At 36.3% G+C, this 144179-nt stretch overlaps 3 protein-coding genes across 4 annotated transcripts; 2 read left to right on the forward strand and 1 right to left on the reverse strand.

Moving 5' to 3' along the window:
* Positions 1–16030: 16030 nt before the first annotated feature.
* Positions 16031–16573, forward strand: LOC109612097 (uncharacterized). Its single transcript, XM_020035822.2, has 2 exons — positions 16031–16105; positions 16160–16573. Exons 1-2 carry the CDS (start codon positions 16061–16063, stop codon positions 16571–16573), a joined length of 459 nt encoding a protein of 152 aa, XP_019891381.1. The 5' UTR covers positions 16031–16060.
* Positions 16574–18101: 1528 nt separating this feature from the next.
* Positions 18102–18890, forward strand: LOC131805669 (uncharacterized). The gene is made up of 2 exons (XM_059129172.1): positions 18102–18213; positions 18437–18890. The coding sequence occupies exons 1-2, from the start codon at positions 18169–18171 to the stop codon at positions 18812–18814; spliced, it is 423 nt and encodes a 140-aa protein (XP_058985155.1). The 5' UTR covers positions 18102–18168; the 3' UTR covers positions 18815–18890.
* Positions 18891–23666: 4776 nt separating this feature from the next.
* On the reverse strand, positions 23667–93839 carry LOC101901794 (semaphorin-5A). Of its 2 annotated transcripts, XM_011293119.3 has the most exons (11): positions 93266–93837; positions 79864–80066; positions 68671–68770; positions 32450–32657; positions 31874–32047; positions 31660–31803; positions 27964–28163; positions 26142–27895; positions 25922–26077; positions 24586–24785; positions 23668–24510 (listed from the first exon to the last, which is right to left on the reverse strand). In XM_011293119.3, the coding sequence occupies exons 2-11, from the start codon at positions 80063–80065 to the stop codon at positions 24283–24285; spliced, it is 3366 nt and encodes a 1121-aa protein (XP_011291421.2). In that variant the 5' UTR covers position 80066; positions 93266–93837; the 3' UTR covers positions 23668–24282. The 2 variants fall into 2 exon arrangements, with proteins under 2 accessions (XP_058985154.1, XP_011291421.2); XM_059129171.1 differs by having other exon boundaries at positions 23667–24785; positions 93266–93839.
* Between the last annotated feature and the right edge of the window lie 50340 nt (positions 93840–144179).

Raw genomic sequence — 144179 nt, forward strand, 5'->3', positions numbered from 1 at the left:
GAATTCTAAAAACGTAATTTGAAACAATTCCGGTGAACAATGACGATAAAATCATCAAAATATCGAATATTGGAAGGTACCGTTATATGGGGGCTATACGAAGACGTGGACCTGCACAGTCGGGCGGGGCCGACTATATGATACCCTACACCACTATGCATATTTAGTAGAGCTCTCGTAAAAAGTTTTATACAGGGCATTTCAGAGCTCTATGAGATATTTGGTACAAAATCAAAATCTATCTAATTCTATCGTGCATTTTACGAACTATAGCTATCTCTGAACCGGGTTTCTCCAAATTTTACGTATTAGCTTCTAGACTGGTGGTTTGGGCTGATATTGACCATTTAGTGCACATTTAACCCGAAATCGGATGAAGATATATATAAGAGCTATATCCAAATCTGAACCGATTTCGATAAAATTTAAAACAGCTATTCCTGTGCTCCATCTAATACCTGGTACCAAATATCACGGTTGTAGAGTGAATATTACGAATGTATGGGACTAAAACTCTAAATCGGATGAAACATATATATGGTTGCTATATCTATATCTGAACCGATTTTCACTAAATTTTATATACTTGCTTCTAGGCTGAATTTGGTCCATGTACTAAAAATCAGTCCATTTGGACTTATATTGGCCATTTGGTGAACAATTAACCCGAAATCGGATGAAGATATATATGGGAGCTATATCCAAATCTGAACCGATTTCGATAAAATTACAAACAGCTATTTCTGGGCTGTATCTTATATCTGGTACCAAATATCATTCTTGTGGAGTGCATATTACGAATGTGAGAGGCTTAAACACCAAATCGGATGAAATATATATATGGGAGCTATAGCTATATCTGAACCGATTTTCTCCAAATTTGATACACTTGCTTCTAGGCCGAACTCGGTTGGGTGTGCCAAAATTCAGGTAATTTGGACTGATAGTGGACATTTGGTGCACATTTAGCCCGAAATCGGATGAAGATATATATGGGAGCTATATCTAAATTTGATCCGATTCTCACCAATTTCAATGGGGTTCGTCCTTGGGCCAAAAAAATATTGTTTGGAAAATTTAATCTCAATCGGATAATAAATGCGACCTGCATTTTGTTCACAAGAATACATGGACAGACGGACAGACGGACGGACGGACGGACGGACGGACGGACGGACGGACGGACAGACGGACTGACATGCATAAATCGACTCAGAAAGTGATTCTATGAAGGTTCTCAAAAGTAACTATGGGTCTATCTCGTTTCCTTCTCCATGTTACAAACAAATGCACAAAGACATAATACCCTTACCACTATGTGGTGTAGGGTATAATTATGAAACACAATTGAGCAGAAAGGGGCTTTTATACCCTCATCATCGAAGTAATTATTTTAGATATGTTCATGATCAGCCATGTCTGTCCGTCCGTTTGTTGTAATCGTGTTATCTTCCGAAGGAATTGAGATATAGTGCTGTAATTCGGTACTCATGTGTTTTGGCTCAGAGCTTAGATCAAGTTCGAAGATGGCCTATATCGGCCAACTTTTCCATATGGCCCCCAGTATCCCCCAATTTTAGGCACTTAGACGATTTTCGGTATCTTTTCAATGGAATTGTGTGATAGCAATTGAGATATAGTGCTGTAATTCGGTACTCATGTGTTTTGAGTTTGAGTTTAGATCATGTTCGAAGATGGGCTATATCAGTCAACTTTATCGTTTAGCCCCTCTATAATTGTACCCCTCCATTTTAAGCATTTCGACGATTTTCGGCACTTTTTCAACGGAATTGTCTGGAATTTGTTACTTGAAGGTTGTTACGGGTTCTTAACCTCCGGTGAATTATGTCGCTAATATCATCAAAATACCGAATAAAGGTAGGTACTGTTGTTTAAAGGTAGGTACTGTGGAAATTTCTCCTTCAGGGAGTAAAGTACTCAGAGGGAACTCCTTGTGTAGAATTTCAGACAATGCCATTGAAAAATGTGACTGAAATCATCAAAATACCGAATGTTGGGAGGTACAGCTTTATGGGAGATATGCGATATCGTGGACATATATAGAAAATTATTTTTCAGGGGGTAAAGTAGTCACGAAGAACTCCTAGTGTAGAATTTCAGACAATTCCATTGAAAGATGTGGTTAAAATCATCAAAATACCGAATTTCGGGGTCCAACGTGATTACAACAGGCGGACAGACGGACCGCGGATCAAAAATCAAAAAAAAATATATATGGGGGATATAAAAATCGATTTAGAGGTCTATAAGTGTCCCACAAATATACTTGTAAATCCCCATTTTAATAGTCTGCAGGTCCTCCAAAAATATTCTATATAAACCTATAATATGAAAAATTGATTATCCTTAGTAGATATTCATAATTAATGGGCCCAAAGTCTCTCATAAAACATTTTTAAAACATTCAGAATTTCAGAGCCCTTGAGGAAATATTCTGTAAAAAAATCTATAATTTGAAAAAATCTTAAAAATCCAAAAGTCAGAAGATTCTTCAAACAAAATCGAAACATATTTTAAAAAAATCAACGATTGGAGTTTTGGATAGTCCATTTAAAAATATCAAACCTCGAACATGACCAGTGAAAAATATTCCTTGACAAAACAACTGACTTATGGTTCTCGAAGGAAAACATTCATTAAAAAACCCTTTAATCCTTTCAGTCCTTCAAAAATATGTTTTATATCCTCATTTTGATTGTGTTTCAAATAATTCTCCAAACATATCCAATAGTTAAGGTCCTTCAAAAACATTATTTATTAATCCCAACGAATTGAGGTCCTTCAAAAAATGTTTGTGAAAAAATTTTCTTTGGAGAACTGTGGACCTTAATAATAATAGAAATAATATTCTAAAAAAGGTCCTTAAAAACATTCTTAAAAATCGACGATTAGAGGGTCCCTCTATATTTTTAAGCCTCAAATATGACCAATAAAAATATCTTCTTTGACAAAAACCAGGTTCTAATAGCCCTTTATAAAATATTTTAGAAAATCAAAATTTGAAACTGAAAGTTTTGTCCGAAAATTCCTCCGAACAATTTTCTTAAAAAAACCAAGACTGGACCGAAGGACCCCAACTATATCCTACACAACATAATGGTAAGGGTATTATGTCTTTGTGCAATTGTTTGTAATATTTAGAAGAAAGCGAGATAGACCCATACTTACTTGTGAGGATCTTCATAGAATCACTTTCTAAGACGATTTATTCATACCTGGCCGTCTGTTCATGTATTCTTATGAACAAAATGCAGGTCGCATTTATTATCCGATTGAGATGAAATTTTCCAAAAAAAAAAACATTTTTTTGGCTCATGAACGAACAATATTGAAATTGGTGATAATCGGATCAGATTTAGATTTAGCTCCCATATATCTTCAACCGATTTCGGGTTAATTGGGCACCAAAAGGCCAATATCAGTCCAAAAGTCCGTCAAATTTGGTGAAAATCTGTTCAGTCCCTCACTCCACAAGAATGATATTTGTTACCAGATATCAGATACAGCCCGGAAATACCTTTCAATTTTTATCAAGATCGGTTCAGATTTGGATATGACACCCATATATATCTTCAACCGATTTCGGGTTAATTGTGCACCAAATGGCCAATATTTGTCCAAAGTCCTGAATTTTGGTACATCCGACCGAATTCAAATTTTATGAACATCGGTTCAGATACAGCTGTAGCTCCCATATATATGTTTCATCCGTTTTGGTGTTAAAGTCCCTCACATTTGTAATATGCATACAACAACAATGATTTTGGTACCAGATATTTTGAAGAGCTCGGAAATACCTTTGCCAAATTTTATCGGTTCAGATTTCGATATAGCTCCCATATATATACTCAATCCGATCCCAAATGAACAGAATTTTGACTCTTCCGACGGTTTTCGGCCCAAAGCAAATTCTTCAAATTTTGGTTAAAATCAGTTCAGATATAGCTATAGCTCCTATATATGTAACATTCGATTTGGTGTTAAAGTCCCTCACATGCGTACTTTGCACTCCACAACAATGATATTTTATACCGGGCATCAGGCACTGCTCGAAAATACCTCTGCCAAATTTTATCGAGATCGGTTGAGATTTTCATCCGATTTTACGGATATTGCTCCCCATATATGTAATAACAGCCCAACTTGAATAGATTTTTTCATATTCCATCGAATTTTAGCACTTGGTGAAACTCGGTCCGGTATATCCAAGAGTCAGAAGTCCCAATATATTCTTTTAATCCACGATTAGTTTGATGGCGCAAAAAATATTTTTGAAGAATCCGAATATTCTTAAACATTTTTTTTTTAAATCCACCATTTGGTAGCTTGTTGGATCTAAGAAGAATTTTTAGAAAAATCTACTATTTTAGGACCTCTAAAAATATTTTCATTATTTCGTGATCCTTACAAAATATTCTATAAAAATTCTGAAGTTCATTAAAAATATTTATAAAAGTCCAAGATGTTAAAGGCCTAAAGTCATTCACAAAAAAATCTATAAAACTCCACGATGCCCTAAGAAAGTCCAGATTTCAACTTTTTGTAATAAAAATCGTGGGAAATGTTTGATCGAAATTTTTTCTAAACCACAATTTTTAAGCCACCATATTAAATATATGGTGTACCGATTCATTTCTTTTTATTTGTTTCTATCATATTCCCATGAATAATTTCCGTGCGTCTAAGAAGACAGATGTTCCGTTACATCATTAAAATAACATCATCATCGTCGTTGTAGTGTCCTTAAATCCTTGCAGCTCTCAACGTATTATTACAAGCAACAAGTACTTTAAATAACATAAAAAATTGTACACCATATATCCTGTCACACTGACACGGCTCTAATGGCAGAACAATGTTTTGTCAAGGTTTCCAATTTACATTGAAAAATTGAGATTTTCAAAACAAAAAAAGAAAACCCGAAACGTTGCATTTGTGGACCAAAGAGTCACGCTTCTGATTAGAAATTAATGATGAAGGACAGAGGAACTGTACTTTTTATTAAAATGTGGTAAATATAACATAAAACCCTAAAAAAATACCGAATGTTGCCGTTATATTAGGGTCTATAAGACGACGTGGACTTTCATAGGCAACTTTGCCATAAACCATTAGAGCATTCAAATGCGAAACTTAAATATGTAGCTAAAATCATCAAAATACCGAATATGGGAGGTACCGTTATATCGGGGCTATACAAAGACCTGGACCTGCATACGCAATTTGTTGTCATAGGCTGTAGTACCCATTACAAACTTCAATATCAAATTTGAAACAAAATACCGAATATCGCGAGGTACCGTTATATGGAGCTCTACGAAAACGTTGACTGACATGGCCCATTTTCAATACCAAAAGTTCTGCAGATAAAAATTTGAGTAAAATTTTATCAACCTACTTCATTTCGATCGGAAGCTAGAGTGATTTCCACAGACGGATATACTGACGGACATCGCTAAATCGACATAGGATTTTATGGTGATCAAGAATATATATACATTGTGGGGATTAAAATGTATATTTCAAGGTGTTACAAACGGAATGTCAAACTTAATATACCCCCCATTCTATGGTGGAGGGTATAAAAATATATATCGAGGCCAAGTTCCACCAAATGGAAACGTACATTCCGAAATTCACTTCTTTCCGGCAGATATTAGCTATTATTTGCACAATAAACCTGAAATCGAATTAAGGATATATATGAGAGCGATATCCAAATCTGAGCCGATCTCGATAAAATTTTGGCAGAGGTATTTCCGAACTCTATAAGATGTCTGGTACGAAATATCATTGTTGTGGAGTGCATATTTGGACTATCAAACCAAATCGGATGAAACATACATATGGGAGCTATGGCTATATCTGAATCGATTTTCAACAAATTTGACGTACTGGCTTCTAGACTGATCCGATTGGATATGCTAAAATTTAGGTCATTTGGATTGATATTGGCCCTTGGTGCATAATTACCTCGTAATCCGCTGATGATATATATATGAAGCTATATCTAAATTTGAACCGATTCTCTCCTTTCCCAATAGGCTTCGTCCTTTGGCCAAACAAATATTGCTTGGAAAATTTCATCTCAATCGGATAATAACAATGCGACCTGCATTTTGTTCACAAAAATACATGGAGACACGGACTGACATGCATAAATCGACTCGGAAAGTGAAATGAAATTCTATGTTTTTTTTTAAAGGATCGTTGATTCCTTTTTAATATTTTGATCTTAAAACGTTGATTTTAGGAAAATATTTGTAGAAGGGCCATTCAACATCTAAGTGTGGAATTTTAAGGAAATTGGAAACATGCAGATTTTGTTTTTTGTTTAGAATGACCATCTGACTTCAAAACGTGGGTTTTTAAGGGGGTTTTTTCGAAAGGATCATATGTTTTCAGGACGTGAATTTTTCACAACATTTTTGCATATTTTCAAATAACTTCGGATCTTAAAACATGGAGATTGAAGGGTTTTTTTCGAAGGGACATATGACTTTAAGGAGTGGATTTTTTGAGGATCATCTGACTTAAAGACGTGGATTTAAAAAGGGGACCAATTTTAAATAAGAGGACCATCTGGCTTCAAGGTGTGGCCTTTTAAGGATATTTTAAGAATGACAATCTGACCTTAAGACGAGTATTTTTTAAGAATATTCGTAAGCATACCTCTCTAAGGACTTCGGATCTTAAAACGTGGAGAATTAAGCTTGGATTTTCAAGACGTAGATTTTTAAGGATATTCTTAGGGAGACCAACTTACGTTAAGACGGGGATTTTTCGATAATATTTTTAAGCATATTTTTCAAGGACTTGGGATCTTAAGAGGTGGAGATTTTTGAATTTTTTAGAAGGACCAACTGACTTTTAGCGTTGATTTTTAAGGTTTTTTTTGGAGGAGGCGTGGATTTTTAAGGTTATTTTTAGAAGCAGCATCTGACTTACAGGGGGTTGGTCTTTCAAGAATATTTGTAAGCATACTTTTCAATGGACCTTGGATCTATAAACATGTAGATTTTGGTTTTGTTTAGAATGACCATCTGACTTTAAGACGTGGGTTTTTGAAGTTTTTTTTTTTTTTTTTTTTTTTTGAAAGGTCCATCTAACTTTAAGATGTGGATTTTAAGGATATTTTTAGAAGGACCATCTAATGTCATGGCTTGGATTTTTAAAGAATATTTGCAAGTATACTTTTCAAAGGACTTCGGATCTAAGATTTCTGAAGAGTTTTTTGTTGGCACTTCGATTGTAAGCCGCTTTTTTAAGAAATGGGTATTGGAAGACAATCCGCCCCCAAAAACATAGAATTTTAAATAAATTTTTCAAAGGATATTCCAATCCTAAAACCTGGAATTTTCAATAAAAATTTGTTTTAAGGACGATCCTACTCTTAAGCATCGAATTTTCTTTTTTATGGACGCTAAGGACCTTCCAACACTAGAAACGTGGAAATTTTAAAGCTTTGGGCTTCTCAAACGTAAAACTTGAATTTTTTTAAAAATTTGTTTTAAAGGAAATGATGAACATAAAACGTGATATTTTTTTAACTGTGTATTGAAGGGCTTTTCAATCTTAAAACCTGAATTTGTTATGAATTTATTTTAAAGGACCTTTCGAGCAAATTCGTGTCTTTTTAAGAAATAGTTTTAGAAGGATCTTCTGACTGCAAAACGTAAATCTTTGGAAAAAAAGTATATATCCCACAATCGCGAAATGTTTAATAATTTTTGAAGAATCTCATATCTCACAACAAATCTATTTTGAGAACATTTTTGATTTTTATCAATTATTTTTATATTTTTTTATTTTGAATTTTTTTTATTATTGAACTCAAAACTTTGTTTTTTCAATTTTTCTGAATGACCTCTAAATTTGGATGTTTTAGGGATATTTGTGAATGATGTTTGTCCAAAAAACATCGATTTTTTAAAAAAATATTTTTTTTGAACTTTTCCTGAATTTTAAAAGAAATAATTTCCAAAGACTTTCCAACCATAAAACGTAAATTTTTAAGGACAGTGAAGTTGTTCCATTATTGAGTGAATACTTGGTGTCACTTGAGATGCGGAACGAATAATGAAGGCATCGTTACACTTCAATTCTTTCTTTGTTTTTTCTCCTTGTTCTGGAATTTCATGCATGAAATGCGTAACTCGCGCTTGAAGAACAACAATATCATATCCTCAACTGGAAACAACAACAACAAAACCAACATGAAGAGCATTGTACTTTAGATCCTAGAAGAAAAAAAAACAACACATCTTGTCAAACCTTTGTTGGCGGCTCTCGAAATCATCCTGCAATGATGTGACACATGTTCACATATCGCTGGAAGGAAGGTGTGTGTGGAATTGGTGATCCCTCTCTCTCGCTCGCTCCCTCTTCGCTATCTAACGGCGAAACACTTTCTTCATATTTGTTTTTTATCGCGAGGCCAATGACTTTTACAGCCATACTGTCAACTCGAACCGAGTTTTAAATTATATTTTGAAAATAATTTCCATTCATTTTTTTTCTCTTAGTCGAAGTACGTGAAATATTAATCTTCCATTTGAGATATGTTTTCCGGATAGAAATGACACATTTTGAAACTAAAGTGTTTTCCATTCAATTTTCAATGGTTGAACTCCTGAGAAACTCAAAAAAAAAAAATTGAAATGTACTTTGGAACATTTTGATTACTGATCATATTACATTTTGAGGAAAGGTGGTTTTCGAATGTGGAGGGGGAATGGGGGAAAAGTGGGTGCTTGGGCATATTTGGGGTACAGTTTTTTTCTTGTCTGGTAAATAGGTTTTGATTAATTCTTTTCACCCCGCACTCGACGTTTATAAGAAGTAAAAAATATACAATCTGAAGTATTGAAAAATCTTTTAAGATTAGAATGAATTATGATTAGCAATTTTTAGAACAAACCAAGGTTTGAAGGACATTTGAAGATTGGATATTAAAAAATTGAAGGCTTAAATATCTTTTTTAAAATATTTTAAAAGCATTGCTATTAGATGTCGAATGGTTCTTAATGTACCTTGGAGCTGGGATTGTTCTTCTTCAAATTTTTATAAAACCAATTATACAAATTTCACGTTTTTCATTTTTTAGAAATTTCATTTCATGAAAAATTTCATTAAAAGTATATGCTAGGAATAATTTGGCTACCTAGCATAAACGTTTTTAAACTGTTGTTAAAAATACTTTTTTTGAGTTCAAAATATTATTTTGAAACCATTTTCTAATCCACGTATGGACGTTTGTTGTGTTTTTTTAATATATATTTTTAATATATAAAAATATTTTTTTTTAAGTTATTTCCTGCCTTCAAACGTTTTTTAAAAAATATTCTTAAAAAAATATTCTTATGACAAGTCATGGAATTTTTTTAGGTCAGAATATTTTTTTATAAATATTTTTACAGGCAGTAATATCCTTTTAAAAATATATAAAAAAAATATTTTTATATATTTTTAAAAATTTACACTCCATATGTGAATTTTAAAAAAACATTTTTTAAATGATATTTTGAACTATAATGTATTTTTTAATAATGGTGTAAAAAAAGATGTTTCGGCTTCCTAGAATTGGCATTTTATGAAGAAATTTTGAAGGTCATTTTTTTTATTTTTGATAAATGAAAATAATGATTTTTTTAAACTCGACGCTTGGAATAAATTAAAATAAACGTAAGTTAGAAGTCGGAATATCCTCTTAAAAATATTTTTTAGCGATCTACTGTTGGAGGATAGGGTTCCTTTAAATCGGTATTTTTCCAAAAATCCACGCTCGGTTTATATTATTTGTAATAAATAGGATTGGAAGATTGGGTTTGGAAGGTTGAGGTTGGGAGGACCTTATAAAAGATTTCTTTCTAAAATATAACGCCACGTTTTAAAGGATCTATGTTTAGAGGTCAGAAGACCCACCTAAAAAATATATATAAAGAAATCAGTTCTGGATGATGGACTTTGACGAAAACAAGTAAAAAAGTAGCTAATTACGGCCGGGCTGACCTTTTTATACCCTCCATCATTTGGAAGGAACTTGAAATTACGAAATTTGAAACAATTTTGGAGAATAATGTCGCTAAAATCATCAAAATACCGAATAAAGAGAGGTAGCGTTATATATAGGCATATGAAATTTTTAGGCATAGGCTGAAGTACCCGTTACAATCCTTGAATACAGTCTTTTAAACAATTCGGGTCAATGATGTCGTTAAAATCCTCAAAATACCGCATATCAGGAGCTACCGTTATATGGAAGATGTGGACCGACATGGCCCATTTATGAACCTAACCTACCTACTGAGAAAATACACATGTGTGCAAAATAGTAGCCTTCTATCTCAATTCTTTCAAAAGAGAGCGTGGTTAAAACAGATAGACGGACAGACAGACACACAGCCCGACGAACATCGCTAAATCATCTTAGAATTGGAGTTGCAAACGGAATGACAAAGCTAATATACCCTCCATAGAATGGTGCAGGGTAATAAAAAGAATTCTTACCAGATCTACGCCTTCTTAAAAAAATCACGATACAAAAATCACAAATCAAGATACTTGAAAAAAAAAATCTTTAAAATACAATTTTCAAAAAAATCCTAGTCTGGCGGTTGCTCTTAAAAAAGCACGCGTTGTGATCTGAAGGTTCCTAAAACAATTTCTTTAAAAAAGAAATCGGAGGGACTTTCTAAAAACATTTTTAAAAGATCCACGCCTGACAATCTGAGGGACTTTCTAAAAATATTTTAAAAAAATCCATGCCTGACAATCTGATGGACTTTCTAAAAATATTTTTAAAAAATCCACGCCTGACAATCTGAGAGACTTTCTAAAAATCTTTTTAAAAGATCCACGCCTGACAATCTGAGAGACTTTCTAAAAATATTTTTAAAAAATCCACGCCTGACAATCTGAGGGACTTTCTAAAAATCTTTTTAAAAGATCCACGCCTGACAATCTGAGAGACTTTCTAAAAATATTTTAAAAAAATCCACGCCTGACAATCTAAGGGACTTTCTAAAAACCTTTTTAAAAGATCCACGCCTGACAATCTGAGAGACTTTCTAAAAATATTTTAAAAAAATCCACGCCTGACAATCTGAGGGACTTTCTAAAAACATTTTTTAAAAAATCCACGCCTGACAATCTGAGGAACTTTCTTAAAACATTTTTAAAAGATCCACGCCTGTCTAACTGATAATCTATATGAAAATATTTAAAAAAAAAATCCATGCCTGGCAATTTGATGACTCCTATAAAAATATTCCTTAAAATCCACGTCTGGCAATCTGAGGGACTTTCTAAAAATATTTCTAAAAAATACTGACAATCTGATGATCCAGATACAAATATTCTTAAAAATCGAAGCCCAGCAATCTGAAGATCCTTTTGAAAAAAAATTCTCAAAATCAAATCCTGACAATGATATACTGATGGTCTTTCTAAAAATATTCTTAAAATTCCACGCCTGAAAATCTGATGGACTTTCTAAAAATGTCCAAAAAAATCCTGACTATATGATGGACTTTCAAAAAATCTTCTTAAGAAATCCATGTCTAGTAATGTGATGATCGCTTTAAAATTTTTCCTAAAAAATTCTAGACCGGGAATCTGATCATCTCTTTAAAAATATTCTTAAGAAATCCATGCCTAGTAATCTGATGATCCCTATAAAAATATTCTTTAAACAAGAAACAAATATTCTTTAAAAACCAAGCCTAGCAATCTGATGATTCTTTTGAAAAAAAATCTTAAAAATGAAATAATGACAAAGATAGACTGATGGCCTTTCTAAAAATTTTCCTAAAAAAATCCTGACAATCTGATGGACTTTCTAAAAATGTCGAAAAAAATCCTGACAATATGATGGATTTTCAAAAAAAAAAAAAATTCTTAAGAAATCCATGCCTAGTAATCTGATGATCCCTTTAAAATTATTCCTAAAAAATTCTAGAATAGGGTCATCCCTTTAAAAATATTCTTAAAAAATCCACTTTAAAAATATTCTTAAAAAATCTGATGATCCCTATAAAAATATTCTTTAAAAAAATCATAAAAATCATTGTGATCTGATGGTCCATGTAAAAAATGTCTTAAAAATCCAGACTGGGAGGACACAATACCCTTTTAAATTCGGGCTTATTTTTTAGGTTATCCTTATTAGAGCCTTTTTTAAAAATCCACGTTTTAGTTGTCATACTCCTCCATTTGTTTCCATTTTGCGTTTCATTTAATATTACAATTGTAATAGATTATGTCAAGTGCAAAATGTAAAGCATACTTTCAGGAGGAAGCATAAAAATGTCAATATATCAATGAATGATACCTCTCAGCAGTCTATAACATTGTTAAAACTGAAAATGAAATAATCATACCAAAAATTTATTTTCAAACCTCAGCTAACATCTGTAGGACAATAAAGTTTGGGATTTTTTCCAAATATTTTCCGTTTTTATTGCTACATCTTGAGATACATTAACTTGCCATAAATTTCACTTTCGCTTTTTCAAATGGGTTCAATTTTAATTACAACAATAACCTAACTCTTTGGAGTTTCAAGTAGTGCTGCACTCACACACATGTGAGGTCGTTTGAAATGGATATTTCATACGGAGCAGGAGCCAGGTTGTTTCCACGGAAAACGAAAAATGAAAAAGAAAAAAACATAAACACTTTTTGACAAGTCATAAATGTCAAAATTGACACTAAAATCCTCATGTGACTTTGACTCCAATACGGTGGCCAGCCACCGCACTCACCCCTTACAACAATTTCAAGGAAAACATATGGCCAATGTTGTTGTCAAGTGAGGAAATTTTCTTCTACGCTGTAAGGAAAGGGAAGGGCCAAAAATATATTGGAAATCAAGTATTATTTGAAAATAATTACAGCATAAAGTTGGAAATTTTAAGTATGTGTGTACATACTGAGGATTTCAATATATTTCCGTGTAGAGTATGGTATGATATTTAGACATGGGAGTTTATTACAAATAAACAAATGGAGATTTGTATTTTAATTTGGATAGATTGGAGTAACGAGTAGAGAAATGATGATGGAAAAAGGTTCGAGGCAGCCACTTCTGTTCAAAAATTGGGAGAATTTTTTTCTTTTTCAAAAAATTTTGGAAAATAAAATTGTGATTTTTCAATATTTTATTATTTTAAGGGTCTTCAGTCCTAATTTTTTTTATTAAAGTGGTTAAAATATCCTTCTAAAAAATTAGGATTGGAAAATTTCTAAAAAAAGAAATACCACGCATGGGGATCAGTTATCATTCGTGCTTGAGGTTGAAATATCTTTTTTCACCTAATCCAATATTCTTTTTAAAATATTTTTAAAAATCTATTCTTTGAGGTCTTTGAGGATTCTTAAAAAAATCTACACTTTGAGTTCAGAATATCCTTCCAAAAATGTTCTCAAAAAATCTATACTTGGGGGGAAAAATTAAGGATGTGTGTACGTACTGAGGTTTTCAATACATTTCCGTGGCGAGTATTGAACGATTTTTAGACATGGGAGTTTATTAAAAAAGGGAAATTTGTATTTTATTTTTGATAGTTTAGAGTGACGAGAAATGATGATGGAAAAATGTTCGAAGCATTAACTTCTGTTTACAAAATGGGAGATTTTGTTTTTCAAAAAAATATTGAAAATAAAAGTGTGATTTTTCAATATTTTATTATTTTAAGGGGTCTCCTGCCCTAAACTTTTTAGGGAAAATTTTGGTTAGCCTCTTCTTGGATTTTTTAAAGAGAAAGTATGGATGGTCCTTTCCACTTCCTTAACTGGATTTTTTTATACCCTCCACCATAGTATGGAGGGTATATTAAGTTTGTCATTCCGTTTGTAACACCTCGAAATATACATTTTAGACCCCACAAGGTAAAAATATTCTTGATCAGCATAAAATTCTCCGTCGATTTAGCGATGTTCGTTCGTCTGCCCGTTTCTTTAAATCACTCTAGCTTCCGAACGAAGTGAAGTAGGTTGATAAAATTTTACTCAAATGTGTATTATGTCTGCAGGACTTTTGGTATTGAAAATGGGTGATGTAGGTCCAAGTTTTGGTATAGCCCCCATATAACGGTATCTCCCGATATTTATTATTTAGATGATTTTAGGGGCATTATTTACCGGAATTGTTTTAAATTTGGCATTTGAAGTTCGTAATGGGTACTACAGCCTATGACAGAAAATTGTGTGTTCAAGTCCACGTCTTTGTATAGCCCCCATATAACGGTACCTCCCGATATTCGGTATTTTGGTGATTTAAGCGACATTATTCACCGGAGATGTTTCAAATTTGTTATTTGAAGTTCGTAATAGATACTACAGCCTATGACAGAAAATTGTCTGTGCAGGTCCTCGTCTTCGTATAGCTCCCATATAACGGTACTTCCCTATATTCGGAATTTTGATGATTTTAGCGACATTATTCAACGGAATTATTTCAAATTTGGTATTTGAAGTTCATAACGGATGCTACAGCCTATGACAGAAAATTGTCTGTGCAAGTCCACGTCTTCATATAGCCCCCATATAACGATACCTCCCGATATTCAGTATTTTGATGATTTTAGCGACATTATTCACCGGAAATGTTTCAAATTAGGTATTTGAAGTTCGTAATGGAAACTACAGCCTTGGACAGAAAATGGGCCATGTAGGTCCACGTCTTCGTATAGCCCCCATATAACGGTAGCCCCCGATATTCGGTACTTTGATGATTTTATCGACATTATTCACCAGATATGTTTCAAATTTGGTATTTGAAGTTCGTAACGGATACTACAGTCTGTGACAGAAAATTGTTTGAGCAGGTCCAAGTCTTCGTATAGCCCCCATATAACGGTACCTCTCGATATTCAGTACTTGATGATTTTAGCGACATTATTCATTGGAATTGTTTCAAATTTGGAATTTAAAGTTCGTAATGGATACTGCAACCTATGACAGAAAATTGTCTGTGCAGGTCCAAGTCTTCATATGGCTCCCATTAACGGTAGCAACCGATATTCGGTATTTTGATGATTTTAGCGACATTATTCACCGGAATTGTTTCAAATTTGGTATTTAAAGTTCGTAATGGGTACTACAGCCTATGACCGAAAATTGTCTGTGCAGATCCACGTCATCGTATAGCCCCAATATAACGGTACCCCCGATATTTGGTACTTTAACGATTTTAGCGACATTATTCACCTGAATTGTTTCAAATTTGGTATTTGAAGTTCGTAATGGGTACTGCAGCCTATGACAGAAAATTGTCTGTGCAGGTCCACGTCTTCGTATAGCCCCAATAAAACGGTACCTCCCTATATTCGGAATTTTGATGATTTTAGCTACATTATTTACCGAATTTTTTTATTCAAGTTTCGCATTTGAATATTGTAATGGTTTATGCCTATGCAGGTCCACGTCGTCGTATAGGCCCTAATATAAAGGCTACATTCGGTATTTTTAAGATTTTAACAAAATTTTTAACGGATTTTATTTTTATTTATTTATTTTTTTTTTTTTTTTTGAAAATTGCCAAAATCGTTCCAAATGTTTGAGGGTATTCAAAGATCGGCCCGGCCGAACATACAGCTTTTTTCTTGTTTTAAATACGTTTAAAAATAACTTCTAACCTCCAATCGTAGAATTTTTAGATTTTTTTCGGAAGGGCTATCCCACCTTTAAATAAGGATTTTTGGAAGGGTCATACGACCTCCAAGCTTCAATTTTAAGTTCATGTAAAGAAAGAACTTTCAATCTCCAAATTTCAATTAAATTTTTTCAATATTTTCATTCAGGCTTTTTCGATTATTTTCCCCCTCAGAAAACAGAACATAGAACATTGACCGTGAATTTTAAGAAACTAGGTCGTTGATAATATTTGAAAATAAAATTTAAAATCCATATCAACCAAATATAAACGATTAGGCTTTTCTAGTTTTGGGTATTCTCAATTCTCATCGAACGGAAAACTAAAATTTCAAATCAGTTGTCAATAAACATTCGACAGCATCAACAGTATTTGAAAGAGAAAATGAAAAAAATTTTAGTAATTTGCTCCATACTCCTTGGGGCTAAGGTAAATTTTGAAAAGAAATAGAAAACCGAATTTTCATTTTTTCCAATATCATAGCTTTCTTCCTGTGCTCCCTCACCCCCAAATGATCAGCAGATCAACGAAGCCTATGAATTTTATCACACAATGTCGGCATTTGCAGCCGATCTACGACCCATGATCGAAGCTGTGCTACACGACATACCCGAGGAGGAAAATTTCCTTAAACACAAAATGAGATGGGAACATTTTCTGCAAAAATTCCAGGGAGAAAAAATCGGCGATGAATGCGTGGAAAAACTTTTGGAAATATTGGAACCATTTGCCGATTTCATAGATGAATTGAAACAAGGTCATGTCACGCAGGAAGCTGAAACAATGGAGAAACTTTTTCAAAAACATGGCCTAGAGCAGTTTAGTGGAAGATTTCTGCCAATTTTTCAAGATCTCAAAATTCCGGACAGTGTTTTTGATGGCAAAGAAGTGTGCTGAGTGTTGAACAAAACAAAAGTTCAGCCGGGCCGAACTTTGAATACCCCACACCATTTGGAAAGAATTTGGAAATTTTCAAAAAAAAAAAAAATAAATAAATAAATAAACGATTTAGACAATTTTCAAAAAAAAAAAAAAAAAAATTAAATTAAATAAATTAAAGTCTGTTCAAAATTCTTTTAAAATCTTAAAAGTACCGAATGAAGCCGTTATAATAAGGTTTACACAACGACGTGGACCTGCATCATCAAAATACCGAATATATATTATATAGGGCCTGCAGAAACAGTTTTTTGTCATAGGCTGTAGTATCCATTACCAACTTCAAATACTAAATTTGAAACAATTTCCGTGAAAAATGTCGCTAAAACCATCTAAATACCGAATATGGGGAGGTACCGATATTTAGGGGCTATACGAAGACATGGACCTGCGCAGACAATTTTCTATCATAGGCTGTAGTATCAATTACGAACTTCACATACGAAATTTGAAACAATTCCCGTGAAAAAGTCGCTAAAATCATCAAAGTATCGAATATCGGAAGGTACCGATAGGTATGGCGGCTATACGAAGACGTGGACCTGCACAAACATTTTTCTGTCATAGGCTGTAGTACCTATTAGGAACTTTAAATACCAAATTTGAAACAATTCCGGTGAATTATGTCGCCAAAAACATCAACATACCGAATATAGGGATGGACCGTTATATGGGGGCTATACCTAAACGTGGACCTATATAGCCCATTTTCAATACCAAAAGTCCTGCTGACCAAACACACATTTGACTAAAATTTATATTTTCTTGATATATAATGGACAAAAAGATTCCTTATCTTCGGCGACTTATAGTAAAATTTGATGCAGAACATTTTTGTCTTGGGCGTCATCCATCTAAAATGATGCCTTGATGGAGATTTTTGCACGAACTCGCATAAAGTATGCCTTTAACCCTAAAATGTGTTTTTAATATATATATGAATTCCTGGCATTTAGGTAAGATTAAGACTTCTAGAGCCTTTCATAGAATTTTATGGCAAATAATTTTGGGGAGTTTTGGCAATATTTTAAAAAAGGACCAAGAAGACCCCTTTGTTGACTCGCTTGAGGTTTAATATTTTCTATCAAAATATTCCCCGTAATTTTATCTGCAACATTGCGGAAGGCACTATATACCTAAATTATACGGATTCCGAGGAATCCTTATCAGAAAATTTCCAAAAGTGTTGAAGAGGGCGGAACTTGTCCCCTCTATTTAGGTTACTTTTGCGATATAAACTTTCAAAACACCGCTAAATTTATCTTCTTTTTTAAGCTCTACTTTCATAATCTGAATTACATATTTTGGACCTCAATCCGCAGGCGTAAAAAGTTACCTAGGCCTATGTGTTTGTTTTGGCTGTTTGATTGCCCATCTGTGGCTTAGAACACATCGACTTCGTATAATCTGTAAAAAATTTGATAACACTGACCTTTGACATCAAAACAAACGCTATCATTTTCAAAATATTTCAACATTCTAATGAAGCAAATCTATTCTAGTTTAATTCAAACACTCTGGGCAAAAGCAACACACAGCGTTCGGAATAAAATATGAAATTTGTCTACAGTATCTGTATTTTGGGTCTGATGGCTGGGGTAAGTTTATTGTCTTCAAAAAAAAAAAAAAAAAATAATAATAATAAAAATAAATAAATAAATAAAAAATTAAAAAAAAAATAAAAAAATAATAAAAGTAAAATAAATAAAAAATTTAATTAGAAAAAAAAATAAAATAAATAAAGAATTAAAAATTGAATAAGTAAAAAATAAAATATAAACCAAAACATCGAAAAATATTAAAACTCACTTCTATACCCAGATCTCCCTGGCTGCCGTGCAAAAGGATTCCTATCAGGTCATGAAGGAGATGGCCGCCAACATGAAACCAATGATCGAGGCGGTGTTGCGTGACATGCCCTCTAGTCCAGCCTATCGTAAATTCAGACAAGATTGGGATGGCGTTCTGCACATTTACACCGAACACAAAGACGAGGAGAAATGCATTCAAAAGGTTAATCGTATTGTGCAAAGTTTTGGAAATAGCATCCGCAATTATATGAAGAGAACTGCAACGGCTGAAGAGAGAGAAATGATGAGATTGTTCATCCAGCATGGATTTGAGCAATTCACTGATAAATATGGTCAAATGTTACGTTCGGCCAGTGATCCTCAATACGATGTGACGGAGAGATGCTAGAGGTTGGTGATTGAAACTCTGTGATTTTCTGTATAAAACATGTAGAAAAATTAATAATAAATCAAAGATTAACGAAGGATTGAAGTATTTATAAAAATTACTGTCTATGGTCAAAGACCTAGCATTAAATTTTATGTCATATCTTTGCTGACACATTTTATATTTATGAAAGATATATACATTTTCATGCAGAGCCATCTACATTATTTAGAAATAAGACATTGGGTTATTTTATTTTCGAAACACCCTGTGTGCTATTAAAAATTGAGTAGCTCACAATTTGTTGCATACTTTGAGGCGTATTAAAAATAGGAAGCGATAAAAAAAATGCAGCCTTGATGTTGAGAAACGCTCATATATTTTTGAGGAATATCTAATATTCCCAGACAAGACAATTTCAGAGCTTATAAAATATCCATACAATTTAGACATTAAGGACCTTGTAACATGGTTTTTTAGGTCCTTGAAATGTGTTTTTTTTTAATATTTTAAGACATATGAAAAGGGAATTCTCCAACATTTTTAAGAACTTTGGGACGTGAGTTTTTAACGATATTTCTAAAACTCTTGGTAGTTTTTGAAAATTTGATTTTTGATGGCAATTCCAGAGCTTTGAAACGTAGATTTTTTTAAAATATTTCCAAGCTTCATAGGTTTGATTTTTATACCCTACAACACTATGTGTTGGGGGTATTATAAGTTTGATTGGGCCAAAAATTATGTAACACCTCGAAATATGCGTTTCCCACATAGGAAAGTATATATGGATCTTCCTAGCTCGCCGAGCTGAGTCGATCTAGCTATGTATGTCCGTCCGTCCGTCTGTCCATGTTAATTTGTAATCACTCTACAGGTCGCAATTATGGCCCGATCTTCACAAAATTTAGAATGGAGGTGCGGGTAGGGCCAGAATAGAACCCTATTGCTTTTGGAGACGATCGCATAATATTTAGGGGTTGAAATGGACCAAATACTGAAAAAATGTCGGATTTTGCAGTCGCTATGCAGGTCGCAATTGTACACCAATCGACGCGGAATTTCGCATGTAGCTAGAGTTTAGGGCGGGGAAGAAGCCTACCAATTTGGGTGGTCATCGGATAATATATAGCGGGTAAAATAGATCATATATTTTGTGTTGAAAAAATTCAAAATTTTTCATTAAACCGCGAATATTTTAAATCCCGGCGAAATCACAAAGCCATGTCAAGGTTACTTCTGACCTTTACATTGATGTTAACATCCAACAAATCGGATATATGTGCGATATATATGTCTATCAAAGAAGATATGCTTGAAAGATCTCTTATATGTCGAGAACGGCTGAACTGATTTCGACAGTTCTCATTAATTTAGAATGGCCTCTTGGCAGGAAACAAAAAACGTCTAAAAAAATCGCATAAAAATATCTCTCTAAAGATGAAAATATTGATTTTGTAAAATTTTCTCATATTTTTTCAATTTTGTCATATTTTCATTTTGAATTATTTTGAATTAAATATTTGGTAATATTTCTACTGCTAACAAAACTAAGTAGTTAGGATATCAGGATATCATATACAGATCTCATTTATTGCCCGATCTATACGAAATTTTGCATGGGGATAAGATGATGGTCAGAATAGATGCCTAATCTTTTTGGAGATGATCGCCATATATTTAGGGGTTGAAATGGAGCAAAAATCTGCAAAATTGTCAGCAGATCGTAATTATCGCCCGATCCTCACGCACATTTGAATGGGGGTTACCAAGCAGTTTTGGATGGGCATCCAAAAATATTCAATGTGTGAAATAGTTTGCCAACTTTTGTAGACAAAATAAGAAAATGTCCATTCCAGTGACTTTTTGGAGAATTCACAAATAGAGGAAAGACACACTTCTGACTATTTCGTTAACGCTGATTTCGTTGAAGAATATAGTCAAATGGCTGTATCTCATATAGATGCGTTTCAGTCAAAATCCAATAATGTTAATCTTTTGCCACTTCTGAGAGATTATAGGTCTTTAGGAAATATTGGTTACAGATCTAGGAAGACCATTTACGTGCAACATCTACCAATAAATTGGAAATGAGTTTAAGTTGCTATTATTCGAAAATTAGAGAACGAAACCTGATGGTTTTCTTTTATTATTTGTCACAATATCTTGTGGAATTCTTTCGAGTATCTCGCCTATATAAACTGTATCGTTTACTATAGTGTTGTAGGGTATTCAACGGTCGGCCCCGCTCGACTGTAGCCTTTGCTTACTTGTTTTAACTTCTTAAAGTGGGAATACATAAAGCGCTTATTTGGCTGGCTTCTTCGGAAATGAACAAAGGAGCCCAGGGCCAAAATCGAACTAAGTCAACCTAAAACTCCTTTGTTCCTCTACGAAGAAGCCAGCCAAATATGTGCTTTATGTATTCCCACCCTTAGAGCCTTTTGAAATTAGATTTTTAAGAATATTTCGAATTTTCCTAAATATAGATTTTTAAAACAATATTAAGGCCCTCTAAATCGTGAATTTTTGGAAGAATATCGAGACCCCTAAACCTGAATTTTTAGAAAAATTTCCTGGCTACGCTGACGTGAATTTTTAAGGATTATTTCTTTTTTAAATCTTAAAATCCTTTTAGAATATTTCGATTTTTTTATGAAGATTTTTAAGAGAAAATTGGGACCCTCTACATTGTGAGTTTTTGAGCGAATATCGAGAACCTTAAACCTGAAATTTTAGGAATATTTCGTGGTTTCCCTGACGAGAATTTTTAGTACCATTTCCCCTAGACATTACTTTTTAAAAATATCTTGTGACCCCATAGGCGTAGGTGTTTAGATTATTTCCTGGCCTCTAGACCTGGGTTTTGAAATATTTTCTCTTGGCCCCTAGATGTGGTCTTTCTTGGCCTTCTAGACTTAATTTTTTTTAAATATTTCGTTTCGGGTGTTTTGGCCTCTAAACCAATGTATCTTAAGAAAATTTTGTAGCCCTCTATAGACTTGAATTTGTTATGAATATTTTTTTAGGAATATTTCATGGTCATCTATATGTGACTTTTTTTAATAAATATGTCTCGTCCACTTATAAATAGATGTTTTTAAGAATCATTTCTTGGCCCCCTAGACGTAATATATATTGTGGCCATTTAAACTTGGATTTTTAAGGAAATTGCGTGACATGATATCATGGAGTATATTTCATGGCCCCTAAACTATTGGTTCTTCCCCTACACTTATTTTAGTTTATTTTATTTGCTGGTCCCTAAGCTGCAATTTGGTAAGAATTAGGCGTGGATTTTTCAAAAATATTCAAAGGATCCTTAGACGTGGATGTTTTAAAAATATTTCAGACGGGGATTTTTCAGAAAAATGTCAAGGCTCCAAAGACGTGGATTTTTGGTGGTGGTGGTCTTTAGACCTTAGATTTTTAAGAATATTTAAAGGTCCTTTAGTGCGAGATTTTTTAATATTGCAAGGTCCTCTAATGTGGATTTTTTAAAAATATTTCAAGACCCTCTAAATCATTGGATGTGGATTTAAAAATATAGCTCAGGGCCCACTAGACGTGGATTTTATAACATAGTTTAGAGTCCTCTAAACGTAGATTTTAAAACATACATCAGGCCCCTCTAGAATTCTAATGAAAAACATGCTTCAGGCCCTCTAGTCGTCGATATATTTCGTTATTTCAACACCCTTGCAACGTAGATATTTTAGATTTTACTATTATTTAGGGCACTCTAAACCTAGACTTTTACTCGTAATTCAGGAGCCGCTAAATGTATTTTTTTTTTTTAATTTTCCAGGACCCTCTATACGCAGATTTTCAAATATATTTAATGTCCCTCTAGACGTGGATTTTAAAACATAACTCAGGCCCTCAAAACCTGGACTATCAATCATAATTCAGAGCCCTCTAGACGTGGATTTTTAATAAGGCTCTCAAGGCTCTCTAGACGTGGATCTCGAAATATAGTTGAGAGACCTCTACACGTGGATTTTAAAATATAATTAAGAGCCCTCAAGACAATAACTCTTAAACGTGGATATTTCAAATTATATCAACGCCCCCCAAACGTGGATTAAAAAAATATATATATTTCAAGGAGTTGTCAGGAGTTGATTTTTAAAAATATTACAGGGGTCTCTAAACAATGATTTGTTAAAATATTTCAAGGCCGACCATACGTGGAATTTAAAAAAATCCCAATAAGTTGATTTTGAAAAATATTAAAGGGATATTTAGACCTAGATTTTAATATACCATCAATGCACCCTAAATGTGGATTTTTAAAAGAATATGAAAAAATTGGTCCACTGGCCCAGAAGTCAAGTTTTGTCAATAGAAAAAAATCTTATGGTCAATTTTTTCCTATAGAAAAAATAACTCTACTACAGATGTCAAACTATTACTTCTGAAAAAAAAACTCTAGGGATTTTTCTGGGTTAATCAGGGTAAAGAGGGCTCTATATACGTGGATTTTTTAAAAATGTATTGGTTACTACCAGAGGCTTAGTTAGAGGTAAATGAGGTAGTTTTAGATGAATATTTCAAGAGGAGCCTAAGACCTCTAAAAATATTGCGTGGATTTTTGATTTAATATATTTTAAAGGGTACCGGGGGCTTATTGAATGTAGATTTCGGGAAAAATGTTCAAGGTGTACTTAAGGCTCCTTGGATGTAGATTTCTGAAGAATATTTAATGGAGTAATAGGCTCCTTCGACGTGGATTTAAAAAGAAAAAAATTCAAGGGTACCTAATCCTCCTTAAGAATATTTTATGGCACTTTTAAACAGATTTTCCTTTTCTGTAACATTAAAACCAATTTTAAATAAAATTTCCAATATTTTTCTTTTAATTTGTTGTTGTTAACTAGTTTGTTAATCATATTTTCGTTAATTTTGGAGTTGAGTTTATCTTAATGACTATAAGGCTGTATTAAATCTATATATAAGATACAATTATTCTATATACAAAAATAAATCTTATATTTATAAATAGACTACAAACTTACAAGACAATTACAAATTAAGCTAAACAAAAATCCGGGACTCAATATGAGTCAATAATCTTAATAATCTAAAAAATAATACAATTCAAGGAAATGTGTAAATTAAATTAACTTAATTAAGCTGGCTTAAATAATGGCACAGTATGATACACTCATTTTCTTAGTGGATAGCTCATCTGGTGGCTACAAAAAATGCAGTTGTCCAAAGCAAGAGGAAGGGGAGAAGAAGATGGAATTTGAGGAGAAAAAATTTAAATTGAAGCTTAGCTATTTTCAGTTCGAACATTTCTCAAAATGTTTTTGGCTGCCTTAAATGCTTGCATTCATCTTCGATATTTTGGTTTGGCCCAAAACCAATGCCTTTACCAAAATATGTCCTGATCTGCTTCTTCTCCTGTTTTTTGTTTTCCTCTTTGGCAATGGAATTCCTTAGCTTCCAATATTCCATGGGGAATTCCATTCCATTTTGTCTGTCTTTCAAAACTTTTCATCATCAATATTCGATCGATAATTATTCAGGGCGTTCGATGTCCTTTTCAGTGTCCCTGTTTCACAGTCGTTGAAGCTCTTGGCCAGCACCTTGGGCGTGTGATTGTGATTGATATTATTGCGATTCAGGGTGCCCGCATTGAAATTTTTCGATGTGGGCGAAGAGCACATATTGAAACTGGATTGTCGTTTCACTTTCGGTCGTACATCGTAGATCTGAAGAAAAGACACAAAATTCAGGATTAGTTCCGGCTCAAGAAAAAAAAAAAACGAAATTCTGGAAAAACTTACATCTTTGGTGGGTAAACTGGAATACTGATTGGGATACGAGTCATATGAAGTCGGGGAGGGTGTGTTATTTTTCAAAATTGGTGCCGGAGGCCTATAGTGACGCCGCGTCATCCAGAATGTCATAAATATGGTGGTGGCATATAATAGTATCACAACGGATATTATGGTGACAACGGTAGATGTTGAAGCCATTTGTGTACCTGGAAAGAGAGGACAAAGAAGAGAGATATAAATTAGAAATAATTCAAAATAAAAAAAAAAAAAATCCTGTGGACCAAGGGCCTAAGTTTTTTTCCAAAGAAAAAATTCCTTTGGCCCAGAGGTCCAAGTTTTTTCTATAGACAAAAATTCGTCCAGGGCCCAGGGGCCCAAGCTTTTTCTATAGAAAAAAATTCGTCCAGGGCCCAGGGGCCCAAGCTTTTTCTATAGAAAAAAATTCGTCCTGGGCCCAGGGGCCCAAGCTTTTTCTATAGAAAAAAATTCGTCCATGGCCCAGGGGCCCAAGTTTTTTCTATAGAAAAAAATTCGTCCAGGGCCCAGGGGCCCAAGTTTTTTCTATAGAAAAAAAATTCGTCCAGGGCCCAGGGGCCCAATTTTTTTCTATAGAAAAAAAATTCGTCCAGGGCCCAGGGGCCCAAGTTTTTTCTATAGAAAAAAATTCGTCCAGGGCCCAGGGGCCCAAGTTTTTTCTATAGAAAAAAATTCGTCCAGGGCCCAGGGGCCCAAGTTTTTTCTATAGAAAAAAATTCGTCCAGGGCCCAGGGGCCCAAGTTTTTTCTATAGAAAAAAATTCGTCTAGGCCCCAGGGGGCCCTAGTTTTTTCTATAGAAAAAAATTCGTCCAGGCCCCGGGGGTCCCAAGTTTTTTCTATAGAAAAATATTCGTCCAGGCCCCGGGGGCCCAAGTTTTTTCTATAGAAAAATATTCGTCCAGGCCCCGGGGGCCCAAGTTTTTTCTATAGAAAAAAATTCGTCCAGGCCCCGGGGGTCTAAGTTTTTTCAATAGAAAAAAATTCGTCCAGGCCCCGGGGGTCTAAGTTTTTTCAATAGAAAAAAATTCGTCCAGTCCCCGGGAGCCCAAATTTTTTCTATAGAAAAAAAAGTCGTCCAGGCCCCAGGGGGCCGGCCAAGTTTTTTCAATAGAAAAAAAAAAGTCGTCCAGGCCCCAGGGGGCCGGCCAAGTTTTTTCTATAGTAAAAAAAAAAGTCGTCCAGGCCCCGGGGGTCCATTTTTTTATAGAAAAAAAATCGTGAGGTCCCGGGGGCCCAAGTTTGGACATTTTCTTTTTTAAAATGAAGCTCATCCTATTCTTAGGATTATTTTCCTTTCTCTCTTACCTTCACATTCTCCTGGCACACAAGCAGTTTTTTCAAATTCTTCACCACGACATTCTGTTTCGTTGGGAGTATCTACCAGACACTTGCGATGTCTGAAGCGAATGCCATCCTTTGTACAATCAGACCACTCTGACCAAGTACTCCAACCTACGAAATCTAGAAATAAAAGAAAAATTATTAAGTCTTCAGAACTCCTTTCAATTATGGTCTCCACCCTTACCTTCACATGGTTTCATTTCACATTTTTCCTCATCAATGGCCCGTCCGTGACACAGCTTGTCATGACCTCCCAAACATTTACGGGTGCGCCGTTTAATGCCCACACCACAGGTTACCGAGCACGGTGACCAATCGGTCCAGCAACTCCATTCATGGGCAGCGACGACTTCATTAAACCCGACAGCCGGCGGTTCGGGACAAGGATGCATATTACAGGCTCTACTATGGGTGTGTTTGCCCCGATGTTTGCCGGAGAATTCCGAGTGACGATGTTGCACCCCACCGCCACAGGTGACATTACATGGACCCCATTCGCCATATTCCGGCTCATCGGAAGAATTGGCTTCACCCAGTCGTTGACAGACGCCATCACGACATATGCGATTCTCTGTCTTGGCCACGCCGATGTGCATCGACGAGACATCCGAGGTGGTGGCACGACAAACGAAACGGAAACGTTTTTCGGTGAGTACCGTTACACCCTCCGCCTCATCGGTGCGATTTTGTTGTATCAACCAAGGAGTCCAACCGCTGAGTTTCTTTACCTCCGGACATGACTGCATGTTGCAGTCCTCATAGTCTATGTTGCAGCCAGGGCACTCCATGCCACCATTTTGTGGCTTAGGATCATTGCATTCACGGCGACGAATACGAAAACCGCCTCCACACAAATGGCTGCATTCACTCCACTCTCCCCAGGGACCCCAACCGCCATCAACACTGGCCGGCTTAGGCAGGGGACAGGGCGGTAGGTTGGTACAATACATTTCTGCCCTTTCCGAACCGACACAAGTGCGACCACCAAATGCCGGCTTGGGATTGCTGCAGGTCCTGCGCCTAGTCTTCACAGCCATGCCACAGGTCTGAGAGCAAGCCGACCAGGCAGACCATTCCGTCCAGCCGCCATGCACCGTGCAATTTGTCACCTCTGTGGTTATGCCCTCACAATCTTTGCCACCATTTCGGGGACTGGGATTGTTACAGGTACGAGATCGACAAAGGCAGTCGCCATCATCATTGCCATTTTTGGAACACTTATACCAATTGGACCAGGAAGACCAGGCGCCATCTATGGGTGAGGTCAAAACAGGGCAGCTAAAGTCGTCAGCCTGCAGCCAATATTTGGTCATTTGTTCTCTCAAATATTGCGGCGTACATTTGTCGACCAACTCATTCCAGCCACAATACGGATCCATGGCATTCAGGCAGGATATCCTCGAGACATGACGGCTACAGTGTTGGGCTGGTATGCGGGTCAATGAGTTCTCCGAACCCACATACAACGAATCGGTGACCCTCAAATATTTCATATTCAAAATCGGCACATCTTCGGTATTCCACATTTCCACGAGGCAGGTTTGCACCGGCGTTTCATCATCGACTGCATATCTGAGCGACAGCTTTTTGATGACATTGCGATCGGAATTCACGAACAGTACATTGATTTTCCCCGACTTTGTTTCAACGGTATCCAGGGCAATGTGTGAGAAGCGTTCCAATTTGGCATGGTAGAGGGGAGTCTGGGTAATGGGTTGTACGGCACGATCCATTAGCTGATATTTGGAAGATTCCAGCAGATGGGCATGCGATCGGCTGCTGGCCGTTGGGGTGTGACATTTAAATTGACTATTATGCTGGGAATGGACCACACGCCACGGGCTGTCACTGTGCTCCTGATGCTTGAAGGGGCCATCAAAGGCTTCGTTGATGTCGCTCAGATTAAAGGCACACACCGCCGAGCCATGAATGCTGTTTCTAATGGGGGAAAAAGAGAGAAAAATATATTATTTTTTATTTTTGGAAATAGGCCGATGAAGACTTACTCTGGCGTGGTAAAGGTGGCATAGAGCACATCCTCTTCATAGGAATACACCATATCCTGTATTTCATCAAAATAGAAGGGATATTCTCCGGGCAGAGAGCAGTTCAGACGGGCCTTGAGGAAGGATGTCCAATTGTCGCGCAGAATTTGATCACCACCAGGATCGTTTTTGCACACACGGGCAATGCGGGAATAGATGGCCTGAAAATGGGAGAGAGAGAAATTATAAAAAACGTGGACCCCAGAAAAATATTTGTATGGCTAGCTTAGATGTCATACAAACGAGGATATTTTAATATTAATGCAACGCCATCTAGAAGTGATTTTTTTCCATCCCCACTAAACGTGGATATTTTATTTGTTAATCCTTTCATCGTAGATTATTTAGTTTTCCACGCCCTCTATATGAGGATTTTAATATTACTTGGCCAATCTTTTTACGTCCCCCCCTATTCGTGGTCACCTAGACGTTGATTTTTTAAAATTTGTATGTCCCCTAGATGTGGATTTTTTAAATATTCTAAGGCACCTCTAAACGTTATTTTTAAATATTTAGTGGCACCCCTAAACGTGGATTTTTAAAATATTTTATGGACCTCTGGGCGTGAATTTTTAAAATATTTTATTGCCCTCTGGACGTGGATTTTTTAAAAATATTTTATTGCCCTCTGGACGTGGATTTTTTAAAAATATTTTATTGCCCTCTGGACGTCGATTTTTTAAAAAAAATTGTATGCCCCCCTGGACGTGGAGTTTTTAAAAATATTTTATGACCCTCTGGACGTAGATTTTTTAAACATATTTTATGACCCTCTGGACGTAGATTTTTTAAAAATATTTTATTGCCCTCTGGACGTGGATTTTTTAAAAATATTTTGTGGCCCCCTGGACATGGGTTTTTAATAATATTTTATGGCCCTCTGGACGTGGATTTTTTAAAAATATTTTATTGTCCTATGGACGTGGATTTTTTAAAAATATTTTATGGCCCTCTGGACGTGGATTTTTTAAAAAATATTTTATGGCCCTCTGGACGTGGATTTTTTAAAAATATTTTATGGCACTCTGGACGTGGATTTTTTAAAAATATTTTATGGCCCTCTGGACGTGAATTTTTTAAAAATATTTTATGGCCCTCTGGACGTGGATTTTTTAAAAATATTTTCTTATATTGTATGCCTACTAGGCGTGGATTTTTTAAAAATATTTTATTGCCCTCTGGACGTGGATTTTTTAAAAATATTTTATTGCCCTCTGGACGTGGATTTTTTAAAAATATTTTATTGCCCTCTGGACGTGGATTTTTTAAAAATATTTTATTGCCCTCTGGACGTGGATTTTTTAAAAATATTTTATTGCCCTCTGGACGTGGATTTTTTAAAAATATTTTGTGTCCCCCTGGACGTGGATTTTTAAAAATATTTTATGTCCCCCTGGACGTGAATTTTTAAAAATATTTTATTGCCCTCTGGACGTGGATTTTTTAAAAATATTTTATTGCCCTCTGGACGTGGATTTTTTAAAAATATTTTGTGGCCCCCTGGACATGGGTTTTTAATAATATTTTATGGCCCTCTGGACGTGGATTTTTTAAAAATATTTTATTGTCCTATGGACGTGGATTTTTTAAAAATATTTTATGGCCCTCTGGACGTGGATTTTTTAAAAAATATTTTATGGCCCTCTGGACGTGGATTTTTTAAAAATATTTTATGGCCCTCTGGACGTGGATTTTTTAAAAATATTTTATGGCCCTCTGGACGTGGATTTTTTAAAAATATTTTATGGCCCTCTGGACGTGGATTTTTTAAAAATATTTTATGGCCCTCTGGACGTGGATTTTTTAAAAATATTTTCTTATATTGTATGCCTACTAGGCGTGGATTTTTTAAAAATATTTTATTGCCCTCTGGACGTGGATTTTTAAAATATTTTATTGCCCTCTGGACGTGGATTTTTTAAAATATTTTATTGCCCTCTGGACGTGGATTTTTTAAAATATTTTATTGCCCTCTGGACGTGGATTTTTTAAAAATATTTTCTTATATTGCATGCCTCCTAGGCTTGGAATTTTTTATATTATATGGTCCCTAGATGGAGGAATTTTTAAATATATTAGGCACCCTAGACTTGCGTTTTTAAAAGTTTCATCGACCACTAGATCTGGTTTTAAAAATGTTTAACGTGGTCTTCAAAAATGATTTCTAGAAACCTTTGACGTATGGTTTTGGGAGGATTTCAGGAATCAATAGATGACGAGACAATTTCTAAACTGTTTTTTTTTTTACTTTTTAAAGGTCAGTTCAGATTTTGATCTTTCCAAACTCCAGACGTGAATTGTTGATACATATTCTGTACAGGTCCTCCCACGTCCAAGTGCGGATTTTTTCAAGGACCAAAAAGGATTCATAGCTTGGATTTTTAAAAAGATCCAAAGCGTCCTCCAGGCTTCCATTGTTCAAAGACTAATAAAGCCTTCAAGGGTGTTTTTTAAAGACAAAGGGCCACCAACCTTGAATTTTTTAAAGGCCAAAGGGGGGCAAAAAAGTACCAAAGAGGCACCAGCGTGAGAGCAAAAAAGGACCAAAGTGGCCTCCAATTTTTTTAAGGACCAAAGCGGTCACCTCTAAATGTGGATTTTTATGATTTTTATAAGATTTTGAGGATATGAACATGAAACTGTTTCAACGACCTCTACATGTCGATTTGGAAAAAGATTTGGTAGATTTAAAGGATTAAAAGATTGTAATAACCTCTAGATATGAGCGGTTGAGAGGATTTCAAAAGTCTTTTGAAGAGGGCTCTTAAGGGGATTTCAATAATCTTGGGATTTGAATATTCAAGGACCTTTAGATTTGAACTTTTAAGAAGAGCGTTTGACCTTTCAACTGGGATTTAAAGAGGTTTTTACGGACCTTTCTATGTGATACTTTTAAGGGGATTTCAGAAGCTCTAGACATGGATTTTTAAAAGGATTTCAACGCCCTCTAGACGTGGAAAGCATTTCAATGTCTTCTAGAAAATCACCTGACCTAATTTTTGGGTATCTAGGCGATGAATTTTAAGAGGGACCCCTGGATGTGGATTTCAAGGACTTTGAATTAGATTTTTAAGCAGATAGCAACGACCTCTAGACGTGAATTTTGAAGAGATTTTCAGGAACACCTGCACCTGATTTTAAAGGATACGTATAGGATATCTAGGTGAGAAATTTTAAGAGAGTTTAATGACATATGTATATGGCTTTTTGTGGCCTTTGGATATTTATTGGAAGGGGCAAGGGCCTCTAGATGTGGATTTAAACGTAGGTCTCAAGGACATTTTGACTCAAATTTATAAGAAGACATCAACGACCTCTAAACGTAAATTTTGAAGAGATTTTCAGGAATAAGAGCAACTTATTTTAAAGAGCAAAAATAAGAGCAACTTATTTTTATTATTTTTTGGGACATCTAGACTTGGAATTTCAAGAAGTTTTAAGATATTTTTAAGGAATTTTTTGAGGGTGTTTCTGGGACATGTAGGCGATGAATTTTATGATAATTTAAAGGCTCTCTGGAAGTGAATTTTTAATTTTAAAATTTTTCAATTTTGAATACTAAGGACTGTTTGGTGTATTTAAGTTGATTTCAGAGACCCATTTTCGTCGAAGAGGATATTAAAGTTTCTTATCTCTGGGATATAACGATTTCCTTACCTTTCCACAATTGATGTACTCCATGGCCGGTTCTCGGAACAGAAAATACACAAAATCTCCGGCCTCAAAACTACCCACAAACTGGGGATTATTTAGCCAATTGTTGTTGTACTGTTTGGTGCGTATCACTTTGTTGTAGTTGGGCTATTAAAAAAAAGAAACAAATTTTAATTTCTGGACACCAGACATGCCATTCACCATTTGTAACACCTACCGCATTCGGCAGCACCTCCGATTTTAAAATGGCGCCATCGCCACCCGAAAAATCTGTGGCAGTGCCCACAAACATTTTTCCATTGTCTGTCATGAGACTTGTGATGTTTGATTTCGGATTGAAGGGGCATTTTCCCACACCGTTGTCATAACCGGTGACCGTTAGATTTTCCATCTGCAAGGAGAGGGAGAAGAGACATTTTAAGAATAGGAATTGTGGTCCAAACAAAGAAATCACAGATATTAAAATTTTGTGTCGTTGTCTTATTTGGATTGTTGGTTGGTTGGTTGATTCGTTGGTCGGTTGTTAGTTGGCGAAACAAGTTGTTTTTAATTGCAAAATCTTTGTCTTGTTATGCCAACAGCCAACTACCCAAGAGTCAGTCAAGTCAGTCCATGGATGGGTGGATGGACAGACAGGCGACCGACCAAGCGAACGCTTGGAATAAATCGATCTAACATTAGTTTAGTCGTTCGCTCGTTCACTCACTCGCTCGCTCGCCTGTTCGTCCAACACAACTCAACAACTTGCTGCATGTTGTGAAAGATTGTTGTCCGTTTTGTTGCTCTGACTTACCTGGCGCCATGTACAATTCGGATAGAAGGCACTCGTCCCACACGCGTACAACAGATTCCCACCGTACGGCTGCAGTACGCGCACATAGTTGCGACACACTTGCTCCGATTGGCCTTTTGCCTGGCACATGGAAATCTGGGTTGGCGTCGCACCCCAATCGGCCCGCTCCAGCACTTCCAAATCGAAGGACATGCGATACAAGGTATCTCTGTAATGGGCGTAAAATAATAAATTAGAAACTATTTATTAAAAAACAAAAACAGCGAACTAAATTCTTTATGTGTTAATAACTAAGCTGAGAAATCTTTCGAGATAATGTGAATTTATTTAAATGTAAACTGGAATTATTAAAAACGATGACTGGTGGGAAATTAAAAAAAGTAATAATAATAAAATTATTATCTATAAAAATTAGAACCGGAGGCGTTCTAAAGAGGTTGTGGCCATAGCGCGGTGATGACAAGTTTAAAAAACAAATGTTTTTAATTTTATTTCATCAACAGACCACATATCTTAAAAAAAATAAATTTTTAGGAGGACCATTCGAACGTCGAGCGTGGATTTTTACACTAATTTTTAAACGATCCGTGTATTTTCGAACGATTTTTGTATCCAATTTCTGAGCAAGGGATTTTTTTTTAATTTTTGGTAGACCAATTCAAACTCCGAACCACTTCGAAACCATTAAAAAAATTAAAAGGGTCCTTCCAACTTCAAAACTTGAATTTTTGAGACAAATTCTCTGCAGGATCATCCAAGAGGCATCCAAACTTGCATTTTTTTAAAGGACCAAAGAGGCCTCCAAGCGCCAATTTCTTAAAATGACCAAAGAGGTTTCCAAGCCCTTCTTATTTTTAAGAACCAAAGAGGCCTCCAGGTTTAGATTTATTAAAGGACCAAATGTGCCTCCAGGATTGAATTTCTCCAATCATCAAAGAGGCCTCCAGATTCAATTTATCTAAAGATCAAAGAGGGCCTGAAGCGAGGATTTTAAGAGGACCAAAGAGGCTTCCAAACTTGGATTGTTAAAGTGCCAAAAAGGCCTCCAAGCTTGGATTTTTAAAGGATCAAAGGAACCTTCAGGATTGAAGACCAAAAAGGCCTCTAGATGCCATTTTTCTAAAGACCAAAGAAGGCCTTAAGCGAGGATTTTAAGAGGACCAAAGAGGCTTCCAAACATGGATTTTTTAAGGACCAAAGAGACCTCCAAGCGTGAATTTGTAAAAGGTGGCTTACCTGCGTAGATATTTTAAGGACCAAAGAGGAATCCATGCTTAAATTTTTTTAAGAACCAGAAAGGCCTCCAAAGCTTTTTTTAACTAAAGAACTAAAAAGACCTCCAACATGGATTTTTTATAAGACCAAAGACCCCCAAGATTTGATTTTTTAAAGAGCCAAAAAGGCCTCCAAACCTGAATTTTTTAAGGATTTTTTTTAAGAACCAAAGATACCTCCAAGCTTGGATTTTTTTAAAGGACTAAATAGTCATCCAAGCTTTAAAGGACCAAAAGGAACTCCCAAGGGTGGGGTTTTTTAAGGGCCAAAGAGACATCTAAGAGTGGGGGTTTTTAGGGACCAAAGAGACATCCAGGATTGAATATCTCTAAAGATCAACGAGACCTTCTTTCGTGGATTTTTTAAAGGACCAAAGAAGCGTCCAAGCTTGGATATTTTGAAGGATCAAAGAGGCCTACATGCCTGGTTCTATTAAAGAACCAAAGAGGCCACCAAGGCTAGATTTTTATGGGGCCTCCGGAATTGAATTTATGTAAAGGTCACAGATGCCTCCAAGCGTGGATTTCTTAAAGTGCCAAAGAGGCCTCCAATCCTTGATTCCTTTTTTCACAGAGACCTCAAATTTTCTTTTTTTCATAAGGGTGGAATTTTCTAATAAATTTCCACATGAGCAACTGAGGCCTCTAATCGTGACTTTTTAAACCTATTGTTAGAAGAACCACAGAGTTCTCCTTTCAAGGATTTTTAAACAATTTTTTTAAGGGACCATTGAAGCCTCTAGCCTTAATTTTACAAAAATTTTAGATGAACAACGGAGGCCTTTTTTTGAGATTTTTAGGCAAATATTTAGAGGAGCCTTCCAAGCAAGGATTGGGATTATTGGATTTACAGATTATTTTAAAAGGGCTCTCCTGGCCCTAAATCCAGGAATTTGAAAATATTTTTAGAGAAACCAAAGAATGAGGTAGATTTTTTTGAAAAAAAAATTTAGAAGGGTCTCAGAGCTGGACTTAGCAATCCTTCAGGCCAGGATTTTGAAAAATATTTTAAAGGGACTAAGCCGACTTTAAAGCATATATTTTTAATGATATTTAAAAAGCGATTATTAGGCCTTCAAGCCTCGATTTGGATAGTATTTTTGGAAAGATTTTTCAATCCTGGATTATTTTTGGGAGAACAAATCATGTTTTCAAATATCAAGCAGAATTTTAACCTTACAAGGATAGAGCAGGCCTTCAAGCCTGACATTTTGAGGAAATTTTTTGGAGGTCAAAGATTGCTTTCAATCATAGGTTTTCAAAAAAAAAAAAAAAAAATTAAATGACCAAGAAGACCTTCAAGCCTGGATTATTGGGAATATTTAAAACGGCCAAGCTGACTTTTATGTCTGGATTTTCAAGAATATTTTAGAAGGAAAGCATGCTTTCAGGTCTCGAATATTGGCAATATTGTTTTAAAGGAAAAAGAAAGCCTTCAAACAGGAATCAAGATTTTGAAAAAAAAAATAATCAATACTGGATTTTTCAGAAATAAAATAATAAAAGGGCCATTGAGGATATTTCAGAAGGAAAATCGGGCCTTCGATACTGAAAAAATGGAAAAATATTTTTCCATTTTATATTTTTCAGAAATATTTTTAAAAGGATCACTGAAGCCAAATGTTTAATAATATTTCAGAAGGATCAATCAGATCTCCAAAACTGAATATATATATATAAATATCTTAAAAGGACCTCGAATTTGAAACAAAGTATATTTTATCTACGATCCTCGAACCTCACAATAACCATTCTATTACCTATCATTCCAAAAAATAAAGAAAAAAAACCAAAGAACTCCCCAAAATCACAACTCAACACCTCTACAAATTCTTCTCACCGCAATGCAGTTACACCCAAGCAAAAAAAGTTCGTTCATTGAACTGCAAGGTAAACAGGTACATTAAACGCCCATCAAAACGCCGACAATCAAATAAAATTGTTAGGCGAAACACAGCTCCAAAATAAAGACAACAAAACATATGTACATAACTCACTCTAACACACACACACACTTACAGCATAGTTCGTGAGCGATCAGTTTAGAAGCTAACAAATTGTGGTAGGACAAAGACAACAAAAAACAGAGATTTTTTCTATTACAACAAACCGAAAAAAAACACTCATGAATGCAAAAAAGCAGAAAAATAAAATTGGTAGAGATACATGAAAAACAATTTTTCATAAAACCCACAATGGCATCAGAGGAAAAAAGCAGCCATTGACTTACAGCAATCAATGGAAAAAGTTTACAAAAGGGGACAGTGGTTCAAAAAAAAAAAAAAAAAAAAAAAAGAAATATGGCCAAAAAGGATTTGTTTAAGTTAGGAAGAAAATAATTTTTTTAATAAAAACAAATAAAAAAGCTGTAAGTTCAGGCCGGACCAAAATTTTAATACCCTCCAGCATTTGAAAAGAATTTGGCAATTCTCAAAAAATAAAATAAAAATAACAGTAATACTAATATCCGTAAAAAATTCTGTTAAAATCTTAAAAATATCGAATATAGCCGTTATCCTATGGTCTATATGAAGACGTGGACCTGCATAGGCAACATTTATCATAAGCAATTACAACATTCAAATGCGAAACTTGAAAAAAATCGGGGAATAATGTAGCTAAAATCGCCAAAATACCGAATATCGGGAGGTACCGTTATATGGGGACAATACCAAGACGTGGACCTGCACAGACAATTTTCTGTCATAGGCTGTAGCATTCGTTGCGAATTTCAAATACCAAATTTGAAACAATTTCGGTGAATAATGCCTCTAAAATCATCAAAATACTGAATATCGGGAGGTACCGTTATATGGGGGCTATATGAAAACGTGGACATGCACAAATAATTTTCTGTCTTAGGCTGTAGTATCCATTACGAACATCAAATACCAAATTTGAAACAATTCCGGTGAATAATGTCGCTAAAATCATCAAAAAACCGAATATCGGAAGGTACTGTTATATGGGGGCTATACGAAGACTTGAACCTTCACAAACAATTTTTTGTCAAAGGCTGTAGTATCTATTACGAACTTTAAATACCACATTTGAAACAATTCCGGTAAATAATGTCGCTAAAATCGTCAAAATACCGAATATCGGGAGGTACCCTTATATGGGGGCTATACCAAAACGTGGACCTACATTGGCCCATTTTCAATACCAAAAGTCCTGCAGATATTTCAGAAAATTTTTTATCAATCTACTTTAATTCGTTCGGATGCTAGGTTACAAAGGGAATGACAAACTTAATATACCCTCCATACTATGATGGAGGGTATAAAAATTTATATCTCCCCAATTCCGAGAAAATGCTCCAAAGACCTTATCGTGTATATTTCTTGTCACTACTGTCTCGAGTGTCATTTCAATGTAAATCCACTATAGATCGGTGCGAGCAACAGCCAGTCAACCGGTCAGATATGCCCACATATTCAAAACAAGTGATTGTGTCAAGATAATGAAATACTCTCATGATCTCCAAAGTATCGGTTTGGCCAGCAAAATTCTAATGAAATCACTGCTAGTAAATGGCCAGAGAACATATGTGTACCTGTGTGTGTCTGTGTCCATGTGTTGTGGCAAGTAGCAGCCGTTGCACCACAAAGTCGCCACCACATTCAATCAATGGCAAAATATGTACGCCCAAAAATATTGCCAACCAAATAGACGCCCATATGGACCAGCCAACCTGATCTGGCCAGGCTGTCATGGTCTATACTTTGTGACTGACTGGCCGTTCCAACACCGTTTGATAGCACAATGTTTTCATTTCGGTTCGGAAGGCAGGAATTGTTTAATTCAGTTAAGAGAATTGTTTATTTGGCGGATTTCAGAGTTAAGATTGATTTGAGTTGAATTTTTGCCATAATAAATAGCCAGAAGGCACGCGCTTCAAAGAGTAACTGTTTTAATTTCGATTTTTTGGTTTTGGCAAATTTTGCTGTTCCACTTTGTCTTAGTTCTGAGCGGTAAGCCGCATGCGCGTTGTTTCAAAAGAAAAACACCGCCAAAGCAGACATATGTCAATATTTATTGCACTTTTCATCAATTTTGTTGGTTAATTTCCTTTCTGCAAGATTCGTGTGGCGTTTCGAATTGTGTTCGGGCCAGGGACGTGGGAAAACTGAAAATTTCAAAGGGGGCTCCTCTTAGCAAAATTTGTTAAATTTATATGACATTCATACAAAAACTGAATTTTTAGGGGGTTATAAGGTCCCTCCCCCCTTTGAAACCACGCCCCATGTCCGGGCCAGGGACGTGGGAAAATTGAAATTTCAAAGGGGGTTCCTCTTAGCAAAATTTGCTAATTTTATAAGACAGTTATACAAAAACTGAGTTTTTGAGGGGGTTATAAGGTCCCTCCCCCCTTTCCCCTATAGAACCACGCCCCATGTTCCGCACTTCCTCTTCTTCTGTTCTTTACACACATTTCTAGCTACTCTCGCTTGCTTTACATTTCAATTGCAAATCATTTGCCTAATTGCCATAAGAACACACATTTAAATGATCTGCATAGGTGAGCGAGCATGACTGTCACTCTGTTCGGTGCAACATGTTCATCTGTTTGAACATTCCATGTAAACACTTGCACCATGACCTATTTTTTATGTCGAACAAGTTTTTTATTTTTTGTTTTAAATGGTTTGTCAAAAAATTAAAACGTAACAAGTGTTTCGATACTCTTCTCCCCCTATCCATCTTTTGATTGTGAAGTCAGAGGATGGTGGCGTTATGATGTCAATTGGCAAGTTTATGTGGCGAACTGCCTTGGAAAAGCCCATGATATGGGCTACCGCAAATCAATTCCATTATGCAGCCTAACTAAAATTGCGTGTGAGCTTTTTGTCGCATAATAATGTTGCCACACTGAGAGAAATTTGAAGTTCCTCCGCCGATATTCGAGAAAAAGGCCTTCAAAACGTGGATTTTTGAAAAAATATTTCAAGGCCTTATTTATAGACGTGGATTTTTTCAAACATGGATTTTTTTAAAAATATTTCAAGGCCTTATTTATAGACGTGGATTTTTTAAAACGTGGATTTTTTAAAAAATATTTCAAGGCCTTATTTATAGACGTGGATTTTTTAAAACGTGGATTTTTTAAAAATATTTCAAGGCCTTATTTATAGACGTGGATTTTTTAAAACGTGGATTTTTTTAAAAATATTTCAAGGCCTTATTTATAGACGTGGATTTTTTAAAACGTGGATTTTTTTAAAATATTTCAAGGCCTTATTTATAGACGTGGATTTTTTAAAACGTGGATTTTTTTAAAAATATTTCAAGGCCTTATTTATAGACGTGGATTTTTTCAAACGTGGATTTTTTTAAAAATATTTCAAGGCCTTATTTATAGACGTGGATTTTTTAAAACGTGGATTTTTTTAAAATATTTCAAGGCCTTATTTATAGACGTGGATTTTTTAAAACGTGGATTTTTTTTAAAATATTTCAAGGCCTTATTTATAGACGTGGATTTTTTCAAACGTGGATTTTTTAAAAATATTTCAAGGCCTTATTTATAGACGTGGATTTTTTAAAACGTGGATTTTTTTAAAATATTTCAAGGCCTTATTTATAGACGTGGATTTTTTTTAAAATATTTCAAGGCCTTATTTATAGACGTGGATTTTTTCAAACGTGGATTTTTTTAAAAATATTTCAAGGCCTTATTTATAGACGTGGATTTTTTAAAACGTGGATTTTTTTTAAATATTTCAAGGCCTTCTAGACGTGGATTTTTTAAAACGTGGATTTTTTTAAAAATATTTCAAGGCCTTATTTATAGACGTGGATTTTTTCAAACGTGGATTTTTTTAAAAATATTTCAAGGCCTTATTTATAGACGTGGATTTTTTAAAACGTGGATTTTTTTTAAAAATATTTCAAGGTCTTATAGACGGAGATTTTTTAAAACTTGGTTTTTTTAATATTTCAAGGCCACTAAAATTGGATTTTTAAAAAAATGCAAGGCCTTTATTTCTAAACGAGGATTTTTTTTAAATATTTCAAGGCCTTAAACGTGAATTTTTTTTTAAATATTTCTAGGCCTTAAACGTGGATTTTTTTAAAAATATTTCAATTCCTTAAACGTGGATTTTTTTAAAAATATTTCAAAGTCTTAAACGTGGATTTTTTTTTAAAATATTTCAAGGCCTTAAACGTGGATTTTTTTTTTAATTTTCCAAGGCTTTAGTGGATTTCTAGAAATATATGAAGGCTTCTTCTGGTCTCATGAATGTGGAATTTTCAAAATTTGTATGGTCTTCCTAAGGATCCGTCAGATTGGATTTTTCTAAAGAAGTTGCTCAACCTTTTTTGGGCCCCATGAACGTGGATTTTTCCTAAAGAATATCAAGGCCCCTTTAAAGCCCTTAATGTATTTTTGAAGAGTATATCATGTCCTCTTTAAAGTCCTCCAATCTTAGATTTTTAAGATAATTTTGAGGTTTATTAAAGGACCCATAAACGTAGATTTTTCTTGAAACTTTCAGAGTCTCTATAAAGCCACTAAAGTCCCCAGGCTTTCCTATTATCATCAGATCACCATCTTGTGCCTAGGCACTGTAAATAATTTGCAGGAACAGTAGCAACAACTCCACGCCAAAAATTGTCTCCCCACTTGGCAACAGGTCATTTCGAAAACATTTTTTCCACAACAAGACACCAAAAAAACAAAAGTAACTGACACTTGTAACCAACTTTGTGCACATTACCCTCTTAACTGGAAACTGGTGCGCCTGCGCACTATCTTTTTTCGTTGGAAGTCAAATATTCGAGGAATTTTTTAAACAAGCATAACAACCAAGCTGAGAAGCAGAGAAAATCAATTCAACAATTGTTAATATTTATTTTACTGACTACAAAAAATTTCCAATTCCTTACATAAATTCGCAACTAAATAAGATTTCAATGTTTGTCAATCACCCAATGAAGATTGTTGGTGTTGTCGCATGAATGAATGGAGGAAATTGAGTTTCGTTCAAAGAAAAAAACACACACAAAACATAAGAAAAAAACAAACAAAAATAATCAATAAAATAAATAAAAAACGTAAAGAGAGAAAAAACAGAAATAACTTCAAGTCATAGCTCAAGTGAAACATAATTGCCAAAAATTTTGAGACTAAACCCCCTGGCCGACCCTTCGTGTCATAGAGATAGAGACAAAAAAAACATGTTTAAGCTGGGGATTTTTTGGCGCAGATTAAACATACCAAAACTATGCTAAGCCATGAAACACGCCACAATTTAAACAAGCCCAAGAGAAATGAGAAGTTCGAGATACAAAAAAAAAAAAAAACGTGTGAAAATATGACACTATGTTTTAGTGAAATAAAAAATCGACAAACATTAACAAAATTGGCTGCGGGGCAAAACCTAAAACCAAAGTACCCTACAAGCTGATTTTTGGAATTTGAAGTAAAGAGAATCTGAAATAGTCATATTGCCTCCAAAGATCGATTTTGCCCATGAATGATGCTCAGGGTCTATAATGTTCAAATTGGTATGGGTTTTATGAATAATTCCTTGATTTGAAACCAAACTCCTCTAGAATGGCATTGCAGAGGTAGAGTGTAAGAGGAAAAATTGTTCTTTAATACATTTTATTACAAGCCCTATAAATGGGGAAATCTGAGGAGGTAATATACATCGGAAAGATATCAGGAACAATTTAATATTTTAGGAGTTTGTTTCTAACGACTTAAAAGTATAATCGCAAATGACCCCAAAAGTCCTATATTTTTCACTTTGGAGCCATGGTACCAAAGGCGAAAATATTGGGCATCAAATTTCAGTAGGGGTCTCCGAAGAAATGAAATCAATATTTTTAATATTAGTTAGTTAAATACCGTTAGCAATTGAGATATGTATATAAAAATTAACCATTCCTGAAAACTCACATTTTTTATTTAGAGGGTTTTTCGATGTGACCCCAAAATCACCCATAAAATTACATTTTAGAGAAACGGTACCAATGGAAAAAATACTCCACATCAAATTTCACTATGAGTCTCCAAAGAAAATAAATCCATAAATTTTATATATATCAAGGAAAAATCGTTTACAATCTGCGTAAATTAAACCTGTAAATATTTAAGAAAATATATAAATTTTTGAGTATGTTTCTAAACTAGGCCCTAATTCGGCTTATTTTCATTTTCGACCCATAGTGTCAATGGAGAAAATATTGCGTATACAATTTCACTACAGGTCACTGAACACGAGAAAGCCGTAGGGTTAAAATACATCAAGAAAAAATCGTCCACAAAATAGCTATATAACAAAAGAATGTATTTTTTTTTGGAAAATTGACTTTTTTTGGTACTTTTTCAAATTTCGCCCAAAATTGATATACTACTTTATTTTCATGGCATGGTGTTAAAAGAAAAAATGTTCAGCTCCGAATTCCGATATAGGTCACCAAAGAAAAGAAATCGGTAAATATAATATATATCACAGAAATATCTGTCAAGGTTTGGGTATTTTAAATTAAAATATTTTGCTTGAAAAGTTATGGTCAAAATGGATACTTCTTTAAAATGACCCGAAATTAATGACAAGGCTCCACTATAGAGCAAAAGCCTACAGGTGAAAATATTCTATATCAAATTTTATTATAAGTCTTCGTTCATAAGAAATCTGTAGGTTGATATATATTAAAGAAATCGTGCTAGGAATTTGGGCATATAGCTCGAAATATTATTATAGGTTATTATTTTTGGCTCATTTAATAGTGATTTCAACTAGGTCTCTAAAGTACATTTAAAACTTAATTTTGGAAAAAAACTTTCAATGGGAAAATCCTTCATCATAAAATTTTACTATATCTCATCGAAGAAAAGAAATCGGTAGATACAATATGTATCATAGAAATATCGGTGGAAATTTGGCTATTCGATATTAATTAACTTTTGGTTAAAAAGTTGCGGAAAAGTTGATACTTTCCCGAAATGACCGGAAATTTCCGATTAGATTTCATTGTAGGGCAAATATGTCAAAGGTGAAAATATTCTACACCAAATTTCAATTGAAGACTCCGAACAGAAGAAATCTGTGGATATAATATATGTTAAAGAAATCGTGGTGGCAATTCGAGAATATATAGCAAGAAATCGCTTTTTGAAGTTTTTCTTTCATTACTTCCCGGGCCTAGCCCCAAATCGGGTTGAAATTTTTATTTTAGAGCAAAGCTGTCAATGGAAAAAGTATTTTTCGTCGAATTTCACTATAGGTCACCAATAAAAAGAAATCGGTAGATATGTTATATATCTGGAAAATATGGGTCCAAATTCGAGAATTTCAAATCAAATTGCTTGAAAAGTTGAGGGCAAAGTTGATACTTCCCAGAAATTGCCAGGAATTTTTGATTGGGCACCACAATAGAGCAAAAGTATCAAAGGCAAAAATATTCTACACCAAATTTCAGGTGAAGACTCCAAACAAAAGAAATCTGTAGGAATAATATATATCAAAGAAATCATAGTAGCAATTCCAGTATACATAGCAAGAAATCGCTTTATGAAGTTTTTCTGGTTTAATTTCATAGCCTTTCGAACAGGGCCCCAAATCGAGTTCCAGTTTTCATTTTAGAACCAAACTGTCAATGAGAAATATGTTCTTCATCAAATTTCACTATAAGTTTCCGAACAGACTATATTTATAGATACAATACGTACCTGAAAAAATCGGTGGCAAAATTACTACATTGCACAAGAAATTTTATGGGTGATATTTTATATATTGTCAAACTAATCCCAAAAATTCTAATAAAACAACAAAATTAGGGGAAAAGTGTCAATGGGAAAAATGTTCTTCGTCGAATTTTATCATAAGTTTACGAACAGAGGAAAATAGTAAACTTTATGTATAACTGGGAAAAGTGGCAATAAATGACTTTTTTATAATAAAAAAAAAATATTTTTTTTGTTATTTTTCTTAAATTTTTCACTCATTTTCAAGATAATCAGAAAATTTCAAATTAAAGTTCAATTAAGAGAAAAATTTTAAAGGAGAAAAATATTCTACACTAAATTTCAAGTGTCAATGGGAAAAGTATTTTTCATCGAATTTCATTACGAGTCAGCAAACAAATGAAATTTTGTAGCTGTGATATATATCTAAGAAAAATCGGTGGTAATTTGACTATGTAAAGCAGTAAATATTATATATGATTTTTTTTTTTTTTTGTATATATTCAAGCTAACTCCAAAATTTCTAATAAAAGTACAATTGAGGGGGAAAGTATTAATGAGGAAAATATTCTACATCAAATTTCACTATAAGTCATCTAACAACAAAAATCTGAAATGTTTCAAATTTGATATTTGAAGATCGTAATGGATACTACATCCTATCCCAGAAAATTGTCTGTGTAGGTCCACGTTTTGGCATAGCCCCTGAGGTGCCACCCTATATTCCGTATTTTGATTATTTTTTTAGCCATATTATCCACCGATTTCAAGTTTCGCATTTGAATATTGTAATGGCTTATAACAAAAGTTACCTATGCAAGTCCACGTCGTCGTATATACGATTTTAAAAGAATTTTTAACGGTTTTTATTAAATTTTAATTTTTTTTATCCTTTTTTTTTTGAAAATTGGCAAATTTGTTCCAATTGGTGGAGGGAATTAAAAGTTCGACCCGGTTGAATTTACAGCTTTTTTATTTGTTTTTGTTTGTTTCCTTTTTAGAATTAAGTACTTTCAGGACTCTGGAGTCGATTTTTAATATTGAAAAAACAAAATAAATAAATAAATAAATAAATAACCAAAAAAATAAATATGCTTTCGTGTAGTTCAATGTAAAAATTGAAATCAATACTAATTGGCAAGTCAATTGATCGAAACGAAAGTTATTTCCGTTTTCATTGATTGATTTATTTATTTATTTTTTTCCTTTGGTACATTTTTTTTTATCAAAAAAAAATATATTTTTTTTTTTTTTTATTTTTATTTGTTTAACAAATTGAACAACAATTACAAAAAACGCAAGAAAGAAATTCACACACAAAAATCAAAAAGTCATGTTCTCCACGCCACCAAAGAGTCGTAGACAGCCAATTACATAAAATAAACATAAATAAAATATAAATCAATAAAATAAATATAACAAAAAAATCAAAGCAATCAATAATGACAACAACAAAAACAACAATTCAAATAACAACAAAACAATCACGAGACAACCAAGTTAATTAAACAGAGACTCAAATTGCCGCTATTTCCAATTTGGTGACAATGAAGGAGAGATGGTGGAGGTGGTGGTGCGGAAGAGAGTGTTACGATATAAGGGTAATTAGAGGGGAGGACAAATATAGCGACATATACTTTTAAAAAATATTATAATAATAACAATTATATAAACGGAAGCGTATGTTCATTTATAATAATTTTTAAATGATCTATTATGAAACTAATGAGTTTTTTTCTTTGCTTTGCAAAACAAAAAAAAAAAAAATCAAAGTTTTGATTAATTATTCTTATTTTTTTTTGTGACAAGTGAGCCGGCAAATTTCGGGCTATAATTGGGTTTGCCAGATATGTGTCCGTTTCCTTAAAATGGATGATAATAGAAGCCTTTGGTGGTTCTGATTAGAAAACTAAATTTAATCTGCTTAAAAAAAAATTACCTTTAAAATATCCAATTCCCATTACTATTTCGTGGGTAAATATATTTTCTACAGATCCCCTTGTTAGGAGAATTATGTTAAAATTCAATGTAAAATATTTTTCCCATTAGCAGATTTGCTCTAAATTCAAGTTTTAGTTGAAATTTCGGGTTCAGATTGAAAATTTTTTCAAATCAATTTCTTCCCTATTTGTAAATTGTTAACCTATTTTGAACGAATATTTCGCTTGTATAAATTATGCATAAAGACTTCATTTTTTGGTGACCCATAGTAAAATTTGATATAGAATATTTTTCCAATTAACGCCTTGACTCTAAATAGATTTTTTATTGGAAATGTGTGTCGTTCTGAAGGCATTGCATTTTTTCTAACCAAACTATTGACTTTCAATTCTCAAAAAACTGTTGACTTTAAAGGAAATTTTAATTGAAAATATTTATATGATTCTGGCGCCCAAACGTGTGTACCACTTTTCTAACAAAACCTTCGACTTTAGATTCCCAAAAGCTGTGACTTCTAAGAAAATTTTAAATATTTTTTTTTCTTTCTGGCGCCCAACTGTGTATTATAGTTGTCCGTTGCAATAAGTTTTAAAGATAAATATTATCCGATTTTACAGCTGATTTTATAATCAGCCCTGAAGCTATTTACAATTTTGGATTTAAAAATTCGGGCGGAAAAATTTGAGTAGTGTGTTTTACTTGTGCAATTTCGAAGCATTTCTAAATCCCACGAATGGAAATTAAAAAAAAAAAATAAAAAAATTTATTTAAAATGTTCTACAAAACATGCTAATGCCCCAAGATAAGGCAACTTAAAATTAATGATATAAAAATTTGCCCTGTGTCTAGTCTTGGCGCCACTCGTAACACCCTTAGCCTTCGAAAATGTCAAGATAGCCAAGTTGTCAGTTCTTGATCTTAATTAATTCGCCACCCGTCAATACCTACCCAGAAATGGATGACAGTTATGGTCTCGTTAAGATGTAAATTTCCAAAGCTCTCAAGAAACGTGACAACGACAATAGATTAAATGACATGAAATGTCATTATTTTGTAATGACTTCCATAATTCATGCCAGCGATTGGCGATCGATTTCATTAAAAAGCAGCTAAAAATATCTAGACTCCGCGATAATTACGTGATTTTTCTAATTCAATACAAAAGAGTTGGAAATGAATGGAATATTAAATTTTTATTGAAATGACAATAATTTCAAAATGTTTTTTTTTTTTTTTTGCAAAAAAAAAAAATGACAACAACAATAATTAACATATTTTATGGGACAATGGTTGTGCTGCTGGTGATGGTGGAACAATCAGCATTGCAAATCTTTTAACTTTAGCCAATGGGTTGGAGGTGGTGTTGGTGGTGGCAAACAATGTGCATTGTCTCAAGCTATTAGAAAAAAGGTTTCAAAAATACTAATAAAAAATTATTATTATTTTTGAAAAAATACTCAATTTTTATTAGCTACAAGTTTTTTTGGTGGATTTTTTTAAAATGTATTTACAAAAGTTCCAAATCCGTCGACAATTGCCAGTTATTGATTTTTGGCTGTTAGGAGGTGGACCCAAGGGTGTTTGATTGCCACTCATGCAAAAATTACGGCCACATCCAAAATTGCCAGCCTTAGATTTTACTTGCATATGCTTGAGGATTACTGGCAAGCGTGGGCGTTTTGCTTAAGCGCCTTTATGGCGTCGCCAGCTAGCCAGCCAGCCAGCCAGTCATCCAAACCAAGCCAAGTGATCATTAAAATCGGTTTCGTCAAGTCAAAAGACACTTAACTATCATTTAAATCGCCAGGTTGTTTAGATTTAACTTGTTATTGTGAGATTGTTGTGATTGAACGCCAATTGTAACCGCCATGTAACAAGTCAGCCAGCCAACCGACCAACTACTCGCTTCCTTCCAGCCCCATACAAGATTGATGGACACAACTGTGTGGCGTCAGATAAAATTGTTTCAAGTACCCAAAGCGCGGTTCGATGAGATTACATGAAGGCTCCATAACCATATCGAATGGGCCAAGAAACCCACGTAAAATAATTTGAAATGTTCCAGTACCCAGATTACAGGTTGAATAATTAACAATCACAACAAGAACAATGTAAAAAAAAAAAACAACAGACTTTAAAAGGAAATTGTTGGACAAGAACAAAAAAAAAAATTGACTAATTTTATTTATTATTGAAGAAAAATTCCGAACCTACAGGACTAATTTTAAACATTAAAAACGTACGTTCTACAGGGACTTATTATTTTCTAGAAAACAGTTCTCTATGTAAGAAGCAATTAAAAAATAACACTGTGCGACAAAAATTCAATTATTTGCAAAACTACGAGGAAATGCAGCAGATTGTGTGTCCGACAATATTACAGTTAAAAAATTTAAAATATTGATCGTAGAAAATTAATAGTATGGAATTTGAAGATACGACACAGGTCAGGTCTGAAAATAAGTATGCTAAATTTGATCGAAATTGGTTCGGATATAGCTATAGCTCCCTTATATATTGTTCATCCGATTTGTTATTTTTGTCCTCCGTATCCGCAATATGTACTCTGGAACAACGATATTTGAGAAATATATCAAATACAACTCAGAAATAACTTTGCCAAATTATATCGAGATCGGTTAAGATTTGGATATAGCTCCCATTCGTCCCTTCGTCCGATTTGCTTTTTATTGTGCATAAGGGTAAGATGAAAAAACTGCAACCAAATACAGACTGCTCACATTTCTAAGCCACTCGTCCGACAGATGTTAAAATAAGTCCAGTGACAGCTCATGAAATTGTTTACAAGCGTACAAAGGCATTTTGGTCAGAATTTTCCAGAAAGAAATTTATTCGTGATGGAATTCAAGCGTGATAGTGTGATTTCTTTATATTTGACTGGAAAACCACAAGTGGCTATCGTTAGAGCACTCCAGCATTTAAATGTGAATAAATCTTTGGTGTCTCGCACCATCGCTCGTTACCGTGCTACTGGTAGCGTAACCCGACCTCAAGGAAGTGGACGGAAGAAAACAGCAACATTAGCAGAAATGGTTCGAAATGTAAAGAAGCGACTTGATCGAAACCCGCGTCGCAGTGACCCAAAAAATGGCTCGTGAGCTGAACATATCGCAATATTCCATTCGGAAAATATTGAAAAATACGCTCGGGGTTAAGCCATTGAAATTCCAAAAAGTGCAAGAACTTACACGGCAACAGAAAAAAAATAGACTCAAAAAGAGCTAAAGAGTTGCTTCGCTTGACCGAAAGTGATAAACTGCCGAATTTGGTTTTCTCCAGTGAGAAAACATTCGCTGCCAAGCAGTTTGACAATGATCGCGTTTTTCTTGCCAAAGAGGTCAGCTGAAAATTTGCACCTTCGCTTGGCCACCAGAACTCAAGCGCCGGCCATGGTAATGGTGTGGGCCGCCATAACAACCGATGGTCACTCCCCGCTCGTATTAATCGACCGTGGCATCAGAATAAATGTCGAATATTATCGCGAAAATATTCTGGAGGGTGTTTTAAAGCCTTGGGCACTCAAACATTTTGGCCGCAGACTTTGGACATTCCAACAGAAATCAGCACCATCGCACTCAGCACGGTGCCACCCAAGAATGGTTACAAAATGAGGTTCCTCGCTTCATTTCCAGCGCACAATGGCCACCAAAATCTCCGGATACCAATCCGTTGGACTATTGTGTCTGGAGTATTTCGGAAGGCTAGGTTGGCACTAAAAAATACCAAAGTGTCGATCACCTCAAGCAAGCGCTTCGCCGGGAATGGGCCAAACTACCGCAGAGCAACATTCGGGCAGCCTGTGAAGGTTTCATTGGCCGTGTAAAGGCCATAATACGTGCCAAAGGTGACCAACTCGAACAAATCTAAACATATTCTAAAAATTGGAGCTTTTTCCGACATTTTTGCTTTCATTCAATGACATTTAAAAAAATTTAAAAATTATGGCGTTTGATTTCGTTACAGTTTTTTGTAGTTTTGTTCTATGGGGAAGATTTTTGTTGTTGCAAAATGGTCAGGCTTAATCCCTTGTTGTTTTTATAAAAAACAACGTTTATTTATTAGTGGAGAACGATGGTAATGTTTACCAGGGGGTAAGGCAGGGAATACCTAGGTTTTGGAAGATTTTTTTCTAATGAAAAATTAACCATTTGTTTGGAATGGGAATAAATTCATTAGTTACGTTGGGCGCCAAATTGAAAAAATGGAAAATATGTGAAAATCGCTGGTTTTGGGTGATCTAAATCAATATTTTGTTAAAAAAAAAACTATTGACATTGGGCGCCATTTTTATCAAAGTTTTTTTTTTTAATTTTGTTGAATTGTTTTTTATGGGGAAAATTTTTTCTAATGAAAAATATCCAATTTGCCTCGAATGGAAATAAATTAGTTTTTTACGTTGGGCGCCAAATTGAAGAAAATATGTGAAAATTGTTTGACTTTGGTGTTCTAAATCAATATTTTATTAACAAACTATTGGCGTTGGGTGCCATTTTTCATTAAAAGTTTTTTTTTATTTTTCTTGAAAAAGTTTTTCTTTTTCTTTTGCTATGGTAAAGATTTATTTGTAAATTTGGGCGCCAAATTGAAGTGAGTGGAAAATATGTGAAAATTGCTTCATTTGGGTGGTCTAAATCAATATTTTATTAATTAACAAGTAACGTTGGGCGCCATTTTTAAGTTAAAGTTTTTTTTTGAAATAGTTTTTTTTCTATGGCGAATATGTGTTTCTATAGAAAAATATAGCATTTGTTGGGAATGGGAATAAATTTCTTATTGACGTTGGACGCCAAATTGAAGAATATGGAAAATATGTGAAAATTGCTTGACTTTGGTGTTCTAAATCAATATTTTATTAAGAACTATTGGCGTTGGGCGCCATTTTTCATTAAAAGTTTTTTATTTTTCTTGAAATAGTTTTTATTTTTTGCTGGTAAAGATTTATTTCTAAATTTGGGCGCCAAATTGAAGAGAATGGAAAATATGTGAAAATTGCTTCATTTGGGTGGTCTAAATCAATATGTTATTAATTAACAAGTAACGTTGGGCGCCATTTTTTCTTTAAAAGTTATTTTATTTTTCTTGGAATAGTTTTTTTTTCTATGGGGAAGATTTATTTCTAAAGAAAAAAAAGGAATAAATTCCTTATTGACGTTGGGCGCCAAATTGAAAAAAAAGAAAATATGTGAAAATTATTTGATTTTGGTGTTCTAAATCAATATTTTATTAACAAGCCATTGGCGTTGGGTGCCATTTTTCATTAAACGTTCATAATTTTTATTCAAAAAGTTTTTTTCTTGTGGGAAAGATTTGTTTCTAAAATAAAAATATATCATTTGCTTCAAATGGAAATAAACTCCTAATTGACGTTGGGCGCTATTTTCGGGATTCAAATTGAAAGGATGCCCTATATGTGAAAATTGCATGATTTTCAATATATTATTTATAAATTTACGTTGGGCGCCATTTTTCATTAAACAATTTTCTTTTTCTTCAAATAGATTTTGTTGCGGGGAAGTAAGTCCTCAAACACATAGGAAATCCATAAAGATGATGTTGGAAACCCCCATAATAATTCCACACGATGTCAAATTCTAATAGAACCCACACCTCTCACACCATTGCGTAGCGTATACACCTTTATTTCAAGCATAGAAAACAAAACCTGTCCCCAACCACAAAAGTGTGTTAATTTTAGCACAACCTCAAGAACACACACACACACGGACACAAAGCTAAGCAAATATCATGAATTAATATCAAATATTTTATGGTTAATATTTTGTTGACATCGATTATGTTTATTTAGCACCTTATCGACAAATTAATATAAGCTCTACAAAGTTTACTTAAAGAGAACAGAAAAAGAAACGAGCAAAACTTTTAGAAGGGGCCACAAAGATAGAAACGAAGAAAACGTTTGCTGATAGTATAACTATGTAAACAATTGTTAAATGCAAAAACAACAACAACAAAATCTAGTAGAACTTTTAGTAAAAAATCAGAAAAAAACTAAGTGAAAAAATACGAAAAAAAAGAAGAAGAAGAAGAAAAGAAAACAATAACAAAACCCATTGCAGCCAACAAGTCTGCGAGGCCAGAGTCACGTCAGCGAACAATTTTTCTGAATGCTCTGGCTAATGAACTGAAATTCAAATAGTGCAAAAGTGGCAAAAAAAAAACAACAACTACAACAACAAAACGGATCTTAAAGTGCCTGAGCAACACGTGATAATGATGGAGAAGGGGACATTTTTCCGGTGAATTTTTTGTGTTCGAAACTAGGTGAAGTGTGTTTCCTTTGATGACGTCGCATGACAGCAGTAATCAATTTACTTGAGCAAGTGAAAAAAAAACAACTATATTTTTTATTGTTGATAATGAGGCTTTGTTTGTTTTTGGTTTTGTAAATTAAAAAAATTATTTTTTTTTGCGAAAATTGCTGTGGGGTCATTATTGTTTATTGGTCCCCCCCAGATATTTCATTTCCAGGAAGTGACTCGGATTTGTTTGCAAACGTTTTATGACTAATACGAAATTTTCAACTTGAAATCAAATATTTTGTTCTTATGCCCATTATCAGCAATTACTCAGCATTCCTGAGCCAATTGCCAAAGGGGATTATTACTTTCTTCGGACATATAGCGAAAGCTCCGGAAGTGACAAAGAACTCTAATTGAGGGGCAAAACTATATAAGACAAAAAAAAAACAATCTTCTCCCTGAAAAAAAAACCTTGAGGACATTTACAAAAGGTAGTTAGGCCTTTTCTCAAAAAAGCTTAGATTGGGCGCCAATTTTCTCTCTATCATGGTAAACCATGTTGGAAGCAAATTTTTAGATTAATTTCATCTTCCCAGCTCCGAAAGGGACCAATACTATTTTAAAATGGTGAACCTCTTTCAAATTTCAGATCTCAGAAGATGGAAAAAGCCAAAGATTGTCTAAATTTTTTCCTCATATGTTTACGTTGGGCGCCATTCTCCACTAAACCTCATGAATTTTGATGGGCAATTTAACCAACAGATGCTATGTTCCAGAACCTGTAAGAATCTACTAGTTTTGCAATTATTTTTGATATCATAAAGGGAAAATCGGTTCGTAGTAACAATTTTTACATTCTTGCAGTTTGGAACAGACCAAGAATTTTTCTTTATTTTTAACACGCAGGAGTACTTCCATTCGCATTCGAGTAGAGAATTAAACCAACTCGTGTTTTCCTGCGAGTAAAAAAGAAATCGAGTACACTATATTTTTGCTAGGCCACTGGAATAAGAGCTTCTATGCGTTGCTCGTTTTCGAGCAGGAGTAAAATTAGTTCATTGGGCGCAATTCTGAAAATATGAAAATGGCGCCCAATCCATTGATAAAGTCTTTTCAAATGAGTGCAAATTTGTTACAATTATGATATAGAGCTTTAGAGATATCTTAACGTTGGGCGCCACTTTTGGATTGGTTTTTGGTTTTTAGAATTACTAACTTTCGAACGTGAATACATTGCAAAGAGTCGAACAATAAATTTCTTACATGGTTTTGTGAAAATTTACCTTATCAAAGAAATGTTGGGCGCCATTGCAAAAAAAAAAAAAAAAAGAAACAAAACTTATGAAAATAGCGTCCAATGCATAGTTAAAGACTTGTTAAATTCATGCAAATTTTAAATTCATGCTGTGTTATCTCGACTAGAAAGTACCAGGAACAATTTAAAGTTGGGCGCCATTTGTGAAATTATTCCAAACTTCTTCTTCTATGAACCTGCCACCTTTATTGTAATTGTTCGCCATAGAAAGTACCAGAAACAACTTAACGTTGGGCGCCATTTTTGCAATGATTCCAAACTTCTTCTTCTATGAACCTGCCATTATTATTGGAATTGTTCGCCATTTATTGTTTTTGACTGCAGGGTATATTAAATTTGTCATTCCGTTTGTAACATCTCTAAATAATCGTCATAGACCCCATAAAGTATATACAGGGTGAGATAAAAAAAACTGCAACAAAGTCAAACGCCATATTTAAATCAAAGCAAAAAATGTCGGAAATAGCATCAAATTTTAGAATAAGTTTAGATTTGTTCGAATTGGTCAGATTTGGCACGAATTATGGACTTCAAAGGCCAATGAAACCGTTACATGCTGCCCGAATGTTGCTCTGCGGTATTTTGGTCCATTCACGGCGAAGCGCTTGGTGGAAGTGATCGACACTTTGGTATTTTTAGAGCCAACCTTGCTTTCCAAAATACTCCAGACAAAATAGTCCAACGGATTGGTATCCGGAGATTTTGGTGGCCATTGTGCGCTGGAAATGAAGCGAGGAACCTCATTTTGTAACCATCCTTGGGTGGCGCGTGCTGAGTACGGTGAGCGTGCCGAGTTCTGTTGGAATGTCCAAGGTCTGCGGCCAAAATGTTTACGTGCCCAAGGCTTAAATACACCCTCCAGAAAATTTTCGCACTGTATGTCCTTGATCAGCATAAAATTCTTTGTCAATTTAACGATGGCCGTCCGTCTGCCTGTTGAAATCACGATATTATATGACGTAGAGCTAAAAAATTTGGCACAGTAGTTTGTATTGTTTCTAGGATGGTTGGTATTGAGATATATCGGTCTACGTTTTCGTATAGACCCCATATAACGGTACCTCCTGATATTCGATATTTTGATGGTTTCAGTCACATTTTTCCATGTTTTTGTCTAAAAATGGGTATTTGTAGTTCGTTTTGGGTTCTAGCTCTAATGGCGGAACATTGTATATATAGGTCAACGTTTTTGTATAGTCCCCTATATAAGGGTACATTCCAATATTCGGTGTTTTTATGATTTTTGCCACATTTTTCCACAGGTTTGTCCAATAAATGGTATTTGCTGTTTGCAATGGGTTCCAGCTCCGGTAGCAGAATAATTGAACGGAAAATTCGGAAATTCGGTATTTTGACGACTTAAGTCACATTCTCTAATTGATTTGTGTGAAATTTGGTATTCGACCTTCATAATGGGTTCTACAACCGGTGTCAAAACATTACCAATATTGAACAACGGTTTTATACAAAAGTTCGGGTTTTGATATGTAAACCGCACATTTACCCATGAAATTATATCAAATTTGGTATTTAAGATTCACAATAGATTGCTACAATTCTAGTATATAATTGTCTATATAGGCTCCCGCCTTGGTATGGCCCCCATATAACGGTTCCGACCTCTATATTGTTTTTTTGAAAACTCTAACTGCACTTTCCTACCGATATTACTGGATATTACAGATACTTTTGCATTAGAAGATATTAGAAGTTCGGTCTTTTCATTTTTTTGTTTTTTAATTTCACTCATTATTTTGATGAGGTCATGTTAATTGTGGACTTGGAATTTCAGCCGAGAACTAGACGTTGGTTGCCATTTATTGAAAGTTCTGACACTTTTCATTTTAGAATGCAAGAAAAGTCTCCTTGGTACTGTCGAATCGATACATTAAAGGTGGCATTCACTCCTAATTCTATAACGTAAATTTTTTCCGCCATATAGTGGCCGCCATAAAAACAGCACGATTGTGACGCTCAACAAAGATCTAAAAACATGAAAACATTGTTCCGTTTTCTACATCGAATTTCTGCCAATAATCTAACATTGGGCGCCACTTACTAAATGGCATCAAGGTTCTGCACCTTTGAACTCGGAAAATTGCAAATGATCAAACAATTTTAATGTAAAATTTAACCTTCCAACTTAATGTTGGGCGCCACCTAGTGTAGGTTTTAAAATCTTATCTTAGAATACGTCAGAACGTCAAGAATTGTTTATTTTTCTTATTTTAGTCCCCACACGTTTGTCCAACATAATTAGGTTGGGCGCCATTCTTAACCAAAAAACAAAAAACACATAAAAGTGGCGCCCAACGCTTTAATGAAAACATATGAAAAACGTGTCAAATTCGTTACGATTTCGACATGAAATTCTAATTAACAACGCAACCATGACTTTTTATTACATTGGGACCTTTATCCTCAGGTGTGAAGCCCTTTCTCTGCAATGTGTGAAATTTCCCCAGCTTGGTTTTCCACAAGCAATGCCGCTTTGTTGTGGTTAGTTTGATCCTTTTGACCACAAAAACCACAACATTTATTAAACCCTGTCCCCTCTAATTATAAACCAGTTAAAAATATTTCAAAAAAGAAATTTGAAGATGATGAACTTGGATCAAATTTAATTACATTCTTGAATTAAAAAAAAAAAAAAAAAAAACGAGGAAAAAAAAATGGAAAATCAGAAATTCTAGACCCAATTTAAAAAGGGTATTTTGCAAGGGATTTATGATACACATCAAAGGGAAAGAAATTTAAATAGCCGGAAAAAAACTGGAAACTGACAAAACAAACACTTGACACGGCTGGTCGGTCTGTCTGTCGGTCAGACAAAAAGGATCATATTTCCCGCTTGATCAAACACAGCTACAGTGAAATGATAAAACTGTTTACATTGTTTTTTTTTTTATTTCTTGTACTCAAGTACCCTTCTGCTGAGGTTACAAGGGGTAATTGTTGTTGCCTACAGAAAAGGCCTGCACACAGAGAGTTTATTATTGTCAGTAACATAATGTTACTAAGGCTAATTGTCGGGGATTGAAATAGGTTTCTTGTTGCTGTTTTTGCTGCCATTACATGTTACACATGTCCAGTGCAGGAAATATGAGCAATCTCCTCCTTACAACAGACAAAATGGATGGTCGGTCACTTGAGAAGTTATGAAATAAAACGCTCTCCTTCTCTTTCGCTCTATGGTCAGATTTATGAAAGCTAATAAACTGCTGGTCTTTAAACGGAGTTGTTTTTTTTATTTTGTCGTTGGTGTCAAATTCTTTGTTTTTGTTGAGGATTGAAATTTAATTTCAAAAAATTTGAGTTTTTGTTTGAAATGCCAGTGAAGTCATTCGTGGGAATTACGGCACTTGAAGAGAAGGCAGAAAAAATGTGTTTGAATCAAAACATCATTTGTCACGCAGTGCATTTGAAGTGGCGTTTTTTTTTTTGGTTGTGATGTATGTTTGAAAGTATGTTTACCTACCGCAGTCTAGATCCGGTGTTATAATTTGTTTTTTATTAATTTATGGAAATCATAAAAATGATGCAATTTAAAAAAATGTTCCAAGAATTGCACCACTTCTGGGAAAATATTTCTAGGTAGCAGAGAAATCACATACTTTAGAAAATGATGTTTGGAGATCATAAATAAATGGAACCTTTACCGGAGTTGTAAAGAAAAATTTATTCATAATATGTTAAAAGTGGCGCCCAACACTGAGTGGTGTCGACTGTTAAGACTAGCTTTTGTACTCTTTTCTTAACTTATATTGTCGTAAGATATTCCGGTTGAAATGGATAAGATTTATTTTCAATGACCTCAACCAGGAGATTTCTGTTGGGTGAAATAATGTTTTCTGAAGTGCAAATATAGTCTGCACTTGATGTTACAATGCCGCCCAATATGGAATAAAGTATATTTTATTAACATATATTCATATTACGTTAAAAGTGGCGCCCAACGTTGAATAGCGCCGAATGTAAAGTCAAAAGATAGTTTTAATTTTCTACTCCAAAGCACTTTTTTTTCTTAAATAATATGGTCGCAGGATATTCCGGTTGAAATATCGCTCAACGTTATGACTAAGATTAGTCATAGGATATTTTTTAGTTAAAGTGGCGCCCAACATTGAGATAAGATTGTTTTGCAATTTCCTCTTCCAGGAGTCTTCTGTTGGGTGAAATATTTTTTTCTGGAGTGCAAATATAGTATGCGCTATATGTTCAAATGGCGCCCAATATGGAATATTATATAAACATAAATTCATATTAAAGTGGCGCCCAACGCTGAATAGCGCCGAATGTAAAGTCTAAAGCTACTTTTAATTTTTTATTCCAAGGCACTCCTTATCTTAAATAATATGGTCGCAGAATATTCCGGTTGAAATATCGTCCCGTTATAATTAAGATTCACTGGCTCAGCAGTTCGTCTATATCGACTCACTGGCCCACCAGCTCATCTATATCGACTCACTGGCCCACCAGCTCATCTATAACGATTCACTGGCCCACCAGCTCATCTATAACGACTCACTGGCCCACCAGCTCATCTATAACGATTCACTGGCCCACCAGCTCATCTATAACGACTCACTGGCCCACCAGCTCATCTATAACGACTCACTGGCCCACCAGCTCATCTATAACGACTCACTGGCCCACCAGCTCGTCTATAACGACTCACTGGCCCACCAGCTCATCTATAACGACTCACTGGCCCACCAGCTCGTCTATAACGACTCACTGGCCCACCAGCTCGTCTATAACGACTCACTGGCCCACCAGCTCGTCTATATAGACTCACTGGCCCACCAGCTCGTCTATAACGACTCACTGGCCCACCAGCTCGTCTATAACGACTCACTGGCCCACCAGCTCGTCTATAACGACTCACTGGCCCACCAGCTCGTCTATAACGACTCACTGGCCCACCAGCTCGTCTATATCGACTCACTGGCCCACCAGCTCGTCTATATCGACTCACTGGCCCACCAGCTCGTCTATATCGACTCACTGGCCCACCAGCTCGTCTATATCGACTCACTGGCCCACCAGCTCGTCTATATCGACTCACTGGCCCACCAGCTCGTCTATATCGACTCACTGGCCCACCAGCTCGTCTATATCGACTCACTGGCCCACCAGCTCGTCTATATCGACTCACTGGCCCACCAGTTCGTCTATATCGATTCACTGGCCCAGCAGCTCGTCTATATCGACTCACTGGCCCACCAGTTCGTCTATATCGATTCACTGGCCCAGCAGCTCGCCTATGTCGACTCACTGGCCCAGCAGCTCGTCTATATCGACTCACTGGCCCACCAGCTCGTCTATATCGACTCATTAGCCCACCAGCTCGTCTATATCGACTCACTGGCCAACCAGTTCGTCTATATCGACTCACTGGCCCACCAGTTCGTCTATATCGACTCACTGACCCACCAGTTCGTCTATATCGACTCACTGGCCCACCAGTTCGTCTATATCGACTCACTGGCCCAGCAGTTCGTCTATATCGACTCACTGGCCCAGCAGTTCGTCTATATCGACTCACTGGTCCACCCGCTCGTCTATAACGACTCACTGGTCCACCAGCTCGCTTATATCGACTCACTGACCCAGCAGCTCGTCTATTTCGACTCACTGGCCCAGCAGCTCGCCTATATCGACTCACTGGCCAAGCAGCTCGTCTATATCGACCCACTGGCCCAGCAGCTCGTCTATATCGACTCACTGGCCCAGCAGCTCGTCTATATCGACTCACTGGTCCACCAGCTCGTCTATATCGACTCACTGGCCCAGCAGCTCGTCTATGTAGACTCACTGGCCCAGCAGCTCGTCTATGTAGACTCACTGGCCCAGCAGCTCGTCTATGTAGACTCACTGGCCCAGCAGCTCGTCTATGTAGACTCACTGGCCCAGCAGCTCGTCTATTTAGACTCACTGGCCCAGCAATTCGTCTATATCGGCTCAATGGCCCACCAGCTCGCCTATATCGACTCACTGGCCAAGCAGCTCGTCTATATCGACCCACTGGCCCAGCAATTCGTCTATATCGGCTCAATGGCCCACCAGCTCGTCCATGTAGACTGACTGGCCCTCCAGTTCGTCCATGTGGACTGACTGCCCCTCCAGTTCGTCTATATCGACTCACTGGCCCAGCAGTTCGTCTATATCGACTCACTGGCCTAGCAGATCGTCTATATCGACTCACTGGCCAAGCAGCTTGTCTATATTGACTCACTGGCCAAGCAGCTCGTCTATATCGACTCACTGGCCTAGCAGATCGTCTATATCGACTCACTGGCCTAGCAGCTCGTCTATATCGACTCACTGGCCTAGCAGCTCGTCTATATCGACTCACTGGCCCACTAGCTCGTCTATATTGATTCACTGGCCCACCAGCTCGTCTATATCGATTCACTGGCCCACCAGCTCGTCTATATCGATTCACTGGCCCACCAGCTCGTCTATTTCGACTCACTGGCCCACCAGTTCGTCTATATCGACTCACTGGCCCACCAGCTCGTCTATATGGACTCACTGGCCCACCAGCTCGTCTATATCGACTCACTGGCCCAGCAGCTCGTCTATATCGACTCACTGGCCCACCAGCTCGTCTATATCGATTCACTGGCCCAGCAGCTCGCCTATGTCGACTCACTGGCCCAGCAGCTCGTCTATATCGACTCACTGGCCCACCAGCTCGTCTATATCGACTCATTAGCCCACCAGCTCGTCTATATCGACTCACTGGCCAACCAGTTCGTCTATATCGACTCACTGGCCCACCAGTTCGTCTATATCGATTCACTGGCCCAGCAGCTCGTCTATATCGACTCACTGGCCCACCAGTTCGTCTATATCGATTCACTGGCCCAGCAGCTCGCCTATGTCGACTCACTGGCCCAGCAGCTCGTCTATATCGACTCACTGGCCCACCAGCTCGTCTATATCGACTCATTAGCCCACCAGCTCGTCTATATCGACTCACTGGCCAACCAGTTCGTCTATATCGACTCACTGGCCCACCAGTTCGTCTATATCGATTCACTGGCCCAGCAGCTCGTCTATATCGACTCACTGGCCCACCAGCTCGTCTATATCGATTCACTGGCCCAGCAGCTCGCCTATGTCGACTCACTGGCCCAGCAGCTCGTCTATATCGACTCACTGGCCCACCAGCTCGTCTATATCGACTCATTAGCCCACCAGCTCGTCTATATCGACTCACTGGCCAACCAGTTCGTCTATATCGACTCACTGGCCCACCAGTTCGTCTATATCGACTCACTGGCCCAGCAGCTCGTCTATATCGACTCACTGGCCCACCAGCTCGTCTATATCGATTCACTGGCCCAGCAGCTCGCCTATGTCGACTCACTGGCCCAGCAGCTCGTCTATATCGACTCACTGGCCCACCAGCTCGTCTATATCGACTCATTAGCCCACCAGCTCGTCTATATCGACTCACTGGCCAACCAGTTCGTCTATATCGACTCACTGGCCCACCAGTTCGTCTATATCGATTCACTGGCCCAGCAGCTCGTCTATATCGACTCACTGGCCCACCAGTTCGTCTATATCGATTCACTGGCCCAGCAGCTCGCCTATGTCGACTCACTGGCCCAGCAGCTCGTCTATATCGACTCACTGGCCCACCAGCTCGTCTATATCGACTCATTAGCCCACCAGCTCGTCTATATCGACTCACTGGCCAACCAGTTCGTCTATATCGACTCACTGGCCCACCAGTTCGTCTATATCGACTCACTGACCCACCAGTTCGTCTATATCGACTCACTGGCCCACCAGTTCGTCTATATCGACTCACTGGCCCAGCAGTTCGTCTATATCGACTCACTGGCCCAGCAGTTCGTCTATATCGACTCACTGGTCCACCCGCTCGTCTATAACGACTCACTGGTCCACCAGCTCGCTTATATCGACTCACTGACCCAGCAGCTCGTCTATTTCGACTCACTGGCCCAGCAGCTCGCCTATATCGACTCACTGGCCAAGCAGCTCGTCTATATCGACCCACTGGCCCAGCAGCTCGTCTATATCGACTCACTGGCCCAGCAGCTCGTCTATATCGACTCACTGGTCCACCAGCTCGTCTATATCGACTCACTGGCCCAGCAGCTCGTCTATGTAGACTCACTGGCCCAGCAGCTCGTCTATGTAGACTCACTGGCCCAGCAGCTCGTCTATGTAGACTCACTGGCCCAGCAGCTCGTCTATGTAGACTCACTGGCCCAGCAGCTCGTCTATTTAGACTCACTGGCCCAGCAATTCGTCTATATCGGCTCAATGGCCCACCAGCTCGCCTATATCGACTCACTGGCCAAGCAGCTCGTCTATATCGACCCACTGGCCCAGCAATTCGTCTATATCGGCTCAATGGCCCACCAGCTCGTCCATGTAGACTGACTGGCCCTCCAGTTCGTCCATGTGGACTGACTGCCCCTCCAGTTCGTCTATATCGACTCACTGGCCCAGCAGTTCGTCTACATCGACTCACTGGCCTAGCAGATCGTCTATATCGACTCACTGGCCAAGCAGCTTGTCTATATTGACTCACTGGCCAAGCAGCTCGTCTATATCGACTCACTGGCCTAGCAGATCGTCTATATCGACTCACTGGCCTAGCAGCTCGTCTATATCGACTCACTGGCCTAGCAGCTCGTCTATATCGACTCACTGGCCCACTAGCTCGTCTATATTGATTCACTGGCCCACCAGCTCGTCTATATCGATTCACTGGCCCACCAGCTCGTCTATATCGATTCACTGGCCCACCAGCTCGTCTATTTCGACTCACTGGCCCACCAGTTCGTCTATATCGACTCACTGGCCCACCAGCTCGTCTATATGGACTCACTGGCACCCCAGCTCGTCTATATGGACTCACTGGCCCAGCAACTCGTCTATATCGACTCACTGACCCAGCAGCTCGTCTATATCGACTCTCTGGCCCAGCAGCTCGTCTATATCGACTCTCTGGCCCAGCAGCTCGTCTATATCGACTCTCTGGCCCAGCAGCTCGTCTATATCGACTCTCTGGCCCAGCAGCTCGTCTATATCGACTCACTGGCCCAGCAGCTCGTCTATATCGACTCACTGGCCCACCAGCTCGTCTATATCGACTCACTGGCCCAGCAGCTCGTCTATATCGACTCTCTGGCCCAGCAGCTCGTCTATATCGACTCACTGGCCCAGCAGCTCGTCTATATCGACTCACTGGCTCACCAGCTCGTCTATATGGACTCACTGGCCCACCAGCTCGTCTATATCGACTCACTGGCCCAGCAGCTCGTCTATATCGACTCACTGGCCCAGCAGCTCGTCTATATCGACTCACTGGCCCAGCAGCTCGTCTATTTCGACTCTCTGGCCCAGCAATTCGTCTATATCGGCTCAATGGCCCACCAGCTCGTCCATGTAGACTGACTGCCCCTCCAGTTCGTCTATATCGACTCACTGGCCCACCAGCTCGTCTATATCGACTCACTGGCCCACCAGCTCGTCTATATCGACACACTGGCCCACCAGCTCGTCTATATCGACTCACTGGCCCAGCAGCTCGTCTATATCGACTCACTGACCCACCAGCTCTTCTATATCGACTCACTGACCCACCAGCTCGTCTATATTGACTCACTGGCCCAGCAGCTCGTCTATATCGAATCACTGGCCTAGCAGCTCGTCTATATCGAATCACTGGCCTAGCAGCTCGTCTATGTAGACTCACTGGCCCAGCAGCTCGTCTATATCGTCGCACTGGCCCAACAGCTCGTCTATATCGACGCACTGGCCCACCAGCTCGTCTATATCGGCTCACTGGCCCACCAGCTCGTCTATATCGGCTCACTGGCCCAACAGCTCGTCTATATCGACTCATTGGCCCAGCAGCTCGTCTATATCGACTCACTGGCCCAGCAGTTCGTCTATATGGACTCAATGGCCAACCAGCTCGTCTATATAGACTCACTGGCCCAGCAGCTCGTCTATATGGACTCACTGGCCCAGCAGCTCGTCTATATCGACTCACTGGCCCAGCAGCTCGTCTATATCAACTCACTTGCCCTATGTAGACAGACTCACGGGCCCACCAGCTCGTCTTTTGAGACCTCTACTGCCTTTTAGCAGTTCGTTTATTGGGACTCAAGTCAGTGTTGGCCTGTTGACCCTCCCCACACAGTCCATTTATATAGACTATCATTGCCCCGCCAAAGGCCTTCTATTGGGACTAATGCCCTCACAAGTCATCTTTTGAGAAATAGACGGGGAAAATAAATCTCGCATGGCAACACTGTTTACAAATCTATAGTTTTTGTTTTACAAAGAAAAACAGAACAGAGAAAAACGAAAAATGGAAGAATAAGACACGAAAAGAAGTCATCATCATCATCGTCAGCAGACACTTGTTCAACTGATAACCAACAACTACCTCGTCTTTGTTATTATTTCTACCATATTATCTGACATTCTGTGTGCGTGTGTGTGTCTTTACGCACCGTGTGTCTCCATGGTTATCTTTCTCCACATGTCTAGCTACGCATTCGTCTCACCTATCAAATGTCAGCCAAAGAGAATACATCACCTTTTCTATTGACATCTCTCGTGGCATTGATGAAGTTATACGAACTCCAGACTGGGAGTCATGTCTGTGGCATGACAGAAGTCTCTACAAAAAGATTTCTAATAAACTGATAATGAAATTGAAAGAAAAGTTGAAATATATTCAAATGTCTTCATGATTTTTTTCAAATGGTCTAGCTAGCTATTCCTGAAATGTCATATTCGGAATATAAGCACAGAGGCACACAAGCATGCGACCAACATAGACGCTACGTGCTGACCATTGCCTATTAATTATGCATAGACATGTTAGTTTTTAAGTCAATATTTTCCGAGAGAGAGAGAGAGAGGGAAGAATGTCATAAGAAAATAATGTCATTGCGTGTTCTCGACATGGGATTATGAGTGTCCCAAGTTGGCTGGAAAAATGGGGGGGGGAGGGTTTAAAAGCTGCATAGCTCAAGAGCTTGAAAGCACAAAGCTTTTATGTGGCATAATCAATACTCAGCGATTCAGAATCATTGTTTTTTGGTCAAAATTCGGAAACTTCTGAACATTCTAATCCTGATAATTATTGTTGAGGACAAAAGATACCGAATTTTGACCAGGAAACAAAGATTCTGAATAACTGGGTATTAGCTATGCGGCATAAAAAGCTTTAGGATTTTAAGAGAGTTTATTTCTTAAAGAGAACATTCCCTGAGACATTGTGAAAGACCTTTTGAAGACTTTTTGTAACTGTGAGATCTATTGGGGGTCTTTTATAATATATCGACCCTTTAGAGACTGTCTTAAAATTGAAATAATCTGGGAGTTCCTCCATGAAAAAAGAAATTCACAAGGGGTAAAATACCGTATTTTAATTTCTTCTCTCCTCTCTCAATCTCTCTTTCTCTCTCTTGATCCCTATCTTGCTATTAATCTTTGATCATTGTAGTCATTATTTCTGACCAAGATATCTAATATATAGAGTTCTCTTGTGGCTTTAAAGAGGTTTTCTAAAGATTTTTTTTAAAGGCCATCCTCTGGATCTTCTGGTGAACTTCTAAACATTGAAGATCCTTGAGAGACTTTCGGTAACTGAGAGTTTCTGAGTCGCTGTAGGGATCCCTTAAAAATGTAAAACCTAGACATGATGTCCAGAACTAAAGAATCACTTATTGTTCCTCAGCGAAAAATAGTAATTTCTTAGAGGTGAAATATCGTGTTTTTGCTATACCTCTATCGATCATTCTCTCTTGTCTTTATTGTTGATCATTGTCCCTATTATCTGTGGCCGAGACATTCTGTAGAGGTATTATCTTACTTTAGATTTTCTACAAGTTTCTAGAGTTTCTAAAAGTAGGCATTACTTAGGTCTCCTAGAAATCTTCTACGGAGGGAAAACGTTTTAAAGACTCTCTGTAATTGAGAGTCCCTATAGGGGTCCCTTAAAGAATATAGCATCTTGAGATGTTGTCCAGAATTTTTTAATCTCTTATAGTTCCTCAGTGAAAAAGAGTAATTCATTAGAGGTAAAATATCGTGTTATTAATCTCCTTCTCTCTCTCTCTCTCTCTCTCTCTCTCTCTCGCTAATACTATTTTACCATTCTCCCTATGATCTATAGCCGACACATTCTGTAGAGTTATTATCTGATTTTAGGCTTTCAACAGGCTTCAAGTGCTTCTAAAAGTAGAAATTATTTGAATCTTCTAGAGGTCTTCGACAGAGAGAAAGCATTTTCAGACTATCTGTAGGTGAGAGTTACTATATCGGTCTTTGACAGAATACCGCATCTTTAGAGGTTGTCTAGAATTTTTAAATCTCCTCTAGTTCCTCAGTTATATGACTTTAGACACTCAAGAGGCTTCAAGTGCTTCTAAAAGTAGAAATTATTTGGGTCTTCTAGAGATCTTCAACGGAGAGAAAATATTTTACAGACTATCTGTAGGTGAGAGTTAATATATCAGTCTTTGACAGAATACCGCCTACATCTTTAGAGGTTGTCTAGAATTTTTAAATCTCCTATAGTTCCTCAGTAAAAAGTATATTCTCTTAAAAGTAATTATCGTGTTTTAACTTACCTCTCATTGTCGCTCTCTCTCTCTCTCTCTCTTGCTATTGCTCTACGATCATTGTTCTCATAGTCTATAGCTAAGAGATTTATAGAGGTCTTCTTCAAGGCCTTTCAAGAGGTTTTCTAGCTTTTTAAAAGGATTACGATTTGGACCTTTTGGATAACTTTACACATAGAAGATCCTCCAGAAACTTTCTGTAAGTGAAAGCCCCTGTAGGGGTCTTTTATAGCATTTACACCCTAGAGAGGATGTCCAGAACTCAAAAACCTCTTATAGTTCCCAATTAAAAATTAATGACTCAGAGGTAAAATATCATGATTTTCGTCTGAATATCACGATCTCTCTCTCCCTCTCTCTCACTCTCTTACACTCTTTCTCTGAATCTGGGGATTTTTTAGATCTCCAATGGCTTTAGGGTTTTAATTTGATTTTCTATAGTTTCCGAAAAATGAGCATCCTCGGGGTCTTCTAAATGTAGAAGAAATTTATGTGACTTACTGTAACTGAGAGTCCCTGTAAGGATCTTCTACAGAACCCCTTACAGTTCCTCAATGAAAGAAGTTATTCCTTAAAGTTAAAAAATAAAGTTTTTGTTTGTACTCTCTCTTTCTCTCTCTCTCAATCTCCCTATTGCATTAACTCTACGAACGCTGTCGCCACTATCAACTTCTAAGACATTTTGTAGAGCAGAGCCGGATAGAGAGCCGCACTTGTATGTTCTCCTAATTTTTGTTACTGTGTGGAAAGAATTATGGATATTGAAGGCACGCATACCTGCTTTTGCCTGACCCTGTTGTAGAAGTCCTCTATGACTTTCGGCTTTTATGAGGTTTTCTATGGTTTCCAAAAGTGGACATTATCTGAGTCTTCTAGATGTCTTCTAAATATTGAGAGCTTCTGCAGACATTTGGACCCAGTAGGGGGACTTTGAAAGGCTGCCAAACCTCTAATTATTCTTCAATGGAAATAATAGTTCATAAAAGGTAAAATGTTGAGTTTTTCTCTTCCCCCTCCTCCCATTGTCTTTCTATTTCCATCTATGGCTGAACATTGTCTCCATTATCTCTATCTGTGTCTGATCATTGTCCCCATTATCACTATCTCTGAGGAAGGTCGCCGTGTAATAAAATATCATTGATTTGACCCTGGCTAAACTGGACTATGGTTAGGAAATTTTGAAACAAAAATTGAATCCCAACAAAAAATAAAAACTATTAAATAAAACAGACATTCGCCGATAATGAGGGGTGTTACATGGCAATATTTATGGCCCAAGTTAAATCACAAAAAGCTCAAACCGAACACAAATAAAAAAAAAAAAAAAAAAAAAAAAACTCGTCTACAATTACAATTCGTGCTGACCACATGGTTCTCTTATCAAATTTTCAAAAAACAAAAATTGGAATTGGAATTGAATTTCATTTCGTTTTGTTTGTCAATAGAAATTATAGTTCAATTTTCTCTTCTACGTTTTGTGTATGTTCATTTAATTTTTTATTTTCTACTCCCTCTTTTCCACCCTCCTCTCTTCTATCAATAACTATTTTGATAACACGCGCCGTATTCAAAACGGCAAACCACAAATGAGTTAGGTGGTTTTGGGTTTAAAGGGATTCTCCTGCCTTTCCAAATATTACCAAATTTGTTTTCAATTTTTTTGTATTTATTTACTATTTATGTTTTTTTTTTTTTTTTTTTTTGAGGGCACCTAACCCAGTTTAATTTTCAGAACTCTTCTATTTTTTATCAAATCGTTTATTGCTATTTCATAAGTTATATAGCCGATAAGATAGGTTTGTTTTTATCTATGTACTCGTAATGATAAAGAGGTGGTGTTGATAGTTTTCGTTCTGTTGGACATTAGAGGGTATCTGATAAGTTTTTGTTTTAAGATAATATAGGTTACTTCTAAACTCTCGAATCTAGAGGGAAACCTTACAAAATCTCTTCAAATGCCGCTCAAATTCAATGTTGAAAAATTGGGAGCAAATTTTTGAAATTTTCTCGGATTTGTCGAAAATTCAAATTTTTGGGAAAAACACTAAAAAAAAATAAAGGCTCGAGTTGATCGAAAAAAATGTCACCCCAAAATTAAATCTTGAAGATCTGAGACCAAGATTTTAATATATGTCACTCAAAAATTAAAGATTGAAACTTTGGGAATAAAATTAAAAAAAAAAATCAAAAAATGTTTGGATTGTTCGAAAAATGTCACAAAAATTAAATATTGATATTCTGGGGGCAAAATTTTAAAATTTGTTACTCTAAAATAAAGTGTAGAAACCTTGTTGGGAATAAAATAAAAAAAATATCAAAAAAAAAAAAAAAATTGTGATTGGTCGAAAAAAATGTCACCCGAAAACTAAATGTGAAGTTCTGAGAGCAAAATTTTAAAATTTATCACCCTAACATTTAATGTTAAAAATTTTGGAATAAAATAAAAAAAATCAAAAAAAAAAAAGGTTGGGATGGGTAAAAAACAAATTGTCAACCCTAAATTGCATCTTGAAGTTCTGGGAGGAATTTTTTTAAAATTTTCACTCGAAAATTAAATGTTGAAATTTTGGGAATAAAATAATAACAAATCAAAAAATGGTGGGATTGGTTGAAAAAAATATGTTACCCCAAAAGTTAATGATGAAGTTCTGAGAGAAAAATTTAAAGGTTATTACCCCAAAAATCAATATTGAAGTTTTGGGAATAAAAAAAAAATCAAAAAATATTGGGATGAATCAAAAACAATATTTCAACCTAAAATTACATCTTGAAGTTCTAGGAGGATATTTTTAAAATTTGTTGGGAATAAAATAATAAAAAAAAAAACAAAAAATGGTGGGTGGTTGAAAAAAATTGCACCCCAAAAATTAATGATGAATTTCTAAGGAAAACATTTTTAATATTTTGTCGGCTTGGTTGGAATATTGTCATCGGAAAATTAAAAGTGGAAATTTGGGTATAAAGTTTAAATTTAAAAAATTGCTTTTTGGTCGGAAAAAATTTTCAAAATTTGTTTGGTTTGGCAGGCAAATTGACAAACCAATTGAGGGCGTTAAAAATGTAACTTCGACTTACCTTGCACCCACAATAATTTGGTTTCGCGCCACATCAACCAACATTTCGGAATAGGATGCTATTTCGGGTTCGGTAAAACGTTTTGCCGTTTCCATTAAATCTGAAAGGAGGAAAATATACAAATTAATAAATAAATGGCTGCTTTGGATTATGAGTTCTAAGTCCAAATAGACGAGCTGTGTCGGGTCAATGAGAGTTCCACTAGAGAGTTCCACACTTCATAGACATACGGCGACTGAGTACTTGGAGTCTCAAAGAGAAAAAACAAGCAAAAAAACAACAAGTTCGGCCGGGACGAATATTGAATACCCTCCACCATTTGGAACGAATTTGAAAATTTTCGGTTAAAAATTATGTTAAAATCTTAATAGTGCCGAATAAAGCCGTTATATAGGGGTCTATACGTAGACGTGAACCCGCATAGGCAACTTTTATCAAAGGGCATTACAATATTCAAATACGAAACTTGAAAAAATCCGGTGAATGTAGGGAGGTACCGATATATGGGCACTTTACGAAGACCTGGACCTGCATGGACAATATTAGTTCGCATTACGAACTCTAAACATGAAATTTGAAACAACACCGGTGAGTAATGTCCCTAAAGTCATCAAAATATCGAATATCGGGAGGTCCCGTAATATGGGATCTATATGATATCGTGGACCTATATAGTCAGTACTCTTCCAGGGACTAAAGTAGTCAAAAATAACTTATTGTGTGGATTTTCAGTCAATTCCAATGAAAAGTATAGCTAAAATCATCAAAATACCGAATATAGGGAGGTACCGTTATATGGGGAATTTTCGATATCGTAGACGTATGTCGACAATACTCTTCCAGGGGGAAGAGTACTCAGAAGGAGCTATTTGAACAGATAATTTCATTGAAAAATTTTGCTATAATCATCAAAATACCAAATATTGAGGGGTACCGTCAAATGGGGGGTATACGATATCGTGGATCTGTATAGACAATTCTCTATTAAAGTACCCAGAAGGAACTCCTTGTGTAAATTTTAAGACAATTTCATTAAAAAAATTTTTGGCTACAATCATCAAAATACCGAATATCGGGATACCGTTATATGGGGGATTTATGATATCGTAAACCGATAAAGCCCATCTTCGAACCTGACCCGACTGCAGACAAAAGACTGATCTGTGCAAAATTAAGTATTGTGGAGGGTATAAAAAGCTATGACAGAGCAGTGTGAGTGTTTCTTTAGACACATGAACAGACTGAGTCAGTATGAGTCTCTCTATAGAAGAGTTGTGAGGGAGCAATTCGAGTCCCAATAGTCGAATTGGGACTGGGCAATTGGAGTCAAAATAAGGAGAGTTTTAGTCGCCCAGAGAGGCTAAATGGAAAAGCATAGACCAGCTGAAGGGTAGACGATCTATATGGACTAACTAAAGTCCATTATAGGAATATGGAGCAGTTGATGACTAGAAAGGCCATATATACTACAGTATAGTCAAGGGGTCTTTATGGGCTAGCTAAGGGCCAAAGAGACTGTAAGAGCGAGCATGAAGGTCAGTAAATTTGTGTAAGTGGCAGTTGGGTAGTATTTACCAGTTAAGGGTCTGTAAAACCCTTACCAGGTGAAGACCAGAGTCCATATGGAACCGTTAGAGGCAAATGCCCAGAAAAGCTCTACGGACCAGGCGAATGTCAGTTGGGTCATATGGAACCGTTAGAGGCAAAATCGACTTCATAGGCGTGTTGAAGCAGCAAATAGACCAGTTGAAGGCAAAAAAAGCACAGACTCCCTAGAAGTCAGGGATGCTAAATGCACCGCCTGAATATCAACTAAGCTATATAGACGAACTACAGGCAACGAAGGCCGTAGGATCAAGAAAATATCAGAGAGGCCATACAGTCGTCCTGGAAGACAATTAGTCTTCAAAAATGAGCTAAAGGCCGGATATGCTAAATAGATGTACTCAAGGCCAGGGAAACCTTAGTATCTAGCCAAAAGCCCGAGAGTCTATATAGACAATCTGAATATCAGGGAGGTTATGTGAATGGTCTGATGGCTGGAGAGGTTTTATAAAAAGCAAACGAAAAAGACGTAAATATGATTAGGAAGACCATATGGGTCAGCAGAAAAACATGTAGGCTATAAAGACGGATAAAATGCCTAGGAGCCTATAAAAGCCAGTTGAGGACCATAGGGAATGTACAGACGAGCTAAGGGCCATGGAAACGATAAAGATGAAATAAAAGCCAAATTTGTTATGCGGGTTATCCAAACGGCAAGGAGGGTTTATAGACCAACTCGAGACGATAGAGGTTATATAGACTGTATTTAGGCTACAGTGGCTGCTTAGAGTTGTTGTAAAAACCATGCAGGCGATGCGGATTATCCAAATGTCAAGGAGGGTTATAGACAAACTGGGGGCTATAGAAATTATATAGACTGGGTTAAGGCCAAAGTGGCTGTTTAGAGCTGTCGTATGGCTCAGAAGCTGATCAGGGAGGTCATATAAACTTGCTAAAGACCAGAAAAGTTCAGCAGTCGAGTTGAAGTTAAAAAAAAATGTATAGGCTAGCTATAGATAAGAGATGCTCTGATTTGGTGCAGGCCGGTGAATCCATCTAAAGAAAATAAATGTTATAATATCCATAAAAAAAGTTTGCCGAACTAATGAGGCTATATAGTGAAAAGCCGATTCGGATCAATGTGAATCCCTCCATACGCGAGCTGGACTAGTCCAAGTCGTTAGAGCACTGCAATTGCCGGGCCAGAATGAAAGTCGGATTATCCAAACGTCAAAGAGGGTTATAGACCAACTGGGAGCTATAGAGATTATATAGACTGGCTTAAGGCCAAAGCGGCTGTTTCGAGCTGTCGTACGGCTCAGAAGCTGATTGGTGGTCATGGAGGTCATATGAACTGGCCAGAAAAGTTCTATAGTCAAGTTGAAGTTAAAAAATCTATGGACCAGCTGTAGATAAGAGATGCTCTTACTTGGTGTAGGCCAGTGGACCCATCTAAAGACCAGAGATGTTATGTTATCCATAAAAAAGTTTGCGCGAACTAATGAGGCTATATATTGAAAAGCCGATTCGGGTCAATGTGAGTCCCTCCATATGTGAGCTCCACAAGTCCATGTCAGTAAAGTCAATTCCTATAGACGAGATAAAATGCCCGGACTACTGTGCCATGAATGTCTCTCTATAATCGTATGGTGTGCATACGCTGCACTATCTAACATTTCATTTGATTAAGTCCCACCTGTGGTCATCCTTTGTATTTTAAAGCTGTCTTGTTGTAACCGGTAAACACACCCTGTTTGACGCCTAATAAAATTACCTCCTGGTAGTCCCTGATGAATTTCTTGTGGTCTTTCACCAAGAATCCCTGCGGTTTCTCAATAAAGAGGCCCATTCACAAAATCTCCCATTTAAATCAATATTTAATCACCTATTATTTTATTCATCTAGAATCCAATGAAATATCCAATTTCCATGAAGCATTAATAAATAATGTCAATTTACAGCTCCCCTCCTACCCCTACCCACCATCCTTCGTTATCAAGATGTCACATGACATCTCTAACCACAAATCTCATATCTTATTTGCCAGTCAGAGCCCAACCAGAGATAAGTGTAATTTGTCATTCATCTAAAAAACGGTGAGATTTTCCAACACTGATTAGAGGGTAACCCCTTGGTGTACCTCTTTTCCAATATCATATCACAGTTGGAAGATAGTAATTTAGTGAGTTTGTCACCAAATCTCGATGGGGTGTAGGCGGCGAAAGCGACTGCCGCTATCATGCGGGACAATCTTTTACAATTTGCTGACACATTCAAGGCAGAGATTACAAAATTTAGATGTCTACGAAGTAGGCGGTTTGTCCCATTGCCTCCTGTGGATTTCATGTGTGTGTGTTTCGGTCTTTGATTGTTAGGGAATTATAATTTAAGGGTTACGTTTTCATTATAAGGGTTCAATTTGCATAAACAATTAGGAGAATGGTCGTTCTATGAAATTAACTAATGAGGAAAATAATAAAAATGAGGGTCATTTGAAAAAAAATTTTTAAGATTTTATAATTTTTCATCAATCTTCGGCGATTTGCTCATGAAGAGAGAGAGAGAGAGAGAGAGAGAGGGAGAGAGAGAAAGAAAGCGTGAGAATGTCTGGTCATGGTGGCACTTCTTTAAAAACCCCCTTTTATTGTGATTTGGCCAAGAGAGAGGGAGGGAGAGAGAAAGAGAGAGTGAGAGTATCTGATTTGTGGCACTTTTTGAACCCCCTTTATTATTTGTTATTGGGCCATGGGTTGTAAAACCAAAACGGGAATTTGATAAATAAATATTGAATCAAAAAATTCTTAAATTATAACAACAATATGAAATATTCAATGGCCGTTTCAAAAAAAAAAAAAAAAAGTGCAAACATTGCAATTTTGCTCAGACAACAAGGGACCCCTTTCATGTGTCCCCAAGTAAACGATAAGACTCTGTATGAAACAGGCTACATAAAGTCTAGAGTTTCAAAACTTCTGATAAACTGCACTGGCTTGGCGATGAAGGTCCGAAAATATGCTAAAGTAAGCAAAATATTGATTCACGCTCGTATCATGTGAATAAAGAAAGAAAAATGAAAAAAAAATTTAAATACATAAATGAAAGAAAGAAATAAAGAGTACAGACTGGATAAAATGATATGTGGCCTCATGGCCCTTTCAGGTTGTCCATGGAGGTTCACTGGCTCTTTTACCTTGTTTATGTAGATTTTGTGTCTGAATATACTTTTCGTCTATTGTAGAGAGAAGACTACCAAATCGTATTAGATCAATTCATCCATAGAAAAACTCACAACGGCCAAGCGAAGCTTTCGACATAGCTTTCAAACTTCGGGTCTTTACGATCCACCAGCCCTTGGTTTGTCTGTGCAGTCCTCATGACTCTGTGGTCATTATGGCATTGAGTTTATCTATAAAACTTACTTGACTTAGACATCTCTGACCCGTAATGAGTCAATATAGCCTCTCTGGTCTTCACCTTTTCTCTTAAGCCTCTCTGGCCTTTAGCTAGTCCATATAGACTCCTCAGGCCTATTTAGTCTCCTTGGTCTTCAGTTGATTTTTTTAAGAATCTCAGGCCAATGCCTGGACCCTAAGACCTATCTAACCATCAGCCCATCTTTATAGCCTATGGAGAATTTAGTTATATTACATATCTTCCCCTTAGGCTTAACTTGTTTTTTAACCCCAGATGGTTTATACAACCCCTCTGATCTTCATTTCGTATATACATACTCCTTGGCCGCCAAATGCTCTACACAGCCTCTCAGGCATCTAGATAGTCAATATAGCCTCCTCGCTTTTAACAACTTTGCATTCCTTTGCAGTCTTTTGCAACCTTTATTTCCTCTATTATGCCTTCCTTGTTTTCAGTTCATCTATTTATGCCCCCTAGCCTCCCTGAACTCCATCCATTTGATCTATGAACATTACCATTCATATTTTGTTTCTATTGCCTTAAACTCGTCTATATAGGCTATACAACCTATCTACAGCGGTCCTGGCCTTAAGCTGTTCCACAGGTCATCTTTGTCGATCAGCAGTTGCATACCGACTCCCTAGCTTTAAGGCCGCCTGTATAGCTTTTCTGGCCTATAGTTTTTCTATTTAATATTTCTAGTATTTCTATAGCCCATCTGGTAGTTGTCTAGTCCAGTCGGCCGTCCTTTGGCTTGTCTATATAGCTTTACGGAGCTACTTCTCGGCTAAAGAATTCATCTGGCCTTCAGGCAGTATATACATCATTCCCCGGCTTTCAGCTGATCTACATAGCTTCTGTGGCCTTTAGCATGTCAACACCCCCTCCTGAGCTTTACGCTTGTCTATATAGCTTCCTATGCTTTCTGGCAATCTATACACATTCCCTGGCCTTCAGCTGCTCTACATAGCTTCTTTGGCCTTTAGCATGTCCACACAGCCTCCTGAGTTTTAAGTTTGTCTGTATAGCTTTCCTTGCCTTTAGACAGTCTATACATCATCTCTAGCCTTCGGCAGCCCTACAAAGCTTCTGTGGCCTTCAGCATGTCTTCACGGCCTCCTGAGCTTTAAGTTTGTCTGTTTAGCTTTCCTTGCTTGGGTTTCGTCAAACAAGCTTCTCTTGCCTTGAAGTGATCCATTTAGCTTCTTTGATCGGTCGTTAGTTCGTATTCAGTTAGCCTTTGTAGCTTCCCTAACCTTCAGGATTTTCCCTGGCTTTGAAGTAATTCATCACACAACACCTACCTTCCGAAAAATCTAAATCAAGACCTTATCTGGACCATATATATCCCATCCATAGCCATCACACAACACCTGGATTCCGAAAAATCTAAATCAAAACCTTATCTGGACCAAATTGGTTTCCTGGTCTTCAGCTTTGCTATAGAGCCTCGGTGGCCTTATGTCAGTATATCTGGGCTTTATCTGATTGATATCGACTAAATGTCCTCTAGTTCTATTATATATAGAATGAATGGCAAAATTGAGAACCATGGAGGATAACAAAAAACGAACTGAAGGAGTCAGAGACAATTTGGTTCAGCTTAATGCAAGAGAGGTTGTATAGACGATATGATGACTAGGGAAATCTGGAAGCTGAACGAAATAGCCTCCGAGGCCTTCAGTTCGTTTTTTGTTATTCTTCCCGGTTCATAATTTAATACAGCATCCATGGCCTTAAGCTCCTTTATGTTGCCCATACGTGCTTTGTTTGATCGAGAGGCTTTATTGACGAAATGATGACTAGGGAAATCAGATCGTCTATACAGCCTATTTTGCCTTTACCTGAACCAAATTATTCTTCCTGGTCTCAATGTTGCAATTCAACTTCCATGGTCTTAAGCTCATCTATGCTGCCCCTACGTGCTTTGTTTGATCCGTATGGGCTCACTGAGCCCAAGCTCGTCAAAATATCCCATGTAAATTTTAGCTGGTTCAAATTGGGGTTTACCTTTTTTGCGTAGCTTTTATGCCTTTGCTTGGAGAGAGTATAATTTCTAGCTTTCAGTTTGCCTATGCATCTCTCAGGCCTTTTAGCTTGTCTATGTAACGTCTTTGACCTTCTTCTCGTCTCTTTGGTCTCCCTCGTCCCTAAAACCGTTAAAGATCCAAGGGAAAGTTTTTGCTTAAGCTGAGCCTTTTTGAGCCTTAGCACTTTTGTGGAGCTTTAGGCCTTTAGTTGGGCAAAGCAGAATTCTTAGCTTTCAGTTTGCCTAAATATCCTCTCCGGTCGTTAACCTTGTATATGTAACCTCTCCGGCCTTCGTCTCGCCTATATGGCCACCCTCGCCCATAAAACCGTTAATGTGCCAAGGGGAAGTTTTCGCTTTAGTTGCTTAAAATAGCCTCCCTGAGCTTTTTGTGTGGAGCGTTTAGGCCTTTATTTGAACAGAGCAGAATTTCTAGCTTTCGGTTTGCCTATACAACCACTTCTGTCTTTATACAGCCTTCAGCTCGTCTATGTTGCCTTTTCTGGCCTTGATCTCGCCTCTATGGTCTCGATCGCCCTTAAAACCCTTAATGGTCCAAGGGAAAGTTTTCGCTTTTGATTGCTTAAAATTGCCTCCCTGAGCTTTAGCTTTTTGTGGAGCTTTTGGTTTTTTAGCTAGACAGATAAGATTTCCTAGCTTTTATTTTGCCTAAACATCCTCTCGGACTTTTTAGCTTGTATATGTAACCCCTCTAGCCTTAATCTCGTCTCTGCGGTCTTTCTCGCCCTTAATGATCCAAAGGAATTTTTGCGCTTTAGCCGGTTCAAATAACCTTCCTGGGCTTTAGGTGCTTTAAATATCTTCTTTGAGCTTTGGCTCTTTTGTGGAACTTTTAGGCCTTTAGTTGGAGAGTACAGAAATTCCTAGCTTTTAGTTTGCCTAAACGTCCTCTCGGGCTCTTATGCTTGTATATGTAAGCCCTTTGAACTTCATTTCGTCTCTGTGGTCTTGGTCGTCCTAAAAAGCGTTTATAATCCAACGGAAATTTTTCGTTTTAGCCGCTTCAAATAGCCCCCTCAGCTTTAGCTGCTTTTAATATCCTCACTGAGCTTTAGATTTTTTATGGAGCTTTTAGGCCTTTAGTTGGACTAGGCAGAATTCCTAGCTTTCAGTTTGCCTAAGCATCCTCTCGGACCTTTAAGCTTGTCTATGTAACCCCTCTGGCCTTCATCTCGCATTTTTGGCCTCCCTCGCCCTTGAGACCCTTAATGATCCAAAGAAAAAACTTTCGCTTTAGCTGCTTAAAAAGCCTCCCTGAGCTATAGCTTTTTTGTGCTGCTTTTAGGCCTTTAGTTGGACAGAGCAGAATTCCTAGCTTTCTCTTCTTATATGCCTGGGCCTTTATAGCCCCTCTGGCCTTCTTCTCGTCTCTGTGGCCTTCCTTGCCCTTAAAATCGTTACGGAAGGAAAATTTTCGCTCGTGCCATAATGAATTTAATTTGTGACAGTTATTCTCTGTGTAGGTGTCATTTGGCACAAGCGTTTAGCTCTATTTCAAATCATCGTAACTATTTCAGTTTTTTTTTGTCTTCACTTGATTCTTATCTTGTTGTTGTCTCTTGTCTCAATTGTACAAGAATGTTTTATTGTTGTTTTTGTTTTTTTAAGATTGTCAATTAACACATATTTTTTGTTGTGTGATGGAACACACACACGGACGCACGCACACATTGAGTGTGTACACATGTACTTTACACTTACTTTCAATCATTCTTAAGAATCATAAAACAAAGCAATCTTCCGCATTATTGCCGCAAAGAATTGTGCGTTATCAGCGGCAGCAGCTGTACCAGAGCCCAATCATGGCTGGGATGCTTTGGAACTAGACGCTGCGTTATCAGCAAAAAAAAACGTAGATTTTTTGTTCATGTTTATTTAGTTTATATTACAATAAACAATAATAAATTTAAATTAATCAGAGAATTTTTGTTTTTTGTGCAAACTCAACAGAATTGAAGAAGATGAGGAGGAGATTGAGCAATGATCAGATCTGAAGATGATGATCTTCGTCATGATCTTGTCGGAGACTTGTTAGGCAATGAAGATGGATCGTGATGTCTATGTTGTTTGACGTTGAAAAATTATCATTCATTTGGCACCCCATATTCAGATGTGGAAGGGGGGGAGGATGAGAGGTACCACTCTCCACAAAGTTCAAGTACATTTTAGTAAGGAAAAGTTTGAAAACATTTGTGCGATCAAGCTGGGGTCCATCTCCCCTGAGCAAAGGCAGGGTGGTTGTAATCATTTAATATTTTTATACCCTACACCATAGTATGGAGGGTATATTAAGTTTGTCATTCCGTTTGTAACACCTCGACCACACAAAGTATATATATTCTTGATCAGCATAAAATTCTATGTCGATTTCGCGATGTCCGTCCGTCTATCCGTCTGTGGAAATCACTCTAGCTTCCGAACGAAATGAAGTACGTTGATAAAAATTTACTGAAATGTGTATCATGTCTGCAGGACTTTTGGTATTGAAAATGGGCAATGTAGGTCCACATTTTCGTATAGCCCCCATATAACGGATCCGCAAGATATTCGGTATTTTGATACTTTTAGCGACATTATTTACCGGAATAGTTTCAAATTTGGTATTTGAAGTTCATAATAGATACTACAGTATAAAACAGAAAATGGGCCATGTAGATCCACGCCTTCGTATAACCTCCATATAACGGCACCTCCCAATATTCGGTATTTTGATGAATTTAGCGACATTATTCACCGGAATTGTTTCAAAATTAATACTTAAAGTTCGTAATGGATACTACATCCTAAGACAGAAAATGGGCCATGTGGGTCCACGTCTTCGTATAGCCCCCATATAACGGTTCCGCAAAATATTCGGTATTTTGATGATTTTAGCGACATTATTTACCAGAATTGTTTCAAAGTTGGTATTTGAAGTTCGTAATGGATACTACATCCTAAGACAGAAAATGGGCCATGTGGGTCTACGTCTTTGTATAGCCCCCATATAACGGTACCCCCCGATATTCGATATTTCGATGATTTTAGCGACATAATTTACCGGAATTGTTTCGAATTTGTTATTCGAAGTTCCTAATGGATACTACAGCCTATGACATAAAATTGTCCGTGCAAGTCCACGTCTTCGTATAGCCTCCATATAACGGTACCTCCCGATATTCGGTATTTTGACGATTTTAGCGACATTATTCACCGGATTTTTTTTTAAATTGGTATTTGAAGTTCGTAATGAATACTACACCCTAAGACAGAAAATTGTCTGTGCAGGTCCACGTCTTTGTATAGCCCCCATATAACGGAACCTCCCTATATTCGGTATTTTTATGATTTTAGCGACGTTATTCACCGGAACTATTTCAAATTTAGTATTTGAAGTTCGTAATGAAGGCTACAGAAATCCCTGGCTTTCAGTTTGCCTATGCACCCTCTAGGGCCTTTCAGCTTATATATATGAACCCTCCGACCTTCATATCGTTTCTGTAGCCTTCCTCGCCTCAAAACCAAAATTGTCGCTTTAGTTTCTTAAAATAGCCTCCCTGAGCTTTAGCTCTTTTGTGGAGCTTTTAAACCTTTACTTGGACAGAGTGGAATTCCTAGCTTTCAGTTATTCTATACAGCCTTTGGCTTGTCTAAATTGTCCCCTCTGGCCTTCATATCGTCTCTACGGCCTCCCACGCCCTTAAAGCCGTTAATGATCCAAAGGAAAAGTTTCGCTCGTAATGAATACTACAGCCTATGCCAGAAAATTGTCTTTGCAGGCTTGTGACAAAAGTTACCTATGCAGGTCCATGTCGTTGTATAGACCCTTATATACGGCTACATTCGGTACTTTTAAGATTTTAACAGAATTTTTAATGGATTTTAATTTTTTTGAAAATTGCCAAATTTGTACCAAATGGTGGAGGGTATTCAAAGTTCGGCCCGGTCGAACTTACAGCTTTTTTACTTGTTTTTTTTTTTTCTTAAATTGCCAAACAAATAAACTCCCCCTATGACAGAGAGTTCTCCAAACACCCGTTACCATAGCCATATCTACATGTTTATTTGTTAGGCAATCCGCATTTTGGGGTGTTTATTGATAATACAATAATTGTTAGGGGGCTTTTCTGATTGTTTAGTAAATAATAAAAACTATGTTTGTTGTCTTTTTTTCTTCTTCGTCGTTTTTTTATAATTGTTCTTACCTTGATATGATATGTATCGCGAATCATTTTCTATGCTGTCATAATCTGCTCTAGTTTTTGTATTTGGATTTCTCAAAACCGCCCCGGTCGGTTGGTACACCCAACACGCCACCGTAATTATTAATGTCAGATATTGTAATAGCATTTTGTTGGGATTTATTCGTTTAAACATTGACGGCAGGTGTTGTATTGTTCTTATCATGCTGAAATGGAAGAAAAAACAAAAATTGAAATTAAAATAGAAAAAATAAATATTAGCTAAGTGCTATTTCTTTAAGTAAATAAATATTGTAATTAAAGACTTTTAATTAAGATTAATGTGCAGAACATTTTCTGAGGCAATAATTAATAACAAAAATATGAACTTCAAAAATTATAGCTTTTTGAAAAAAATTAGTTTTAAAAACAAAAATAACGCCCCCAATAATAGAGATTGTGTTGGAATTTTTCACGGTGTCTACTCTTTACTCTTTGATGTGTATGTCTGGAAACACTTCCGAGTCACTTCTGTTTAAAAAATAAGAGTTGGAGCAGAAACTCTCAAAATAGAGCAAGACTATGCTCTAAGAGTGTAAATGAGTGAAAAAAATTGGTGTTCTGATTTGTGTGTGCATAGAAGAGAGGGGGAGAGGGGTGAAGCGGAGGATCTGGAGGTGTGATTGTTTACAGAAAAAATACGAATACAAATAAATACCACAACGGTATGCAGAAATTAAAAGAGTACTCGGTAAGAGTAGAATCTGCTCGATTTTGAACAAATTTTGCTCCCACTCAAAAATTAGGAAAACAGGTTCGTTCCTATCGAGCGACATCGAAAAATTAAGATTGTTTGATTTTTTAAAGCTCACAGAAGCCTTTCCTTCGAGTGATTTTCACTCATTGTACAAATTTGAGCGATTTTTTCGGAGGTTGCAAAAATGTGTATCTTTAAAAAAATTTGCCGCTTTGCCAATGTGAAAATTGTCTCGTCTATAGGAATCTATATTCTATGGGCCATTAGTCTTTAGCTCGTGTATGGAAATATAGACTTCCTCAGCACCTCAATAGGAATATAAATTCTTTCTGTAGGTTTGATTGTGTACAGAAAAAACACACATACCTGGAAATACAACAATGGTATGACAAAAACTAAAAGAGTACTCGGTAAGATTAGAATCTGATCGATTTGGAACGAATTTTGCTGCCACTCAAAAACGAGGAAAACACGCTCACTCCTATTCAAGCGATATTGAAAAATTAAGATTGCTTGATTTTTTAAGCTCACCGCTCGAATTCGAGTGATTTTCACTCGTTTTACAGATTTGAGCGAGTTTTTCGGAGGTTTGGTTGCAAAAACTCGTATCTTTATAGAAATTTTAACGCTTTGTCAGTATGAAAATTGTCTCGCCTATAGGAATCTATGTTCTCTGGTCCGTCAACCTTTAGCTCGTGTATGGAAATATAGACTTTATCAGCACGTCAATAGGAATATAGATTCTTTCTAGCTGGTCTATAAGAATATTGATTCCTTCTAGCTCGCCTACAGCAATAGACTCTCTCTTGCTCGTATGAATGAATATGGACTCTCTCAGCTGCTCCATGGAATTATAGCTTCCACTAGTTCGTCTATTAGAATTTAGACTCCCTCAACTCCTTTATAGGAATATAGACTCCCTCAGCTCGTCTATGGGAATATAGTCTCCCTCTGGGAGATATAATTCCTCTGGCGCATCTATAGGAATATGGACCTCTCAGCTCGTCTATGGGAATATAGACTCTCCCAGGACGTAAATAGGAATATAAACTCCTTCTAGCTCGTCTATAGGAAAATAGACTCCCTCAGCTTGCCTGTAGAAATATAGACTCTATCAGCTTGACTATGGGAATATAGACCCTTTCTAGCTCGTCAATAGGAACATAGACCCCTTCTAGCTCGTCTATAGGAAAATAGACCCCCTCAGCTTGCCTGTAGAAATATAGACTCTATCAGCTTCTCGATGGGAATATAGACTCCCTCTAGCTCATCTATGGGAATATAGACTCCCTCAGCTCGTCTATAGAAACCGACTATCTAAGCTCGTCTATGGAGATATAGACTGCCTCTAGCTCGTCTATGGAAATATAGGTACCGTCAGCTCGTCTATGGGAATATAGACTCCCTCTGCTCGTCTATGGGAATATAGACTCCCTCAGCTCGTCTATGGAGATATAGACTGCCTCTAGCTCGTCTATGGAAATATAGGTACAGTCAGCTCGTCTATGGGAATATAGACTCCCTCTGCTCGTCTATGGGAATATAGACTCCCTCAGCTTGTCTATGGAAATAGACTCACCAGATAGGCTATCGAAATAGACCCTTCAGAGCGCCCATCTACCAGCTGCTCTTCAGATTTGAAATCCCTAAAGCAGACCTGAGTCGATTTAAGTTGTTAAAGAAATAGTCGCCCTTGATCGCTTCAGATTTACAATTATAAAACCCTTTTGAAATACACATTCTAAAAGCTCTGGTGGTCTTTTAAAAATGCTTGATTAACGCTCTGGCGATCTACAACGAAAGCCGCGTTGGTTAAAACAAATCACTATTGTGGTTCTTAAAAAAATCGCTTTTAAGCTTTCAAAATCGCCGATTAAAGATTTCGTGGTCCCGATGGTGAAGTCACGATAAAACTCTGGATATACTTAAACAATCCAGTACTGCAGCTTTGTAATCCCTTAAAAATTCTTGAATACAGCTCTGGTGATCTACAACGAAAGCTGTGATAATAGTCTAAACAAGTCACGATTAGACCTCTTGTGGTTCGTTTAAAAGTTTTTTAAAGCTTTGGTGGGCTTTTCAAAAGCCGAGATTAAAGTTTTGAGGATCTTTTCTAAATCCGAGATTAAAGCCTAGGTGGTACCGATGGTGAAGTCACGCTATATTTGAACAATCCACAGTTAAAACTCTGGAAGTCATGATAAAAACTCTGAATGTCATGATAAAAAGTCATGATAAAAACTCTAAATGTACTTTAACAATTCACGATTAAAGCTTGGGGCGAATTAAGCTCTGGAGTGCTTAAAAATTACTCGATTTAACCACTGATAGTATTTAAAACCATTCACAATTAAAGCTCTGGAGTCCCTTAACAAACCACTTTTAAAGTTCTGCTGGGTCCTGTAGTGAAGCAACAATTTAAGCTTTGAAGATCCTCTAAAAGAATATACTACTAAAGCTTTGGTAGCAATTTAAGATCTGTTGATCCTTAAAATGTCACTGTTAAAGTCACCAGCAATGGCGATTCTCAAAATTTCACTACCAGTGCTGTTACAATGGAATTTTAAAGATCGCCAGAGCTTAAACGGTCACCGAATCTTTAATTGCGGAGTTTTTCGAGGGCCGTCAGAGTGGTTTTTTAAAAAACATAGTTAAAGCTCTGCAGTCACTTAGAACTCCACGTTAAAAGATCCGCTGGTCCCGATAGGGAAGTCACAATTGAAGCTCTGAAGGTCCTCTAATATAATCCACGATTAAAACTCCGGTGAATATTTAAGCTCTGGCGATACTTAAAATTCCGGTATCTGGATATTTTTAGGAGAATTTTTGTCACATAAAAAAGCGTCATCATCGCAGTGACAAGGTCGCTCAGAAGTTTCATGTTCGTATTTCTGAATATATATTTTTATCTTCCTTCGAATAAAATTTCTGAAGAGACTATACGACTTACAAATTTGATTTTAACGGAAAGTTTTCTTGGTCTGCAGAGCTTCAAGTTCACATTTGCTGGGAGTGCCTGAAAGTATGCCTCTAAAAATTGTAAAAATATATGCCAAATTCTCACTTTACATATGACTCTGACATGATATTTAAACTGGAGTTAAAAATGGTAGTATTGACATAAATAAAATTCCATCTTAGGAAAAATGAGGATCAGAAGACTCACATAGGGTTCTATATGGCCTTGCTCTAGATAGAACTCTATATAGATTACCATTGGTGAGAGGTAACTTTATATAGATCTCAGTTGGTATTATATGTATAAAAATGTAACATTTTGTCCATTACACCCCAATATCCATCTCGTTAACAATTTAGCAGCAAATCCATCTATTTAACTGTTATAGTCACGTATTTAAACTAGAATTTTCGCATAGATTTTGTTTTACAGATCTGCTGTTGTGTGTTGTTGGTGTTGCCATTGTTGCGATGTGTGTTCAACAACCCATTAACAACATTTGTGTGTACTTTCCAGGAAAAACCTATTATTTGCTGTTAACAAGAACTCTCAAATGAACAATTCAAAAGCTGCTGTTTTTTTGCCAACTATTTTTTTTACTATTTTTTTGTATTATTAATTTGCAAAAAAAACTGAAGATAAGCTGGAGCAAAAAAAATACGGCAGACATTTAGACTCCAGTAATGAGCAAAAGAGTGTCAGGTTTTGTAAAAGCAAAGAGATTGGGGAATGATAAACTATTGGGGTAATGAAGTAGTGTTGGGAAGTTATGAGTCTAAATGGAAATGGAGAAAAGCAGAAATGAGATATTTTTGTTATGAATGGAGAGCTAAGGTGGTGAAGAGCTATTGAAATAATAATTTTCAAAAATTCTAGTTACAGAGAAAATATAATTCTATCATGTCAAAGAAGAAAACCAGTAAGGAAAAGTCTAAAGTCGGACGGGGCCGACGGGGACGTAACAAAAGAATTATTTCAAGTAGATCATACCACCTATCAAACTGTGGCTTTAGAGCAGTTATAATTTGGTTTCAGAGGGAGCTAATATATGAGAGGCATATCCAATTCAGAATCGATTTTCACTAAATTTGACGGAGACATTTTTATCTTTAATACCATTGCTATAGAGTGCATGATATCACTTTGAGAAGGATTAAATTAAGGAAATAGGTATCGGAGCCGATTTCTGCCAAATGGAAACGTATGTCCCGAAATTCACTCCATTTGGACGGATATTAGCCAAATAATGAATAAAGGATATGTATGGGAGTTATATCTTAATATTAGCCGAACTCTATACAATTTGGCAAAGGTATTTCCGATCGCTATAAGATATTTGGGGTCTTTTTCCCCAAATCGGATGAAACATATATATGAGAGATATAGCTATATCTGAACCAATTTTCATCAAATTTGGTGGACTTCCTTTTAGACTTAATTCGGTCGGATGTACCAAAATTCAGGTTATTTGGACTGATATTGGCAATTTGGAAAACAATTAACCCGAAATCGGTTGAAGATATATATATCTGAACCGATTCTTTAAATCTGAACCGATATCTATAAAATTTGACAGAGGTATTTCTGGGCTGTATCTGATACCTTGTACCAAATATCACTATTGTCGAATGCATATTACGAATATGAGGGACTTGAGAGCTATAGCTGTATCTTAACCGATTTATGTACTTGCTTCTTGACTGAATTTGGTCGGATGTGCCAAAATCCAGGTCATTTGGACTGATATTGGCCATTTGGTAAACAATAAACCCGAAATCGGTTGAAGATATATATGGGAGCTATATTCAAATCTGAACCGATCTTGATAAAATTTGGCAGAGGTATTTCTGAGCTGTATCTGATATCTGGTACCAAATATCATTCTCGTGGGTGCATATTACAAATGTGAGGGACATAAACACCAAATCGGATGAAACATATACAGGTTAAGATGAAAGAACTGCAACCAACTTCAGACTGCTGTCATTTCTAAGTCACTCGTCCGACAGCTGTCAAAATTATTCCAGTGACAGCTCATTATATTGTTTACAGTCGTAAAAAAGCATTTTGGCGAGAATTTTCCAGAAAAAAAGTTATTCGTGATGGAATTCAAGCGTGTTAGCGGGATTTATTTATATTTGGCTGGAAAACAACAAGTGGCTATCGTTAGAGCACTCCAGCATTTAAATGTGAATAAATCTTTTGTGTCACGTACCATCGCTCATTACCACGATACTGGTAGCGTAGCCCGACGTCAAGGATGTGGACCGACGAAAAAAACAGCAACATCAGCAGAAATTGTTCGAAAAGCAAAAAAAGCGACTTGATCGAAACCCTCGTCACAGTGGCCGAAAAATGGCTCGGGGGCTGAACATATCGCAATATTCCATTCTGCAAATGTTGAAAATGAGCTCGGGGTAAAGCCATTGAAATTCCAAAAAGTGCAAGAACTTACACCGCAACAGAAAGAAATAGACTCAAAATAGCCAAAAAGTTGGTTCGCTTGGCCGAAAGTGGTGAACTGCCGAACATGGTTTGGTGGTCTCCGATGAGAAAACATTCGTTGTCCATTCGTTGCCAAAGAGGTCAGCTGAAAATGTGCACCTTCGGTTGGCCACCAGAATTCAAACGCCGGCCATGGTGATGGTGTGGGTCGCCATAACAGCCGATGGTCGCTCTCCGCTCGTATTAATCGACCGTGGCATTAGAATAAATGCCAAATATTATCGGATATTATCTGGAGGGTGTATTAAAGCCTTGGGCAAACACGCAAACAATTTGGCCGTAGACATTACACATTCCAACAGGACTCAGCACCATCGCACTCAGCACGCGCCACCCAAAAATAGTTACAAAATGAAGTTCCTCGCATCATTTCCAGCGCACAATGGCCTACAAAATCTCCGGATACCAAATCGTTGGACTATTGAAAGCACGGGTGGCACTAAAAAATACCAAAGTGTTGATCTCCTCAAACAAGCGCTTCGCCGGGAATGGGCCAAAATACCGCAGAGCAACATTCGGGCAGCATGTGACGGTGTCATTAGCCCTTTGAAAGCCATAATTCGTGCCAAAGGTGACCAATTCGAACAAATCTAAACTTATTCTAAAATTTGATGCTATTTCCGACAATTTTTGTTTTCATCCAATAAAATTTAAGGAAAATTTTAAAAATTATGGCGTTTGACTTTGTTGCAGATTTTTTATTTCACCCTGTATATAGGAGCTAAAGCTATACCTTAACGGATTTTCACCAAATTTAAAGTACTTGTTTCTAGAATAAATTTGGTCGGATGTACAAAAATTCATGTCATTTGGAATGATATTTTCCATTTAGTGCACACTGAACCTTAAATCGGTTGAAGATATATATGGGAGCTATATTCAAATCTGAACTGATCTTGATAAAATTTGGCAGAGGTATTTCTGTGCTGTGTATCTGGTATTTGGTACCAAATATCATTGCTGTCGAATGCATATTACTGATGTGAGGGACTTTTACACCGAATCGGATGAAACATTTATATGTGAGCTATAGCTATATCTGACCCGATTTTCACTAAGTTTGATGTACTTGCTTATAAAATTAATTAGTTCGGATGTGCCAAGATTCAGGTCATTTGGACTGATTGGCCATTTTGTGTACAATTAACCCGAAATCGGTTGAAGATATTAATGGGAGGCACATCTAAATCTGAACCGATCTTGATAAAATTTGGCAGAAGTTTTTCTGGGCTGTATTTGATATCAGATAGTAAATATAATTCTTGTGGGGAGCATATTAAGAATTTTGAGGGACTTAGACACCAAATCGGGAGCTATAGATATATATAGATATATCTGCACCGATTTTCACCTAATTCAAAATACTTGTTTCAAGAATAAGTTTGGTCGGATGTCAATTGGTCTGATATTGGCTATTTGGTGTAAACAAATATTGTTTTGAAAATTTTATCTCAATCGGATAATAAATGCGACGTGCTTTTTCTTTTCAAGAATACATGGACAGACAGACAGGCTTGCAGACGGACTGACATGCATAAATCGACTCAGAAAGTGATTCTATGAAGATCCTCAAAAGTAACCATGGGTCTATCTCGCTTCCTTCTACATGTTACAAAGAAATGCCCAAAGAAATAATACCCTTACCACTATGTGGAGTAGTGTATAAAAAGAGATATTTTTAGTTTAATTCTAAAATTCTAGTTATAGACAGAACATTCTCTCATCATCAAAATTCGATGCACGAAGTTGTGTTGCCTTGGTTTTATGTTCAAAGCAAATATTCGATTTTTTATTAATTTTTTTTTATTCAAAGTTTTTGTTAATTTTTAATTAATATTTCAAAATTACATCCCAATTTCTTAGAATCTACACCTGTGTAAATTTTTTCCTTTTTTTCAATGCAATTCTATTCTCGATTTTTATTACCAATCTTATTTAAATAAAGACATTCTTTTTTTTTTTGGGTTGTTGTTAATTGATTATTACTTTTTTTCTTCTTAAAAGTCACAATCATTTATTCAATGCGCTTGCAGTGCGTCCTCCATGAAATTTTTAAATGCCATCGAAATTACCTCATCGATTTTTGTTTTTTTTTATTAATTTCAGAATAATTTACGTTTACGTGTCAATAAAAAAATATTTATATGTGAGTTTGTCTGATATTTGATGAGCGATGGGGGCTTGTTTGAAATAATTAGGTAGTTTATTGTTGTGGCTGTATGTTTTTGTAAATTTCGAGGAAATGGGAGTGTAAAATTGAAGAAAAAAATCTAAAATCTCTAAAAAAGAGTTGCATTACGGGGGTGTTGTAATGCTTGGAAGTTTCAATATTGTCTTGTTAAAAAAGTGATATCGATTGTGTTTTTTTTTTTCAATATTTTTTTCCGTTATTAATTTAAGGAAACTGTGCAATCTAAATTTATTTTTATATAAAATAAAATTTGGTAAAAACTGAATAAACTATGGAAAAGAGTCAAGCGATAAGGAATGTCATTTATAGGTCAGTGGGAGAACGGAGAGAAGAGGGAAGGGTCCTTCTCTCCCTGTACGAGTAATACCTATTTCCAGTTTCAATAAGTATTTTAAACTTCTGCTGGCCCTCCCACAGATCGTATGTAGAGAGAAATTTACTTATAAGCACTCTATGGATTGAGAATCTCTATTGTATTTTTTATATTGACAGAAGACATTGTATAAAGTTTCTCCAAATTGAAAACTTTTAATTTCCAGGCCTCATGGCTTATGACTACATAGGATATAAATCATTCGATATAACCAATATCAAAAATGGGGAAATAGTTTTGGACTCCATGTCGAAATTCGTTTGGAATCGATCCATGTCCGTCTGCCTATCTGTCTGGTCGATTGTTTCTGGGAATATACACCTTTTGATATTTTCGTAAAACTTAGATCGATTTCGAATGAGGTCAACAAATGTCCTTCCTCCTTTTCGTAACGCCCGCAAAAAGCTCACAATTTTCAAAAAAAAAAAAAAAAATAAATAAAATAAAATAAAATATTACAAATCGGCATATACCTATTAGGCTTTTCAATGCGAAAATCGACAACACAGCCCCACAAAGGGTCAACATTTTGAATAAACAAAAATGTGGTTAAATTTTAAATGGTTCCCCTATTTATTTTAAATATCGCCACACTAAAAAGAGCTACTAATTTCTCAAAAAAAAAAATAAATAAATAAATAAATAAAATAAAATAAATAAATAAGTAAAATAAAAAATATTAATAATAAAACAAATATATTAAATAATAAAATAATTAATTAAAAATAATAATAAAAAACAAATCTTAGCAAAAAAAATTGAAGAAAGTACTCCATTGGCTTGAAATCTTGCACATCGGAAGACAAGAAGATATGATGCAGTGAAGACGGGATATATCGTCCCACTCCTTTTGATAGCTCCCCTACAAGTCAAGATTTTGAATAATAACCCAAAAATGTAATGTTTGTATCCGTTTTGTTTGTCAAATTTTGAAATCTCATTTGTTGACATTATTTCAAGGCCAACATTGAAAACTATCGGTTTGCTTTCTCTAGTACCTCCACGAAAAACGGAAAATATATATATTTTTACAAAAAACAAAAGAATCCAGTCATTCTAAATACAAATTAAGATATATGTTAATTCGCACTGGTACTTTCGAATAGGTTCTGTTATAGACAACCATTTATACATCTATAAATAGAATATAATCTCAAGGCCCTTTAGATACGCTTAATAACATTAGCAGATATTCTTTAGATAAAATAACTTTTGTAGATCTATGATCCCTAGGTCTTCTATAGATGGCGAGGATTTTCAATAAATATTTCATAAATATATAGATAACCAGTAAAGAAAGTCTTGAAGTCGGGCGGGGCCGACTTTATGATACCCTACACCACTTTGCTAACTTAGTAGAGCTTCGCATAACAATTACACGTTTTAATGGGAGAATTCAACATACACACTATAATTATAATCATAATTATATATAATTATATAATTATAATTTAAATATAATTATAATTTAATTTAATTTAAATATAATAATAATTTATATATAATTATAATTTAAAGTTCAAATTATAATTCAAAGTTCAAATCTTTTAAATTCGGACTTCTCCTGCCCATTTGGTGCACAATTAATTTGAAATCGGATAACGATATATATATGGGAGCTATAACCAAATCGGAACCGATTTCAACAAAATTTGGCAAAGATATTTCTGAGCTGTATTTGATATATTTCCCTGAATATCGCTGTTACAGAGTGCATATTACGGCTGTGGGTAAAAAATATAACAAATCGAATGAACAATATATATGGGAGTTGTAGCTATATCTGAACCGATCTTCACCAAATATGACATACTAGCTTCTATTCGTTCGTAAGTGCCAAATTCCATCCCATTCGGACAAATATTAGATGTTTGGTGCCCAATAAAACATAAGTCGATCGAAGTTTTATATGGGATCTATATCTAAAATTGAAAAAGCAAATCGGACGAAAATATATATGGGAGCTATATGTAAATTTTGACCGATTATCTCCAATTTCAATAGGGTTCGTCCTTGGGCCAAACAAATGATTTGTGCAAAATTTCATCTGGATAGGGCAATAAATGCGAACTGTACTTTGTTTACAAAAATACATGGACAGACGGACGGACATGCATAAATCAACTCAAAATGTGATTCTATGCAGATCATCAAAAGGAACTATGGGTCTATCTCGTTTCCTTTTGCCTGTTACAAACAAATACACAAAGACATAATACCCTGACCACCTTGTGGTGTAGGGTATAAAAATCCATACTAAAAGTTCCTTCTAAGCACTTTACCCTCTGGAAGAGAAATATCGATATAGGTCCACGATATCGTATAGCCGACATACAACGGTACCCATCGATATTTTGACGAGCTTAGGGACTTTATTCACCAGAGTTATTTCAAATTTCGTATTTAGAATTCCTAATGGGTACTACAGCCTATGACAGACAATTATCTATGCAGGTCCAGATCTTCGTATAGCTCCGATATAACGGTATATTCCTATATTCGGTATTTTGATGATTTTAGGTACATTATTCACCGGATTTTTTTTTCAAGTTTCGCATTTGAATAATGTAATGGCTTATGACAAAAGTTACCTATGCAGGTCCCCGCCGTCGTATAGACCCTAATATAACAGCTACATTCGGAATTTTTAAGATTTTAACGGAATTTTTACGGATTTTATTGTTTTTCAGAATTGCCAAATTCGTTCCAAATGGTGGAGGGTATTCAAATGACGGCCCGGACGAAACTTACAGCTTTTTTACTTGTTTCTCAATCTTAAGTTGAGAGTTCGAGAAAAAAAAATCATAAAAAATGCTTTTATAAATGTTAACTCACAAATACAGGATGAAGGTCAAAAAAATCTATATTCCGTACCGATACTAGTATCCCGGATCTACATAGCCTATATTGTTAATTTTCGTTTTTTTTTTCTTTTTTTATGAGTTTGTCCACCTCAAAATTCTAAAAATATTTATTTATAATTATTATTTTATTGTACTTTTTTGTTATTTTATTATTATTTATTATATTATTGTTGCAGTTATTATTTTATTATTATTATTTATATTAATACTATTGAATGGTATTAATTTTTATTACTTATTTTATAATAATTATTATACCATTATTTTTATTTTATCATTATAATTATTTTCTAATTATTATTACTTGTATTATCCTATATATAATTTACGTAGATATTTTTCAATAATAATATATAATAATAATAATATTTTCAATTATTACTTGTATTATCCTATATATAATTTACGTAGATATTTTTCAATAATTTTTTTACAAGTTTTGTCCATTTTGGAAAATACATGCATTCTTATATTATTATTATTTTTTCAATTATTATTATTTAATTTTTATTATTGTTTTTTTTTTATTTTTATTATTCAATAATTAATTGTATTATTTATTTTATTTTTATTATTAATTTTTCTTATTGACATTCTAATTTTGTAATAATTGTAACATTAATTTTTATATTATTATTTTATCGTTATTAGTTATTTATGTAATTATTATTATTTGGCTAATTTTTTTATTTTTTTTATTGTTAATTTTTAATTTGTATTTTCTCCAAATTTTCAAAAATTATCAAAATTATAAAAACGTTTTTTTTTTATATTTTTATTTTATTTGTGTTGTAATTATTATTTATATTATTATAATATTTATATATTATAATATAATATAAATAATATTAATACTATTAAATGGTATTTATTTTTATTACTTATTTTATAATTATTATTATACCATTATTATTATTTTATCATTACAATTATATTCTAATTATTATTATTTCTATTATCCTATATATAATTTACGTAGATATTTTTCAATATTTTTTTGCAAGGTTTGTTCATGTTGCAATTTATATATATTTTTATATTATTATTTTTAGTATTATTATTTTTCAATTATTTCTAATATTTAATTTTATTATTGTTTTTTTTTTTTATTTTTATTGTTCAATAATTAATTGAATTATTTATTCGATTTTTATTATTAATTTCCTTATTGATATTATTATTTTATTATTTAATTTCAATAAAATTTAAAATTTAATAAAATTTAAAATTTAAATTTAATAATTTTTATTATTAATGTAATTATTATTATTTGGCTCATTTCTTGCTAATTTTTTGTTTTTTTAATTTTTAAATTTTTAATTTGTATTTTCTCCATTTTTTTTAAAGTTAAAAATAAACAACTTAATTTTACAGCTCATTAATTTTGTGCTGAAATTATTCAAGCTCGCTAATTTTCAAAAAACAAACTAATTAAAAAATTCCCACAACGAAACAAAAATATGTATTGACAGAGTTAAAAATACAAGCTATTATCTCATTCATATGTGGAGTTTGTGTAAAAACTTCCGGGTCCTCTTAAATGGTCCCCACTTACAACTCTCGGTTTAAACATGTTTTTATTTTTCGCTTTTGCTTTGAAAACCATTCCAACATAATTCCCATATTGGCAAAGCATTACAAATGTTCCAACTTCAACTCCAATGGCAACTAAGCCGGTATCGAAAACCTTAGCCTTTGCCACCTTCTGACTGACACCATGTAACACCTAAATTATAATAAATGGCCTATAACTAAGCTATTGTTTGAGGCAACCAACCTTTATTTTCGGCTATTTTTTTCTGTGTTTCTTTTCCGAAACTTCAATATAATCCTCTTATGATTTTTGGGCTATGGTGACAGCCGAGACCGCATCGAACATATTAAGTAAATCCCAGATTTTATAAAAGTCGGCGAAATTTTCAATAAACATTTTTTTCAGACACTAACACACACTCTGCTACAGAGAGCATAAAACATTAGCAGCCGCCATGGCAGTTTGAACACAATTTTTGTTTTTTTTTTTTGTTGGTTTTTTTTTCTTCGTCTCCACTCAAACTTGGCTTAGAGCGGCCATTAATCTTTATTTTTGCATAAATTTTTTGTTTCGCTTTGTTTTAAATGTTGGACTTATATTTTTAGAAATCTTTTCTTATTAGATTTAATTCTTTTTTAACACAATTCGACCTCCAGGCTTTTGGTTTGCAGTTAATTTATTTAATTTTCAAAACACTTCTTCGAAAGAATTTGTAAACAACTTCAATTAAGTTTCCCGTAAAAGAAATTTGCCACACAAATAGAGAAACGCATGCGCACACAACGTACGTCTACATCCGAGCACAGTGTAACGTTAGTAACGAAGCATAAACACGAACTGAAGTTGAAAACATTCGTAGCATACAACTCAAGTCAAAATGTTTGTGACGTATCTCACACACGAAGAGAGCGTGGTGAGAGAGGGAGATATTCAATACAACCGCTATTATATGAGGGAGACGATCATTCGTCCATGGCTCACAACAATAACACAACTAAACAAACTCTCAGATACAATTGTTTGCGGTACGTTGAAGTATCTGCAATTGAGCCGCAATGCACACACATAAACACACGCGAGCACTCATGTTGTATGTACGCGGCAAATGTATCTGACAGAACGAGTTATGGCCAATGTTGCCAGAAAGCTTAGTGGTTTATTAAAAAGAGGGAAACGGAAATCAAAATATCGGACTTTCGATTGAGGTTTGCTGCTCATCTATGAGCAGAGGGAGACCTTCACTTCAGTAAATTGAGCCGCAATGCACCTTCAGAAGGAGACCTTCAGCTCATCTATGAGCAGAAGGAGACCTTCAGCTCATCTATGAGCAGAAGGAGACCTTCAGCTCATCTATGAGCAGAAGGAGGAGACCTTCAGCTCATCTATGAGCAGAAGCTCATCTATAAGCAGAAGGAGACCCTCAACTCATCTATGAGCAGAAGGAGACCTTCAACTCATCTATGAGCAGAAGGAGACCTTCAACTCATCTATGAGCAGAAGGAGACCTTCAGCTCATCTATAAGCAGAAGGAGACCTTCAACTCATCTATAAGCAGAAGGAGACCTTCAACTCATCTATAAGCAGAAGGAGACCTTCAACTCATCTATAAGCAGAAGGAGACCTTCAACTCATCTATGAGCAGAAGGAGACCTTCAGCTCATCTATGAGCAGAAGGAGACCTTCAGCTCATCTATGAGCAGAAGGAGACCTTCAGCTCATCTATGAGCAGAAGGAGACCTTCAGCTCATCTATGAGCAGAAGGAGACCTTCAGCTCATCTATGAGCAGAAGGAGACCTTCAGCTCATCTATGAGCAGAAGGAGACCTTTAGCTCACCAATGAGCAGAAGGAGCCCTTTAGCTCACCAATGAGCAGAAGGAGCCCTATTGCTCCTCGTTGAGCAGAAGGAGATCTTTAGCTCACCAATGAGCAGAAGGAGCCCTATTGCTCCTCGTTGAGCAGAAGGAGACCTTCACCTCATCTATGAGCAGAAGGAGACCTTCAGCTCTTCTATGAGCAGAAGGAGACCTTCAGCTCATCTATGAGCAGAAGGAGACCTTCAGCTCATCTATGAGCAGAAGGAGACCTTCAGCTCATCTATGAGCAGAAGGAGACCTTCAGCTCATCTATGAGCAGAAGGAGACCTTCAGCTCATCTATGAGCAGAAGGAGACCTTTAGCTCACCAATGAGCAGAAGGAGCCCTTTAGCTCACCAATGAGCAGAAGGAACCCCACTGCTCATCTATGAGCAGAAGGAGCCCTATTGCTCCTCGTTGAGCAGAAGGAGACCTTCAGCTCATCTATAAGCAGAAGGAGACCTTCAGCTCATCTATGAGCAGAAGGAGACTTTCAGCTCATCTATGAGCAGAAGGAGACCTTCAGCTCATCTATGAGCAGAAGGAGACCTTCAGCTCCTCGTTGAGCAGAAGGAGACCTTCAGCTCATCTATGAGCAGAAGGAGACCTATTGCTCCTCGTTGAGCAGAAGGAGACCTTCAGCTCATCTATGAGCAGAAGGAGACCTTCAGCTCATCTATGAGCAGAAGGAGACCTTCAGCTCATCTATGAGCAGAAGGAGACCTTCAGCTCATCTATGAGCAGAAGGAGACCTTCAGCTCATCTATGAGCAGAAGGAGACCTTCAGCTCATCTATGCGCAGAAAGAGCCGCACTGCTCGTCTATGAGCGGAAGGAGCCCTACTGCTCATCTGTGAGCAGAAGGAGCCCTACTGCTAGTCTGTGAGCAGAAGGCGTCCTACTGTTCATCTATGAGCAGAAGGCGTCCTAATGTTCATCTATGATCAGAAGGAGCCCTACTGCTCGTCTATGACCAGAAGGACATCTTCAGCTCATCTATGAGCCGAAGAAGACCTTCAGCTCATCTGTGAGCAGAAGGAGCCCTACTGCTCATCTACGAGCAGAAGGAGCCCTACTGCTCATCTACGAGCAGAAGGAGCCCTACTGCTCATAGATGTGCAGGATGAGACCTATTGTTCATAAATGAGCAGAAGGAGCCCTATTGTTCATATATGGGCAGTAGGAGGCCTACTGTTCATATATCTGCAGTAAGAGACCTCCTGTTCATATATGGACAGAAGGAGTCCTTCAACTTATCTGTAATCGGAATCGGTCCTTCTGTTCGTCCGTGAGTACTTCTGTTCGATCAGAAGGTTCCCTCCTCGTCGAGAAATACCTACTCACCCATGAACAGATACAGTGCGTCTTCTCATCGGTCATTTATCTCGTCCTGATCAGAGGACCAGCATTTTACCATTTTTTATTATATTTAGTTGCCATAGGAAAGACCATCCATGTCTGTGGGTCAGATATTTGTCCCATATAGTTTAGTTTGTCGTCAATCTGGCAGCCCTTGGTCTCAGAAGTAAACAACATTCATTTATCTCACGCTCTTCAACAGTTCTCTACTGTTTTACTCCGCCAAGAGAGGGAAACAAAGAAACAAAGAGAGAGAGAACCAAAAGTTTGTTTACTCTCAGTATGAGTGTGTTTTTCTCTTTAAGTATGAGAGATCGCATACAAAAACTACTAACGGGCGCATAAGTAGTGACGTAGTACATATGATCCGATGGTATACGTAACAAACTTGTATTGAAGTGGAAGGATGGATGGATGGATTGATCGGGCGGTCGGTCGATCGGTAGGTAGGTAGTTAACTCCGTACACACATGAATACATATCGCTGTATGAAGATCGCGCGAGTACGTTGCTGCCTGTTGTGTTTGTTTTTATTGTTTTGTGGTATCCACAAAAGAGTTAGCGTGAGTGTATTTACATCTCGACGAGCTATCTTGCCAGTCAGCTATCCATCACGCCACCGACCGATCGTCTGAATGACGGACTGACTGACTGCCTGCCTGATTGTCTTACTGACTTTGCTGGCCGTACTCTGTGTCCGTCCGTCTTTATCCCATCCAATGTGCTTACGTTTTTGGTAAGGTCGTTCAGCATCATTGTACTGTTGTGGTTGTTGTTTTTGGAACCTCCGATCGTGTACCTCCACACAGCCTGGTGCTACTCTCTTTGCTTTTTGTGACGATCGCTAACAAACATCGTCATAATGATGATCTGAATGTTAAAGTGGTTGTCGGTTAAATGATGATCGTTGCTTGTTCTTGTTTTCTTTCGGAGAGGGGGGGGGGGGGGGAGGGGTTTTGGTGAGGTCTGATTGCTGGTTGTGTTTGTTGTTGTTGGTGTGCTGGTCGTGGTAATGCTATTATGCCTGAGATAGTAGAGCAGAGCGATTGGTGTTGACAAAACGTTCGATTGAGACCGGTTAATGTTGCTTTTTTGTTGTTGTTGCTGCTAAATTGGTGAAAATATTCTACAATAAAGAGTACCAAGCAAAATGGTTTGGCCAAGTTATTGCAGGTCAAGTTCGGTCAAATGAATTGCAGACAAACATTTCAGGAATGGCTGATGTTATTGTGGGGGTTTTTTTGGCGACCAATAATAAGTTTTGGTATTAAAAACTTTGGAGATAAGACCATAGGGGACCTAAAAGGACATGGGAGACCTATAGAGAGACTGTAGGAGGATGGAAAAAAATGTTTGATCTATATAAACGGGTAGTAAAATAGCTCACAGACTATCTGATCTAGAATCAACTCCTAGATTGGATTTTTGGAATTTCGTACGAAAAAGGGTACGAAAAGTACTAAAATGTACACAATATTGAATACACCGTATTAGACAAACGGAATGAGCTAGAATTCTGAGATTTGGAATGAGAGTTACTGATGGACTGCCATATATATGTACCAAAGGGTTTTTGGAAATTTGAACTTTAAGGTTATAAGGCTCTAAAATTGTACTAAACCCCTATAGTGGTACCGTTTGGAATTATGTGAACGGATAGAGCTAAAAACTTGAATATTGGTATGAGAATCAAGGTTGGAAAATTGGTTTGATATATGAAGGTGGTTTTTTGAAATGGGTACTAAGTTTGCGAACTGTGCCAAATGGTACGAAATTTGGTACATTTTGGTTTAGGACGAATGGAAGTAGCTGGAATTTGGCAATATTGTATTGGGGTCCCTTTGTGCACAAAAAGTACTAAATAGTACTATATTTGATGCAATTTGGTATTGTGCGAACAGGTAGTACTTGAAATCTGAAATTTGTCATTGGGGTCTCTGTTCATTTGTAGCCTGGACATAAGTACGATATTTTTACGATACGATTTTACGATAATTGTAATATAATTGTACGAAAAGTACTAAATGGTACCAAATTTGGTGGTGGGTGAAGGGATAGAGCTGGAATCCCGAAAATTGATATTGAGATCTCTGCTGGTATACAGAGGTGGGTTTGGAAATTGGTACTACAAGTGCTCAAAAAGTACTAAATAGTACTATATTTGGTACAATTTGATATTGGGTGAGGAGATAGTACTTGAAATCTGAAATTTGGTATTTGGGTTAGGGTTTATGTATAGCTGTGTTGAGATTAGGTGGTGTTGAAAATGCATCCTTTATTTATACGACGAGTACTAAATGGTACTAAATTTGGTAGTGGACGAGGGGATGGGGCTGCAATCCTTAAATTTGATATCGAGGTCTGTATTGATATTTGAAATTGAGATATGGAAGTAGTTTTGGAAATGGGTTCTACAAGTGCACAAAAAGTACTAAATAGTACAATATTTGGTACAATTTGGTATTATGTGAACAGATAGTGCTTGAAATCTGAAATTTAATATTAGGATCGCTGTTCACGAGTAGTCTGCACATATGGAGGTTGCTTCGGAAATGTGTACTATAATCGTACGAAAACTACAGAAAGGTACATTTTTTGGTATTGGGCAAAGAGATAGAGATAAAATTCTGAAATTTGACATTTCGATTATTGATGGTATCTGTGTTTGAGATGTGGCGTTGGTTTCAAAATGCGTCCTTCATTTTGTACGAAAGTACTAAATGGTACTAAATTTGGTAGTGGGTATGCTGGAACCATCAAATTTGATATTGAGGTCTTTCTTGGTATCTGGAATTGAGATATGGAGTTGGTTTCGGTAAGCTGTACTATAATTGTACCAAAAGTACTAAGTTGTACTAAATCGTGATCTACTGAAATTACATAGCTGAATTCCTGAAATTTGATATACGTGTGGTATCCGTTAATATCTGGAATTGAGATATAGAGGTGGTTTTGGAAATGTGTACTATAAGTACTAAATAGTACTCAATTTGGTAGTGGGTGAAGGGATTGAGCTGGAATCCCGAAAATTAATATTGAGGTCTCTGTTGGTATGTGGATTGCGATGTGGAAGTGGTTTTGGGAATTTGTACTATGATGGTACAAAAAGTACTAAAATTAGTATTGGGTGAAGAAATATAGCTGGAATATTGGGGTCTGTGTTAGCATCTGGAATTTAGATATAGAGATGGGTTCGTAAATGCCTCCTATATTTGTTCGAAAAGTACTAAGTGATACTAATTTGGGTATTGGTTGAAGGTATTGATCTGAAATCCTCAAATTTGATATTGATGTCCTGAATTGAGATATGGAGATCGTTTTGGAAATGTGTACACACAATTGTACAATAGTACTAAATAGTACTAATTTTGGTGTCTGGGATGGAGAAATGTCTAGGATAGAGCAAAAATTCTGAAATTTGACACTTATATCACTCTTGGTTTCTAAATTTAAATATTAAGACCAGAATGAGGTGGAGATTTTTATACCATCCACCATAGTATGGAGGGTATATTAAGTTTGTCATCCCGTTTGTAACACCTCGAAATATACATTTTAGACCCCACAAAGTATATATATACATTCTTGATCAGCATATAATTCTAAGTCGAGTTACCGTCCGCCTATCCGTCTGTGAAAATCACTATAGCTTTCGAACGAAATGAAGTAGACTGATAAAATTTTACTCAAATGTATACTATGTCTGAAGGACTTTTGGTATTGAAAATGGGCCATGTAGGTCCACATCTTCTTATAGCCCCCGTATAACGGTACCCCCCGATATTCGGTATTTTGATGATTTTAGCGACATTATTTACCGGCATTGTTTCAAATTTGGTCTTTTAAGTTCGTTATAGATACTACAGCATAAAACAGAAAATGGGTCATAAAGGTCCACGTCTTTGTATAGCCCCCATATAACGGTATCTCCCGATATTGGGTATTTTGATGATTTTAGAGACATTAATTACCGAAACTCTTTCAAATTTAATGTTTGAAATTCGTAATGAATGCTATGACGGAAAATTGTCTGTGCAGGTCCACGTCTTCGTATAGCTCCCATATAACGGTACCCCCCGATATTCGGTATTTTGATGATTTTAGCGACATTATTTACCGGAATTGTTTCAAATTTCGCATTTGAAGTTCGTAATGGATATTACAGCCTATGACAGAAAATCGTCTGTGCAGGTCCACGTTTTATAACCCCCATTGTACCTCCCTATATTCGGTATTTTGATGATTTTAGCTTATAAACAGATTTTTTGTCAAGTTTCGCATTTGAATATTGTAATAGCTTGTGACAAAAGTTGCCTATGCAGGTCCACCTCGTCGTATAGACCCTAAATATACGGCTACATTCAGTATTTTTAAGATTTTAACGGATTTTATTATACCCTCAGCCATATGGCTACAGAGGGTATATATCATTTGCTACGGTCAAAACGTGCCTAGTCGAAATAATGGTTTTAGACCTTAGGTCTCTTTGGACTTAATCCGTTTCAAAACATTTGGAGTCGATCTACCGATGTCCGTCCGTCTGTCTGGCTGGTGCGCACGATAACTCTCGAAGGGAGTATCCGATTTGATCCAAACTTGATACATCGTAATATTTTTGTCAAACTTAGATCGAATTCGGAGATGGGCAATATCGGTCCACTCCTTCTGGTACCTCCCACACAAAATGTCAAAATTTTCAAAGAAAATAATTTATTGCACAGAAAGAGAAAGGATAATCCGATTTTGCTCGAACTTTGCGAATCCTAATATTTTCATCAGTGCTAGGTAATGTGCGAAAAGGGACAATATCGGGCCAAACTTATAGCTTTTTACTTGTTTTTTTCGAAGTCATATAAACGTCATGAAAAAATTTTTAATTCATGTAGTTCAGAATGTAATAAAATGTTTACCTTCCGAAAAAAATCACCTCTCAATTATCCAAATTCATTAAATTAAACGCTGTCGCTCAAGTTCCCCCTAATGACTTTTTGTCTACGTGTTAAGGGTGAGTCCTTGTAAACTATGTTGCTTCTGTTGGTTGGTAGGTCTTCTTTATGTCAGTTCTCCAGCTATTTTTTAACTGTCAAAAATCTAAACAAACCCATAAACAGCCATTAGTAGCAGTAGTCGAAAAATGTTATCACCGAAAAATAAAACAAAACAAAAAAACGCTGACCGTGATAAAATAACGCATGCTAAATGCAGCGTGAAAGAGGCTAAATTAGGAACTCCAGAACGAATCACACTAAGTGTGTGTGTGTGTGTGTGTGAAAGAGAGAGTAGGGGTGCATTATTAGTGACCAGCTGAATTGTTTACCGGCAAACCCGGTTATGGCCTTTGTGATGAGAAAAACCTCTGCGACGAGGGAGTAAAACAAGCAGTCGTAACCTAAACATAACCAAAAACGAAGAAGAAGAAGAATCAACAAATGCAACACAGAACATTTAAAGCAGGAAAACAAAGAACAAACATGTCGTATACCATGCGGAACAGACACAGAAATGCATACGACTTCGTATGTCCATATGATATATGACAAACAAATAAATAATGCAGGAGGGGAAATTGAAACACACAGAAAAGCTGATGCGTCCAACATTCAGAAATAACCAAAATAAACAAATGGAAATGGAGAGGGACAAAGGACAAGGTGTGTGCATTTGCCGGCTGGCTGGGTGTGTTCGTTCAAAGAGAAATGACAGAAATGCACACACTTAAGGTTCCTGTGTCAGCGAATGTATGACCATAAATTGAAAATATACTGTTTCACATGAGAGGGTATCAGAGACAAAATTTTGAATGTCGAACTTCAATGTTGAAATTTAGAAATGTAGTTAACATAGCGGCAATCCGCTGAGTGGAAATCGTCGCTATCCCCCAAAAGTTAAACGAAGAAATTTGAGTCATCTTAGAGAGACCATCCTCCTAAGGGTTCTGGGAGGAGAAATCATAAAAGTAAAGTGTACCTTATGACGTCAACTTCTCTAAAGGATCAACTCACAAGGCAATCAAGTCCATCCTTTTGCTACTGGAGGTTGTTATTGTAGCAGCTCATACTGCCGTGTTCGATCTGATTCTTCTCAATCGGGTTCTGCCTCAAAAAGAATGCAAACTGTACGGGTTGGATCCACAACGAGACTGGAATTAGGTGAGTAGGTTTGGCTGGACAGCGAAAATGGTGCAGCGAGTCATGTGGTCCTATGCAACAAGCTGCGCAGATGTTCTGCACATCACTGTCGATCCGGGCCCAATAGGAATTGAGGCGACTGCACAGTCCGGATCTTAGTTGAGCCAAAACTATTCGGGTTTGTCGGGGCAGCTCTCGCTCTTCAGCTGCGATGTGAGGGGGTTGGCCTCCTAATAGCTACTGGAGGTTAAGAGGATGAGCTCATCTAAAGAACACTTGAAGGAAAATATTGACGGTATCCCTGAGGTTCTAACCATAAATTTCATTTTACCTCAAAATCCAGGAGGAGAACTAGGTGGTTATATCAGTGAGATGTACCTATTTACAGTTCTGCTACGAGTAAACGCAATAGTGACATACCTATTATAGCATCGACTCCTCTCTGAAGAAGAAAAAATCCGACTTTTAGTCGGCGAAAAAGATTGTCGGAGAGGCATTAATTCACGGGGAAAAATACACTATCGCAGAAGTACCAACCGACTAGAAGAAATTTGTAAAAATCCAATAAGGTTTTATTAATGACGGATGGTTCCGGATAAGGTGAGCATCACTGAAAGACTTTAATGACAGCATCATGTAGATAGGAAGTTTCTTCCTTAGCAAAGCAATCAAGGACATTTTGCACGACAAAGAAGCAATAAATTATTGCGACTGCAGTTAAAGAGCCTGACTCACTTTGGGAAGAACATTTCATTGTTGATACCTCATTCCATGTGGGAGCTTGAGTATAACCCCAGTGAGAATACTTGGACAGGGAGGCAGCAGCATGCTGTGAAGAAATTGATGGCATTACAGAGGTTACAAGTAAAAAAGCAGCTAAATTCGGCCGAGACGAGCTTTTCATACCCTCCATCATTTGGAAGGAATTTGAATTTTTTCAAAAAATTCCGAAAAGTACCGCTTAAATGAAAACCGTAATATGGGTGTTATCCGAAGACCTGGACCAGCATTTGCAATTTTTTTTGTCATAGGCTGCAGTACACATTACGAACTTTAAATACGAAAATTAAAAAAAAATTCCAGTAAATAATGTCGATAGAATCATAATAAGACCGAACATCGGGAGATATTGTTATATGGGGGCTATACGAAAACGTGGACGGACTTGACAACGTGAGGGAAAGCCCGTTTCTTCTCTACAAATCAGCCAAGTTTTCTTAGGAATTCGTTTAATGGGCTTGGCTCTCCTTGGAAAGATTAGCAAATTGTTCGCCTTATCAATTTCTCAATCTTTTATGGAATGGCAAATTCGACATGGATACCTTCATCATCGATGCATTGCAATTATGGGGATGACATCCGGGTTTTTGGTCATAACTCCTATAATAAATTGGGGATTATATCCGTTTTTCGAAGTGGAAGTGGGGAGTATGTCCGTTTTGATGGGGGGTTATGTCGGAATTTTTTTCGGTCATAATCCCCAGAAAGGGATCATGGCTTAAGTAGGTGCTATGCTCGGATTGACATCGAAATTCTATCACAGAAAGGTATTTTTAACCTCCTAACGCAAAGGGGAGATATCTGGTTGCCCGCTTATTCGACCCGAAAATTCGGATACCAAATTTTATATAATTTTTTATTATTTATATAATTTATGTGTAGAGTATATTTTGAAAGCTTATGGAAAACCCCATTCAACACATGGTCATGACACGTTGTTTGAAGCAGGTCCGGAGCAATAAAAAACATTTTGTATTTTTCTGCCGGAATTTTTTGTAAAACTCCTAAAACGTCGAAAATTGACCCATTAAGAGGCATTAAGATCTACATACTATATTACAGTATACACCCTTGGCTTTCCAAAATGGTGACATAAGTGTTGATATCTCTTGTAATAATACACGTTTTGTACATATCAGTTTTGTAGAAGCGTATAAAACCCGAATTTTGTATCCGAAATTTTGGGTCGAATAACCGGGTATTTCCCCTAGGAAATATTAATGGCATAATCAGGTTAAAAAAACCTACCCCATAATAGGGTTTATGTCCGCAATCGTTTTATTTCCGCTACAGTTTCAGGCTGCTCTGAATTAGAGCCTCTATCTGCAATCCCCGTATATTTTGGAATAATTCCAGGTTTCCAGATGTGATGCGAGAAATGTAATGTAGTTATCAGACCACATTTTCTATGTTCTTGAAATGTATATCAAACGGATGCTGGAAGTGTTGAGGAGGCAAACGTCAGAAACTCATACTGGAACTCTGGCCCTACAATATTTCATTAAATCCGAGAAAAATATTGCCAATATTGAATTATGTTAACTATCTCAAATAAGGAAGGGGAGGGTCGATTGGGAATTTTCTTTACCGTTGTTCCCGACTATCAGATCGAAGACTTAGGACTCTTTTGTGTTGCTCCCAACTCTCGGACATGGAACGTGCAACCGTTGTCAACTTCTCCATCTACTATGGCTACGGGGAAGACCTGTTAGGGTGTCTATTTCTGACAGGTCAGGGTGTTCACAATAGATATTATTAGGATATACAGGGTGAGATGAAAAACTGCAACCAATTTCAGACTACTGTCATTTCTAAGCCACTCATCCGACAGCTGTTAAAATTATTCCAGTGACAGCTCATTATATTGTTTACAAGCGTACAAAAGCATTTTGGTGAGAATTTTCCAGAAAAAAAATATTCGTGAGGGAATTCAAGCGTGATAGTGTGATTTTTTTATGTTTGACTGGAAAACCAAAGGTGGTTATCGTTAGGGCACTCCAGCATTTAAATGTGAATAAATCTTTTGTGTCTCGTACCATCGCTCGTTACCGTGACACTGGCAGCGCAGCCCGACGTCTAGGAAGTGGACGGAAGAAAACAGCAACATCAGCAGATATGGTTCGAAAAATAAAGAAGCGACTTGATCGAAACTCGCGTCGCAGTGGCCGAAAAACGGCTCGTGAGCTTAACATATCGCAATAATTCATTCGACAGATATTGAGAAATGAGCTCGGGGTAAAGCCATTGAAACTCCAAAATAAATGCAAAAACTTACACCGCACCTGAAAGAAAATAGACTCAAAAAGAGCTAAAGAGTTGCTTCGCTTGGCCGAAAGTGGTGAACTGCCGAATTTGGTTTTCTCCAATGAGAAAACTGTCGTTGTCCAGCAGTTTGAAAACAAACAAAATGATCGTGTTTACTTGCCAAAGAGGTCAGCTGAAAATGTACACCTTCGGTTGGCCACCAGAACTCAAGTTCCGGCCTTGGTGATGATGTTGGCCGCCATAACAGCCGATAATCGCTCTCCGCTCGTATTAATCGACCGTGGCATCAAAATAAATGCAAAAATATTTTGGAGGGTGTATTAAAGCCGCGGGCACGCAAACATTTTGGCCGCAGATCTGGGACATTCCAACAGGACTCAGCACTCGCCACCCAAGAAGGGTTACAAAATGAGGTTCCTCGCTTCTATTCCAGCGCACAATGGCCACCAAGATCTGCTGATACAAATACGTTGGACTATTGTTTCTTAAATATTTTGGAAAGCAAGGCTGACACTAAAAAATATCAAAGTTTCGATCACCTCAAGCATGCCCATCGCCGGGAATGGGCCAAAGTACCGCAGAGCAACATTCGGACAGCGTGTTATGGTTTCATTTGCCGTTTGAAGGCCATAATTCGTGCCAAAGGTGACCAATTCAAACAAGTCTAAAGTTATTCTAACATTTGAAGCTATTTCCGACACTTTTTGCTTTCATTCAATAAAATTAAAAAAAAAAAAAATTGTGGAATTTGACTTTTTTGCAGTTTTTTTATCTCACCCCGTATTCAAAACCAATTATCAACCACTAGTTTTGGTATAGTTTTTGTATATCCCCCTTATAAAGGCACCTCCTTATATTCGATATTTTTTTGAATTTAGCGACATTTTTAACCGAAATCTTTTCAAGTTTCGTATTTGAATGTCGTAAAGGCCTAAGACAAAAAAAGCACATACAGATCCACCTCTTCATATATCACCCAATATAAGGGTTACTCTCTATATTTGGTTAATTCTTATGATTTTAGGATTTTTGTTTTTTTTGTTGAAAATTTCCAAATTCCTTGCTCTCTGGATGATCTACCTCCAAGTAAAATATTTCTCAACAGATAGGCAACCATCACCCATTCAAAACCTAACGTAACGTTTCCCATTTTAATTTGGAAGCATTCGTTTAGGGTATCGGAGTGTATTTTTCCAAATCCCAACTGGGTTGAGACAGCTGTAGAATTGGCCTTGAAGCCCTCTTGGTAAGGTTTCATCCCATGAGGGTCCTTCAAATCCAATTCGTCTTCTTCTGCTAATTTCTTGACGATCATGTGAGATTATTATCCGCCCGTAGCTACTTCCATCCATCCCAAGAAAGATAAACAAATGTTTGAGAGTGAGGGTAGGGCAGAATGGATAAGCGAATGGTGGCAAATGAATAAAACAAAACGAGAATAAGGACAGAATACAAATGCCCGATGCAGGCAAAAAGTGTCACACAGCGCTCATACCTAAAAAAAATGTTCCAGACCAGAAGAATATTTTATTTGTTTGCTATCACTTGAAGAACCCACGAACACACAACAGACACACATGTTGTGTGTGTCTGTCCTGTTGTTGTTGCTGTTGGTTGGCCTGGATAAAGCATCTTTCGAAAGTCCAGTCAATGAGTTGTCATAGCCTGCCATAGATTATTCTCGTGCTGTGTTTGTTTTGGGATTGGTGTGCTATGGTGTCGTGTATCCCAATGTGAGTCCATGTGTGTGAGTGCGTTAGCAGTCTGAAGTGTTTTGGGAACGATATGCTGTGAATGTGGGCTGATAAAACCTGCAAGATACCCATCCATCCAATGATCCCTCCATGCTGGTGATAGATGATCATTGAGAATTCTGAAAATGAAAATGACTTTTTTTTCGTAATTTTTTTCTTCTGATTAGTATTCTCTCCTTCTCTCTCGTTTTGGGTATGAGAGAATGAGGGAAGGTTAACTCAAGGCCACTGTTGGTTGTTTGCTCCTATCCATTCAGATGATAAGGCAACAAGGAGAGTAGAAGTAGAAAGAACTCGATAGTCGAGTTTATCACAAAACTCACTTTCAATTCTGGCTAAACCTAATTGTCGTACAAGAAGTCCCAACAGAGAATTGATTTGTTCGATGATAAATTGCAGACCAACTAATTGAGAGATCTCATGAAAATATTTCAATTAAATCGAAATGTTACAAAATTATTACGTTTCCTCTTTCAAAACAAATTAAAATGTCCCCCAATGAAAAGGGAAACATTTTGAAAAATCGCTTTCGGATAAGAAAAGGGGAGATTTTGAAATTAAAAAATACTCTATTAATTTATGTAATACTTTAACCCTTTAGGCTTGATTTATGGCTTCCAGAAGTATCTGAGTCGGAAAATGGGCGGGATGTCAAGAGAAAGAAGCTAATTTGAATTTATTGCCTCAAATTTTTGAAAAATAATGAGAATGAGGCTGTAGGCAATTTTCGAGACCAGATAAGCGTTACATGAACAGGAAAATATGGAGCTAAATAAAATTTCCAAAGTAATCAAATCTGACTAAATAAAGGGGACTTTCTCCGATTTGCGAATTTTGAATTTCTCAAGAATTACTGGACCAGTTTTAATGTAATTTAAATTGAAACAAGTAAAAAAAAAACTTTAAGTTTGGCCAGGCCGAACTTTGAATAACCTCCACCATTTGGAACGAATTTGGCAATTCTCAAAAACAATAAAATCCGTTAAAAATTCTGTTAAAATCTTAAACATACCGAATGTAGCTGTTATATTGGGGTCTATACGACAACATGGACCTGCATAGGTAACTTTTGTCATAAGCCCTTACAATATTCAAATGCGAAACTTAAGTAAAAATGGGTGAATAATGTAGCTAAAATCATCAAAATACCGAATATCGGGAGGTACCGTTATATGGAGGCTATACGAAAACGTGGACCTGCACAGACAATTTTCTGTCTTAGGCTGTAGCACCCATTACAAGCTTCAAATACAAAATTTGAAACAATTCCGGTGAATAATGCCGCAAAAATCATCAAAATACCGAATATTGGGAGGTGCTGTTATATGGGGGCTATACCAAAACGTAGACATACATGACCTATTTTCAATACCAAAAGTCCTGCAGACATTACATACATTTGAGTAAAATTTTATCAATCTACTTCAATTCGTTCGGAAGCTAGAGTGATTTCCACAGACGGACCGTCGGACGGATATCGCTAAATCGACATAGAATTTTATCCGGATCAAGAACATATATATATACTTTGTGGGGTCTAAAATGTGTATTTCGAGGTGTTACAAACGGAATGACAAACTTAATATACCCTCCATACTATGGTGGAGGGTATTTAAGGGAAATAAAAAGGGTTTTAAGTTGGGCCGGCCGAACTCTCCACCACTGTGTTTACCAAAGAAAAATTGAATATAATGACAAGAGTAGAATATGTCAATTCCAAATAGCATCCAAATAGCAAAACTTATATTATCATCTAATTTGAGGTATCGTTATATGGGGACTATACAATTTACTGGACCTTAATCGAACATTTTTCGCAAGGAGGGAACAAGAACCCCAAATGTAAAATTGTGACAGAAACCTGAAAATATCGAAAATCAGGAGGTACCTTTATATGGGGGCTACGCCTAAACCTGGACCAATATATCATATTTTGTGATTCCAGCTCTATCCCTTCACTCAATATCAAATACAGTACTTAATAGTACTTTTCGAACCATTGTAGTACACATTTCCAAAACCCTCCTCTATATCTTAACCACAGGCAACAGTGACCTCACTATTAAATTTCAGGATTTCAGCCTTCACCCCATACTAAATTTAATACCATTTAGTACTTTTCGAACTATTATGGGACGCATTTTCATAACCACATCCATATCTCAATCCCAGATACCAACAGAAACCCCAATATCAAATGTTGGGATTCTAGCTCTATCCCTTCACCCAATATCAAATTCAGTACTAAATAGTACTTTTCGAACCATTATGGTACTCCTTTTGAAAACCACCTCCATATCTTAACCACCAACAGTGACCTCAATATCACATTTCGGGATTTAAGGGATATTCCTTCACCCCATACCAGATTAATATTTATTTAGAACTTTCGTACGTTGATTATACATTTCCAAAACCATATCTCAATCCCAGATACCAACAGATACCTCAATATCAACTATTAGAGTTCTAGCTCTATCCTTTCAGTCCATACCAAATCTCGTACCATTTAGTACTTTTCGAAGTAATTTGGAACTCATTTCCAAACCTCAATATCACATTTGAGGACATTAGCCCTATCCCTGGACTCAAAACCAAATTTAGTTTGAGTTAGTACTTTTCGTGCAATTATAGTACATATTTTCAAAACCACCTCCACATCTCAATCCAAGTTACCAACAGTGCCTCAATATCAAATTTGAAGATTCCAGCTCTTTCCCTTTAACCAATACGAAATTTCGTACCATTTAGTACTTTTCGAACAATTATCGGACGTATTTCCAAACCACCATCAAATTCCAAAAATAGATACCATCTATAATCTAAATATCAAATTTCAGAATCTTATCCCTACCCCTTTACCCAAAACCAAATATTGTACCATTTAGTACATTTCGAACAATTATGGGACGCATTTCCGAAATCTCCTCCATATCTCAGGCTTAGAATTCAATCAATTATCCCCTGGTTCCTCCTACCATCAATTAAAATTGTAATTTTCCTCTTCTTGTATACCCTACACCACATAGGAGTAAGGGTATTATGTCTTTGTGCATTTGTTTGGAACATGGAGAAGGAAGCGAGATAGACCCATAGTTACTTTTGAGCATTTTCATAGAATCACTTTCTGAGTCGATTTATGCATGTCAGCCCGTCTTTCCAACCGTCCATTTATTTTTGCGAACAAAATGCAGCCCGAATTTATGACTAGATTGAGATGAAATTTTCCAAAGAATATTTGTTTGCCCTAAGGACGAACCCTATTGAAATTGGTGAGAATCGGTTTAAATTAAGATATAACTCCCACATACATTTTCAAACGATTTTGGGTAAACTGTACCCAAAATTTCCAATATTAGTTCATATGACCTGAATTTTGGCACATCCGACCGAACATGGTCTAAAAGCCAAAATAACAAATTTTGGGAAAATCGGTTCAAATATAGCTATAGCTTCCATATATATGTTTCATCAGATTTGGGGTTCTAAGTCCCTCACATGCCGAACATGCACTCCACAAGAATATAGCTATAGCTTCCATATATATGTTTCATCAGATTTGGGGTTCTAAGTCCCTCACATGCCGAACATGCACTCCACAAGAATGATATTTGGTACCAGATAAGTTATGGAGATCAACAATTCCTCTGTCAAATTTTATCGAGATCGGTTCAAATTTACATATAGCTCCCATATATATCTTCAACCGATTTCGGGTTAATTACGCACCGAATTTCCAATATTAGTACAAATGACCTGAATTTTGGCACATCCGACCGAACTTGGTCTAGAAGCCAACATATCAAATATGGTGAAAATCGGTTCAAATATAGCTATAGCTCCCTTATATATGCCGAACATGCACTCCACAAGAATGATATTTGGTGCCAGATAACTTATGGAGATCAAAAATTCCTCTGTCAAATTTTATCGAGATCGGTTCAAATTTAGATATAGCTCCCATATATATCTTCAACCGATTTCGGGTTAATTATGCACCGAATTTCCAATATTGGTACAAATGACCTAGATTTTGGCACATCTGACCGAATTTAGTCTGGAAGTTAGTACATCACATTTTGTGAAAATCGGTTCAGATATAGCTATAGCTCCTACATATATATGTTTCATCCGATTTGGTCTTAAAGTCCCTCACATTCGTAGTATGCATCACTCAAGAATGATATTTGGTACCATATAACTTATAGAGCTCGGAAATACCTTTGCCAAATTTTATCGAGATTGGTTAAGATTTGGTTATAGCTCCCATATATATCCTTAATCCGATTACAGGTTTATTGGGCAAATAATGGCTAGTATCAGCCCAAATGGAGTGAACTTCGGGACGTATGTTTACATTTTGCGGAACTCGGCCCCGATATATATATTTTTTTTAATAAAATCCTTCTCGAAGTGATAGCATGCACTCTATAGCATTGCTATTTGGTATAAAAGATTAAAATGTCTCCATCAAATTTAGTGAAAATCGATTCAGAATTGGATATGCCTACCATATATTAGCTCCCTCTGAAACCAAATTATGACTGCTCTAAAGCCAAAGGTTTATAGGTGGTATGATGTACTTCAAATAAATTATTTTTTTATGGGAGCTCTTCTAAATACGCATGGTGGTATTATATTATTATATAGTCGCCCACACCCAAATTTTCACTTTTTTTTACAGGTTTTCTATTGGTTTTAAGGTGTCCTTCAATTCATAACTCATAATTTTCAATTAAATCCAATTGTTTCTTTAAATTTTATAAAAAAAATCCCTCCTATCCCGCTGAGGTGTGAAATATGATCGAATTATAAAGGAAACGCCTTCTCTTCAAAAAAATTTCATTCGAATATTTTTCCAAGGAAAAAAGAGAAAAAAGGATCTCAACACATTATCCTGACAAAAGGAACAACATCTCCGGGGCTGCTCTGGCACGTGGTTTACATGACAACACCACCAGAAAACGATAAAACCACTGGTCCAGTTACCCATCAACCTCAATCATTGTGAGATAAGTGAGTATGGGCTGTCACATCATGCCTGTGAGTGTGTGTGGGTCATTTCATCTGCAGGGACACAGCTGGTGTTCCTGTTTTCTTTCTTTTCTTTTTTTTTTTGTTTCTTAAAAAAGGAAAATAAGACCTTCAGACAAAAGGAATTGAAAATAAATATTGAAAAAGATTGTAAAGTGAAGTTGACGATTCTGGGTACTATTAATTATCAGGTTTTTGAAACAGACACACAAAAAAAAACAACAATGACAACAAACAAATATTTATTGACAATTTAGTGACACAATAAGGGATAAGTACAAGAACAACAACAACAACAATACCCAACACAAAAAGCCAGAAGCGTCTTTTTGGGCTACACCTTTACACCAACACCACCACCACCAATGCTGCTGCTTTGGCTGCGGCTTGATTCAAACCCAGGTAGCCAGGTAGTACTTTGTATGGCCATCCAGCCAACGTATCTCCTCTTTGTCTCCATTTCCTTCGATTTTCAAAACTATATCTCAAAACCATAAAACAGTGGCTTTACATTTTTAATGTGTCTCCTGTCTTTCTCCAGACCTTCTTTTATTTGTTTTCAGTTCTTTTATTTAATTTATGGTTTATTGCTGACATGTCCCACCAAAGATGACAGTTTCCTTTATGGCGATGGCTATGGCTGTGTGTGTGCATCTATGGTTTTAAGTTTTCTTTTCATTTCAGCAATTTATGACCTTAACTCAGGCTAATCCGCTAAATATTGGTTTTACTTTGAAATCAATTGATTGGAAAATCGTTTATCAGACTTTTATTTTTTTTTCGCCTCAAACCTGTGTGTCCAACTTCATGTGGTCTCACAACAACTTGTGCAACCTGTGTGATATGCAACTATTATTTGCATTTTTATGTTAATACATTTATGACACTCGAACGCATCGGATCATAAATCATGGCATTTGTGTTTCAATTATGGGTGGGTCTTTCTTCCCGTATGCACAATAAAGAAAAGGAACCAGTAAGGAAAGGTCAAAAGTCGGACGGGGCCGACAATATCATACCCTACACCACCATCGAAGGTATATAAAAATCTGAACCGATCTTTATAAAATTTGGCAGAGATATTTTCGAGCATTTCCTGATGTCCGATATCAAACATCATTGTTGTGGAGTGCATATTCCGCATGTGAGGGACTTAAAACCTAAATCGGGTAAAACATACATATGGGAGCTGTAGCTATATCTGAACCGATTTTCTCTAAATTTGATGTACTTTAACCCGAAATCGGTTGAAGATATGTATATGAGCTATATCTAAATTTGAACCGCTTCTCACCAATTTCAAGGGGGTTCGTCCTTGGGCCAAACACATATCGTTTGAAAAATTGCATATCAATCGGATTATAAATGCGTCCTGCATTTTTTTCACAAAAATACATGGACAGACGGACGGCCGCACAGATGGACTTCTATAAATAAATCGACTAAGAAAGTGATTCTAAGAAGTCCCTCAAAAGTAACTATGGGTCTATCTCGCTTCCTTCTTCATGTTGCAAGCAAATGCACAAAGAGGTATTTTCGAGCACTTTCTGATGTCTGGTATCAAATATCATTGTTGTGGAGTGCATATTTCGCATGTGAGGGACTTAAAACCCTAAATCGGATGAAGCATATATATGCTAGCTATGGCTATATCTCCACCGATTTTCACCAAAATGTGGAGCACTTGCTTGTAGACTGAATTCCCCGGAAGGGCCAATATCCATTGGGCTAACACTAGCCATTTGGTGCACAAAAAACTGAAATCGGATAATGATATATATGGGAGCTATATCCAAATCTGAACGGATCTTGACAACATTTTAGCCACTTAGTTTGCAGCTGCATCTGGATATCTGGTACTAAATATCATTCTTCTGGAATAAATACTACGCATGTGGGGGACTTTATCCCCAAATCGGATGAAACACATATATGGGAGCTATAGCTATATCTAAACCGATTTTCACCAAAATTTGAAGCACTTGCTTCTAAATTGAATTCGGTCGGATGTGCCAAACTTCTGGTCATCTGGACTGATATTGGCCATATGGTGCACAATTAACCCGAAATCGGTTGAAGATATATATAGGAGCTATATCTAAATTTCGACCGATCTGGATAAAATTTGACAGAGGCATTTTCGATCTCCATAAGTTTTGTGGTAGCAAATATCATTCTTGTGGAATGCATATCACAGATGTGAGAGACTTAAAAACCCAAATCGAATGAAACTTATATATGGGAGCTATAGGTAAATTGCAACCGATTTTCACAGAAATTTGAAGCAAATGCTCCTAGTCTGAATTTGGTCGGAAGTGCCAAAATGTAGGTCATTTGGACTGATATTGGCCATTTGGCGCTCAATGAACCCGATATTGGTTGTAGAAATACAATCGATTTTCACCAAAATTTGAAGCACATGCTCCTGGGCTGAATTCCGTGGAAAATTCAAAAATTCAGGTCTTTTGGACTGATATTGACCATTTGGCGCCCAATTAGCCTGAAGTTGGTTGTAGATATGAAAGGTGAGATGAAGAAACTGCAACCAACTTCAGACTGCTGTCATTTCTAAGCCACTAGTCCGACAGCTGTTAAAATTATTCCAGTCACGTTTACAAGCTTATAAAAGCATTTTTGTGAGAACTTTCCAGAAAAAAAGTTATTCGTCACGGAATTTAAGCGTGAAAGTGTGATTTCTTTATATTTGGCTGGAAAAACACAAGTGGCTACCATTAGAGCTCTCCAGCATTTAAATGTGAATAAATCTTTTGTGTCTCTCGTAACATCGCTTGTTACCGTGATACCTGGAGCGTAGCCCGACGTCAAGGAAGTGGAGGGAAGAAAACAGCAATATCAGCAGAAATGGTTCGAAAAGTAGTAAAGGAGCCACTTGATCGAAACCCGCGTCGCAGTGGCCGAAAAATGGCTCGTGAGCTGAACATATCGCAATACTCCATTCGGAAAATATTGAAAAATGAGCTCGGGGTAAAGCCTTTGAAATTCCAAAAAGTGCAAGAACTTACACCGCAACAGAAAGAAAATAGACTCAAAAGAGCTGAAGAGTTGCTTCGCTTGGCCGAAAGTGGTGAACTGCCGAATGTGGTTTTCTCTCTCTCCGATGAGAAAACATTCGTTGTCCAGCGGATTGTAAAGAAACAAAATGATCGTGTTTACTTGCCAAAGAGGTCAGCTGAAAATGTGCACCTTCGGTTGGCCACTAGTACTCAGAACTAAAGCGCCGGCCATGGTGAAGGTGTGGGCCTCCATAACAGCCAATTGTCGCTCTCCGCTCGTATTAATCGATCATGGCATCAGAATAAATGCCGAATATTATCGCGAAAATATTCTGGAGGGTGTATTAAAGCCTTGGGCACGCAAACATTTTGACCGCAGACCTTGGACATTCCAACAGGACTCAGCACTCTCGCACTTAGCACGCACCGCCCAAGAATGGTTAGAAAATGAGGTTCCTCGCTTCATTTCCAGCGCATAATGGCCACCAAAATCTCCGAATACCAATCCGTTGGACTAGTGTGTCTGGAGTATTTTGGAAAGCAAGGTTGGCACTAACAATACCAAAGTGTCGATTACCCCAAGCAAGTGCTTCGCCGGGAATAGACCAAAATACCGCAGACCAACATTCGGGCAGCGTGTGACGGTTTCATTGGCCGTTTGAAGACCATAATTCGTGCCAAAGGTGACCAATTTGAACAAATCTAAACTTATTCCAAAATTTGATGCTATTTCCGACATTTTTGCTTTCATTCAATAAAATTAAAAAAAAAATGTAAAAATTATGGTGTTTGACTATGGGAGCTATAGCTATATCTGATGTGCTTGCTTCTAGACTGAGTTCGGTTGCATGGGCCAAAAATCAGGTCATCTGGACTGATTTTGGCCATTTGGAGCACAAACAGCAAGTTGGGCCGGGTCGAACTTTGAATAACCTCCAACATTTGGAATGAATTTGCAAATTTTCAAAAAAAAAATCCTTAAAAATTCTGTTTAAATTTTAAAAATACCGAATATAGCCGTTTTATTGGAGTCTATACGACGTGGACCTACAAAGGCATTGTTTGTCATAAGCCATTACCATATTCAAATCCGATAACTTGAAATATAAGGTGAATAATGTAGCTAAAATCACCAAAATATCGTATATAGGGAGGTACCGTTATATCGGAACTGTGTGAAAACCTTGACCAGCCAGGCAATTTTCTGTCAGAGGCTGTAGCATCCATTACGATGTTTAAATACGACATCTCAAACAATATCAGTGGGTATTGTACCTAAACTCGTCAAAATACCAAATATAGGGAGGTACTGATATATAAGGCCTATACGAAGACGTGAACATGCACAGACAATTTTCTGTCATAGGCTGTAGTACCCATTACGAACTTTAAATACCAAATTTAAAACAATTCCGGTGAACAATGTCGCTAAAATCATCAAAATACTGAATATAGGGAGGTACCGTTATAGAATTTTACGCTGATCAAGAATATATATACTTTGTTGGTTCTGACATGAGTATTTCGAGGAGTTACAAACGGAATGACAAAGTTAATATACCATCCAAAGTATGGTGGAGGGTATAAAAACCTCGAATATGCTAAAATTCAGGTAATGTGGACTGATATTGTCCATTTGGTGCACAGTTAAACCGAAATCGGTTAAACCGATACTCACCAATTTGAACCGATACTCACCAATTTCAATGGGATTCGTCCTTGGTCCAAACAAATATTGTTTGGAAATTTTCATCTCGGTCGGGTAATAAATGCTACCTGCATTTTTTTCGCAAAGTGCATGGACGGACCTGCATAAATCTACTCAGAAAGTGATTCTATGAAGATCCTCAAAAATAACTATGGGCTAATCCCACTTCCCTCTCCATGTTACAAATAAATGCACAAAGAAATAATACCCTTACCTCTATGTGGTGTAGGGTATAGCAATTTTACGATTATTTTTCAATTCACCCATTAAAACTGAAAATCACTTCATTTCCATTTTCCAGAACTTTGTTTTGATTTTATGGGTGATCAATCAAATCAGAGTGCTATATTTTTCTCTGTTTTGTTTTTCTCCAAAGGTGTTAAAACTGTAAAAATTAAAAATAAAAAAAATCACCAGGAAAACTATTTGTTTTATTGAATTATATTCTTTGGTAATTCGATAGTTTTTTTACGGTTAGATAACTGCCATGATTTATTATCTATGGCTTGAAGTCACGTACTGTAACTGTAGTTCAAACCCCGATGGTGGTCTTGAGGCGAGTTTTGATTATTTCCTTCATGTGAGGTGTAAACTGTCATCTATGAATTTGATAATATTTCCTAGCTTAGTGCCACATAAATTTGTTCGCATTTATGATAGATGAATAAATGAGCGATACGTGAATGAAACGTGTTGGGGTCATAAATTTAACTATTGCAACTGTAAAAAAATTATAAAAATAATTTTGAAAAATTGTAATATATTCTAGATGTGTTTAAAATTAAGAACGTCTTCTACTTGGAGTTGAATACATACAATGCCATTTACAGACCTTTTTGAAATGGAATGACTTTCCAAGAGTTAAAAGATACCCAAAATTAAATCAAGATCAGTATGATCGGCCAAACTTTCAATATCCTCCACCATTGGGTAAAAAAAACCATTTTAAATTAAAAATATCTGGATTGAAGCGTGTTCTGCTTTAATCTGCAAATACCAGTGCGATCGGTTGAATAATGCCATAATGGCTATAAAATATAATAAAGTAATATGAACCATTATATGGAGGCCATACCACTTAAATACCAGATTCAAAACATCATGGAAAAATGTGGCTAGGACTATTTATATTCTTCACCAATATGGAAAATGTGTTGACACCGGTTTTATAACCCATTTTGAACTACAAATTCCGAATTAGAATCTAATCCGATGGAAATGTGAAAAGGACTATCTGCATCTTCCGTTATATGGAGGCTATAGGAAAACGTAGACCTATATAGACAGTGATATGACACAGGAGGTAAAACCTATTACAAACATAAAATACCAAATTAAAAAAAGGAACCTTGAAAAAAGTAGGTGAAGTAATTTAAATACCGAATATCGGGAAATACTGAATATATGGGCGTTACAGGAAAACGTGGACCTCTACAGACAATATTCTGTCACCATAGGTAGAACTCGTTATTAACTCTCAGTACCACATTTGGAACCTTTTGGTTGAAAGATGTGGCTAAAATCGTAAAAATATTTAATATCGGATGATACCATTTATGGGGGCTATACGAAAACATGGACCGATACATCTCAATTTCAATACCAACCATCTTAGACACGATATAAAGTGTTCTGCCAAATTTCAAAGCTTCATCAAATAATGTAGACTAGATTTTAACAGACAGACGGATATCGTTAAAGCGACTTAGAATTTTTTTCGGCCTTAGGTCTCTCAGGACATTTGGAGTCGATCTAGCGATGTCCCTCCGTCTGTCTGCTGGCTTGTGCGCACCATAACTCTCGAAGGGAGTATCCGATTTAATTCACACTTAATACATCGTAATATCATTGCCAAACTTAGATCGAGTTCGGAGATGGGCAATATCGGTCCACTCTTTTTGGACCTCCCCCACAAAATGTTCAAAAAACAAGTTAAAAGGTATTAGTTAGGTTTACTGACACATGTATACCCTCAGCCAATGTTTGATTATTTAAATATATTTTGACTTTCTCCTGGTCATCTATGAATTCTATAATAGTTCCTGTAGGTTGGTACCAGAATAAATGGTCCGATCTTTAACATCTTTATAAAATATCTTTTGTTGATGGAAATATTGAGATTTACTAAGTCTAAGTGGAATCGGATGTTAATTGGGCGTTTTATGAGCTTCATGGGTACTCAAAATTTTGACCCTTTGTGGTCCAAGAAGGAGTGCGCCGATATATCACATCTTCACAGCAGATTTTTTGTTAGTAGAAATAATTAGATATGTAAAATATGGAACCGGTGCTTATTTCGGATTTTGTGATCGTTTTGGTTATTTAAAATGTTGACCCTTTGTGGGGGAAGTATCAAAAGGAATGGTCCGACCTCTACCATCTTTATAACAGATCTTGTGTTGATGGAAATATTGAGATGTGCCAAATCTGAATGGAATCGGATGTTAATTTGACGTTTTGTGAGCTTCGTGGGTATTAAAAATTTTGAAAATTTGTGGGGGAAGTACAAGAAGGAGTGTACCGATACATCCCACCTTTACAGCAGATCTTGTGTTAGTAGAAAAAATGGGATGTGTAAAATATGAAGAGAACCCGGTGCTTATTTCAGATTTTATAATAGTTTAGGATATTCAAAATTTTGACCCTTTGTGGGGAAGGTATCAGAAGGAATGGTCCGATCTCCACCATCTTTATAACAAATCTTGTGTTGATGGAAATATTGAGATGTACCAAGTTTGAATGGAATTGGATGTTAATTTGACGTTTTATGAGCTTCGTGGGTATTAAAAATTTTGAAAATTTGTGGGGGAGGTACAAGAAAGAGTGTACCGATACATCCCACCTTCACAGCAGATCTTGTGTTAGAAGAAAAAAATGGGATGTGTAAAATATGAAGAGAACCCGATGCTTATTTCAGATTTTATAATAGTTTAGGTTATTCAAAATGTTGACCCTTTGTGGGGAAGGTACCAGATGGAATGGTCCGGTCTCCATCATCTGTATAACAAATCTTGTGTTGATAGAAATATTGAGATATGCAAAGTCCAAATGGAATCAGATTTCGCGTTTTATGAGCTTCGTGGATAATTAAATTTTGACCCTTTGTGGGGGAGGTACCAGAAGGAGTGAACCAATATATCCCATCTTCACACTAGACCTTGGGTTAATCAAAATATTGTGATGTGTGTAATTTGAAGACATTCACATTCTATAAGAATTATAATTGATGGATTGGACCGATATTTCAATTTTCATACCCGACCTACCACTGCTGGAAATATTAGGATTTGCAAAGTTGGAGCAAAATCTGATTATCCTTTTTCTTTCTGTGCAATAAAATAATTTTTTTAAATTTCGAAGTTTTTCGAAGGAGGTACATGAAGGAGTGAACCGATATTGCCCATTTCCGAACTCGATATACGTTTTATAATAAAATAACGGTGTACCAAGTTTGGACCAAAGCAGATACTCCTTTACCTACCCAACAAAAATGTTATGAAACTATCTCTAACTGTTCAAAAGTTACAGAATTTTGACTAAAAAACAAAGAGATTCTGAAACACTCTGCAATAAAATTCGATTCCGAAATTGTAAATTTGTGGATAATTTTTGAGTACTTTGCATTAAAAAAACTCCTGGCCCTACCGAAAATCACTGCACGAAGGCAGATACAACACATTCCCGGTGCCAATAATTATAGACATAAAAACACATTAGGAAGCTCAGATTTGGCAGCTCTGCATAAAATCTTGTGGTTCATTTGGTGATTTTCACAGAGGGGCGTATGTATATATATGAAATTATCAAAATGTTATATAACCTCTAAGACAAATATTTTGAAGGGTTGCAAAGGAACTGAAAAATTTAATTTAGATTGGAGGCCATAAAAAATAATTTTCCCCTCAAAAAACTACAATTAAAATCTGTGTAATTTGATATAACTTTGCTACCATTCAAACGAATTAATATTGAAACACGATTCTCAAACTGATAAACTTTTTTTTATAATTTCCTAAAAAAAACATGAAAACGAAATATTTTGGAATATTTTCTAATTATTTCACAGAGAGTCAGCAACGATTTATGAAATGGAGTCATAAATCAACAGACTTTGCTGTAGATAATTTAAAACTCATTTCAAAGCTATTAAAGCGTAGTTAAGAATTTATGGAAAATACAAACAACCCAAGAAGAACTGCATTAATTAGAAAAAAAAAAAAAAAAATACAAAAAACTGAAATAGGAGAATTAGAGAGAGAAAAAAAAAACGAAACATTTGTTATCAGCAATTCTGGCTATGAAAAATTAATAATTTGTTTATTTTTTCAGTTCCTGGAGTAGAACTCAAGATTTAATGTGGGGATTTCTTTTTCAACATTTGACTCACTCATATGAAATTACGTAATTATTAGTTTTTTTAATAATCGAAAAAATATATTATAAACTAATAAATAACAAGTAAGCAAAGGCTAAAGTCGTGCGGCGCCGACCATGTAATACCCTACAACACTACAACATGTTTGAAGCCCCCTTGTGTCCAAATCCATTTTGGAAGATTTCGCTTTTTATTAAATTATGTAATAGAGAACTACCCAGATATTAGTTTTAGCTTTTTGACCAGGGACATTTGCTCAATATTTACGCACTCCGTCGTACTGTTAGTTATTGTGGTCCATTTTACAGATAATATAATCCAATGGCCACACAAAATGTCCCTGTTCTTAACTCTCCTCTCATGAAAAAGTCTCTGTCGATTTGTCTCAATTTTGTGATCAGGAAAATTTTTCTGTTTTTGGTTCATTTGAATCCCTTAATATTTTCCGATCATCTCCAAATACAAGAGGTCCCTCTGTATCTCCAAATTTTAACTCATAGGTATGATTAGCTTGTCTACGATATTGGGCTATATTCGTCAACGAAATCAGCATAAAAAAGTCAGAGGTTCCCCTTTTTATACCCTCCACCTTAAAAAGGAGAATATATTAACTTTGTCATTCCGTTTGTAACATCCTTAAATATTCGTCGTAGACCCCATAAAGTATATATATTCATAATCAGCGTAAAATTCTAAGTCGATTTAACGATGTCTGTCTGTCCGTCTGTCAATTGAAATCATGATACAGCCCACATTATTTGAAGTAGAGCGCCAAAATTTAGCAGAGCAATTTGTATTGTGTCTAGGATGGTTGGTATTGAAAATGATATCGGTATATCGGTCCACGTTCTGGTATAGTCCCTATATAACAGTACCTTACGATATTCGGTATTTTGATGATTTAAGTCACATTTTTTCACGTATTTGTCTGAAAATTGGTATTTGTAGGTCATAACGGATCCCTGTGCGTGTGGCAAAACATTTCATGTATAGGTCCACGTTTTGGTATAGCCCCCATATAACGGTACCTCCCGATATTCGGTATTTTGATGGTTTTTGCCACATTTTTTCACTGATTTGTCTAAAAATTGGTATTTGTGGGTCATAATGGATCCTAGTTCGTGTGGCGAAACATTGTATGTATAGGTCCACGTTTTGATAGAGTCGCCACATAGATAGAGTTTGACACATTTTCTCAAGAATTTCTCTGAAAATTGGTAGTTGTAGATCATAATGGGTCCCAGTTCGTGTGGCGAGTCATTGTAATTATAGGTCCACATTTTTGTATAGCCCCCATATAACGGTACCTCCCGATATTCGGTAATTTGATGATTTTTGCCACATTTTTTCACGGATTTGTCTGAAAATTGGTATATGTAGGTCATAATGGGTTCTACCTTCTTTGGCGAACTTTTTAATTGCTGCTCCATTTCAAACCCTAAATATATTACAGACATCTTAGAAACAATTGGCCTAGCCCTTCTGGGCCGAATCCTTCCCTTATGAAAATTTTCGTGAAATTTTCGATCGGACGATAATTGCTATCTGTATAAAATAACCCCAACCTGTGTTGTTAGGTGAAAAAGTATTAAAGTCAAATTGAAAATCGCATGCGATAAAAAATATGAAAAAATTGCGATTTTTTAGATTATATTCTTTTATGCCAAGAGGGCATTCTGAATTGTCAAAATCGGTTCAGCCATTCTTGAGATATATGCATTCTAGCTAACAACCTCTTCCTTTGTATATACAATTTGTATAAATATATTTCGCTATATATATCCGATATATTTGCTATCGACATCTACCTCAGAATTGACCTGTTTGCCTATTTGTGATTTTGCCGGGATTAAAAATATTCGCGGTTTAATGGAAAATTCGACTTTTATTTTACACAAATGTCATGGTCTATTTCAGCCACTAAATATTACCCGATGACCATCCAAATAGGGAGGCTTCTGCCCAGCCCTAAGCTCTAGTCCCATGCTAACTTTCGCGTTAATTGGTCTATAATTGCGATCCGTAGAACAACTGCAAAATCAGGAAAATGTTCAGTTTTTGGTCCATTTCAACGCCTAAATATTATGCGATCATCTTCATAAACAATAGGGTTCTATTTTGGCCCTAACCGCACCTCCATTTTCAATTCAAGAGGATCGGACTATAATTGCGACCTGTAGAGTGATTAAAATTTAACATGGATAGACGGACGGACGGACATACATAGCTAAATCGACTGAGCTCGGCGAGATAGGAAGATCCATATATACTTTCCTATGTGGGAAACCAATATTTCGAGGTATTACATAATTTTTTGACCCAATCAAACTTATAATACCCCCAACACATAGTGTTGTAGGGTATAAAAACAAATGAAACAATCGAAAAAAAAGCATGGAAACAACGATTATCGTAAATGAAGCTGAAAACTGTATTTTGAAAACTAAAAATGCATGACCAATTGAAATTCCATTGGAATGACTGCAGCATCGTTGTTTAGCTTAGAGCGCGTTTTGTTGCTGCTGTTGTTGTTTTCATTAACAATTAAAACTTATTAAATATAGAAACTATAAATTTTACGAAATTATATACAATTAAGTGAGTAAATATGAGGCTGCTTTGGCTGCAGCGGCTGGTAATGCCATAGCTTCAGAGCTGGATGGATGCATGACTTGGTTGTTTATTTTCAAATGCTTTGCATACGGAGAACCGGGTACATAATTCTTTTTTTTTTTCTCAAGATCTCAAACGTCATGAAAACTATAAATTTCAATTGAATGTCAAAAGTTCAATATTAGAATCGAAAATCAATAATTATTATTTAATAAAATTACATACAGTAAATATATATCTTCCAATCACATAAAATTGAAATAAAACGAACTATTGATAATCGTAGTGAAGTCGTTAACAATTCTTAGGAAATAAAATGTCATTCCTTATTTTATGTTGGCACCTTTGACCAATTTTTGGCTATAAAATCTCAAAAAATGAGTGGACATTGGAAACCCAACAAATACAGAGACTCGGATTTTTTTATGGCTCATAAAGTGGCAGAATTCCCTTTTGAATTTTTCCGTCATCCCAACATTTTATTAAACATTTTTTGTTTTATTTATAACATATTTCCTTCATAGCTGTAATATCGAATGCAGTTCTACGCAGAAAAAAGGGAAAACGGATGTCCCTCCATGTGTTCGCAACATCATCACCAGTCCCACTAGCACCATGACCACTTAGGCCCTTTTTTTTGCCGCTTTGTTTACTTTTCACACATTTGTTCGATGTTTTCTTATCGCCCAGAGGACATGCGTGAGAAATTTTTACCATAAAGCCAAAAAAAAAAAAATAAATAAATAAATAATAATAAAAACTGCCTAAGTTACACGGTTATATGTTCTACATCATGACAATATTAAAGGTCTTAAAACTAAAATGTCGAAATCGCCTTTTATCTCTCCCTTTTTGCGACCCCTTCCTCCCTCACCCACCGTAGACCCAGTACAAAAAATGTCAATCCATCAAATCCAAATTACAAACAGAAACTTGATATTAGCATCACTTTTGGTATCTGGGCTTGAGATATGGAGATTCTTTTAAAAATTCACGAAAAGAACTAAATTTGGTTTTGCGTGAAGCGATAGAGTAGGAACATAAAATTTGATATGGATGTCACTATTGGTGTCTTTAGTTGTGGAAAGAAGGTGCCGTTGGTTTTTGGGATTGAGATGAAATTATGAAATTTGTTATCAAGGTCACTTTTGGTGTCTAGAAAGGACGATAACATGGAGCCCACTCCATAAAGTACATCTCCCACAAAGGGTCAAAATTTGGATAAATTATAACTCTTATAAAATGCGAAATAAGAATTCGATTTCCTTCAAATTTTACACATTTCAATATTGTTATGAACACAAGATCTGATGTGAAGGTGGGATATATCGGACCACTCATACTGGTACCACCCCCACAGCGGGTCAACATTTTGAGTAACCATGAAGCTCATAAAACGCGAAATAACCATCTGATTCTTTCTAAACTCAGCACATTCCAATATTTCTATTAACACAAAACCATTTGTGAAGATAGAAAATGTCGGACCACTCATTCTGGTTAACGAAGGGTTAATATTTTGAATAATTATATATTTCATAAAATGCCAAATAAGGAACAGATTCTCTCCAAGTTTCACATATCTTAATATTTTTACTAACTCAAGTTGTGGTGTGAAAATTATAGATATCGGCCTACCCCATCCAGTACCTCTTCCACAAAGATTCACAAATTTTGCCATACTTATATCTCCTATAACTTGCGAAACACAACGGCGACTCTTTTCAAGCTTGGCATTTCTCCACATTTTTTTCCAACCAAAGATCTGATGTGAAAATTTATCGGCTCACTCCGTGTACATCCCCCACGAAAAAATAGAGTATAGATATTTGATTTTCTTCGAATTCTGCACATTCACATCCATTTATATCAGGCAGATATTATATGAAGTCAGATGCTTTGATGCAATATATCTGAAATCACACGCATATTTCAACATTTTTCATTTGGGCTGATAGAAGCCATTTGGTGCACAATAAACATGAAATCGGATAAAGATATATATGGCAACTATATTCAAATCTGAACCGACCTTGACAAAAATTTTAAACACTTATTTCTGAGCTGTATCTGATATCTGGTACCAAATATTATTGTTGTGGAGTGCATATTACGAATGTGATGGACTTGAAACTCCAAATCGGATGAAACATATATATGGGAGCTATAGCTATATCTGAAGCGATTTTAGCCAAACTTGAAGTACTTGTTTCTAGGATAAATTTAGACGGAATTGCCTAGATTCAGTTCATTTGTGTTGACATTAGTCAAACTGATCTCCATAAAATTTGACAGAGGTATTTTTGAGCTCCATAAGTTATCTGGTATCAAATATCATTCTTATGGAGTGCATATTACGCATGTGAGGGAATTTAACAACAAATCGGATGAAATGTACATATGGGAGCTAAAGTTATATCTGAACCAATATTTAAAGCACTTGCTTTTAGGCTGAATTCTGTCGGAAGTACCAAAATTCAGTCCGTTTGCGCTCATATTAGCCATTTTTTTGCACAAAATACCTGAAATCGGATAAAGATTTATGTATGGCAGCTATATCCAAGTCTTAACCGATCATGAAATATTTTTAAATACTTATTTCTGTATCTGATATCTGGTACCAAATCGGATGAAACGTATATATGGGAGCTATAGCAATATCTAAACCGATTTTTGCCAAATTTAAAATATTTATTTCTAGGCTGAATTCAGTCGGGTGTGCCAAAATTCAGGACATTTGGACTGTTATTGGTCACACAATTAACCCGAAATCGGTAGAAGGTATATATGTCACCTATATCAAAATCTGATCCGATCTCGATAAAATTTGACAGAGGTATTTCTGGGCTGTATCTGATATCTTGTGCCAAATATCATTATTGTGGATTGCATATTACGGCTGTGGTTATCAAATATAAAAAATCGGAAGAACAGTATATATGGGAGCTATAGCTATATCTGAACCGATCTTCACTAAATTTAATATACTAGCTTCTACACTCATTTCGGTCGTAAGTGTCAAATTTTATCCCATTTGGACAAATATTAGACGTTTGGTGCACAATAAAAGGCAAATCGGACGAAGATATATATGGGAGCTATATCTAAATTTTGACCGATTATCTCCAATTTCAATGGGGTTCGTCCTTGGGCCAAACAAATGTTGTTTGGAAAATTTCATCTCAATCGGATAATAAATAAGACCTGCATTTTGTTCTCAAGAATACATGGACAGACGGACGGACGGACAGACAAGCATAAGTGGACTTAGAAAGTAATTCTACGAAAATCCTCAAAAGTAACTATGGGTCTATCTCGCTTCCTTTTCCATGTTACAAACAAAAGCACAAAGACATAATACCCTGTCCACCTTGTGAATTTCTAAATAACATTTGTTTGGCTCAAGGATAGGGTTCGTCCTTGATGAAAATCGTTCCAAATTTAGATGAAGCTCCCATATATATCTTCATCCGATTTTAGGTTTCTTGTGCATCAAATGGCTAATATCAGTCCAAACGGTGTGAATTTTGCTACATCCGACCGAATTTAGTATAGAATTCAGTACTTTGGTGAGAATTCAGAATTCAGAATTTGGTGAGAATCGCTTCAGATTTAGCTATAGCTCCCATATATATGTTTCATCCAATTTTGGTGTTTAAGTCCCTTACATTCGTAATATACACCTCATAAAAATGATATTTGGTACCAGGTGTTAGATTCAGCCTAGCAATACATAATTCATTTTTTTATCAAGATCAGGTCAGATTTGGATATAGCTCCCCTATATATCTTCCTTCGCTCCATATGGCTAATTTCAGCCCAAAGTGAGTGAAAAGTTGCACTTCCGAGCGAATTCATTCTAGAAGTTAAAATTTAAAACTTGGTGAAAATCGGTTCAGATATAGCTCTAGCTCCATATATATATTTCATCCGATTTGGTGTTTATATCTCCAACTTTCGGAATATGAACTCTGCTATAATCATATATTGTACCAGATATCTCATAGAGCTCAGAAATGCCCAATATAAACCACTCTTTTACAAGAGTTTTACTAAATATGCATAGTGGTGTAGGGGATCATATAGTCGGCCCCGCCCATCTTTTGAACTTTCCTTACTGGTTTAGATTAAGTCCATGCGGTATTGTGGAAAATACGTACTGTGTAGTGTACAAAAGTACTAAATGATGCTAAATTTGGTTTAGAGCGTAGGAAGGAAGCTGGAACTATGAGTTTTTGGGTGTGTACAATGAAGACGATGCGATGTATTATATATAACGTCCGAATAACCAGTCTTAACAAACGGGGTTTGTTTTCCTAATGGTTGACGTATCAAAAGTTCCGGTCCGTTTATGCTCTCATGTTGTTCTTTAGAAAAACTCGATAAATTAAGCCATAAATGGCGTTTAGTCATCTATTTCTTCGTTTTGCTACCTTGGAAATTAGAGAAAATTAGAATTAGAAATTCCCTTAATCTCCTTAATTATCAGAGAAAATATTCATAAATAAATTCTCAATTCAATAACTTTCATTGATGCTTTAGAAAAAGTTATGGATTTTCTAATAACCCCCCCTTTATCCCATTGTCCCCCAATAAGGTGTCAGGTTGATTTAGACTAATCCCCTAATATGGGATTAAAACAATTTGTAATACAGATTCTATTATGCTCTTTGTTTTCATGAAATCGACACTGATCACCAATTGAAATACTTCGAAACCCAATGAGTTTTATGCTTTAAATGGTCGTCGTTATCTCATTAATCCAATCTTCAATGGAAGATGTCAAAAAGGTTTGAAATGTTTCTCTTCTCAATGAATCGGTGGTCGATAGGTAGGCAGATAGGTGGGCATGTTGTTCATTTAACTCTTGTAACCTTGTTTTTCCCCTTTCCACCACCAAATAAGGTAGGCTCTTGGCCAAGTTTTACAAGCTTTCCTTTTAAATCAATCAAAAATTGATGCTGTATCAAATCAACAAAAAATAAAAAAAGAAAAAAAAAAACAGAATAAAAAAACAGAATAAAAAAACCCAAAAAAGCCTACATAACGCCTCTGTAGATTCCGCTTGCTGTGTTTTTCTAATTAATTTATGGGCTTCAAACTCTCTTTTTGGAGTTGACGTTCATGGATACTTTGAATATGGGTGTTGTACGTTTACCAGAGCTTAAGGGCTCGTGTTTGAGTATGTAACAATTTTTTTTTTGTTGGGGGAAATCTTATCAGAGTCTCTAAAGGTGACCCAGTAAGTCACGAGAAGGTAGAAGACCATAACCGTGCTTGACTGGCAATTTAAACAACATCTGCTGCTTGAGATGATAAAGTAATTTTACTGATAGCCGTAAAACAAAGATATGACGAGCATCATCAAACATGTCTGGCTGGCTGGATGGTTGGTTGGCTGGATGGTCGGTTGGCTGACTGGTTGACTAGCTTACAACCTTTAGGGCACCCACCTTTTAATAATGGATTTTAATGTTGTAATTAACATAGGCAAACACTTAATTTATCTTAGAGCTGGTGTGTTAAAGAGTGGATTGGATTGGATAGCGATACAGTGTGATGATACTGAGTCAGGGTTGCCAAAGTAGAAGAAGTCTTAAACTGGAAAAGTGTTAATTTAGCAGTAAAAGAAATAAACCTATAATTTTCATTTGTAATAAACGAAGTTGAAATTTAATTCTCTTCCGAACTATTTAATCGAAGTATATAGTTTTTTTTTTTTTCAAAAAATTTATAGTGGAATTTTTTGTAGAATATTTCTTCCTTTGACATTTTTGTGTCAATTCAGGCATTAACTGGAAAAATGGCCGAAGTAAAAATTTATCCAAAACATTTCGGAAATATTTTCGCTTTTGTAAGGCAACATTGATGTAAGTATTTTCTGGAAATATAAAGGAAATAGAGATTTTTTTGTCTTCGGTGATTTTTAGTGAAATTTGATGAAGATCAATTTATGTTTTTAGGTTATTCTCCTAAAATCATGCTTTGACCGAGTATTTGGCATGAACTCATATAAAGTATGGTTTTAAACCTTAAATGTGTTTTTATATCCTCCGCCACATAGGGGTAAGGGTATTATGTCTTTGTGCATTTTTTTGTAATATGGAGATGGAAGCGAGATTGACCCATAGGTACTTTTGAGGATATTCATAGAATCACTTTCTGAGTTGATTTTTGCATGTCTGTCCGACCGTCCATGTATTATTGTGAAAAAAATGCAGCTCGCATTTATTATCCGATTGAGATGAAATTATGCAAACAATATTTGTTTGGCCCAAGGACGAACCGTTTTGAAATTGGTGTTAATCGGATCAGATTTAGATAAAGCACCCATATATCTTCAATCGATTTCGGTTTAATTTTGCACCAAATGGCCAATATCAGTCAAAATGATCTGAATTTTGGCATATCTGACCGAATTCAGTCTAGAAGCAAGTAAATTAAATTTAGTGAAAATCGGTTCAAATATAGCTATAGTTCCCATATTAATGTTTCATCCGATTTGGTGTTTAAGTCCCGGACATAAGTAATATGCATTCGACACCAATGATATTTGGTACCAGATAACAGGTACGGCCCAGAAATAACTCTGTAAACTGTATCAAGATCGATTCTGATTTGGATATAGCTCCCATATATATTTTCAACCGATTTCGGGTTAATTGTGCACCAAATAGCCAATATCAATCCAAATGACCTGAATTTTGGCACATCAAGCCGAATTCGATCTAGAAGCAAATACATCGAATTCGGATAGAATCGGTTCAGGTATAGCTCCTATATATGTTTCCGATTTGATGTTTAAGTCCCTCTCATTCGTAATATGCATTCGACAGGAATGAAATTTTGGTACTAGATATCTTATAGAGCTCGGAAATACCTCTGCCAAATTTTATCGAGAACGGCAGAGACTTGGTTATAGCTCCCATGTATATCCTTAATCCGATTTCAGGTATATTGTGCAAATAATGGCTGATATCAGCTCAAATGGAGTGAATTTCGGGACGTACGTTTCCATTTGGTGGAACTCGGCACCGATATATATATAAAAGATTAAAATATCTCCGTCAAATTTAGTGAAAATCGATTCAGAATTGGATATACTTACACTATATTAGTTTCGTCTGAAACCTACGAGACTCGAAAGCCAAATGTTGATAGGTGGTATGATCTACTTCAAATAAATTCTTTTTTTGCGGGAGCTCTATAAATTGAGCATGGTGGTGTAGGGTATCATATAGTCGGCCCGCCCGACTTTTGATTATTCCTTACTGGTTTAAATTTATGGATTCCTGCCGTTTGGGTAAGATTTAGACTCATGATGTTTTCTGAGACCTATAGCAGAATTTTATAACAAATGTATTCATAGAATATTTTGACTTGCTATAACCCCATCTAAAGGGAGTATTTAACCAAAACCCTACTTAGTGACTCGCTTGAGGGTTAAAGTATGTCCCTAGGATAAAAATCCTATTGTTATCTGAAATATGATCGAGGAAATTGTATACCTACATTCCAAGATATCTTTAGCTGAAAATTTCAAAATACAGGGTGAGATAAAAAAACTGCAACAAAATCAAACGCCATAATTTTACATTTGTTTTTAAATTTAATTGAATGAAAGCAGGAAATGTCGGAAATAGCATCAAATTTTAGAATAAGTTTAGATTTGTTCGAATTGGCCACCTTTGGCACGAAATATGGACTGAAACGGTCACACGCTGCCCGAATGTTGCTTTGCAGTATTTTGGCTCATTCCGACGAAGCGCTTACTTGAGGTGATCGACACATTTTGGTGGATCGATACTTTCGGCGAAGCGAAGCAACTCTTTAGCTCTTTTGAGTCTATTTTCTTTCTGCTGCGGTGTAAGTTCTTGCACTTTTTGGAATTTCAGTGCCTTTACCCCCAGCTCATTTTTCAATATTTGCCGAATGAAATATTGCGATATGTCCGGCTCACGGGCCATTTTTCGGCCACAGTGACGCGGGTTCCGATCAAGTTGCTTCTTTACTACTTTTCGAACCATTTCTGCTGATGTTGCTGTTTTCTTCCGCCCACCTTCTTGACGTCGGGCTACGCTACCAGTATCACGGTAGCGAGTGATGGTACGAGACACAAAAGATTTATTCACATTTAATTGCTGGAGTGCAATAGCGATAGCACTCCAGCCGAATATTAAGAAATCACACAATCACGTTTGAATTCCATGACGAATAATTTTTTTTCTGAAAAATTCTCACCAAAATGCTTTTGTCCGCTTGTAAACAATATAATGAGCTGTCACTGGAATAATTTTAAGAGCTGTCGGACGAGTGGCTTAGAAATGACAGCAGTCTGAAAGTGGTTGCAGTTTTTTCATTTCACTCTGTATATACCCTACCAGCAAGTGCCCGCTACTTCGTCAGTGAAAAGTACATCTTATCATTTTAGATTCGTTCAAAAAAAAAAATCTTCTAAATCGTCCATTTTAAAGTTTACCGAGGAGGATGTTAGTAAAATTATCGAACAAATTTTGAGGATTCCCCTGCTATCCTTTATCCAATACCAAATTATGTACTACTTCGTACTTTTCGTACAAATATAGTACAAATTTTTAAAACAATCACCATATATCTATCTCAGATAACAACAGTGATCTTAATATCATATTTCAGCTCTGTAATTTTCCACTTCCTAAATTTAGATCGATTTAGTACTTATCGTACAATTATCGTACACGTTTCCAAATAACCGCCAAATCTCAACACACAATAGTGACATCTATATCACATTTAAGGATTTCAGATCTATTTTTCAGGCAATCCCAAATTTGGTACTATTTAGTACTTTTCGTACTATTATCGTCACAATTCTTAAACCGCCTCCATATTTTAATTCCAGTTACCAACGGAGGCACCAGTATCAATTTAGAGGATTCCAGCCGTATTCCTATACCCAATACCAAATTTGGTACTATTTAGTACTTTTCGTACAAATAAAGAACCACCACCAAATCTTAAACACAAATACCATCAATATTCGAAATATCAAATATGTCCATGCAACACACCTAAACATATCGAACTTACTTACCAACCTTGAGTCTCATGTCAAATTTCAAGTTTTTAGTTCTATCCGTTTCCAAATACCAAATGGTACCCTCAGCTCATTTTTCATAGAAATTCTCAATTTGCCAAGTTTTGTAAAGTTTTGCAAAGTTCTACCATGGAAAACCCCAATTCAGCAGATTTTTTCAATGGAAAATCACAATTTAACAAAGTTTTTCTATAATTCAGATTCCGATTTTAATTCAGTATTTTTTAATGGAAACTCATTTCAAAAATTTGTTTCTTTAAAAAAATATTCTCTTTCCGAACATTACCATCGTTCTCCACTAATAAACAAACGTTGTTTTTATAAAAACAACAATAACGGAATTAAGCCTGAGCATTTTGCAACAATAAACAAGTAAAAAAGAAGCTAAGTTCGACCGGGCCGAACTTTTAATACCCTCCACCATTTGCAGTGAATTTGGAAATTTTCAAAAAATAAAATCCTTAAAAATTCTGTTTAAATTTTAAAAATACCGAATATAGCCGTTTTATTGCGGTCTATACGACGTGGACCTACAAAGGCATTGTTTGCCATAAGCCATTTCATATTCTTGATCACTTGAAATATACGGTGAATAATGTAGCTAATATCATCAAAATATCGTATATAGGGAGGTACCGTTATATCGGAGCTGTGTGAAGACCTGGACCAGCCAGACAATGTTCTGTCGGAGGCTGTAGCATCTATTACGAAGTTTAAATACGGCATCTCAAACAATATCGGTAGTTATTGTACCTAAACTCGTCAAAATACCGAATATAGGGAAGTACTGATATATGGGGACTATACGAAGACATGGACCTGTATACGAAATTTTTTGTCATAGGCTGTAGTGCCCATTACGAACTTCAAATACGAAATTTGTATAATGTCGCAAAAATCATGAAAATATGGAGTATCGAGAGGTACCGAAGATGTGGACCTGCACGGACAACTTTCTGTCTTAGGTTGTAGTACCCATTAGGATCTTCCAGTACTAAATTTGAAACAATTCCGGTAAATCATGTTGCTGAAATCATCAAAATACCGAATATTGGGGTGTGTCGCTATATGGGGGCTATACGAAGACTTGAAATTTGAAATGATTCCAGTAAATAATGTTACTGAAATCGTCAAAATACCAACTATCGGTACCTCCCGTTATATGGGGACTATACGAAGACTTGGACCTGCATATCAAAAATTTTTTCATAGGCTGTAGTACCTATGATAAACTTCAAATACCAAATTTGAAACGATTCCGGTGAATAATGTCGCTAAAATCGTCAAAATACCGAATATCGGAAGGTACCGTTACATGGAGGCTATACGAAGCCGTGGACCTGCACAGACAATTTTCTGTCACCGACTGTAGTACCCATTAGGATCTTCTAGTACGAAATTTGAAACGATTCCGCTGAGTAATGTTGCTAAGATCATCAAAATACCGAATATTGGGAGGTACCGTTATATGGGGGCTATACGAAAACGTGGGCCGACATGGCTCATTTACAAACTTAAACTGCCTGCTGGTAAACAATGTATGTACGCAAAATGTTAGCCTTCTATCTCAATTCGTTCGAAAGATAGCGTGATTACAATAGACAGACAGACAGACGGACACCGTTAGATCGTCTTAGAATCTTACGCTGATCCAGAATATGTATACTTTGTAGGGTCTATTATGAATATTTCGAGGAATTACAAACGGAATGACAAAGTTAATAAACCCTCCATAGAACGGTGGAGAGTATAAAAATATTTTTGCAAAAAAATCGTAATTCGGCCAAGCGTTCCTTAATAAAATCGCAAATCACAATTCAGCAGAGTCTTTCTATGGGGAATAGCAATTCTATCAAGTTTTTCTACAGCAAATTTTTCTAGTAAAACTTTTTTTCGTACTTCCACGGCAACCCTATTGGGTAAATATCAAGCTCATCTCTATTTGCATCTCTCAGACGTCCCATCATAATCTTCATCCTCATCGGCATGAAAGAAATCCATTATGAGGCGATTTAATGGAAAAGTGGGCGCTTATCATATCTTTCAGCAGTTCTGTTGGCGTTTATGGAAATGATAGCAGTTTTGGGTTTCTAATGATATTTGAGCAATGATAAGTCAAGCGTAAGCCAAGGCAGGCCAGGCAAGCAGGCACGAAGCCAAAATGCCGCCCGCCAACAATACCACGCAAATCCGAGCTGCTGCTGACATGGATTTTTCAATCAGCCAACAAGCCAGCCAGCCAGCCGGCCGGGTAGGCCGGCCACATGTTGTTCACTGTGAAAAGTTGTAGAAAACATTAGCAGAGTTCGATAATGGAGTTGGGAGCAGATGCACCTCCAACTCCCCAGCATTTTGTGTGAATGTATGTGTGTGTGTGGGGGGAATGGATGCCACACACATGGCTAGTCCGATATATCGGCTTAAGTCTCGGTTGTTGTTTGCATTTTTTTCTGTTTTGTATTTTTTACATCTGTCATAACCAAAATTTAAACGGTTTTCGTAACGTTTTTCTTTGTTTTGTTGTTTTTCATTCGTTGTTTTTTTTTTGTCTACAACAATGGCATGTCATATGTTGTAGTTGTCAAAATGTAACATTAAGTGATGACAGCTACAACTTTGCCAAAGCTCTCTACGAGCAGTTGGGGTATTTAAGCATTTATGTTGCGTTATTGTCGCGGTCTGTAGCTGTTCACGCCGTTTAATGAGGTGGGGGTAATGTAATCAAAGCAACAACACCAGCAACAATAACAACAACAATAAAATCACCACCATCAGCATTAATAATTTACACCACATAATTATTTAGACAAATAATCAGATTGCACATCCAAAAGTTATTAACGCTTACATGACACCTCGAAATTAAATTTTAAAAAAATGAAGTGCGTAAAATCTATTTCACAGATGGCGGCACAGTGGGGTGGAAATTTAATTTTTGGGATAAAAAACAATTTAATAAAGTATAATTTTCTTTAGAAAAATCTTAGTGATCTGAGCTATTCTATAAAGAAGTTGGGGTTTTCTACAGAAATTTTTTTATGAATTGGGTTATTCTGTAGATAAACCTTTCTGAATGGGGTTTTCTATAGGAAAACTTTGCTGGACTGGGGTTTTCTATAGAAAAACTTTGATGAATTGATGTTTTCTATAGAAAAAGATTCCCGAACTAGGAGCTTGTGGTTTTTTTTATAGAAAAATATTTATGAGTTGTGGTTTTCAATGGAAAACCTTTTCATAATTTGAGGTTTTCTATAGAAAAACTTTGCTGGATTGAGATTTTCTGTAGAAAGCAAAGCTGAATTATGATTTTCAATAGAAAAAGTTTTCTGAATTATCATTTTCAATAGAAAAAGTTTTCTGAATTGGATTTTTGTATAGAAAAACTCTACCGAATTAAGGTTTTCTTTTTCTATGGAAAACCTTAATTCGGTAGAGTTTTTCTGGATTTACTGGATTGTGATTTTCTATAGAAAATTTTTTTCTCAATTGGATTTTCTGTATTAAAAAACTTTGTTGAATTGAGTTTCTCTACAAACAGAAAGTTGCGTTTTTCTTGTTTTTTTCTATAAAAAAATCTTGCCTTAATTGAGGTTTTCTATAAACAAATGCTGAATGTTCTTTACTATAGAAAAACTTTACTGAGCTGCGGTTTACAATAAAAAACAATTGCCTTAATTGTGATTTTCTATAGAAAAACCTAGCTGAATTGAGGTTTTCTATTCATTAATAGTTCTATCTATAGAAAAAAATTTGACCTCAGTTGCTGAGGATTTTTTTCTATAGAAAAAAATTTGACCTCATTTGCTGAGGATTTTTTTCTATAGAAAAAAATTTGACCTCAGTTGCTGAGGATTTTTTTCTATAGAAAAAAATTTGACCTCAGTAGCTGAGGATTTTTTTCTATAGAAAAAAATTTGACCTCAGTTGCTGAGGATTTTTTTCTATAGGAAAAAATTTGACCTCAGTTGCTGAGGATTTTTTTCTATAGGAAAAAATTTGACCTCAGTTGCTGAGGATTTTTTTCTATAACAAAAAAATTTGTCATCAGCCACTGAGGATTTTTTTCTATAGAAAAAAATTTGTCCTCAGCCACTGAGGATTTTTTTCTATAGAAAAAAATTTGTCCTCAGCCACTGAGGATTTTTTTCTATAGAAAAAAATTTGTCCTCAGCCACTGAGGATTTTTTTCTATAGAAAAAAATTTGTCCTCAGCCACTGAGGATTTTTTTCTATAGAAAAAAATTTGTCCTCAGCCACTGAGTATTTTTTCCTATAGAAAAAATTTGTCTTAAGCCACTGAGGATTTTTTTTCTATAGAAAAAAATTTGTCCTCAGCCACAGAGGATTTTTTTCTATAGAAAAAAATTTGTCCTCAGCCACTGAGGATTTTTTTTCTATAGAAAAAAATTTGTCCTCAGCCACTGAGGATTTTTTTTCTATAGAAAAAAATTTGACCTCAACCACTGAGGATTTTTTTTCTATAGAAAAAAATTTGTCCTCAGCCACTGAGGATTTTTTTCTATAGAAAAAAAATTTGTATTCAGCCACTGAGGATTTTTTTCTATAGAAAAAAAATTTGTATTCAGCCACTGAGGATTTTTTTTCTATAGAAAAAAATTTGTCCTCAGCCACTGAGGATTTTTCTTCTATAGAAAAAAATTTGTCCTCAGCCACTGAGGATTTTTTTTTCTATAGAAAAAAATTTGTCCTCAGCCACTGAGGATTTTTTTTTCTATAGAAAAAAATTTGTCCTCAGCCACTGAGGATTTTTTTCTAGCCACTCAGCCACTGAGGATTTTTTTTCTATAGAAAAAATAACTGTCCTCAGCCACTGAGGATTTTTTTCTATAGGAAAAAAAATTGTCCTCAGCCACTGAGGATTTGTTTCTATAGAAAAAAAAAATGGTCCTCAGCCACTGAGGATTTTTTTCTATAGAAAAAATAACTGTCCTCAGCCACTGAGGATTTTTTTCTATAGAAAAAAAAATGTCCTCAGCCACTGAGGATTTTTTTCTATAGAAAAAAAATGTCCTCAGCCACTGAGGATTTTTTTCTATAGAAAAAAAATTCGACCTCAGTTATTGAGGATTTTTTTCTATAAAAAAAATTGTCTTCAGCCACTGAAGATTTTTAACTGTCCTCAGCCTCTGAGGATTTTTTTTCTATAGAAAAAAATTTGTCCTCAGCCTCTGAGGATTTTTTTTCTATAGAATAAAATTTGTCCTCAGCCTCTGAGGATTTTTTTTTCTATAGAAAAAAATTTGTCCTCAGCCTCTGAGAATTTTTTTCTATAGAAGAAATTTTTCCTCAGCTCAGATTTTTTTTCTATAGAAAAAAATGTTGTCCTCAGCTTATGAGGATTTTTTTTCTGTAGAAAAAAATTTGTCCTCAGCCACTGAGGATTCTTATTTCGCATATTATGAGAGTTATAACTATTCAAAATTGTGCCCCTTTGTGGGGGAGGTACATGATGGAGTGGGCCGATATCAACCGTTTTCGCACCTGACCTAGCAATGATACCTATATTGGGGTTTGCAAATTTTGAACAAATTCTTCTTCTATGAGGAAAATTATTTCCTGTGAAAATTTTGACAAAAGTTTGGACCAATATTGCCCATTTCCGAACTCGATCTAAGTTTTGAGAGTTATCGTGCGCACCAGCCAGACAGACAGACTGACGAACGGACGGATACCTCTAGATTGACTCCAAATATTTTGAAACGGATTTGGCCCAAAGTGACCTTGGGTCTAAAACGTTCGAGGAGGCACATTTCGGCCGTATCAAATGATATATAGCCTCTTTAGGCATATGGCTGTAGCCATTCAGCCTAGGTTTTCCATTAAAATGAATATAAAAATTCAGCATTGACCCCTTGAAAAAAATCACTGAACTTCTTCGTCTTTAGCAATTCAATTGCCCAACGCGGCAAAGATTCCATTCAAATCATTACCCAAAACTAGCCACACACAAGAAGCGTTGTCTTTTTTTATGAATCAATCATTTTCATTTTATTCTCTTGTTTTACCACCAAAAACTCGGCAGTTCAAGGTCATCCCAAAAAAGTTAATTGCGAATGGTTTCGAAAGGGAGACCCTTTTCTTAGACGAAATGAAATCAAAAGTGTTGTTTACATGGCGAAGTGTCCATCAAAGTTCTCAGTCTCAGCTGTGAACGACCACCACCATCACCAGTAGTTTCAATTAGAGGGGCAGAAAAATCTATTTGTGCTTGAGCCATGCTTTGTACGCGGCACTGGCCATTTAAGTATCATTCTTCGTTTGTTTCATGCCCAGGCAATGCTTAAAATACCGGCGAGCCATTCAGTCAGTCAGCCAGTCGACCAGTCACTGCGTCCGAGTTGTTTTGTAAACTTTAAGTGATCTTTAACCCACTTTTAAATCATTCATGAATTAATTGAACGCATGAACATGAGTTTCGCCAAATGCGTGGCTCAGCATTGCCTCATTTGAAATTATATTCGTTTGGTGTTGTAGCTGTTGTTGTTCCTGCAATGGAGGTGACCATTTTTGGATGGCCATACATGTATACCGCTCGGCTGACTTGTGGTGTTTTTGATTTATAACTTCAAACAACTTGACATCCAAGCCAAGAAACCAGACGGCTTGACGTTATCAGTTTTTTGTTGTTGTTCTGAAAAAAGAGTTTTTTTTTTTGATTTGTGACAGTTAAATCAATTCAAGATTTCCGTAAAATGGAAATCATCTTCAAAAGACCAGTAGCACATGGTCTAAATTGAATTTTGGATTCCCACAATATGTTTTTGATTGAGTTTTCGAGAGTTGGATGTCAGGAAGTCATCAAAATAAGCGAATATCCATAAGTAGTTCCAATTTGTTGTTGAATCAAAAGCAAAACATAATAAAATAACTTAAAAAATCAATTCATTGGAATTTGGCCATAGGAAGTGTCATTGTTACGAAATTTCCATTTAGTAAAAATTTAGTTTAGCTTCTGATGAAATTTTCTTTTCTGTGAAAAAAACTGAGTTAAATTATTATATAAAACGAATAGGTAGAGGCTATAGACGAAGCGGGGCCGACCATGTAATATCCTATAATAAATGTTCTATATAAAATAAGTAAAAAAGAAGGTAAGTTCGTCCGGGCCGAACTTTTAATACCCTCCACCATTATGAAGAAATTAATTTTAAAGAAAAAAATCCGAAAACTACCACTTAAATGAAAACCGTTATATGGGGAATATACGAAGACGTGGACCCTTATACGAAATTTTTTATCATAGGCTGTAGTGCCCATTACGAACTTCAAATACGAAATTTGTAACAATTACGGTGAATAATGTTGCTGAAATAATCAAAATACCGAATATCAGGAGGTACCGTTATATGGGGCCTATACGAGAACTTGGACCTGCATACAAAAATTTTTATCATAGGCTGTAGTACCCATTACGAACTTCAAATACGAAATTTTAGATAATTCCGGTAAACAATGTCGTTAAAATCATGAAAACGCCGAATATCGGGAGGTATCGTTATATGGGGCTATATGAAGACATGGACCTACATTTTCTGTCTTAGGCTGTAGTATCCATTACGAACTTCAAATACCAAATATGAAACAATTCCGGTGTACAATGTCGCTAAAATCATCAAAATACCGAATATAGGGAGGTACTGATATATGGGGCCTATACGAAGACCTGGACCTGCATAGACAAATTTCTGTCACAGACTGTAGATCCCATTACGAATTCTAAATACCTAATTTGAAACAATTCCGGTGAACAATGACGATAAAATCATCAAAATACCGAATATAGGGAGGTATTGTTATATGGGGGCTATATGAAGACGTGGACCTGCACAGATAATTTTCTGTCTTAGGCTGTAGTATCCACTGCGAACTTCCAATATCAAAATTGAAACAATTCCGGTAAATAATGTCGCTAAAATCATCAAAATACCGAATATCGGGGGGTACCGTTACATGGGGGATATACAAAGACGTGTGCCTACATGGTCCATTTTCTGTTTTATGCTGTAGTATCTATTACGAACTTCAAATACAAAATTTGAAACAATTCCGGTAAATAATGTCTCTAAAATCATCAAAATACCGAATATTGGGAGGTACCGTTATATGGGGGCTATACGAAGACGTAGACCTGCATAGACAATTTTCTGCCTTAGGCTGTAGTATCCATTTCGAACTTCAAACACCAAATTTGAAGCAATTCCGGTGAATGATGTCGCTCAAATCATCAAAGTACCGAATATAGAGGGGTTATATGGGGGCTATACGAAGACGTGGACCTACATAGCCAATTTTCAATACCAAAAGTCCTGCAGACATAATACAAATTTGGATAAATTGTTATCAACTTACTTCATTTCGTTCGGACAGACGGACGGACATTGATAAATCGACATAGAATTTTATGCTGATCAAGAATATATATACTTTGTGGGGTCTAAAATGTATATTTCGAGGTATTACAAATGGAATGAGAAACTTAATATACCCTCCATATAATGGTGGAGGGTATAAAAACTTGGGTGAATTAGTTTTTCTATTAAACAACTTTGCGGAATTGGGACTTTCAATAGAAAAACTCCACTGAATTGAATTTCCTTTGAACAACTTAGCTGATCTGAATTTTTAATAGGAAAACGTGACTCAAATTAGTTTTCCGATAAAAAAAAACTTGGCTGAAAAGCTGGAAAAAATCTGAGGAATGTTTTTGTAATACAAATTGATAATCAGAGGAGTCGTTAAAGAGGTCTTTTAGGTCCTTGTCTTTAAAAGTGCCTGCTATACAAAGAAAGTAAAAGGACCTAAAATACCCTTATAACGACTCCTCTAAATGTCAGAATGTCATTCCTCAGATTTTTGCCAGTTAGAAGACACCATATACCCTAAATTAATGGATTACAAGGTAACTTTTAACGAATATTTTTGGAAATGGAAAAAGGGAGGAAATTCCGCGCCCTATTTTGGTTACATCTCAATGTAAGCTTTGAAAACGCCAATACACATTTGCAGTCGACTTAGCGGTTGCTGAAACCCAGGCATATATGATCTTGTCTTAGCAACAGATCTTGTGTTAGCAAAAATGGTTATTATGTGAAATTTGAAGAGAGTTTGATGCTTTTTTCACGCTTTGTTCTTTTTCAAAATTTTGACCTATTGTAGGGGAGGTACCAGAAGAAATGTCCGATCTCTACCATCTTTATAACAGATCTTGTGTTGATGGAGATATTGAGATGTACCAAGTCTGAATGGAATCGGATGTTAATTTCTTGCTTGAAGAGACTCACGGATTTTCAAAATTTTGACCCTTTGTGGGGGACTAGAAAGAGTGGACCGATATATGCCATCTTCAGAGAAGATATTGTGTTGGTAGAAATAATGGAATGTGTGAAATATAAAGAAAAGCGGATGCTTATTTCGGATTTTATAATCGTTTTGGTTATTCAAAACTTTGACCCTTTGTGGGGAGGTACAAGAAGGAATGGTCCGATCACTACCGTTTTTTTTTAAAGTTTCTGTGTTGATAGAAATATTAAGATGTGCCAAGTCTGAAAAAATTGCATCTTAATTTTGCGTTTTATGAGCTTCATGGATATTCAACATTTTGTGGGGGAGGTACCCGGAGGAGTGGACCGATATATCCCATCTTTAAAGGAGGTTTTGTGTTAGTAGAAATAATGGGATGTATAAAATATGAAGAGAACCGCATGTTTATATCGGATTTTATAATTGTTTTGGCTATTTAAAACTTTGACCCTTTGTGTGGGAGATACCAGAAGAAATGGTCCGATCTCTACCATATTTACAAAAAATCTTGTGTTAATGGAAATATTGAGATGTACCAAGTCTAAATGGAATCGGATGTTTATTTCGCATTTTATGAGCTTTATGGATATTAAAAATTTCGACAATTTGTGGAGGAGGTGCCAGAAGGGGTAGACCGATATATTCCATCTTAACACCAGACATAGGTTTAATAAAATGATTGGAATGTGTGGAATTTGAAGACAATGGGACTCTTACATCACATTTTATGAGAGTTGCAATTATTCAAAATTTTGACCCTTTGTGGGGGAGGTACTTGATGGAGTGGACCGATATTGTCCATTTTCGCAAATGACCTAGCACTTAGGCAAATATTAGGATTTTCAAAGTTGGAGCAAACTCGAATTATCCTCTCTCAAGAAGGAGTACCAGAAGGAGTAGACCTATATATTTCACCTTAACGCCAGACCTGGCGATGATAAAAATATTGGTATGTGTGAAATTTGAAGAAAATCCGACTCTTACATCACATTTATATGAGTTGTAATTATTCAAAATTTTGACCGTTTGTGGGTGAGGTACTTGATGGAGTGGACCGATATTGTCCATTTTCGCACCTGACCTATCATTGATGTAAATATTAGGATTTACAAAGTTGGAGCAAAATCGGATTATCCTTTCACTTTCTGTGCAAAAAATATTTTTTGGAAATTTCGACCCTCTGTGGGGGAGATACCAGAAGGAGTGGATATTTCCCATCCTTACAGCAGATCTGGTATTAATAAAAATATTGTGATGAGTGAAATTTGAAGACAAATGGAGCCATGTGGTACATTTTATTAGAGTTATAATTATTCAAAATTTTGACCGTTTGTGGGGGAGGTACTTCATATTGTCCATTTTCGCACCTGACCTAGAACTGACACAAATGTTCGGATTTGCAAAGTTGGAGCAAAATGGGATTAACGTTTCTCTTTTTTTGTGAAAATTTCGACATTTTGTGGGAAAGGTACAAGAAGGTGTGGCCCGATATATTCCAACTTAACGCCAGACGGGTTGATAAAAATATTGGGATGTGTGAAATTTGAAGACAATCGGACTCTTACATCACATTTTATAAGAGTTGTAATTATTCAAATTTTTTGACCGTTTGTCGGGGAGGTACTTGATGGAGTGAACCGACAGTGTCCATTTTCGCAAATGACCTAGCACTTAGACAAATATTAGGATTTTCAAAGTTGGAGCAAAATTGGATGATCCTCTCTGTTTATGTGCAAAAAATATATTTTTTGAAAATGTCGATCTTTTGTGGGGGAGGTACCAGAAGGAATGGAACAATATTGTCCATCTTCGAACTCAATCTAAGTTTGACAATAATATTACGATGTACAAGGTTTAGACCAAATCGGATACTCCC

This window comes from Musca domestica, unplaced genomic scaffold, assembly GCF_030504385.1.
Source record: "Musca domestica strain aabys unplaced genomic scaffold, Musca_domestica.polishedcontigs.V.1.1 6, whole genome shotgun sequence".
NCBI classification, from domain to species: domain Eukaryota; kingdom Metazoa; phylum Arthropoda; class Insecta; order Diptera; family Muscidae; genus Musca; species Musca domestica.

What these genes read in the sequence shown, in the direction of transcription:
- LOC109612097 (XM_020035822.2), top strand. Translation starts at nt 16,061, where the DNA reads ATGAAAAAAATTTTAGTAATTTGCTCCATACTCCTTGGGGCTAAG. An exon ending in CCATACTCCTTGGGGCTAAG is followed by an intron (nt 16,106 to 16,159) that starts GTAAATTTTGAA and finishes CCAATATCATAG; the next exon opens with CTTTCTTCCTGTGCTCCCTC.
- LOC131805669 (XM_059129172.1), top strand. Translation starts at nt 18,169, where the DNA reads ATGAAATTTGTCTACAGTATCTGTATTTTGGGTCTGATGGCTGGG. An exon ending in TTTTGGGTCTGATGGCTGGG is followed by an intron (nt 18,214 to 18,436) that starts GTAAGTTTATTG and finishes TTCTATACCCAG; the next exon opens with ATCTCCCTGGCTGCCGTGCA.
- LOC101901794 (XM_059129171.1), bottom strand. Translation starts at nt 80,065, where the DNA reads ATGATAAGAACAATACAACACCTGCCGTCAATGTTTAAACGAATAAAT. An exon ending in GCGATACATATCATATCAAG is followed by an intron (nt 68,771 to 79,863) that starts GTAAGAACAATT and finishes TCCTCCTTTCAG; the next exon opens with ATTTAATGGAAACGGCAAAA. An exon ending in TGAAATGAAACCATGTGAAG is followed by an intron (nt 26,078 to 26,141) that starts GTAAGGGTGGAG and finishes TTTTATTTCTAG; the next exon opens with ATTTCGTAGGTTGGAGTACT.